At 42.2% G+C, this 119018-nt stretch overlaps 14 protein-coding genes, 1 non-coding gene and 1 pseudogene across 22 annotated transcripts; 8 read left to right on the top strand and 8 right to left on the bottom strand.

The window, feature by feature from the left end:
• Window positions 1–1491: 1491 nt before the first annotated feature.
• Window positions 1492–3732, bottom strand: LOC121054399. The gene is made up of 2 exons (XM_040523835.1): window positions 1859–3732; window positions 1492–1616 (listed from the first exon to the last, which is right to left on the bottom strand). Exons 1-2 carry the CDS (start codon window positions 3222–3224, stop codon window positions 1579–1581), a joined length of 1404 nt encoding a protein of 467 aa, XP_040379769.1. The 5' UTR covers window positions 3225–3732; the 3' UTR covers window positions 1492–1578.
• A 4578-nt stretch (window positions 3733–8310) lies between these two features.
• LOC102717713 (UTP--glucose-1-phosphate uridylyltransferase 3, chloroplastic) lies at window positions 8311–16501 on the bottom strand. 2 transcript variants are annotated; one of them, XM_040524446.1, is made up of 17 exons: window positions 15761–16501; window positions 15310–15463; window positions 15010–15159; window positions 14382–14543; window positions 14080–14252; window positions 13926–13992; window positions 13556–13722; window positions 12812–12970; window positions 11948–12039; window positions 11746–11840; window positions 10975–11052; window positions 10316–10411; window positions 9464–9538; window positions 9296–9387; window positions 9052–9214; window positions 8911–8971; window positions 8311–8689 (listed from the first exon to the last, which is right to left on the bottom strand). In XM_040524446.1, exons 1-17 carry the CDS (start codon window positions 16450–16452, stop codon window positions 8574–8576), a joined length of 2592 nt encoding a protein of 863 aa, XP_040380380.1. In that variant the 5' UTR covers window positions 16453–16501; the 3' UTR covers window positions 8311–8573. The 2 variants fall into 2 exon arrangements, with proteins under 2 accessions (XP_040380380.1, XP_040380381.1); XM_040524447.1 differs by having other exon boundaries at window positions 8311–8686; window positions 15761–16452.
• Window positions 16502–17738: 1237 nt separating this feature from the next.
• On the top strand, window positions 17739–19692 carry LOC102717436 (GDSL esterase/lipase At2g40250-like). Its single transcript, XM_006655333.3, has 3 exons — window positions 17739–18436; window positions 18547–18799; window positions 19183–19692. The coding sequence occupies exons 1-3, from the start codon at window positions 17762–17764 to the stop codon at window positions 19374–19376; spliced, it is 1122 nt and encodes a 373-aa protein (XP_006655396.3). The 5' UTR covers window positions 17739–17761; the 3' UTR covers window positions 19377–19692.
• Window positions 19693–22167: 2475 nt separating this feature from the next.
• LOC102717157 lies at window positions 22168–25591 on the bottom strand. 3 transcript variants are annotated; one of them, XR_005811901.1, is made up of 4 exons: window positions 24249–25591; window positions 23405–23515; window positions 23151–23210; window positions 22168–22631 (listed from the first exon to the last, which is right to left on the bottom strand). XR_005811901.1 is itself a non-coding variant. In XM_040524496.1 (3 exons), the coding sequence occupies exons 1-2, from the start codon at window positions 25444–25446 to the stop codon at window positions 23430–23432; spliced, it is 1284 nt and encodes a 427-aa protein (XP_040380430.1). In that variant the 5' UTR covers window positions 25447–25591; the 3' UTR covers window positions 22168–22631; window positions 23405–23429. The 3 variants fall into 3 exon arrangements, 2 of the variants coding, with proteins under 2 accessions (XP_040380430.1, XP_040380431.1); XM_040524496.1 differs by lacking the exon at window positions 23151–23210; XM_040524497.1 differs by lacking the exon at window positions 23151–23210 and having other exon boundaries at window positions 23429–23515.
• A 2736-nt stretch (window positions 25592–28327) lies between these two features.
• LOC102716874 lies at window positions 28328–32448 on the bottom strand (annotated as a pseudogene).
• A 2864-nt stretch (window positions 32449–35312) lies between these two features.
• On the bottom strand, window positions 35313–38871 carry LOC102718552 (selT-like protein). The gene is made up of 4 exons (XM_040524490.1): window positions 38537–38871; window positions 38374–38444; window positions 35970–36285; window positions 35313–35668 (listed from the first exon to the last, which is right to left on the bottom strand). Exons 1-4 carry the CDS (start codon window positions 38780–38782, stop codon window positions 35552–35554), a joined length of 750 nt encoding a protein of 249 aa, XP_040380424.1. The 5' UTR covers window positions 38783–38871; the 3' UTR covers window positions 35313–35551.
• Window positions 38872–42766: 3895 nt separating this feature from the next.
• On the top strand, window positions 42767–56192 carry LOC102718271. The gene is made up of 15 exons (XM_040524377.1): window positions 42767–43621; window positions 45243–45386; window positions 45461–45613; window positions 46368–46483; window positions 46559–46726; window positions 47175–47405; window positions 47490–47635; window positions 51483–51799; window positions 52045–52644; window positions 52840–53143; window positions 53224–53503; window positions 53615–53722; window positions 54036–54314; window positions 54778–54921; window positions 55759–56192. The coding sequence occupies exons 1-15, from the start codon at window positions 42937–42939 to the stop codon at window positions 55933–55935; spliced, it is 3852 nt and encodes a 1283-aa protein (XP_040380311.1). The 5' UTR covers window positions 42767–42936; the 3' UTR covers window positions 55936–56192.
• A 257-nt stretch (window positions 56193–56449) lies between these two features.
• On the bottom strand, window positions 56450–59208 carry LOC102716321 (CTD nuclear envelope phosphatase 1 homolog). Of its 2 annotated transcripts, XM_006655329.2 has the most exons (6): window positions 58706–59206; window positions 57858–57986; window positions 57659–57779; window positions 57493–57574; window positions 56945–57098; window positions 56450–56856 (listed from the first exon to the last, which is right to left on the bottom strand). In XM_006655329.2, the coding sequence occupies exons 1-6, from the start codon at window positions 59009–59011 to the stop codon at window positions 56722–56724; spliced, it is 927 nt and encodes a 308-aa protein (XP_006655392.2). In that variant the 5' UTR covers window positions 59012–59206; the 3' UTR covers window positions 56450–56721. The 2 variants fall into 2 exon arrangements, with proteins under 2 accessions (XP_006655392.2, XP_040380420.1); XM_040524486.1 differs by having other exon boundaries at window positions 57659–57986; window positions 58706–59208.
• A 4826-nt stretch (window positions 59209–64034) lies between these two features.
• LOC102717991 (uncharacterized protein At4g08330, chloroplastic-like) lies at window positions 64035–65839 on the top strand. Its single transcript, XM_006654462.3, has 2 exons — window positions 64035–64280; window positions 64993–65839. Exons 1-2 carry the CDS (start codon window positions 64231–64233, stop codon window positions 65393–65395), a joined length of 453 nt encoding a protein of 150 aa, XP_006654525.1. The 5' UTR covers window positions 64035–64230; the 3' UTR covers window positions 65396–65839.
• Window positions 65840–66191: 352 nt separating this feature from the next.
• LOC102716041 (histone H4) lies at window positions 66192–66812 on the bottom strand. The gene has a single exon (XM_015837140.2). The coding sequence runs from the start codon at window positions 66737–66739 to the stop codon at window positions 66428–66430; it is 312 nt and encodes a 103-aa protein (XP_015692626.2). The 5' UTR covers window positions 66740–66812; the 3' UTR covers window positions 66192–66427.
• A 4757-nt stretch (window positions 66813–71569) lies between these two features.
• Window positions 71570–74668, top strand: LOC102717711 (protein NETWORKED 2A-like). The gene is made up of 2 exons (XM_006654461.3): window positions 71570–71796; window positions 71918–74668. Exons 1-2 carry the CDS (start codon window positions 71703–71705, stop codon window positions 74431–74433), a joined length of 2610 nt encoding a protein of 869 aa, XP_006654524.1. The 5' UTR covers window positions 71570–71702; the 3' UTR covers window positions 74434–74668.
• Window positions 74669–77489: 2821 nt separating this feature from the next.
• Window positions 77490–79134, top strand: LOC102717433. Its single transcript, XM_015837403.2, has 3 exons — window positions 77490–77955; window positions 78051–78230; window positions 78342–79134. Exons 1-3 carry the CDS (start codon window positions 77530–77532, stop codon window positions 78678–78680), a joined length of 945 nt encoding a protein of 314 aa, XP_015692889.2. The 5' UTR covers window positions 77490–77529; the 3' UTR covers window positions 78681–79134.
• Window positions 79135–84133: 4999 nt separating this feature from the next.
• On the bottom strand, window positions 84134–88641 carry LOC102715762 (putative respiratory burst oxidase homolog protein H). Its single transcript, XM_040524524.1, has 15 exons — window positions 88219–88641; window positions 87302–87464; window positions 87177–87225; window positions 86971–87084; window positions 86469–86891; window positions 86013–86399; window positions 85833–85928; window positions 85605–85720; window positions 85426–85528; window positions 85237–85325; window positions 84986–85136; window positions 84756–84905; window positions 84539–84667; window positions 84370–84448; window positions 84134–84289 (listed from the first exon to the last, which is right to left on the bottom strand). The coding sequence occupies exons 1-15, from the start codon at window positions 88538–88540 to the stop codon at window positions 84180–84182; spliced, it is 2481 nt and encodes an 826-aa protein (XP_040380458.1). The 5' UTR covers window positions 88541–88641; the 3' UTR covers window positions 84134–84179.
• Window positions 88642–91517: 2876 nt separating this feature from the next.
• Window positions 91518–91590, top strand: TRNAE-CUC. The gene has a single exon. It is a non-coding gene; the product is annotated as a tRNA-Glu (tRNA).
• Window positions 91591–91968: 378 nt separating this feature from the next.
• On the top strand, window positions 91969–93721 carry LOC102715484. 4 transcript variants are annotated; one of them, XM_015837456.2, is made up of 4 exons: window positions 91969–92076; window positions 92410–92593; window positions 92679–92896; window positions 92990–93721. In XM_015837456.2, exons 2-4 carry the CDS (start codon window positions 92501–92503, stop codon window positions 93249–93251), a joined length of 573 nt encoding a protein of 190 aa, XP_015692942.2. In that variant the 5' UTR covers window positions 91969–92076; window positions 92410–92500; the 3' UTR covers window positions 93252–93721. The 4 variants fall into 4 exon arrangements, with proteins under 4 accessions (XP_015692942.2, XP_015692941.2, XP_006655390.2 ...); XM_015837455.2 differs by having other exon boundaries at window positions 91969–92085; XM_006655327.3 differs by having other exon boundaries at window positions 91969–92161.
• A 5591-nt stretch (window positions 93722–99312) lies between these two features.
• Window positions 99313–107877, top strand: LOC102715211. The gene is made up of 18 exons (XM_006655326.3): window positions 99313–99606; window positions 100185–100254; window positions 100345–100833; window positions 100919–101101; window positions 101240–101353; window positions 101526–101584; window positions 101689–101755; window positions 101870–101921; window positions 102028–102120; window positions 103275–103358; window positions 103480–103889; window positions 105088–105149; window positions 105345–105414; window positions 105743–105823; window positions 105903–106004; window positions 106391–106527; window positions 106821–106938; window positions 107151–107877. The coding sequence occupies exons 1-18, from the start codon at window positions 99563–99565 to the stop codon at window positions 107391–107393; spliced, it is 2478 nt and encodes an 825-aa protein (XP_006655389.1). The 5' UTR covers window positions 99313–99562; the 3' UTR covers window positions 107394–107877.
• Window positions 107878–119018: the final 11141 nt, after the last annotated feature.

Raw genomic sequence — 119018 nt, 5'->3', positions numbered from 1 at the left:
CCATCTGCATGCAATTTGTGTCGGAAAATCCACTTGCCAGTGACAAGATTGACGCCGGGAGGTCGTGGTACTAGACTCCAGGTGTCATTGGCAATCAGGGCATCATGCTCAGCTTGCATAGCGGAGCGCCAGTTCGGATCCGCCAAGGCATCTCGAACGGAGCGAGGCAACGGCGACATTGGGACAGCGTGGAGGTTGAGGCGATCCACAGGCTGTGCAATGCCGGCTTTGCCACGGGTACGCATGGAGTGCTCGTTGACGACAGGAGCGATGGAGACCGGCCTAGTGGAGACCGTGCGCCCGGTGGCCGCAGTGCTGCTGGCAGCAACCTGTGCAGGATGCACAGGGGCAGCAGCACCGGCCGGTGGCGCAGGGGCGTGGCTGGAAGCAGCGCCGGTGGATGGCCCGGCGGGGCTGGGCGCCTCGGGCCCAGCGCGCGGCTGTGGTGACCGCGGCACGGCGCTCGGTGGCGAGCGAGGGGGCGCGGGCATAGCACTCGACGAGTAGGGAGGCGCGGGAGCTCCAACAGCCCCATCAATAGTACCTGCACGGACAAACGGTGCTCCACGAACAGGAGCGGTGAGATCACTGTCATCTAGGAGGAAATCCAGAGCGGAGGATTCCATGGGTGAGGTGGACATGTCGGCGAAAGGAAAGAAGGATTCATCAAAAACGACATGTCTAGAGGTAAGAATGCGATTCGACTCTAGCTCGAGACAACGATAGCCTTTGTGTTCCGAGGAGTAGCCGAGAAAGACGCAGAGGGATGAACGAGGAGCAAGTTTATGGGCTGCTGTAGATGACATGTTGGGGTAACAAGCACAGCCGAAAACTTTAAGGTGTTCATAGGAGGGTGGAGTGGCATGGAGGTGGAAGAAAGGGGTGGAGGAGGCGAGTGTTTTGGTGGGCAGCCGGTTGACAAGGTAAGTGGCGGTGTGGAGTGCCTCAACCCAGTAGACCGGAGGAAGACTCGCCTGAAATAAGAGTGAGCGCAAGATATTATTAATGGTGCGAAGGGAACGCTCAGCCTTGCCATTTTGCTGGGATGTATAGGGACACGACATGCGAAGGGCAACACCGTGGGAGAGAAAGAACGTGCGGGCCGGGGAATTGTCAAATTCACGACCATTGTCGCACTGGACGCTCTTGATGGTGGTGCCGAACTGGGTGCGAACATAGGCAAAAAAGTTAGAAAGCGTGGCAAATGTGTCGGATTTGAGGCGAAGCGGAAAAGTCCAAATGTAGTGAGAGCAATCATCTAAAATGACAAGATAATATTTGTAGCCCGACACACTGACAATGGGAGATGTCCAAAGATCACAATGTATTAAATCGAAATTATTTGGAGCTCGGGAATTGGAAGAACCAAAAGGAAGTCTAGTGTGACGACCGAGCTGACAAGCATGACATAAATGATGACTATCATCTTTATTACAAGTGATAACTTTGGAACTAATGAGTTTGGACAAAGCTTCGTGCCCAAGATGCCCAAGACGACGGTGCCATAGCGAGGTGGGTGCAGCGAGGAGTGCGGAGGTGCTGGTAGCTGGTGGAAAAAATGGGTACAGGTCGCCAGAGCTATTGCACCTGGCGATCACGTTCCTGGTTTCCAAATCCTTCACAGAAAGACCAAACGGATCAAATTCAACGGAACAGTTATTGTCGGTGGTAAAACGACGAATGGAAATCAAGTTCTTAATGATGTGAGGTGAAACTAAGACATTGTTAAGAACTAGATTGCGATGTGGAAAAGAAAAAATATGAGATCCGACGGCAGTGACAGGAAGTAAAGCACCATTGCCCACAATGATAGATGAAGGTGTAGATGAAGTGGGCGAGGATAGGGTGGAAATTTTACCAGCATCCGCAGTCATATGCGAGCCTGCACCAGAGTCGGCGTACCATTCCGAAGGTGCCGGGGGGTGGAGCGTCATGGTGTTGAAATTCTGCACCAAGGAGTCCTGGTTCCATGCGCCTCCATGTGCCGGGTTCCAGGGGGCAGCCTGCAGCTGATATGGTGCCCCCTGAAATGTCGGTGTCGAGGGCGCTGATCCTCCCCCGTAGGTGAACGGGTAGCTGGAGCCGGGGCTGTAGAAACCGCCGCTGGACGCACCACCAAAAGGTGCGCCGTACTGCGGGACAGCAGCGAAGGCCGGTGGTGCTGGTGGTGGGCGGCCACCGTACGGCCACATCTGGAGCGTGCACACCGTGCAAGAGGGGTGCACACCGTGCACGCCACCCTGGCCAGCGGATGCGCCGTGGCCAGGGGCGCCGTAACCGCCTGTAGAGGAGCCTTGGCCACCCTGACCAGCACCGGGCTGGTGGCCCTGTCCGCGGCCACCCTTGCCACGCCGGCGGCCGTTGCGTTGGCCGCCTGGCTGGCCGCCAGCCTGGCTGTGCTGGCCGGTGCGCGGAGGACCAGTGGCCGGCGCCTGGCGGCCGGGGCCACCAGCCGGTGGCGTGGGCGACGAGGCGATGAGGGCCGCAGGTGGAGACGGTGGGCGAGCGTCGATGTCGATCTCCTCGAGGAGCAGGTGAGTCCGGGCCTCGGCGAACGACGGGAACGGACGCTGCAGCTTCAGTATAGACACCATGTGGCGGAACTTACCACTGAGGCCGCGAAGGAGAGTGAAGACCAGTTGGCGATCACCGATGGGATCACCGAATTCAGCAAGAGATGCAGCCATGGTCTCCAGCTTGCGGCAGTAATCAGTGATCGTCATGGAGTCTTGACGAAGGTTGCGGAATTGCGTCTCCAGGAGAATGGCACGAGACTCCTTCTGGCCGAGGAATTCGTCCTCGAGGTAGCACCATGCCTCGCGTGCACGGCGTTGGCGAAGCATGAGCGACTGCTGTAGGTCGCTGGAGACGGTGGCGAAAATCCATGACAGCACAACACAATCAGTCTGGACCCAAACCGGACGGTCGGGGTGCAGTTCGTCCTCGAGCACGTGCGGGGCGAGGGCATATTTGCCGAGCACGGTGAGGAACATGCCCCGCCATTTGGTGTAGCTGTTGGTCACTTTGTCGAGGATGATGGGGATCAGCGCCTTGACGTTGACGACGGCGGTGGCCTGCGCCCAGATGGTCTCATGGGCGGCCTCGAACTTGTCGAGGGCTGCAGCGCGGAGGCGCGCCGCTTCAGTGCGGCGCTCGGCCTCGGCGCGGACTTCGGCCTCCTGTGCCGCCGCTGCGGTGGCAGCCGCGTCGTCGTCGTCCGCCATGGGAGTGGTCGCGGGGCTGGTGCACACGCGCCCGCGCGCTCACGGCACGGGACGAGAAGAGATGCGCGATCGGCGGCAGCGGCTGCACCCGGCGATGTGTACAGCAGGCGATCGAACAGCACAGACGGCGGCCGGGAGTTGTACAGCCACGTACAGCACGTACAGCAGGAGATCAAGCGGAGGCAGGATCGATCGGATCGGCGGCCACACCCGGTGTCGAGGGCAGCTACGGGGTAGGCGATCGGATCGGCAGCGCTGGCGATGAGACCGGCGACACACCCGGCGACATGGAGTCAGCGACGGTGGTGGCGATCGGATCGGCGGCGGGCGCTGGTATGGGTTGCGGAAGAGTAGCGGATCGTAACCGCTCTGATACCATGAAAGTGTGTGAATGATTGATCGTATTCCAAGTGTGGGTACAGGAGTACATATATACGCGCATGGGTGGCATGCAAGCCTACCGCAAATAGCGCAATCACATCCACAGATCAAGGCCTAATTACATCATGCTAACATATTTCTGCAGATTATTTACTCCATGTTTCTAAAAATACATTTATTAGACCATTTGTTCTAAATTAGATGTTAAGTTTATTTCTTAAAATATAAGTTTATTCTTATAATCAAGTAGATAATAATCCATTGCAATAGTCTGATGAACAATCTATTTCAAACGCTACTGAGACCTTTTGAGACCTTTTGAGTTATGGTAGGTGGCTACCCATCACACTTATCATGGATTATTCCGAGCACTTACCGATAAGTTGGCTAATGAATTTTTACTTCATTTTTTTTCAAATACAAATTACATTTTCATAAAAACATTTATCATTTGCATTTTACAATTCATACTTTGCTAAGGAGTCCTGAGATCAAGGTAATCATGTTTTAAACAGTGGAACACAAATGTACCTAAAGAAGATTCTCAAGCACAGGTAAGCAAGGGCGTTCGGTTGTGTAACAAACTAATCAGAGATCAAATCCTAAATTTGGTAATGGTGTCAATTTTTAAATATAATAAGTAAGGTGTCTATGCTTTACAACGGGATATTGTATTATGTAGATTATTATCTGTTTTATGAGCTCATTGGGAATGTACCGCCATTGAGATCTCAAGTAAAAAGCATAATCATTTTTTCCTGAATTTGTTAAGTCATAATCAACAGTACACTCCGTCACTAAGGGTGTGTTTGGTTCGTGACTAGCTAGGATGTGTTAGTTCCATCCCTGGTTTTCAGGATGTGTTATTTCTATTTTTCTGTTTGGTTGGTAGGATAAGTTAGACCCTGTCTTTTGTTTGGTTGGAAAGATGAGATAGGATAAAATAAACATATCCCTTGTTTGGTTCAAGGGTTGGAGGTGAGATGACCAGATATAATTATCTTTCATAATAAGTTGGTGAAGTTATCTCTCATCTTTTAAATACAACATATTAGATAGTAAGATTATATTTGAATAACCTAACGCATTTTTGTGTTTGTTTATACAAGTTATATTAAAATCAATTTAATACATGAATATGAACATTTTACAATTAATAATATAATAGACTGGACATGTCATATTATCTATATCCACACCAAATAAATAGAATTTCATATGTCATTTCACACCTAATTAGAGGAAAAAGAAGCATATATGTTCATATGTACCGCTATAACAAGCATATATGCCACAGCCACAAGCATACAGAGGAAAAGAAAATCAGCCAAAAGCTTCAACCTTCGACGCACAAGCTGCAACACGGCGGCGCCATGCCCAGTGTGCGATGCCCTCACCCCCTCCCTCCGTGGGATGCGCCAGTGTGTTCGCCCCGTCCTACCTCATCCCACTAATTTGGTGAACCATCCCATAGCATATTGAGAGAATATTCTCTATTGGATCCAACCCACCCATCTAGTCTATAAACCAACCACTGGTCATCTCATCATTATAGCCAAACAAACCTAAGTTTGATAGGACATGGAGAATCCCACATATGCTCTCAAGATTTTGTGAGAAGTAGAGCAGTGAAAATGATGAATGTTAAACACTGAATGATGATAAGCAATTGCTGCTAACCAATTTAGGCCCCCATCTTTCGCTTATTCTTATGCTTATAACCTAAAATTTAAATTTTAAAACTTAAATTTGAAATTAACTTTTGGGTTTTTTATCGTAGCTTATTTTTAGTCTTTGCTTTTTAGATCGCTAAAAAGACGTATATACAATTTTATTCATAAATTATTTTTAATCATTAATAAACAGTTTGCTGATGTTTTTAAATAACTAAAACATTAAAAGATGAGACTGTATTGCCGATCGCTGTGCATTCTCTACTTAATGAAATTGCCGGTGGCCCTCTTTGCCAGCCCCGGCAAAAAAAAAAAAGAAGTATTGCCGATTGCGTTAGTGAAGGCTTAAAAGGGCTGAACCGTACCACTAAATTTGACCAGAAAATAAATTTTTTTCAGTCAACCCCCTCTCCCACAAATCAATAGCCCAAAATTGTACGTGGGCCTCTCCAGTACCCTCAGTCCCTCACCACCTACCTTTCAATTTCCCTCCGTTCTCTAAGGACCAAGGACCCTCTCAACTCTCAAAGTCTCTCCCACAGCCCTCTGGACTCCACCCAATCTTCTCCCCCCGTACCACCCCAATAGAGCATATCTCATCTTTTCAGAATATTCTCGCAAATATACAATGTATTTCTCAACGTGAAAATGATTTTTTTTTGTCTAGAGTAAGTTGCCAGTGCAAAATACAATACTGGACAAGATCACTAATACTCGGTCCAAATACAGATCCAAGAAAGTTTAGTGCGGAGCATTTTGTTGTATATAATTGCACATCGTGTAAGGGTGATTCTGATGGAACCAAAACCGGGGCCGTCAACTCGACATTAAGATCCCAACATCTATGGTTTGCTACTTCTTTGTTAGTCTACCACCCAATTTTAAACTACAGATGCTTGCTATAATTTGAAGCACATGAATACATGTTGTGGCAAAGACCATGGCAGCCAGTTTCTGGATAAAGATCATGGCACCCAATTTTGCTACTCAGTTATTTTGGTACTTTTTCACTAACTAGCGAAATGCCCCATGCTTTGCTATGGGTGAAATAAAATTGTTAGCATCACTTGTTTGCTTATTTAGAAAAATTGATATTCACTTGTTTAAACCAAATATTAGGATGTTTTATAATATCAGGATGTATCAGGGATCAATTTGCAAAATCTGTTGAATCTTTAGTGGTGTGACCGTGTGACAGATTCATAGTAAAAATTATTATTATTATTATTATTATTATTATTATTATTATTATTATTATTATTATTTTGTATCTTTAAAATACCAGCCATTCTACTATCTCTGTCCCACTGCCTTTAGCTTCTTAATTGGAAGTGCAAGATGGACCGTCTTCAAAATCACAACGTTAATTCAAAACTAAAATCTTCAGCTCCTCGTTTTTATTTAATTATGAAATTACTTATTTTGATGAAGATTTGTAGCATCGTGCAAGTAAATACAAATTGAAATCGTAGAAACAAGAGAGCCCCGACTGATGTACTCCTTCCTGAAAGAGCCTTTCGTTCGGGCCAGCCGGGGCCTGATCTATCCATTGAGGGCGTTCTTTAGGGTTCAAAAAGGAGATACAAAAATAGAATGAACCCTGATGTATAATTATAGAAAATGAACTAATAACCAACCTATTGCTTTGTTTTGTCTAGATCCTAACAAAGAAACAGTAACTATATGAATAAATGATTTACTGTACTAGCAGCATATAAAAACTGCACATCCCTAAGAGGGGCATAGGAGAGCGACCAGGTGCACCAGAACACTTACCGAGAGAGGGCTGAAGTGCTGGGAGACATGTCCACCATCCTGCAGCACCGCTGAATAATGAACGCACCAGCCACCAAGTTGAAATAAACTTCTGCTGATCCATAATGAAGGAATCAAATTAGGTCTGCCCTTAGTCATCTACAATTGAATGGAAGGAAATGCTCGACCGACAAGAAGCTAGCCTCTTGGATCTGGCAAAGTGAATCTAGCTGACCGCAGCAGTGATTTAGTACCTTTGTATCTGGACACAGGTGCTAGTTTAATATGATAGTATTGACTATGCCCCCCCCCCCCCCCCCCCCCCCCCTCCACGCTGTGCAGAAAACAACCGAAAAGCTAAATCTAAATTAGGAACTCGAGATTTTTCTAATGAAAAAGATATTTACTTAATTCCTAGGGTAGTAGAGAGCAAACACTTGTTCCAGCTTTGTTCAAACAGGGCCTGTGATGGTAGGTGAATAAAACCTCAGAAAGAACATGTTTAGACAATTATATATTTTTTGCTGGATATAGATAATAAATGCAAATGGATCTCCAGGGCTACTTCGTGGTAGAGAGCGAACTAATCGATCAAGTGGATACTTATTTTATTCTTTAGGTATTGCACATCATCCAACTAAACCCAATAAGGCCATAACAGTACTAAGGTTTAGTCATTCTATGTCGAATGTATACGTAAACTAAAATATATTAGCTAATAGGCGTTCCCAGAAGACAACTCCAGTTCATGCAACGCATACATGTTTGACACAGCATATCTTGTCGAATGTGCATCAGCATTATTCTTCAAAAGCATTCAAAAAGGTGTAATAGTTAAAATTTTGATTATTTGCAACTATTGTGCTATTCATAATTTCATATCCAGGTAAACTCAACACTAAGACACTGCAAACAAAGCGACTATCAATCTGAACTATGCAGGCAGTTTTGAATATACCAATTCTAAAAGGAATGCACAGTACCTCAAATTCCTCTATTTGCTTTCTCCTGGCTATTTCCATAACCTTTTCAGAAGTCAACTTGACTTTGATCCCAAATGCTCTGGATCATTGATATTCTGGTTTGAAAAAAAAACGAATTACTGTAATACCAAGGTACAATTTGTAACATAACATTTACAAAAGATGCTGTAGAGAGAGATGTTTTACTAAACAAGTAGATTCAGGCATACCTGAAAGGCTGAAAAATGGAAGTTTGTAACTTGACTGTCACTCATAAACGTGTAATAATGATAAAAGTAAAAAAGACAGTTTCCTTGGCAATTTTGGGAGAATGAGTACTCTCCTCAACATTGATAAAAATATGTCCATACATCACTTAAATGATTAAGAGTAGGCTGACAGCATAGCATGCCTTTATTCAAGTGCACTGTACAATGATCTATTTAGATTTATTACTTTTTACAACAAGAACTACAAGCTGGACTTTAGTCAACAAAATTCATCAGTCACGTGTGCCCTCGATAATAATTAAGCTAGCCGGAAATCAATTAATCAAGAATCTAGTGTTGGTAATGTCCTTATAGTTCTACCATTTCCAACTTCACATGAGCTCCATCTACTGCATACTTCCAGTACCAGGTTCCACTGTCCATCACTTCCTCGCTTATAGGATCTAACTTAACAACAAAACCTGCTGACAGAAATTCAGTCAGATACATCAGATGCAAAATAAAAGTTTTCCGCACAGCTAGTATATATAGAATGGTAAACTTCAAGGAGAAAAACAGATACATTATGCGCTTGACACTTTTCACATCACAAATAATCTGAATACAAAATTAGGTCAATGCGGAGACATTTCCACCCAATGGCATCACAGAAAAGAGGAAAATAGGACACATGGAATTAACAAACCTGCTGCTTCTTGAATGATGCGCATTCTATGACCACTGGGAACTTCAAATATATGGTTTCCCTGGTAGAACAAGGATATACAATAGTAAGCAAAATGAAAATATGGGGTCAATATTCTAAAGTTTTTATTAATAATTGCACCTGAAGGACAACATCTTTTGCCTCAAATTCAGCATTCCCATGAAGAATGATCTTCACAGATTCTGATCTCTCAACATCATGCTTCCAATAGACATTATTGGCAGAACTCCAGTTGATCCCTTCATTCACAATTTTAACACTTCGCAGTTTGCATCTCCCACACCTTTCAGCAGACATGGAGTTTTGAGTTTCATCTCTGTATAGGACAAGTGTTCCAGATAAGAGTGTAAGGAGAAGAGTTTACCTGGTACCATAGTGCATTATTTGTTCACCGGTATTATTCTTCTTGGTCAAACCCATAATATTATCAGCTAAAACAATTAGGCTTCCATCAAGCTAAAACGTAAGCAAATAGAGTTAGTTTGCCATATGACGCGAAATGTATAAGGAAATTATCTCCTCTTATGGTTACCTCAACATCTTTCCATAGAAATTCTGCCACCTCGATTTGCAATTCTGAACCTTGAGAGACTGAGCCACCTACAAACTGCATGAATGAAAACTTAGGCAACCAACTGTCCGTCAAAGATAACTAACTAAACTATAAACAGTTTCAGATTGTAATAAATAACTACTAAACATTAAGATTACATAAATGGACACTCCCTAAGGAATTAATGGCCTGAGTAGCCCATCCGATAGGAGTGACTCCGGTCCATTTCCTATTTCTTTTCTAGATTTCAGTATTTCACATACTACTCATCTTTCAACTTCTGGTTTCTGCAATTGACCCAACAATTTATTGAATTCATCTAACAAGCTCAAAGTATGTCTTATGCATGTTTGATGCAGAGGGTATATCACAGCACCAAATAGCACAATAGCATTTGTGACTCATGAGCACTGAATAATGCGCTTCGCTGCTTCTTGTCTTTGTTTTCAGGTCTAAATGTAGATAGAAGAAATTTCTTGTGAGTGTCAAGTGCCCTAAGTATTATCATGTGGTAGGAAACTGATCTGTTCAATATTCATGACATAATATGTAAGCATTTGCCTTGCCAATCTGTAACTGATCTGTTCAATATTCATGACATAATATGTAAGCATTTGCCTTGCCAATCTATCTGCACAAACAGGAATATATGGCATCAAGGAGACCAGGTACAAAGAACTCCGCTCAATTGTGTTTTGACAGTTGCAGCTTAGACACATTATGTAGACTTGTGGAGTAGGCAAGTAGATAATCTATTTGTTTAGAGAATAAAGCCATGGAGTCATGTTTTATCATTTGCCATTACACAGTTACAGTAACTCAATAACGTACCTTTTGCCTCATGATATCCCAAAATGGACCTAAAGCAGGATGAAGAAATATGAGAAAAGGTGGTCCAGAACACAAGTATTCACTATTGTCTTTGACCTGAAAATAAGAAAGGTCAAATAAGTAATGAGAAAAGCAGAAAAGCAGCCCACAGTCCCACACAATAAAAGTGGTCAGTGCTCAATAAGTTGCTTTTTGATCAGACAATTGAGTGTAAATAAATAAATGTTCCAGCAAAACACCTCGCCACGCACTCTCAAGATGAGTCAATGGTCCATGAAGACACTACATGGTATGTTTTCAATATCCTATCTAACAGCAGAGGTAAATCAGATAACCATAGCTATCACACAAATTTGAGTCTGTTCTCCATGTGAATGTAAATACTGTTTTAGTTGAATAAGATAAATACGACTAGAAACTTGATACTCCCAAATATAGTTCTTCATGTTACCTTACTGATGGTTTTTCTTAAAAAATAAATGCAATTATAAAGTTTCAAAATATATCAACTAAAACGCTACTGATAGGTAGGAGGACAAACAGCGTTAACCAACCATAACACCATAGGTTCTGTGCTGCTGAATTGCGTTAACACTACATGATGTTGATTCATGTTACATGTAAAAAATAAGATTAAAAAAAAACAGAAGTAAATTTACCTTGGGAACCTTTACATTGCAGCTAGAAAGGAGATCATAAGCATTACGCATAATGTCAAGGAGTGAACCCTCTGGAGTCTGTATAGCAAGGCAAAGTATATATTTGTTACATGCAAGTTATAAGATTTAAAAGAAGGGGTAAACTGCACAACCTAGAGCATGCCAGATACATCTAGCATCAATTTCATCATACTGCAAAACTTTTGAGTCCAAAAGAAAATTAATGAATCAGAAGTTTTATATTCTTGTAAATAGTAAAATGAGCCCAAGCTCAATTGTGGGGTAGAAAGGAAAAGAAATAATATTCCAATAAGAAAATAGGCATTCTATAAGAGCTGAAGACGGGAAAACATTCAGGCAAGCACTATCATATAACACAGCACGCCAGGCATTTTGGCGGTACATACTGCTAAGTGCTGATCCACCAAATAAAATTGTCAGTAATAACCACGACAATAGTCAAACTTTCACAATAAATATAAACAAGTAATTTTGTCTGATTCACTGGTTTGAATCTGCATTCTGTTCAAGAGTAGTCCCATATATCTGGCAAATTGTGAATATATACCAACTGGGGGATTGTAGAATTAAAACAAGGTTACATATCGACATATCATATGTTTGAGGTGCTCCTTTTCTCCTTCAAAAGACTTAAGTACACTAGCGGTCCTTAAACATGTCTTGTGATATCATCTAGTTCCCTAAGCTATTAGATTTTTGCATCATAGCATGGGAATACAATAATTGGATTGAGAAGCATGGTATACTAACCTGGTGCAATGACACATCTTCTGATTTCAGCTTCCTTTTAGCTGACGAAGTGACTTTTTTCCTTTCGTTGTACACAATGAACGTGTCAAGGTCACCTGTATGATACGAATTTGCTAAAACCCAAGTATCCAATACACAAAGGGGAAAAGGTAGTTTGATGGATACATGAATACATGGATCAAATATGGAAACAATGACATACTTTCTACTCCTTTACTGCACCTGTAGTTATAACTGTTCATAAAATTATCAGCTATGTTTTGCATTGTGCATTCCAGTCTGCCTCCAGCAGCACTGTAAGAGAAGAGAAGACAATTATTACAGAAGACAGAACATAGTGAATCACTTAAAAGTAAACAAGACTTTGTAATATCTGCTAGTGTGCCCCAATGCCCACCTTACACAAGAAATGGAGTACCCAATACTATGAGAAATGAGATAATATATTCTACATCATTGAACCCATATCGGAAGCATATCTACAGTGGGAATTAAAAGAACAGTAGATTCCTAAATATCTAGGGAAGTTGTGAAGAGAACTTGGACCTTTGGAAATTATGACTAGGAAAGCACATGGGCATTGTATCCCAAACAATGTCCATGTTTGGTGCAGATTAACCAATTAAAGCATTATAAAGGATACCGTTTTTAAGTGGTCAATCTGCATAAAACAACTGGGATACAATGGTGACTCGGTATTCATTTGATAGAACAGTGCAGTTTCTTCGGTCATATTCTTGCATATGTAGCAGTTTTATCTGAAAGTCATTAGATTATTTCAGGTTTTCATGCCCTTGCAACAAAAACCATCAAGTTATGATGCAATGGGAGTTTGTGCCAACATGAATAGAGTAAGACACAGGTTATAAACAACCATGGAATTTCTTTTTCTTGATGTCAATGGCACCGAAATTATCATGTGCTTGATATATGTCTGGAAAATAATTATACGTAAGATAGAATCATAAGCCTAATTGCACTTGTAAGAACCATGACTCTTAACTGTACAAGTACCAGCATGCTTAGATGGACCAGAAATTAAAGTCAATTACTGCAAAGCAAGTACCTACACTCAAAGCCCAGATGATCCAGGTATGACACAGCTTTCTTCAAATTTAATACCATTCCTGGTAAACAGCTAGCGTTTTTGCGCGAGCCAACTTCCTCTGCTGCTTGCAGATCAACATATAGAATATTTGTATTTGCTGGATAGCTAGCCTGAAAACTAAATTAAGAAAAGGGTAGATGATAAAATATCAAGACCTACAAAAGGAAAACAACCATAAATATATATATCAATCTATGCATCAAACAAAAAAGGTCCAGCAGATAAAGTATATGTTGTCATACCACATCAACGTTTGAATATTCAGGTAGCTTGCATTCACTCTTTCCAAAAGTCAAGGTAACACAAATTATTGCTATTTTGTATCACCTTGATGTAATTATCTAAGATCAATAAAAGCTTCATTTGTCTAAAAAAACAAATTATTGGTATTTTTCTAGAATTTTGATATATTTTATGATATGTTTACCAACACAAAATTTCACACTCAAGACTGCTTCATAAGCCTTTTCTGACGCAGACAAGCCTTTTGGTGCTAAGAAACTAAGTGTATAGCTTTGCATTTATAAAAATATTTCAATTTGCCATCAAGTTTCTTCCTAATCATATAAAATTATGAACATCCAAGCATGCCAGTATGATAAGCATCTTGATACATAAAAACAAGAGGAAAGTAGTAAGTATCAAGAGCGGAACAATACACACACAGTTGGATACAGTTGAAATAAATAGTCTGCAAATTACCTGCCATTTGTTACTGTGGGTTCTGGGATGCCATATTTTTCAAACTCAGTGTACTCAATGCAAGTAATACCATATGCCCATTGTCCATCCTGCCTTTCCTTTTCAATTAGTACATTTACACCTTCAGTAGCACCTGTTCTTCGCTCACAAGATGCAAAACCTAATTTCTGGAGTATGATATGTCAGTACGAAAATAGTCCACACCAGTTGAATTCAAAGAAGAAAAGTAGACATCACAACCATGATTTGCATCAGTAGTTAATATGGATGCCACTCAAGAGGTAAAACTGGGGCTCCAGTGTGCCCTCCGGGGATAGAACTCAATAATTAATAAAAAAGAGCTCAACACTGCTGCTGTGAAAATTTTTACCTTATCATGACGCAGTCCCATTCCCGCCAATGCCATTAGTGTTAAATCAGTTGCAGCAACAACATTGCTGAAAACCACAGAATGTGCACAGTTATTTCCCTTACAAATAATTTATTTTGACAATGATTAACAAATATTCGATTCTTAGGATAACCTGACTTGACGTACAGTTGCACCTTTTCTGCCATTTTGGTAAAGCCATTGGAATATACCTCTATCGCATGCAAGTTTCCAAATAGCACCATGACCACCAGGTTTACCAACAGGAAAAAGTGTTCCACTGGTTAACCATTTACCATCCTTAGCATTTACTACAGGTACCAAAGGCTATAAAAGTCATGATGAGATTTAGTTAGCACTGTAACAAATTTTTGACTGAGTGAATACCAATTTACAAACTAGAAAGGAACATGTCAATGGATAAATAAAAAACTACCAGAACTCTTGATTATATACCTGTTCAAATAAGCGGAAATTCTCACGACCTCTACCGAACCATTCAAGTCTTTCACAGATTGCAGTTATATGCTCATGGTTATCCTTTACAGAGCTTGTCATGATCGCGACAGGAGTTATACATTGTTTCCCAAATATCTTGAAATGCAAAAATTCCCTAGCCTGCCAAATATGGAGTGATTTAACGCAGTTATATTACTGGTCATAGACACTTCATACCTTTATAAATTTCTAATGACAGAGGGATACAAAAGATGAGATTGGCAAACAAGTATAGGAAAAATTATTCAAGTAATACATATGTGGCCATAGACACTTTACACCATTGTCAATCCTTGTGAACAGAACATTACGAAAATGAGGCTTACTACAGTATTCTGCATATAGAAGTTAGTCTCGCCCTTTTTAGGTAATGGAAATACTTTCAGATAAAGGAAGTTAGTGTCACTAATGAGTTATACTGTATAAATAGAACGTAAAAAGAGAAAACTAGGTGGTTTATAGTTCATCCCTTGAGCTAAGTCAATCCCCTATTGTTTTCAATTTTCAACTGGTCTTTTCAGACTTCAGTAAAAATATTACAAACACCAACAGAACAAAGAAAAGTTCATATACTTAGCAAAAGTACCTGCAGATCACGTATCAGGCCTTCTAATAGAGATCTCCCACAGTAAGGAAGCAATGCAGCAGGGAGGGATTCACCAGTATCCGAGTCCACTAAACCAAGACGATCACCAGCACCACCAATCGGATAAATTTCACCCAGTTCTGGCAAACCCTAGAAACGGTCAAAGTTCAGCTCATGTAAAGAGTAGATGTCTTTGACAAATAGAGCATAGTCCCACACTTAAAAATCACATCACAAATCTCACACACACGGGCGTTGATCTCTTTGATCAATTTAAGGCAATGTAGGCTAGGAAATTACCTCAATCCCCCACAGAGCAGCTTGAGACGCATATTCTGTATCCTCCAATAGATTAAGTCCACTGGGAACATGGAAGTCAATAAATTTGTCTTTGCTAGGCCGGTGCTTGCGGTCCTTCGAAGCTGAAAGCAGCTCCAATGCCATAATCTGATAGCTGGAACCATGAAAGGAATATTGATAGCGTTTCAGATGTCAGTGTGAAAACTAAACGAAATTATTTGTAATTTAAGAGACGTTTCAAATAGCACTGCACTACAGTACAAAAAAGTTATGGTAACGAGCTTACTCCTCGTTCATATGACAGTAATATAGATCTGATGTCATAAATGTTGGAAGTACTTGGCAGTTACCAACTCCCAGATTTCGGCAACGAGCCCAGGATGCTTGGCAACTTCCGCTACTCACTCGTCTACAACTAACTAAAGCAACGCACCAGCCAAACAATTCTCACCCGATGATGCCTCCAATGCAGTCGTAGAACTCGTCGATGTCGCCGAGAAATTTGAGCAGACGCCGGAGAAGCTCCATGTCTCCGCTCCCCGTCTCGCTCTCCACCACTCCCTCCGAGCTCCACTTGCCGACCAAACCGGCCAAGCTATACAGAGCCTGCCGTAGCGCGCTCCCATTGCTGCCGCCGTTATGGTGGTGGTGGTGCTCCTGGCTGCTACCGTCCCAGTCGAGCTCCGCGCCGAGCACATGTTCCTGGCCGGCCGCGACTAGGCATTTGAGCAGGAACACCTCCCGGGGCTCGAGCGCGCCCAGAACCCCACCGTTCGACCCCTCCCCGAAGAACTCGACCACCCGGGGCTCGGCGTCGAGCGCGCGGAGCTTGTCGCCGAGAGCAAGAGCCCCGCGGAGCCGCGCGCGTACGGCGGAGAGCCGCGCGACCTCCGCCGCGAGCGCCGGGTCGCTGCTGCGCGGCTGCTCGCGGGAGGTGGTCGGCCCAACCCCTCGCTCGACTGGCGCAGTGGAGACGCTCTGCGAGCGCGAGGCCGGGGACGGGGACGGGGACGGCGACGGCGACGGGAGCGCGGAGAGGAGGCGTCGGCGCCGGCGGCAGCCAGGGGAGCGGAGCGGCGGGAGGCGTGACGAGCAGAGGTCAAGGCGGAGGTGCGGAGGAGGCAGCGCGCGAGGAGAGGCCATGCGGAGGAGTGGACGAGTGGTGGTGGGGAGAGCGAGCGCCGAGCGGACGGGCGGGAGGGGGGCGAAGCGAGAGAGGGGATAAGTTAAGAGGAGGAGGGCCGCGAGAGCGAAAGCGAAGGGGGCATATGCTCTCGGGCGATTCTCCGGTACCCCTGCTTGGCTTGCGCGCGCCGAGGAGGCCGCGGGGGGTCGCGGTCGCGGTCCTCGCGGAGACGCGGACGAACGCCGGAGTATCACACGCTCGGCCTCGCCGCGCCGAGCCGAGCCGGCTGTCGTCAGGTGATCTTTGACTCCTTGTGCCGTTCCGGTGGAGGCCGTGGGCTGCCTCTCGAAGCTTCGTTGCTTGTAGCCCATTCAAGGCCTGTTTGGTAAGACCAAAATGTCGGCCCAATCGAGGGCTTAGACCTTCTGAATTTTGAGAGTTTCAGTTGGGCTAAGTTAAACAGGGCCATGGAGATTTGAATGTAGTCGTTACGGCCCAAGTAGTATTTGAAATCATTACGAGGAGTACGTAAATCATTGAAGATAAAGAAGGCTTATCGCAGTATGTACAAATTATCTGTTTTCTGTTTGTTTCATCGGGTAGGTTTAGTATCTGAAATATATTCTTCAAAGTTCGAAGTTGCTATAACTTGGGGGAGAGCCAAGAGCGTACGTAAACCCATTACCTATAGAAAAATGTTACGAAACAGTATATCGCACGAAAGGTATAGTCTAATACCTAGGCTGCTTTAGGCAGCTTGGTTATTAGGAGCGCGAAAAACACGATAATAGATTAATATATGATTAATTAATTATTAATTAAAAATAGATTAATCTAAATTTCTAAAAATAACTTTTTATATAGAATTTTCGTAAAAAAACATACCGTTTAGCAGTTTGGGACATATGTGCTTGAAAAACAAGAGAATCTGAGGTTAAGAAGAGGGGAACCAACGAGCCCTAGGGATATAGTTTGATACCTAGATAACAAACCTATACACGTGTGTTTCGTGCCTATACCGTTCCGTAAACCCCTCATCACCTTTTTCACTAGTCAACTCCACGATTCTAATCTGAATCGTAGCACAAAGCCACAAACGGGATACACGATTGAAACGAATAGTGCACGTGCGCGCGCCGGTCACGTTGGACCGAACTCAGCACGAGAGCTTCTGCATGCAGTTTGAGATAAAGGCGGGAACGAACAGCCCGATGTATCAACGAAACGATGACACCTTCGTTTCGATCAAACTCTTAATAAATATCCTGCACGCGTCAAATCTGTTGCCGCCCCCACGCTATATAAACGCGATCAGGTGCCCGATCCATGGAACACACAAAGCAGCCGCACCAAGATCGCTTCGCGCTCGTAGCAATGCCGCCGTCGCTAGCCGCCGTCGCGATCTTCCTCGCCGCCATCCTCCTCTCCTTCCCCCGCGCCACTGCCGCCCGGCCGGCACCGGCGCCGGCGCCGTCCGGGCACGACGTCCCGGCGGTGTTCGCGTTCGGCGACTCCACGCTGGACCCGGGCAACAACAACCGCCTCACCACGCTGGTGCGCGCCGACCACGCGCCCTACGGCCGCGACTTCCCCGGCGGCGAGGCCACGGGCCGGTTCACCGACGGCAAGCTCATCACCGACTACATCGTCTCGTCGCTCGGCATCAAGGACCTCCTCCCGGCGTACCACTCCGGCAACCTCACCGTCGCCGACGCCTCCACCGGCGCCAGCTTCGCGTCGGGCGGGTCGGGCCTCGACGACATGACCGCGCGCAACGCCCTGGTGTCCACCTTCGGCTCGCAGCTCGACGACTTCCGCGAGCTCCTCGGCAAGATCGGCGCGCCCAAGTCCGACGAGATCGCCAAGAAGTCCCTGTACGTGATCTCAGCCGGCACCAACGACGTCACCATGTACTACCTTCTGCCGTTGCGCTCCGCGGACTACCCCACCGTCGAGCAGTACGGCGACTACCTCATCGGCTTGCTCCAGTCCAACCTCAAGGTCATCAGATTAATCTATATAGATCACAACTCACTTCGATCTGATCTTCTTTTAATCTTATTTACACAATATACTCACAGTGACATTGTCTATTATTCTTAACCGTACAGAGCCTGTATCAAATGGGAGCCCGGAAGATGATGGTGGCCGGGTTGCCGCCGCTGGGTTGCCTCCCGGTGCAGAAGAGCCTCCGGGGAAGTTCCGATGGCTGCATCGCGGCGGAGAACGAGGCGGCGGAGCGGTACAACGCCGCGCTGCAGAAGGCACTGGCCAAGGTGGAGGCGGACTCGCCCGGCGCCAAGATCGCCTACGTCGACATCTACACCCCTCTCAAGGACATGGCCGAGAACCCCAAGAAATACGGTGAGCAACACAGCAAACCATGAAATTTTTTTATTTTTTAAACCTTTTTAAGAAATACATTTATTACTAAATCTCTGAAGAAAAATATTTAACCATGCCAGTGCTAGTGGCGTGGCAAGACGTCTATTCGAACATGACATGGCGTGACAGTCTTGTCACACCCGTCAATGGCAATCTAATCTTGTCACGCCATGACAATGGCATGGCAAGACAATATTGTCACGCCATGACGTGACAAACCACCGACAATGATGTGACAAGCCGTTTGGTCACGTCAATGTTGATGTCGTGATCAAAAGGTTCATGCGGTAGAAATATTGTCTCTCACGGTCACGATCCACTGAACTTTTCGGTTCGATCTTGTTGTGTATGCGTGGTTGCAGGTTTCACCCAGGCGAGCCTCGGGTGCTGCGGGACGGGGATGGTGGAGATGGGGGCGCTCTGCACCAGCGCGCTGCAGCAGTGCCAGTCGCCGTCGGAGTACGTGTTCTTCGACTCGGTTCACCCGACGCAGGCCACCTACAAGGCGCTCGCTGATGCGGTCGTCAAGTCGCATGTGCCGCAGCTCATGCGGTAATTAGATGGTCCGTAGCATAGTTAATTTATTGTGTTCAAATACTACATAACTACTAGGAATGTAGTTATGGTTTAGCTGCTAGAGTTTAGCTTATAGCTTAGGTTAGTTGGTCCATACTTGTAGGGTTATTTGAGTGGACGATATTCAGCTCAGGATGTGTGCATAGATTTATTTAATTCAGTTTTGCATGTTCAAATGAATAAGCCTCATAGTGGCAGACACAAATAGAAAGGGAGATAATGTATTCTATATTCGGCTGCTAATACTCTAATAGCAATAGATTGGAAATTACGCAAATAGATATTGTCTACCTGCGCGCTGATCTGTTGAAACAACGCGACCACAGTTCACGGCAATCTTACTGAAAAGGAAGAACAAGGAGGCCCTAATTAATAAACCCTAATTAGATCAGTTCACACGTACTCCGACGGCGACTGGCACTGCCTGCCATGGCGTCCCACCTCCCGGTTTCCGAGAGAAAACGACGGACGACGAAGTTTCCGCTGATCTCCGCGGTTGGTTTGGGTGAGGATGCCGGCCTTCCGCTGGAGCGTAGTCTTGCTTGAGCCGCCGATGTCCGGAAGGCGGAGCAGCTGGCCGCTGAGAGGGTTGCAAACGACGCGGGCGACGTCCTTCTCATAGATGGGGGAGCCGATGTTGGGGGAGGGCAGGGCAGCTGTGCTTGCAGAGCGACGTGGAGGAGATAGGCACGTCGATGCTGCGGCCGCGGCTAGCTCGGGGAAAGAGGGCATCGAAGGGGATGGAGAGTTCGGAGGCGCGCGGGGGCTCGAAGAGGACGAAGGTCGAGCCTAGCGGTAGCGCCGGAGGTCGCTTGGACTTGGAGACGACGATGTTCACGTCGCCCATCATGGCCCACGCAGGGTGCGGGGCGGACGTCGAGTGCGAGCGGCGGAGGCGGCCGGAGACCGTAGCAGAGAGACCAACGAGGCGCCGAAGATGCATCGTGTCATGGCGGCGCCGCCGCCCGCCGGCCGCCGCGGCGGGCTCGTCTTGTGGAAGGTGGGGGAGAGTACTAGGATGAGAAATCGAGGGGGCCTGTGCAATTTGTCACTCGTACCCCGGTGCATGTGGACTCGGTGCACACGCCGATCATCCGTTTGGTGCGTGGAGGGAGGCATTTTTGGCCGCAGCCGAATTCCAGGTGTTCTACTACCAAATATGGTGGGAAGGGCTCTCGCCGGGCCCACGTATCAGTGACAGTGGTCTAATGGGCTTAGTGCACGAGCGAAGTAGAACGGGAACGGAAGGACAAAGTTTTTCTTCCGTTTGCTGCGGAAAGGCGTTTGAAGATTTGAAACTTTGAATGCCCAGCCCTGTCGCGTTGCGGTGTTTGCTCAGAAGGTCTGACGTCACAAGTTTCCCGCCAAAAATGCCTCACCCTAGGTTGCTGTGCTTGGTTGGGCCAAGGAACCACAATTAACCATGGGCCGTCACCAACTTACTAGGCAGCCCAAATGTGAATAACTTTCCATATTTATAAAAGGTCATAAATTTATCAACAAAGTCCAACAAAAACAAATCATACTTAAAGTTACTTAAAATTTTGTCCAAATATACAAAATTATAAATCATAGTTAAAGTTACTTTATTAATAAATCAAATCACAATAAAATAGTCAATAATTATATAAATTTTTTAAATAAAATGACAGGTCAAACATATATAAAAAATCAATGGCGTAAAAGAAAATGGAAGGGAGTAAGTCGTAACTAAGCACCACATGCATGGTGTGATCTACAGAAATTTTACAAAAAAGAGAACCATAATGTGCTGCACGTAAACATTGCATATATTTCTGGACTCCCGTTCAAATGATCAATAGAAGTCATTTCACTGAATTAGGGTGTGTTTGTTTTGGGGATGAGTTAGAATGGGTTAGACCCATTCCTATTTTTTGGGTTAGAGCGGTTTCATTTTTCTGTTTGGATGAAGGGTTAGAGCGAGCATGTTTTCTGTTTGGTTAGAGAGATGAAAATGAATGGAATGAACCTATCCTGTGTTTGGATGGATGAATTTTGGTAGGACAAGTAGGTAGAGTAACCTCCTCATATGCAAAGGTGAGATTACCTCCTCACAATAAATATGTGAAGTTATCAACTGAGTTTACAAACTGAGAATAGTTATGTGCATGCATTAATATATCAATTCTTCACACATAAATAGTATTTTTAAAACATTGACAAACCAATTAATCCACATTCTAAGTAATATAAGGATAATAATCACAAATTATTTTTCTTTTGCCAATATGTCTTTTGGCTATCAACAAGCAACAAATGACACGGTTGAACAATCGATCAAACTTTGAAATGGATGAAATTCGCACGAAATGTTAACCGCTTGTTGTACGGTACTGCCGATTTGCAGATGTTGGAGTGATGAGAGGATGCATCATATTCATCTAGAAAGACCTGTACATCAATGAAGGGCAGCAAGAAGTGCTCGTCGGGTGCCTTAGCTTCATCTCCCTCCTCAGCAGCCTCGACACGTCATTGGCCGGAAATGGACCATCGGCCTCGCCGCCGCCGTCTTCCGATAGCGAGGACGAGGCGCAGGAGGTGAAGAGGAGAGGAGGGAGGGGAGCACCTGATGCCAGCGCCGATCTATTCCCTGTCGCCGCCGCAGCCTCCTCTCCTCCCCCTGTCGCTGTTGAGCCGCCTACGAGGAAGAAACGCCGAGGGGGAGAAAAATCGCGAGCGGAGGAGGGAGATGCGGTCTATGCACCGGTGATTTTTCCGGAGAGTTCACCCTTGCGTGGGCCCTTTTCACGCGCGCCCGCGCACGCTGCTGGGTCGGCTCGGTCCGGCAAATTTTGCCGGATCATCCCACCCCGAATCTGGCTAGAATATTCCCTCCTAGGTCCGACCCACTCCTTCCGACTCCCAAACCAAACAAGGGCAAAACCTGGTTGGCTCCATCCCAACCCATGAAATCTCCCCAACCAAACACATCCTTAATTAAACAGCGTTCACAGCATAGGCAGCAAAGACAAGTTGCAAAATGTTTGACATAATTCGTCAAAATGAGGGCCACAAAGTTCTTCAGTAAACCCCAACTCACTCATTTCTCAAAGCAGACACTCAAAATTCAACAGCTAGCACCAGCAAAGTCCAAATGCACGGCAAAACCCAAACTTCTCCTAGCATCCCCCAAAATGAGAGTTCAGGTACTTCAAGAAACTGCTACCATCAAAGACAATATCTGGAACATCTCTACCAGTAAATTTCAAGTAACCTGCAAGAAATGAGTAAACATCAGTCTCACTATGTCACAAGCAGAGAAGATAAGAGAGCGAGTGAAAAAATCATCAATTTTAGTGGATTCAGTATAAACCAAAAGTATACTGAAACCAGAGCATCCTTTTGGTTTTGTTCCTATGCCATCATTCAAGGGTGCGGCATTGCAGTTTTTCTAAAGAAAATGGATTAAGATCTGGCCTCTACATCCAAACTGGATGTATGCAGTTAAGGGTGTGAAATTTCATGACTACTGGAGCAAAATTACAAGCTGATTATATAGTGGTAACTAGTAAAGTAGCAAGCAACATACTTCAGTTTGCTCTTGATCGATTAATTATAGAATTTTCAGCATAGTGAAAGACAAATTCATCATGATAAAGATTGAGATAATTTTAAGTTTGAGATAGTTCATGTCTGCTGGTTCTGATAGGAATGATCCTGTTTTACCAAAGCAACAAAGCTCAGCACCACTAACATTTGGAAATAAAGATGTATGAGCAGAACAAGTACTCACCACAATATGAGTATAAGCTTTAGAGATGGTAACACCATCATAGGAGGCAGACAAATGTAACTAGTATCATTAATGAACACCAAAAAAATTCAGATAAATGGTACAATATTAGGAACATTGATATTATCTGGACTGAGACCGTAACCCACTGCACCGGTGCTATAGCTAAATGAGAACTCTGGAAGGTGCGATGAAATATGACTAATAATGGATAAAACAATGGTACACAAAATATGAGTTGGAAGAGAAAATACCAAATGATGAATTAGCCAGTGCACCTCATTTTAAACTGCATCTATCTACACGGACTAGCATGTCTTCCAAAGTCTTGCTTTCAACGTCGATCTTCTTGCTCAAAAGGGTTCCTGCAATCATGTATACAACAATTTAAACAATAGTAGTACAGCCATGATAGTGACAAGAACGATTGCAACCAATAATCGCAAAAGACATTGTCAACGCACGTTGCATGAAAACACCTCAGCATTAACTCTATGAACAAAATAAGTGGTACATAACCGACATTCCTCGCCGTGAACCCTTTTGTCCATGATCATTGGTGCTGATATTTGTCCATGATCATCACTGCTATAGTCAATTTACTGAAGTTTAAGTCCTGTCACGGAGGATTGACTCTGCTTAACCTAGAAGTGGTTAGACTAGTAGAGGGGAAAAAAGAAATTAAGGAAAACTAGATGCAAAATTTTGGAGCTCACAAAAATAATCTGAATAACTACATCAACCAATTTAGAAACCTGCAAAGCTATTCGTAAACATCAAATATCCCTTTTATTGTATTGTAAGTCCGAATTGCCTAAAATTGGAAATAATTGTAGAACAATGGAGATTTGATATTCACAAAGAACGACTCCAATAGGATTTAATCCAGGGACGAAAATGAGCTATGGTCTATAGCAAATTACAACAACGCCTGACAAAGCCCAAACGTGTTGCTCGAAAATGAAAAATCGTCATGATGTCCACTTTTAACAAAAAAATCAGGCAATGAAAAACGTGGATGCACTAAATCGAACATTTTAGAAATAATAATCATACAAAAAAAGGACACACAAGAAAGATAGATAGTTGATCAAGCACCTGTAGAAGGGATCCGGCTGGACCCAAGCCACGGCGGGAGCACGCAGGGTGTCAGCCAGCAGGGTTCATCCAGCACAGAACGCCCAATCGCCATCCCCTTCTCCATGTCTACGCCGAAAACGATTCTGCCGACCATGATGTACACGAGATGGGAGTTGAGCGGATTGATGCAACCAATGCCTGGCATCTGCGGGAAGGGCGCCCCTTCCGACAACAGCGCCGTACAGTGCTGCATCGTCCAGCAGCTGCCCTCTTCGTCGAGCACGAAGGAGCTGAGCACGAATGGATCCCCCTCGGAGACCTCAACATACCGCAGCCTCCCCTCGCTGACCCCGATGCGCCGGTGCCTGCTCAGAATCACCTTCCGTCGTCGCCTCTCGTTGCTCATCTTGTTGGATGCAGGCAGCACTCTGCCGCTCGGTAACTCGACGAAGCGGAAATCCGGTTCGTCGGCAAACGGGTCGACGGAGACGGCGCCCCAGGCCAGGTCGATCCACCACAACCGGCCGCCGAAAGCCACCACCGGCTGATCCACGACGATCGGGCGCGCAGCCGGCAGTGGGGACAAGAATCCCTGCATCGCGTCCCACCTCCCCGTTTCCGAGAGAAATCGATGCATGACGAAGTCGTCGCCGCTGACCTCGGCTACCACGTATCTGTCGGGCGGCCCGTCCCAGCGGTCAGCTGGAGTGAGCAAGCCGGCGTACCCCACCAGACCGGGCGAACCCTTGCGTGTGCCCTCGATGTCCGGGAGGAGGATCAGCTGGCCGCTGAGAGGGTTGCAGACGACGCGGGCGACGGTCTTCTCGTCCTCGTGGCCCAGAAGCCGAGACGAACCTGGGAAGTTGGGAGCCGTCGCTTGGGCGGAGGCAGGCAGTTGCGCTTGCACAACAATGGCGCGGAGGAGGATCAGGCCGTCGTCGCTGGTCGCCTCCTCGACGACGGCACAGATGGACTCTCCCTTGGCATGGATGCCGCGGTTCTGGCTATCGGGGGCGCTGATGGCGTCGACGGGGATCAGGAGTTGGGAGGCGCGCGGGGGCTCTGCGAGGCGGAAGGTCGCGCGTAGCTCCGCCGCCTCTTCTTGCGGCTCGCTGACCACCATGGCCCAGGCAGGGCGCGAGGCGAGCGTAGAGTGGGAGCAGCGGAGGTGGCGGGAGACCTCACCGGAGGGGCCAAGGAGGCGCCGGAGCAGCATCGTGGCACCGCGCGCGGCGTCTCTTCTCTCGTCTCGTCGTTTAGTGGTGGGGACGGGGGAGAGGAGAGGCGGAGGTCGGAGGATGAGAAGTTGAGAATGCTTTTGCAATTTGTCAGAGTAGCCGGTGCATATGGAATATGTTTGCCTGGAGCAATGACCGTGCGCTTGTTCTACAAGGAAACCTGAAACCTCGTAGGACCCAATTTATGAGTAACTTTACGCGCCATTCACAGTGCATGGATGCTCATCATGGAGCTTCAATGCTTCATCTTCCAACTAGGATGAGGCCATCCATCCAAAAAAAAAAGCCTCCTCCATAGGGCAAGTGGCTCTAACATTTTCAAGTCACTCCCTGAACTTTTCTATTTCAACCCTTACAATTTTTCTATTTATATAAAAGTCCAGATATTTACAATAAAACCCTAAAGATAAGAGAATCATAATAAAAATACCCTTCTCCATCCTCTCTGTCACTTTCGACTTTTTCCACTCCAACGACGCCTTTCACCGCTCTACTCTTCCTCCCCTTTCACGTCGGCGACGCTCTCTTCTTCCTCCCCTTTGCGCCAGCGGCGCTCTCTTCTTTGCTCTTCGGCATCTTCTCCCCTTCCTCCTTCGCGTCGGGCAGAGCTCGAGCGGCGCGGCGTGGCTCGAGGCGGCGGCAGCCAGCACTGTGGGCGGAGCTCAGGACGACGGCGGTCAACGGAGGTGGGCGCTGCTGGAGGCAGCGCTAGGGACGACAGCGGCTGACAGAGGTGTCCGCCTCTCCTTGGCAGCAACACAGATCTGAGGCACTCCGGCGACATAGATCTGGGCAACGGGGGTAGATCTGAGGGCGGACGACGGCGTGTGGAGCTCGGGCCAGCCGCCGGGGGACATCTACATGACGACCGCCACTTAGTGAGGTAAGGCAACCCCGTGCCCCCCGCGGCGGAGCTGGCGTGTGGGCAGGGGGTCTTCCGCCCCCCTACCGGCGCCGGAACTACGAAGACCCTCTAATACCCCTATAAATTTCTTCCAATTTCTTCCATGGATACGTTAATAAGTATATCTAGAAAAAATAAAATATATGAGACAATATGTTTCAATTTATGTTAAACTGCTTTGGTCATCCGGTCAAGACCTCCTATTTTTTGTTAGATTCGCCCCTACTTGCCCCTCACTCTAGTCGCCGCCCTTCTCACTCCATTCTCTTCGCATACATAGTGGGACCCACGTCAAGGCGAGCGAAGGCGAGGATGCGACCTTCACATCGCTGCTCCCCGCCATCCCCCTGGCTGCAATCATTCCCGAGGCACTTGCATCTTACAGAGGATGTGAGCACCCTGTTGAGGCTACGCTCTCCTCCCCTTCTCTCTGCCACGACGACCGGCGGCGGACATGGCATGGTGATACTACTTGCCACGACCGCCGCACTGTGAATAGCCTAAAGTTAGGGAATGCATATCCATGTTTCTGACGATACAACACTCAAGTTTATGTTTGAGTTTATGTGTTCTATTTTTTTTTAACTTACTCATTCTATCCAAAATATAATTATTTTTAGGATTTAAATTTTACTACAATATAAGTATTTATGCACTAATTCTATGATTTTACTCATTCTAATGGTTCTAAAGCTAATTCAAAATTTAAATAGTGTTTAGACATAAATTGTTTTGAATGTTTGAGCTAACCACTCCAATGCCTCTTTTACATATAAAGCCAATCCACGTGAATTCTAGGCATAGAGGGCTACAACCACATGTTGTCATGGATGACTAGGCAGTTTGGATGATGGTCCAGCTAAATAACACAAGTTATTAAGGAGCACCCACGTTGTTGTAGCACTCTCCTTAGTCTTACTCCTATTTCTTGTCGGGTCCCTACACGAAAAACCTGAAGAATTGCTCTCTCTCTCTCTCTCTACGTTTGCTCTCACGTCTCTCTGTCCTCTCGTTCTCTCGGCTGCCCCTCCTCACGCGTGTTCTTGTTCTGCTGGCTGGATAGAAAGGTGGCAACAAATGAAGAGGGGCAATTTCGTCCTAGAAAATCTGACAGGAACCAAAAAGAAGGAGCAAGATGCAACTTACTCCAAAATGGTATATTTGCGGCAGTGTACACATTAGTGGTGAATTTTACCGAAGCCCATGTTAGCAGTGGTATTCTAACGAAACCAGCAGATAAGAGTGATAGATATGTCATTTTCTCCTGAAAGAAGGTGATAGGGGGTATTGCTGTGGTTAGAGATGAGGATTAAGAGGTCGAGGAAGGGAGGAGGTGGAAAGAGAGTGGTTCTCCAACAATAGGATGGGGGCAACTAGAGCGAAGGGGTCGAGTGAGGGAACAAAAGGGCACAGTGAGGATCAAAGCTCAAAGTAGTGGTAGAGCCACCTCCCAGACAAGTTAGATGACCATTCGGGCTTCGTCATCAACATTTTCACTGTATTTACGTCACAACACATATAGAAAATTATGCATCACTAACAAACGTACTTAGTCGCCGAGTTACAAGATGTCGGTGGCTCCACCGTTGGCTCAAAGAGGAAGACGGAAACAATAAGGTAAAAAAGGGATCGAGCTGGATAACCATCCAGGATGTCCAGATAAGCTATTGAAAGGAATTTGCCCCATTTTGCTAATTCAAGTAAGATAATAGCATGTTTAAAAGGATATGTATTTCTTGAGCCTGATACAAATTCTATTGTTCACTCGTAGCAATTAGCAACTGGCCATATAATGTGGGGGTTCTATTTTTCGCTGTCAGCAAGCAATCATGCATTCACGCACCAATCAAACTTCAAATAGAAGAAAACGTTTCGTGGATAAGTCAGGTAGTATATATTTTGTTGACTGCCATTCAAACTTCAATTGTGAATGGAATCAAGTCATTTCAGTAAATTAAATAAACAGGATGAGCACACAAAACAAAGAGAAGTTGCACAACGTTTGTCATATTTTGTCAAAATGAGTACCACAAAGTTCCATGAGTAAAGCCCAACAAACGACCCTCAAAATCCAACAGGTAGCACCAGAAAAGTCCAAATGCACAGGAAAACCCAAACTTCTCCCAACATCCCAAAATGAGAGTTCAGGTACTTCAAGAAACTGCTACCATCAAAGGGAATCTCTGGAACATCTCTACCAGTCAATTTGAACGAGCCTGCATGCAATAAGTCGATGTCAGTCTCCCTATTTCACAAACAGAGAAGAGAACAGAACGGAGCGAGTAAAATGACCAATGATCGATTTTAGGCGATTGAGTATTGCACAAAGTATACTGAAACCAGGGCATCCTTTGATTTTGTTCTTATCCTATCAGTCAAGGGTGCGGCACTGCATTAGTCTTGACTACAGCAAAAATTACAACCTGATAATGTAGTAAGCTCTTTATTTTAATAAATGATATCATTAATATTTTATCACACGTTTATCCATTCGTCTAATTCAAAAAATTTGTGCAACTATGCGAACGTGTAGGTTAAAATTGAAATGCATTTAGCATCAAATCCAATCAAAATAAAATAAATAAATAAATGCGTAAGTTTAATAAGACAAATAATTGAACATGCGTAAAACAAATCAACCGTACCATCTATTAAAATACGGAATGAGTAGTAACCAGTAGTAAAGTAGCACGAAACATACTTCAGTTTTCTCTTGATCGACTAGTTATAGATTTTTTAGCATAGTGAGACAAAACCATCATGATGATGATTCTGGGAAAGTTTTAGGTTTGAGATGGTTCATGTATGCTAGTTCTGATAGGAGTGATCGTCCCTTACCAAAGCAGCAACTCTCAGCGGCACTAACATTTGACAATAAAGATGTATGAGCAGGACAAGTACTCCGCAACAATTTGAGTATAAGCTTTAGCAGTGGTAACAGCATCATAAAGAAGCAGACAAATCTAACTAGTATCATTCATGAACACCAAATAATTCAAACAAAAATTATAAATTAGGAACATCAATAGTATCGAAATATTAGTTAACCACGACAGACTCATCCTCACGGTAAAATTGGACTCAGGGTGTAATGACTAACAGACTATGAGCGAGTTTATTTCTTACTAGCAAAGTACCCATGCTTTGCAACGTGTCATAGGTAGGGGCCGAGGGATCGAGACCCATGGGCCCAACCCCCTGACGGGTGAACAGTACACGAGATACTGTAGCAACCGGTACTATAGCAGTGTGGATAGGATATGATTAAGAGATAAAGTTAGATTAGATCAAGTTAGTTACCTAGGGATTAAGTCTCACCATCTATATAAGGATGAGATTGTATTATCATTCTAATCAAGCAATGAATCAGAGTTAGTCTTCCTCAATCTAAGTCCCTCTCTCATCCCTAGCAGCCGTCGCCGCCCGGCTATCCTCCTGGCGGTGTTTACTTCCTATGAACCCTAGCTCATAACAAACGCTACATCAAATGTTTCATAGATTCTTTGAGTGTGGTAAACTTGTATTCTATAGATGAAATGCGATATTAATAACATGTATAAAGACTATTTTTAACGCTAAATGATATAGAGTAGTTGGTAAAGGAAACAAGATAGGTGGTGGGTTGTATAGAAAAGTAACCCATTTGCATCGGCTGCAGCTAATATACGAGAGACCCAGAAGGGGCGATGAAATATGACTTTAGGTTGTGTTCTTTCTTAATGAAATATTTTCTATTTTTTGTGATAGCTATTTTAATGATATAAACAATGAAATTAACTATTACCAAATTAAATTTACTTTAGACGTGAGATAATGGACTTCTATATATAAACATTTTAAAAAACACACACCATTTAATTATTGTTTGATAAACATGCATGCAAAAAAAAGAAAAAACTAATAATAAGCTGGGTTAAAGAACGCATCCTAAAACTAATAACGGATAAAACAAGGTACACGAACACATGAGTTAGAAGAGAAAATACCAAAAGATGAATTAGCCAGTGTGCGTCATTTTTAACAGCCTCTATCTACACGAACCAGCATGTCTGCCAAAGTCTTCCTTTCAACATTGGTCTGCTTGCTTGAAAGGGTTCCTGCAATCATGTATAGAACAAGAATTTAAACCACGATAGCACAGCCATGATAGTGACAAGAACGTTGCATGTATCCAATAATCTCAAAGGATATGGCAACGATCATTGCATCAAAAACACCTGGGGATTAACTACATGGCCAAAATAACAAGAATCCTCTGCAATGACAAGAAGATGCGAGATTTTTCTGGGAATACCAAGTTCTGATGCTAATATTTGTTCATGATTATCACTGCGGTAGTCAATTTAAAGTGCAAGTCTTATCAGGGACTCTACTTAACATAGCAGTGGCACCACTTTGAGGGCAGCTACGTGACACCACTTCAAAAGAGAAAGATAGTCCGAATTAATTTAGAAATTAAGGAGAACTTGATGGAAAATTTGGAGTTGACAAACATAATCCGAATTAATTTAGAAACCTGCAAAGCAAATAATAAACACCAAACATCTTTTTATTCCATTGCAAGTCCGAATTACATAAAGATGGAAGCAAATCTGCAAATGTAGAACGTTGTATATTTGAATTCACATAGTATTACTATAATGAATTCACATAGTATATCTAGCGTGCCAAGGCCCAAATGCGTCGAAAATTCACACGCGTTAGACGAACAGTAGGATTCGTTATGACTTCCATTTTTAACAAACTCAGGCAGTAAGAACTGTGAATGCAGTAACATTGCATAAACAAGAGCATTCGAGAAAAATGGAGAGAAACCCCAGCCAAAAAGAAAAATAGAGAGAAAAGGTAAAAAATGTTTGTTGATCGAACACCTGCAGAAGGGATCTGGCTTGATTCAAGCCACGGCGGGAGCATGCAGGGAGTCAGCATGGTGGGTTCTGCTAGCAGAGAGCTCCCAATCATCACCCCCTTCTCCATATCCACGCCGACGATGTGCTTGCCGACGTCGCCGACCATGAGATACATCACATTAGCGTCAAGCGGATCCATAGCACCGATCCGCGGTCTCTCCTGCAAGGGCTCTGCCCAGAGCCGGCTGAGCGCCACCCTGTGCTCCAATGACCAGCGGCTGCCCTCGTCGTCGAGAGCGAAGCAGCTGAGCACGAACGGCTCGGCCCCGGACACCTCGACGTAGCGCAGCCTCCCCTCGCTGACCCCGATGCGCCGGTACCAGCCCAGCTCCTTCTCCCACCGCCGCCTCTCGACGCTAATCGCGTCGGCGGGCAGCACGCTGCCGCTCGGCAGCTCGACGAAGCGGAAGTCCGGCTCGTCGGCGAACGGGTCGACGGAGACGGCGCCCCAGGCCAGGTCGACCCACCACATCCGGCCGCCGAAGGACACCACCGAGTGGTCCGTGATGATTGGGAGGCGCGCCACGGGGACTGCGGACGAGAAGCCCGGCATCGCGTCCCACCTCCCCGTTGTCGAGAGAAAGCGGTGCATGATGAAATCCTTGCCTCTGACCTCCGCCACAGCGCATCTCTCAGGAGGCCCGTGCCCGAGGTCGGCTCGGGTGAGGAAGCCGGGCTTGACATGGCGCCAAGTGTTGCCTGTGTCGCTGGTGTCCGGATCCTCCGGGAGGGGGAGAAGCTGGCAGCTGAGGGGATTGCAGACAAGGCGGACGACCTTCGTGTGGGACTTGAGGTCGGGAAGCGGCGGCCAGGTGTCGTCCTTGGGCTTGGGGGTGAAGATGGGGCTTTCCACGGCGGCGGGAACTTGGGCTAGTTCAAGCACGTTGCGGACGCGGAAGAGGCCGCTGCTGTTCGCGGCGCAGATGGTGCCGCGGGAGACGAAATTCCCCTCGCTGTCGGTGCTGGGGACGGCGAGGGGCACGATGGAGCGGATGGGGACGGAGAGCTGGCAGACGCGCGGGGGCGAGGCGAGGCGGAAGATCGTGCGTGGCTCCGCCGGTTCTTGCTTCGTGAGGACGAACCCCGTTTCGGCCACCAGGGCCCACGCGGGGTGCGAGGCGGCCGACGACCTCACCGGAGAAACCAAGGAGGCGCCGGAGCTGCATCGTGGCGGCGCGGCGTCTGTCGTCTTGTGGCCGTGGTATTCGAGAGAAGAAAATGGAGAGACGGCGGAGGATGTGAGATTGTCAGAGCCGGTGCATATGGACTCGGTGCACGCGACTATGGTCCGTTGGCTGCGCGACCGTGGGTTTGTTGGCTCAGCGAGAAGTGAGAACTACTTTCATGGGTCCGATTTGTCAGTCATAGTAGTCTACGGGTGTTGGCTCACGGAGACCGGCTTTCGCAGTTCCTACGACTACAGCAGAATGGGGAGGGGAGATTTTCAGCTCCGAATTTGCGCTTGTCCCGAAATTTAAATTTTAACCAAACATTTAGGGTTATTTATCGCAGTTTATTTTTAATTAAATTTTTGGTCATTAAAACACATACATAGATATTTATTTACTAATTATTTTTTATTTATAATGATATTGTTAGGCTTATTGTTCTGATAAACTAAGAGATGTGCACATACGTCTTAATAATGATACGTAAGAGCAAACTCAGCAACTTCCATATTGAAAATATATGATATGAATGGAAAAACAGACTTCGACAGATTATGCATCCCAAACCAACAGTGATTCATACAAGTTAAATCTTCTAATCAATGGTGGGCCAATAATGAATTTTTTTGCATATGTATTAAGACGTTTGGCCTGATTTCGAAATTGTCCAAAGTTTTTATGTAGTTTTCATTGCAAAATGATGGATCTCCTTTCGTAACTTTCCAATTACGAGTACGAGAATTGAAAGACATGAAAATTCTCAATATCATGCAAAAATATATGATCATCCAAATTGGAGGGATGTCATCCAAATTTAGATGTTCTTTACTCTATTCATATTTCAACATCTAATTATAAAATGAGATAGCAATATCAATATGAGAGTATGTGGTTATAAAATATTAATAAAATATATATGGATGATGCAAAATGAATGTTCTATTGGAGTTATGCATGATATGAATAGAAAATATATTTTAGATGATCATTTAAATAGTAATATGGATGATGAAATTTAGATAAACTGTTGGATTTGCTCTAACGTCATACATTCTATTTATTGTCCTGATATAACAAAATAAAAAGAGATATTAAAAAAAGCGGTTTTCTATCCACAAGATTTTGGATGAGTGGCCTGTGCATACATCCAAGAGACTAAAATGAATCGTGAATGCACTCAAATGAAGCTCCATGCACCGTGAATGCACTGAGAATCTGGCGCGTCATGAGAGCGAGGACAAGCTCACCATCGTGTCCCACCTCCCCGATTCCGGGAAACCGGTGCATGATGCAATCCGGGCCTCTGACCCCGCCTATCGCGTATCTACATGTCGACTCAGTTCACGCTACTACGATCTTCGGAATTTTTTTCAGAAATAATATTATTTTAATGAAAAATCATAAGATTAGAGACCATGCATGAAAAATCGTAATTTTAGGGGTCTATCGAACTGCTATAGTTTGATAGGCCCTATCGAATAGGGGCAGATCGACAGGCCCTCTACATGTGCTCGTCGAACACCACATCGTTCAACTGAGACGGTAGGGACCTGTCAACCTTTGTCAGTTCGACAGGGGGTCTGTCAACCTTTGGCAGTTCAACAGACCCCCTCAACGCCATGTGGTGGGCCCTGTCGAACGTTGGGTGTTCGATAGTGTCCCCTCTCGAACAACAGCAGTTTGGCAGGGTCCAAATCGAATATCCACTGTTCGACAGTGTGTTAAAATTACGATTTTTCATAGATAGCCTCTAATCTTGCGATTTTTCTTTAAATAATATTATTTCTCAAAAAATTCACGATCTTCGCGTGGTCAAAAGAATATTTAGCGAACGGTCGATTAACAGTATAGTATTTAAAAAACTAATAACCGGTCTAAAGTATTTTTTAATTAATTTTTAAAAGTTGATAATGGTTCTATTTTATAGTATAAGTCGTATTGGGTTTGTCCTAACCGGACAAACTCCCACCTATTCAAATTTGATCAAATATATATATAAAAAACACCCCGTTGTGTTTATAAGCCAAAATTTAAATTTTCAACATTAAATTCGGATTTTTTTATATAGTCTCAAATAATTGTGAGTTGTGCTTTGGATTCAACGAATCTGATTTTATTATTCTACACTGTTATTATATGGAATAGAAATCCTATAAGAATAAAATTAAAACTAAAATGTGTAACTCTGTGATAAAATTGTATAACATATATCATTTTAAAATAGATAAATTGATAAATATATCTTATTCAAAGTATGAAATAAAATATTTAATATACTTATAAAAATATATAGTTAGATATAAATTTTACTACGCTGCTAAAAGGTACCATAACATTGCTCTTAAAATTTAGAGTTGATTTTATGGTTTTTTCACCGAAATTTATTTTCTATCATTAGTTTTTCGATTGCTAAGAATACGTATATAAAATTTTTATTCACATATTATTTGTCATTTGCAAATATGTTATACAATCACCCCAAAATATACTACATTTCACATCACCGAATTAATTTAATGATATATAATCTTATAGTATATTTATTTTGTGTTAAAAATATTGATATATTTTTCTATAAATTTGGTTAAACTTAAACATTTTTTACTTGTAACAAACCTACCGGGAATCCCCCTAATACGTGCTAATAACCTAGTTTGGCCGATCAGCAGACGGTTGATCATGATCAGCCCAAACCTCACTTAAGAAGCAGGCTAGCAAGGAATTTTGCACTGTCCTGCATTTTGGTTTCCAAAATCAGGGCTGTCTCATGCCAATCAGCTTGGACATGCATAGACTTGTCCAGAAATACACAATGCATGCGTAACAGGTATGAATTGCACCAGATGACGAGTAGTTCAAACTTTTTTCAATCTCCCAGAAAATAAACAGGAAATGACGAATTTATAGTGCCACAAGGTCATATATTGGAGTCACTATATCACGCTAGGTTATCCCTTTACAATTTACAAGCCATATAATCGGATAGTACTGTTTACAGACAAGCTGCAAAGCTTCCAAACGGCTCAACGTCAAACAGCTAACAATATAGTAGCTTGATAACAAGACGTCGGCTTGGCGTGTGATATTCTGACGCCATCGTCTAAGTCAAGGCTTTTCCCACATTTTTCCCAAACGGAGAATCTGGTAATCTGCTGCTGATGAGATCCCGCAGTTCAAACTCACTAGGAAACCTCTGCTCAGCCAATTTCGAGAAAACCTGAAAAGTGGAAGAAATTTTTGGTAAGGAAGAAATAAGGAGGTTTACTGCTTAAGTTATGACGGCGGATCAAAGCCTCTTTCCGTGTAGAGTTTTTTTGTAAGAAGTACAGGGAAAACCACGAAGAAAAAGGGACACGCTGGAACAACTGAACAAGGTATTTACACAACGATGCACTTGCTAAACAAGGTAAAAAAACGATGTTTAATCAAACTAATCCTAGAAATTTAATTAGTTCATAATGCAAAATAGGAGGGCAAAAGGAAAAACATAATGTGTATCTGAAGAATAGAATGCATACCAGATCTCCATTGCAATAGACTTCAAAGGCACCAGAACTTTGTAGAAAAGACTGTGCAAAATTGCCAAATAGCCAGATTGTTGCCATGGTTCCAAATCTATTGGCACGCAGTGAGTAGAACCATGGAGGTGGAACCATTCCAAGTCTGGGGAAAATCTGGTCACCAGCCATTATTGTTGCAGTGGCTCCAACTTGAAGAATCGGCACAACCTTGCCAAGCACACGTTTAGGGAAGGGTGGAGGGTAATTGTGCAAGACAACATGGATGCCTGGAAATGATGTTTCCAACATGCGTTTCATAGTCATAGCAGTTCCCCTACAAAATGGAACTTAAATTGTGAGTTTAACCTGCAGATGCAAAGCATAGAATTTATTGAATTGTCCTTTTGGATGGACATCATTATGACACTAGAAATAGGAATGGCCTTTAGCCACTCTTTCAACTAAGATAGGTTGGTGCTCAAGTTAAGACAAGCACCAAAGTCCATCGATTGACAAATACATATAACATGTTTTAGCTGTAATGATTACTTATGTTCCACGCTGTAATTATACTAAATAGATTGAAGGCTTGTTCTTTCAGTTTGGGAGTTCTAGATCCATGTCACATTTTATTACGCTGTGATATTTAATTGTAACCTGCCACATAATGACATACGTGTAAAATTTCAATTGTCTGGTTAACAAGAATACAAAAGGTTACAAGTTCTTTTACTGCCTATTGAACCTTTTATAGAATGCATTTTGTCTGACAATCACACTTTCCAAAGCATGGGCTAGACATTTATGAGAGAAAATAAATATGATCAGTAATGGGTTTAACATTTATAAGCATCCTCATACCTCAGGTGCATAATCCATGATACCATGGGAGTGTTGAAGGTGTATAATTTAGTTACATGAAATGTGTTTTAGATGAAACAAAAGATATAGGAACAGTACAGGAAGTCAAACATAAAAAATTGACACTAACAAACAATCAGGTGCATAGAATGTGTTGTACAAAAAGGACAATTGTAGGAACAGTGCAGTAAGTAAACATAAACGTGGCATTCACAAACACTTTTCACTCCAGAGTGAATACCAAGATAAAAAACCAGCTGACCTCAAAGCCAGATGTTGGGATTTGGGAAGGTGTGACATTTGCTGAATGCACAGATACTGCAGGGTCGCATCTAAGAATTTGGGGCCCAGTGCTAAACATAAAAATGGAGCCTAGCATAGATAATACCAATAAATAGAAGTTTTTTTTCTTTGGACAATAATGATCACACCCTGCCTAGAAACAAGAATGGTGTCCTGATGGAGTAATCCAGTTTCCTATAATAAGTGAAAAAATAAAATGTTTAGTCCCTAGAACACATGTTCACATCATTATTGTAAGCTATTATTCTTTGAGGTCACTATGATTATCATCGAACACCTGCCCAATCTAATAAATCACGTCCGTTCCAAATCAATAGAGCAAAAAGAGAAAAACTTTCAAAATTGGAATGAAGGGGGTCCTGAAACATGTTGGAACACATTGCCTTCAATTAAAACATGGAAATTTTGGGGGCCCAAATTTTTAGGGGCCTGTGTGGGCACCGACTTTGTGTGTGCCTGTCAACAGCCCTGAAATACTGACATCTCATACTAAATGAATCAGACATAATCAGCATTGGCATCTTATATGTGCAAAGCAGCTGAAAGGCGAAAGCAAGGATCAGTACATATGTGTGATGTATCACACTAATTATCTCAACTCCAATAGAAGAGCCAAATGATAAACCCACAAAATATATATGTATAGTTTGAATTATTTCTAAGATGTTCAACAGACCTTTCGCACTGTATAATGAATAATAACAGCATAGCCCCTATCCCTTAAATTTCCTCATTAACTAGTACTACATCCGTTTCAGAGTATAGTACTTTCTAGCAATGACTAGATTCATATGTATACTAATGAATTTAGATATATAAACAAACAATACGCATTGATCAATAGATGAATGTAGGCATAGCCAAAAAGTCTCACAATATGAAATATGAAACAGAGGAAGTAACTACTATAAGAGAATCACAAGTTTAACAATTGAACTGCAATGCGGTCAATACCTATTGAGCATTCAGAGTTATGACTTATGAGTACACACATGAACACATAACAATATGATAGTATCATGCCATATGAGGCATTGGTGGGGTAAATTTACCAAGCAACCGACCTTGCAAATCATTGTGCGGAGTAAATTGAATTGGACTGAATATTGTCAGCTGTGGCGAGCACACAGCTAAGCCTTTTGGTGCTCGATACAATAATAGTAATAGGGAAATCCCTCCCCCACACAAATAATCCAACCAACTAACTGCCACAACTAATGCCGCAGGAAAACAAACCATACTGGGATGGCGAACTCACTTGTACGAGCAGGAGGCACAGAATTGCAGCTCGACGGTGGTGCCGTATCCAGCTCCATCCGCATGCGGCCGCTACAATCCCATCAGAAAGAGTGAAAGACAGCAGATCAGCTCTACATTTACATGTAGCCAACAAAAAATCGAGCTAGGGTTCACGACCCCACCTGTATGGCCTCCGCGGCGGGATCGGGGTGGGGGTGGGGGTGGTGATGCGGAGGGTGAGGGTGGTGGTGGGGCGGGTGCGGGTGATGTGGCGGATGCGGGTGGTGGTGGTGGGGTGGATGATGGTGCGGCGGGTGGTGGTGGTGAGGGTGCCGGAGATGCGGCGGCGGCGGCGCGAAGATGTGGGAGAGGTCGGAGAGGAAGAGGAGGGCGGGGAGGCCGACGAGGAGGAGCTGCACGCGGTCCATGGCTACTGCTGCACTCCGCGTCGTCGCCTCCTCGGCTCCCTTTTCGAGAGGACGCGGAATGGAAGGAGGGCGACCCGCGGCCGGCGACGCGACGGGCAGATGCTGCGGGAAGAGGCGAGGAAGCTTCGCTTGTGGCACTGACAGGTGGGGTACGGACGTGCCGGACCGGGTTGTCAGTGGGGGTTGGGGTTGTAGGAAACGCGCGTACAAGGTGGGTGGGTGGGGGCGTGGGCGTCGTCCGGTCGGGCTCTCCGATGGTGAAGGTGAAGGCCACCTCGATCTTTTTGGATTGCGCCGTGTTCTGCAAGAGTGAGTGGTTGGGCTATTGGCCTCCTGGGCTGCTGGAACCTGTAGATTCAATTCGGGCGTTTGTAGCCCATTTTGTCGAGATCAGCAACGAGTTTTGTACTACTTCCATCGTGCTTGAAAGAAACAAGGATGGGAAGTGTATGGATCAATCTGATTTTTTGAGTTCATAAATCTATGGTTTAACAAGATCAGTCTTTGTCGAGCTCTTTATGTAGATAGATTATATATGGACAACTAAATGGATTAACCGATTAGCAACTGAAGAGTTATCTGGATCTTATATATAGAAATGGATCAAAATTTATATAAAGTCGCTCTTCTACATCGTTGATCCCCATACCAAATTTCAATCAAATTTTATAATTTTGTCTAGTGTGAACGTAAGTTTAAAAATTTTAGATTCGAACTTATACATATTAAATGTGTATGAACAAAGTAGGTACAATGTGTATGCCAGTTAGAAGGGTTGACTCATGAATCATATGAATCCTAGGTTCTTAAGGATAGAACATTGAACCATTAAAATTATAAGGACACTATTTCAAATCTATAGAGGTCCAAAAAGACCTATCACTTTCTCATTTAAAGTTTACTTTTAAAAAAAGTTGTCACTCCAAATTGATATTAATCGTATAAATCCCCTTCTATTCATTTTTTCAACCATATCCCTAACTACTTTCTCACTACCAAATATACAACATTTAATAAATGACACTATAGTCTTTTTTTCTCGAACCTATTTTATTGCTATACAAACTAGACTGACAAGTATTTTGGCATAAGGATAATATTAAGTACACTCTTACTCCTAGAAAGGACCAACTTCTAATAACAAGAAAATAGTTTTTTTTTGACTGAGGGAGAGTAGCTCCATGTCTATGTCCTTTATACAAGTGAAGATGGAGATGAAGATGAAAGATTTTTAATTTTCGTGATACCTTTTAATATTATAAATGATAGAATTAACTGGTATAAAGTTAAAAATTTGTTTTAGAATTATAAAAAAGATGAACTTTCGCATAAAACTTTTGCAAATAAAATTTTTTGATTTAATCGTTCAAAAAGCGCACTGCACAAAAGTATAAGAAAAATCCGTGTAAAAGAACCCGGCCTACCGGCCAGCATAAAATCCTCTACCCCAAAGTCTCTAGGCCCTCTGCAATTTCCTCTGCTTACGCCTTTTGAGAGCAACTTCTATCCACTGCTACTGCACGATGCTACGAGTGTCACGCACGAACGGCCTCTTTTCATCCCTTCTTCGAGCGACCCACCATGAGTACGTTCACCTCTTCTTCCGCGCGGGGGTGAACTGGGGGTGGTGTCCGGTAAAAGTGAGACGTGCAATCATTAAACCAGTCCGCGCCGCACTGTGCGCTCCACCTCCACTCGAATTCGTCTCAGCTTATAAATGGCCCGACAGGGCGACAAGCTAGTTGGCAGTTTGGCGCCATGTTCAGTTCAGCAACAACGGTCAAGGCGACTCGATCAGCGATCGGTTTTAGCCTAAATTAGCCGTAATCTGGACAAGTTTCCCTACGAGTTAAAGCCGCATGGCCGACGAACCGGAACCCGGGCATATGTGCGCTCCGTTTTCACGAGCACGACACGCGCCAGGAAGCTGGCGAGGCAGGCTGCGTGTGACTGCGTCGTTAAGCAATCTGTTGTCCGGTTGTTGGATGGGGCGGCTATCATTATAATAGCTGCTACGAGATTTGATATTAAGCTTAAGGCAGGCACCGATGATTAGGAGGGGGCGCCCCCCTCCTTTTTGGCGGGAGTGGGGCACAAGGGAAGGGAGACACCGTGCACGGGCCGGCGGAATGATGGCGCCCGGCGTGAAAAAGGGAGGTGTAAAGCTGGGGCTTGAGCAAATGAGCAGGCAGGCCCGTTTCTCTTCTTCTATAATGCTCTGTCCATGGTCTTCTACCAACCCATAGCAATATAACATGGCCATGCAAGGGTAAACACAACAAGACAAAGCAAATAAGGGGATAGTACATAATACCTAGCTGTAACAAGAAATTCTTTTTCTTAACCATCTAATAAAAATAATTGTCTCTTGATTATCGCAGTAAGCACCAAAATCTAAATTGAACACCTACTTTTCTACTCGTAAGAATATTTTTCGTGACTATTCTCACCATAATGTTTCATATAAGACCTCCGCATACATAACAATCAATCATTTATTGCTTATGACTAGCATGGCTGCAAAATAAATAAAATGGGAGGGAGTATTTAGGGGTGGTTGTCAAACGATATAGTTGTAAATAAAAAATAATTTATGAATATAATTTTTATATACATATTCTTAGTAATTAAAAATAATGCTAAAAAATAAACTTTGGTGAAAAAGTCACAAAATCAACTCAAAATTTAAAGTTAAAATTTAAATTTTGTCTTCTAAAAATATAAGCAGAAGCGACGCTAATTTTTCATGTTGTATGGAACATCCTGTTTAGGCATGTTAATGTATATTTTCTATAACATCTTGCTTAAGCATGTTAAATCTATGAAAACTTGCTGTATCAAAACTTTAAATCCAAAATTTTGAATTCAACAGCCTTTTACGTGTCGATAATCAAATTTTGAATTCAAGCTGGGTAACGATTGCTAGCAGGTCAATTAATGATACACCAGAAATACCGATAAAAGGCTACGCATATGATTGTTTTTTCTAATCCTGGTACGATCAAACGTAAGCATGTGGAGGACATGGGAGAAATGTAAGACGCTTAGGAACCCTAAAGCCTAATTAGAATAGAAATATTTCATCCTACCAACATTGTATAAAAATAGTCGTAAGTATAACCGCGCTAGAAAGACCGGTATGGTTTTTGTTTTTCTCCAAAGCGGACACCAGAAGCTTGAATATACGACGACCCGGAATTACAAACATACTGTATTGCACTACCGAAGGAATATCTAACAATTTCTGCAAGAATCTCGTGACTAAAATAAAATAAGGTGGTATTTGGATCCAGTGATTTTTCATAGTCCCTTATTATATCGGACATTTGGATGTTAATTAGAAGTATTAATATAAACCGATAACAAAACTAATTGTATAAATAAATATTATTTCATTAGACAAATTTTTAAGGCTAATTAATCCACGATTAGTAAATATTTATTGTAGCATTACATTCACTCATCATGGATTAATTAGGCTCATTAGATTCGTTTCGCGAAATAATCAGGGTACGAGGTGGTTTTTATTAATAATCTATATTTAATACTTCTAATTAATGTTCAAACATGTACGGAGTAAAAAAAGTTGCGTGGATACGAACAGGTCTAAACCTTAAACAACCGTGGCTAAATGCGCTTTGTTCCTTTAATCTTTTCCCCACTCATCAGATTATCCGATTCCTCTGTCACCTCGCCTCAACTTCACGGCCGTCGTCTCCGGAGCCAGTCAAACTCGCCGACGACCGTGGGTCCCACCACCCGCGAACTCCCCGCAGGCCGCGGCAAAAACCCAAGCCCCACGATCCGGGCCCACAAGCCAGCGACCCATCGGGCGCCAGGGCAACGCCACGTGGGAATGTTCCCCTGCCCCTCGCCCCTCGCCGCCGCTACGCGTCCCCGGCGACCCGTCCCCCGGACCTCCTCCATACCGTTATACCCGACACAGGTCTCGCTGGTGGAGTAGCCTCTGCCTCTCTGCTCAACTCCTCTCTCTCTCTCTCTCTCTCTCTCTCTCTCTCTCTCTCTCTCTAGATTCTCTCTCTAGGCCACCTTCTCCTCGACTCCTTCCGCCGTCCCCCACTAGCACAGAGCCCAATGCGGAGCAAACCCTAGTGTGCCCCCACCACCGCGGCACCGCCTGATCTCGCGCGGCCATGGGGAACTGCTGCCGGTCGCCGGCGGCCGCGGCGAGGGAGGACGTGAAGACGTCGCACTTCCCGGCCTCTGCAGGCGGCGGCGGCGGGAAGAAGAAGCCTCACCAGGCGCGGAACGGGGGAGGAGGGGCGGGAGGGGGAGGGGGAGGCGGGGAGAAGAAGCGGCTGTCGGTGCTCGGGGAGGAGGGGTGCGAGGTGAGCGGCGGGATCGAGGAGAAGTACGCGCTGGACAGGGAGCTGGGGCGGGGGGAGTTCGGGGTGACGTACCTGTGCATGGATCGGGGCACGCGGGAGCTGCTCGCGTGCAAGTCGATCTCGAAGCGGAAGCTGCGGACGCCGGTGGACGTGGAGGACGTGCGGCGGGAGGTGGCCATCATGCGGCACCTGCCCAAGAGCGCCAGCATCGTGTCGCTGCGGGAGGCGTGCGAGGACGACGGCGCCGTGCACCTAGTCATGGAGCTGTGCGAGGGAGGGGAGCTGTTCGACCGCATCGTCGCGAGGGGCCACTACACGGAGCGCGCGGCGGCCGCGGTCACGCGCACCATCGTCGAGGTCGTGCAGCTCTGCCACCGCCACGGTGTGATCCACCGGGACCTCAAGCCCGAGAACTTCCTCTTCGCCAACAAGAAAGAGAATTCCCCACTCAAGGCCATCGACTTCGGCCTCTCCATCTTCTTCAAGCCTGGTAAGCTCCCCCAACTGAGATCCGTCCATGGTTTGGACGAATTGATTTTTGCGCTTTTGGATTTTTTTTGGTAGTTCTCGCAGGATTGGTGGGTTTGGTACTTGGTAACCGGTTGGGTGGAATTAACTGTACCTTTGTAGTGGCAGTTGCTGTAGCTGAGTGTTATATGTTCTTGCTTGCGTAATCTGATGAGAACTTGTTCTCTTTTGGTAGGGCTCTTTAGATGTAACTTTTGGAACAAACTAGACGCACTGCAGTGTGCTCTGAGTTCAGATATTGGAATCTTAGCTCCTAGGAACTGGGTGAGTGGTTGAATGGTTGCTGTTTTTGGAATTTGGGGAAATACCAGCGGAAGCAGATGTGACATAGCTCTTTCCCAATATAGTGTCCTGGTTTGCCGTTACCAAGACTTGCGTGTTGATTCTTTATTCCACTTCAGCTTAGTTGTTTTGGGTAGTAAGATTCAGGCATTCAGCACAACAATTGAAGCAACTCTTATTGCAGTTATATTTTAATTAACTAATTAATTTGGCAACAGTGGTATTGGTTGTTTATTACATAGCCAAGCTTTATAACCTGGAGATGCCACTTTAAAGAGGATTTTTCGCTACATGTTTTTAGAGCTTGAAAAAGGTTAAAGGACATCATGGCTTGAAGAACTAGCTTAACTTGATGTGTATATTCTCTTTCTTGTACATTTTCTCCCCTTTTTTTTTGTACATAAACTCTCTTATAATGAGAAAAATTACAGGGGCCTCTTCTGCTGTTTCGGGGCAAAAAAAACTTGTCTCACGAAAACACTAAAAATGTGCCATAGGAGACTTGAAGCAATGCATTACAATTCTTTTTTGTTTACACTTTTGCCTGTTTATGGTTCAGATTTTTCAATAGGCATTATTCCTCCATTCTAGTGGCTCTACATTCGCTTCTATGCAATCTCAGATTGTTGCAGTATGTTTCACATTGTAACAATCTAAATATTATTAGAGTTATGTTATGACAATCATCCTCACTCGTATATCATGTGCCATTCATTCAATTAGTTTGTTCACCCTATATTCCATACTGGTGTTACTTATTGTTAGTAGTTTTCCTTTTGCCCAGGTGATAAGTCCCTCTAAAAGAAGTGGCGGCTAGAGTATTAGATTAACATGCGGAGCAACTGATCAATTGTAAATTCTGTAGCTACAAAACTTGCCATAGCTAAACCTTGATGCATTTAACTGGTTTTGTCAAAAAAAATACTCTTTAAATTTGTGTTGATTCGCTTGCTGTTGATTATTGGAGTCATCAAAACCGAGACTAGTTGTGGCACACAACAACATAGTAGTAGGTAGAACCGTAGAAGTAAGCAGCTGTCAATCCTTTTTCAGAAGCACTCTCCTTTCCTTTTCATAAGATTCTGTTGGGTTAGTAATGCATCTATATGATAGCATTGCCTATAGATGTGAAATTGTTCTCATTTCGATACCTATTATACAATGAATTATTGAATCATTTGGAATTATTTACGACCAATTGCTTTTGTAAGATGCCTTTAACCTTTTCCATTGAAGTGTCTATATGTTATATATTTTAATGTATAACATGTTTAATCTGATCTACCATCTTGATTGTTCAGGTGAAAAATTTTCTGAAATTGTGGGGAGTCCATATTACATGGCTCCTGAAGTGCTGAAGAGAAATTATGGGCCTGAAATAGACATATGGAGTGCTGGTGTCATCTTGTATATTTTGTTATGCGGAGTTCCCCCATTTTGGGCTGGTACTTTGTCTTTGTGAAAACCTTAAATTATTTAGCTTTGCTCTTCTGTAAATTCTTACCAAGCAAAATTACAGAGACTGAACAAGGAGTGGCACAAGCTATACTTCGTGGAAATATAGATTTTAAGCGAGAACCATGGCCCAATGTGTCTGATAATGCTAAAGATCTAGTTCGGCAGATGCTTCAGCCTGACCCAAAACTCCGGCTAACAGCAAAGCAAGTTCTTGGTAAGTGTCACTTAGTGCTTTCAAAACCAGCAGAGTGTTAACTAAGCATGACATGTACTTCCTTTAAGCTGTGGTGCATTGATTGCAGTAGTTCAAAGCTGGCCCATCAGTCTTAGTAAAAATTCTATAGGATCAACTAGTTGATGATCTAGATAGACTTCTTGTATTTTCCTATGTGCCAGTGTTTAATATGCAGCCTGCTGGAATCTGGTAAAGTATCGTTATGCAACACCATGATTTGGAAATCAATAGTAATAAACTGGTTGTGATGTTGAGAGTAGAACGAGATGTTTAAGTGTTGCTATAATTCCAAGGTAAATCTGTAGTCTGGATGAACCATAGTTCATACTGGCAAGTGACAGATTGAAACACCTTGGAATATGTGTAAAATTGAGCAAAAGAGGTAAAAAGAAGCATATTTATTATCAATTCCATGGACAGCAACTAATGCATTTTGAAATTATATCTCATATTGCCTTCTAACTTTATTGAGTTGAAGTGTACCAAATATTTTAGTGAATCTGACAGGTTTGTTTTATTTTGCTCCTTAGTGGTTATGCATCATTTTGTACAACCTTGGGCTGCCTATCAAACTGTGAATCATCTAAGAAGTTTGTCACACTGTCCACTTGCTAAATAATTCAGACAATTAAGCAATCATGTTTACCACACATTTCCTTTTTCTTTGATCAGACTCGGACAGTGATGGACAGGCTTGGTACTCAAGATAACTGTTTTACTTCTGTTGTCGCAGAGCATACCTGGCTTCAAAATGCTAAGAAGGCTCCTAATGTTCCACTTGGAGATATTGTAAAGTCAAGGCTGAAACAGTTTTCAAGGATGAACAGATTCAAAAGAAGAGCTCTAAGGGTTTGAGTCCTCTAATTGATAATTCTAAGTCTAGGAAAGAGATATATTTACTTAACAGAATTGATTCTTGACCAGGTTATTGCTGATCACTTATCAGCTGAAGAGGTTGAGGACATAAAGGACATGTTCAAGGTGATGGATACCGATAATGATGGTATAGTCTCTTATGAAGAGTTAAAGAGTGGAATCGCAAAATTTGGTTCCCATCTTGCAGAATCTGAAGTGCAAATGCTTATTGAAGCTGTAAGTAACCTCGAAACATTTCACTTGTTTGCTACAATGTTAGTTCAATAAAATTGAGTGAGATGTCATTGCAATAAGATTAAACTATCACCATCTTTGGTGATAGCTGATACTGAATGACATTGTTTCTTCTAATTCTGATGTCTGGTGCAATGTAAAAGTGCTCCTTTTACACCAGAAGGTGGAAATCACTAGCAAATTTCCCCTTTATTTTCCTTTTTCTATTTTTTTTGCAACAGTGGATCAAAGTCATAATCAAACTGTTACTTCCATTTGTACAATGGACCTGCCTATTCTCCTCATGATTCAATATTCTCTTAGAGCAAACATTTCATTGAATTTAACTTATTTGACAAGTTTATATATAACACTGATTGAGTCCTTGAGTATTAATAAACAAAAAAAAGTTGGTGATTTGCATATCTGATATTTTGAGGTTGGAAAATAGGTGGACACAAATGGTAGGGGAGCACTAGATTATGGTGAATTTTTGGCCGTTTCACTACATTTACAAAGGATGGCAAACGATGAGCACCTCCGGCGAGCCTTCCTATTTTTCGACAAGGATGGCAATGGCTATATTGAGCCCGAGGAGCTTCAGGAGGCTCTGGTGGAGGATGGGGCAGCTGATATAATGGAAGTGGTGAAGGACATACTGCAAGAGGTTGACACTGACAAGGTGATGATTTTCTGATGCTGTAGCAATGATACAGCCTCCAGATCTTATGACTTTACTTAATATGCGGTTTGATTGTTTATGCAGGATGGCAAAATTAGCTACGAAGAATTTGTAGCAATGATGAAGACCGGAACAGATTGGAGAAAGGCATCACGGCATTATTCAAGAGGCCGTTTCAACAGCCTTAGCATAAGGCTTATAAAGGATGGATCTGTAAAATTGGGTAATGAGTGAAGTTGCAGATTTGCAGCTGGTGCTGCCCTTCGCATGTAAGTCTGGCCCTTGGGCCCACTAAGCATAGACCCTCTCCTTTTCTAATGATTATTTTGGAGGTAATTTAGATAGGCAGAGCCCCCCTGATTGGCTTACTCATGTAAGTAGCTTTCCCAGTGTCGCTGACGAGGAGCAAGCATTGCATGCTGCACCAATTGCTGTGCACAGTGCACTCGGTTGCTTGTTCCCTGCTTGATATCGTCTTGGCTGTACCCCATGCTAAGTGTTGTACCATATTTTGTTGTTTCCCTCAAATGAACTTTGTTGATCTGATGATGCATCTGCATTGGTAAAGAGCTAGAAATTCCTAGTTATTGTAATATGTTGAGACTGGTAGTGCAGGCTACTTTCAAGCCTTCAACTACACCGATGCAGCACACTATCAGAATTCAGAAGAAAAGAACAAAAGGCCGCTGTAGCTACGTGACCCCAGCATGTGTACATTGTTTATAGTACTAGTATTGATACCATTCTGTTTGCAGTTCTGCCGCCCTAGATTATCTGACGGGGAGCTTTTGTACTCGAGTGGTTTGATGCTGATGCTGCCAATATTCAAACCACAGGCCAAACTGACATAGGATTCAGGATTCCCTGCAGTTTGTTACAGTGGAATCCAGACTTTGTTTTTTTAGGGGTGTTTAGTTGGGAAATGAAAATTTTTAGTGTCACATTAAACGTTTGATCGGATATTTTGGTCGAATGTCGGAAGAGATTGTTGACAAGAATTGAATTTTACGGCTCGCCTAGAAACCGCGAGACAATCTTTTGAGCATAATTAATCCGTTACTAGCGCATATAGGTTACTGTAGCATTTATGGCTAATCATGGACTAATTATGTTTAAAAATTCGTCTCGTGATTTTTCACGTAATATGTAATTAGTTTTTCGTTTCATTCATGTTTAATGCTCTATCTAGATTTTTAAAGATTCGATGTGATGTTTTTGGGAGAAAATTTTTGACAACTAAAGAGGACCTTAGTCTCGTTTGTGGTTGATTGCAATGCAGTGTGGGTTTAGACTTTCGAGTACTGTTTTCAGGCAGGCATTCAAAAACCGTGGAAAATGATGTGCGGTAGTACTTATTTTGATTTTTCTTTGTGTGACTAATCGTGTCGTACTTGACAGTTAACTTTCATCTACCGCTGTTCTCAAATGGAAAAAGCAAAAAACTCGAGAAGAAAGTGACTTCCCTACCTTTTTTTTTCCTTTTCTCTTTGTGGCTTTATGCGCAATTATAAATATGAAAGAGAAGATTAAGAACTGGCAAGAATTGTGCTGTGTCTTCTTTTACTGACTTTCAGAAATTAGCATGTGGATGACACCTAAAAACACTGCCGTGGAGTCTGGGCTGAGCGTAGTTATGGCCTCCAGACTTGACTTGTCTGCTAGTAAATCTGTACGTTTGTCTTTTATATTATCACTTCAGTTAAAAGTGAAGTTTGGTTGGTCAAAGAGTTCATTTCTTTGATTGTTTGGTTTTTTTATTAAAAAAAGTAAACGGTATATTTGCAAATGAAAAGTAATTTGTAAATAAAAATTTTATATATGTATTTTTAGCGATATAAAAGCCAAGTATAAAAAATAAACTTCAGTAAAAAGACCCTAAATCAATTCTTAAGGTAAAAAAGTTAAATTTTGGCTTATAAGCATAAGTAGAAATAAAAGATGTGATGCTATGACTTTAAAAATGATCAGATCAGCCACAAGAGCAGATCACCCAAACATATCAGTAGAACTTTAGAAGCCAGTGAGGCACACATGTTACACATCTATATTCTCTCCCTTTTTGAAGTTTCATATTTTTCGTCAGTAATAATTCGAAGCAGTAACCTGGCGAAAGCAGTGTTCAAGTGCAGATCACATTAAAAGAGAGCATAGGCTAAAAATAAACTATAATAAAAATTTTAAAAAAATAATTTTAAATTTAAAGTTAAAAATTCAAATTTTGGTTTATAAGCCAGTGAAACAACGAGAATCGTAGTACCTAGCTTCCTACCAGTCTTTTAAAGGGGAGCTGATAGCATCGCTAATCACCAAACTCGGGACCGGAATGAGCTGTTAAAGAAACACTTTACCGAAATGAACTGTTTGCCGGTAAGATATCTTTTTCCATTGCCGCTTTTGCCTGTACGATTACCTTTGAAGCTTTAACCCTGAATTCCGCCGTCAGTTTATGATCCATCCGCCTGCAGTAAATGTTACTCCTACTACTAAACACAATTATTACAGTAAAACAAGCTTCTGGTCATCAACTCCTCCCCAACTACCATGACAGCAAAATCTCACAGTAAATGACGTCTCTTTTTCGCCTTTCGGGTAGTACGTCTAACCTGAGTGAGACAACAAACAGCAAGGCAAATCGACTGTAAATCGGCAGCTTATAACACATAAATTTCCTCAAACTAGTAAGATGACTAGAAAAGTTAAACGACATTACCATCCCAACATCGAAATCGATCCATTTGGAGAGGTGTGTTTCGGTGGGGGTGGGTGTTGATCCGATTGGTTTTTTCGATAAAAAACCAAACATATATTTATAAATTAAAAAATTATACACGTATTATAAGTATTAAAAAATAAACTACGAATAACAAATCTCCAAAATTAACTATGGATCTAAAGTTAAAAATTTTAAATTTTACCACATCTGTTTCGTAATGTGAGATGTTTGACTATTTTATTGTAACTTTTGAACATTCGTCTTATTTAAGAATTTATTACAAATATAAAAAATGATAAGTCGTGCTTAAAGTTCTTTTGATAATAAAGTAAGTCACAAGCAAAATAAATGATATTTCCATAATTTTTAAATAAAACAAATGATCAAACATTACATGTAAAAAATCAAACATCTTATGTTATGAAACGGAGGGAGTAGCTTATACCTGAAAATAAAAAAAAAACGTGGTCGCTAATTTCGAAGCATTTACTATGCATATTTCATTTAGGCCTTGTTTAGGTCCTAATTTTTTTTTCCAAAAACATCAAATCGAATTTTTGGACACCTAAATAAAGCATTAAATATAGATGAACCAAAAAACTAATTGCACAATTATGTAAGAAATCTTGAGACGGATTTTTTAAGCCTAATTAGTCCATAACTATAAGTGCTACAGTAACCAATATGTGCTAATGACGGATTAATTAGATTCAAAAGATTTGTCTCGTAGTTTCTAGGCTAGCGTGAAATTCGTTTTATCATTCGTGTCCGAAAACCTCTTCCAATATTCGATCAAACATTTGACGTAAATTTTCTCACTCTTTAGGGGAAGCGGTTGTGGTTGGAAATGGTGGTGTGGTGCGAGAGGGTGCGGAGGCAGCAGATCTGGGCGGGTCGCGGTTGGGATCGGACGCCGAGGGCGGGCGGCCTGGCGGCCGGACGGACGGGGGCGTCACGAGCGCAGAGAATCCCCCAGCGAAGCAGCGCGAGAAGGACAACGCCCCACCTGCCAGGTGGGGAGCGGGACAGCGCAACAGCGACTGACAATAATGGCGGCCCGGCGGTGTCCACGTCGGATCGCCCCCCGACCCCGACCAACCACCGCGACCTCCCCTCCCGGCCGACGCCGACGCTGCCTCGTGGGGCCGCCGGACCCCGCCCGCCAGTGAAACCCCGTGCGGCGGGCACGTGTCCGCCGTTGGATCCCGTGCGGTGCGACCGCTTCTTCTTCTTCGCTTCTAGTGGTAGTACTAGACTACTAGTAAGCTCTGCTCGTTGCCGCCCGCCTCGGCCGCGTCGTTGGTGTTTGGCGTTGCGCGTTCTCGGCTGCGGATGGCGGCGGAGGGGCCCGCGGCGTGAGTGAGGCTTGCGTTTTGGGCGAGATCGCCGGGCATGTCGGCGCTGGGCGCGGAGGGGGCGGCGATGGGCTTCCTCCCGCCCACCGAGCACGGCTTCGCGCGTTCGCCGCCCGCGCTTCGGGAGGAGGAGGATGAGGAGGTCCTCGCGGCGCGTTCGTCCGCCGATCGGGGCGGTCGTGACGGCGCGGGCTCCGGCGACCCGGAGCTGCCGCCATTGCGGATGCCCACCTCCTACGCGGCGCTCGGTGGCGCGCTCGACGCCAGCCCTGCTGGCTCCAGCTCCTCCTCCGACTCCTTCGTCAGCATGAGCTCCACGCTCTCAGGTACTTGCTGCTCTCGGGAGGTAAACAAATTCGCTTCATCAATGCGCGCATCGCCAGAAATCTCCTCGGCTCGGGCTCGGCTCCCCAGAGCGGGAGCGTGTGGCTGACAGTATGATCTCGATCTCAGCGCGTGATTGGGAGATGCGCACTTCAAATTTTCTGGGTACTAGTATTTTTTTTCTTGATTTCTGGTCCAAAAGTTGTCAATCTGTTTGGTGGTTGGTGCTGTTCTGCGTTAATGTCAGGGCTGCTGAATCCGTACGGTGTGTGGTCGCCGCGCGCGCCGTCGGAGGCGTCGTCCTCGGAGATGGAGTTCGGCACCGCGCGCGAGTACGACACCACCGACCTCTTCTTCGGCGAGAATTGGCTCTACGACGACCACCTTTTCCACGGCAAATCGGGCGACGACAAGAGCGACGATGGCGACGGGGAGGACAAGTTCATCGTTGGCGCTGACTCTCGTGCCCAGTGGAGCGAAGCACGTGAGCTCGCAGATGGCGGTGGCCGACACCAAGTGCACAGGAAAGCCAATGCTGATGCCGCAGTGTATACCTGCTCCTCAGCGCCCTGCAGTTGCTGCTACGGAGTGGGGAAGAGTGATGAATTGTTGAAGGATTCTTGCTCCGCTGTGTATGGGAGGTACCTGATCATGGATGACCAGACAGAGTTGCTGGATGAGTGTAATGCAGATGCATTCCTGTTCAGACGGGATGGAGATGCCATGCTGAGAAGTGAACAAGCAATGGATTTGAAAGGTGAAGATATCGAGTTGCTGGATATGAGTACGGTGGAGAAGGAGCTTCAGATGCTCAGTCCGTATTTGGCTATGGCAGATGCTCTTCAGAGTGAGTACTTCTGACTTCTGAACTCTTAATTTGGTTCACTCTTGCAGTTTACGAAATCCTTGAACAAGTTCAAATGGAATTTAGTTTGTTGTTACTGAATTCAGGATGGTAGAATTTATTTCACTTACCTGTTGCAAAATCTATTTTTGCTTATGGCCTAGTTGGTTTCATTCTAATTGTGACTCTCTCTCGCAGAGCCTGAGCTTGAACATGATTCCAGTGGCAACGGTGAATTAGATATTAACATTGTTAAGAACGAGAAAACTGTCGATGACAAAGAGCTTCTAAAAAATAGTTACAGCATACATTCTTTTCCTGAGATAGGTGACCCTCTAGATGTTTATGAGACAGAGGACTTTGGACGAACAGATACAGGCGCTCAAAATTCTACAACCACTAAAATAGAGGAAGATGCGAGAACAGATATTGATCTTGCACTTTCTAAATTTCATGAAGAATATGAGGTATTTGAGCTGAGAATTTTTCATCGGAAGAACAGGTTCACCATTAGATACTTCTCTTTTCATTTATTCTTTTGCCATCTTGTAAATAAACTAATGTCATAGGTGTCCTCTGTAGGACTGGTTTTGAGGAAAACAAAGAGTTCCCTATTGTCATGAACTCAGTTGTAGGCGGAAGATATCGCATCACTGAGTATCTCGGCTCAGCTGCTTTTAGCAAGGTTGTACGGGCACATGATCTTTGGACAGGAATGGATGTCTGCCTGAAAATAATAAAAAACGACAAGGATTTCTTTGACCAGAGCTTGGACGAGATAAAACTCCTTAAATTTGTAAACAAATACGATCCTGATGATGAACATCATATATTGCGTCTCTACGATTTTTTCTACTATCAGGTATGTGATAGACAATGAACTCAATCTTTTGGTTTACTATTACAACATACCAAATTCATTTGAATTCTCATTTTGTACTTTGTGTAATGCTGTCGCCCAAAAAATTGCCAGGAACATCTTTTCATTGTCACTGAATTGCTACGGGCGAATCTGTATGAATTTCAAAAATATAACCAAGAGTCTGGTGATGAAGTGTACTTTTCATTGCACAGAATACAGGTATGTCTGACTGTTATTCTCTTTTTCCTGAGAGTATCGCTTGTTGTTTTGTCATGAAAGCACTGTTTGCGACTGTCATTTTTATCTTTGATTTTATGAATCCTGGCAAAAAAAATTTATGCCTGAAGTTGTAATACAATCAGTTGTGAAGAAAGATCTCTTTATTCATTGATCATCTTTGAACCTTGGTTATATTCTTCTGTGACAATGTTTCTGTAGGAGGCTAAAATAATTTTTTTAGCATGATTAAGTTATGCTATATGAAAACATACAAAGTCCTGCTGAAATACCATACATTTTCTGTTGTTTTCAGGCTATAGCCCGACAATGCTTGGAAGCTTTGGTGTATTTGCATCATTTAAATATCGTTCACTGCGACCTTAAACCAGAGAATATCCTCATGAAGAGTTACAGTAGATGTGAAATTAAGGTTATTGATCTTGGAAGCAGTTGCTTCTTGACAGACAATTTAAGCTTATATGTCCAGTCACGTTCTTACAGAGCCCCCGAGGTCATTCTAGGTCTTCCATACGATCAGAAGATTGACATTTGGTCTCTCGGCTGCATCTTGGCTGAGCTGTACACCGGTGAAGTAAGTTTTCAACTTTTCATCTTAACTTAATAATGCCCATTCTGTTCGGTACTGGAGTATATGACATTGTCACGACTTGCTTAAATTTTACCTAGGAAATTGACGTGTTTGCCTGGCCGAAGGGAAAAACATACTAACCAGGATCTGTCCATTTCAAAATGAATTATTGTGCCCTTTAACTCATCCTGCAATTGCTGGCAGTCAAGGTTTATTTTGTGGTTAATGTTCTTTCTTGTACAACTATTAGGTTCATCCCTAGAAATGACATTCTAGTAACAGTATATATACCAGGGAATCACCATCATATTTCTGTTCATATAGTCCCAATGGAAGAAATCGTTATTACCACCTTTGTTAAAAATCTGAAATATAAATGTATTTTGTAGCTGTAAGCCAATTAACCAATGCTCCCTTGTTCCTCGCAGAGATAATGTGATTGAGATTTTTCTTATTCATATCACAGGTGCTCTTTCCTAATGAATCAGTACAAATAATTCTTGCTCGGATGATGGGGACAATTGGTCCGATTGACACGGAAATGCTTGCACTGGGACAAGACACTCAGAAGTACTTTACAGAAGACCATGACCTGTTCCACAGGAATGAGGTACATGCTATTTTTGTGTACTTCCTTCGATTTGTTCTTGACGTATTGTCAAAACTCAAAATTAAGAAACTGATTTGTGCTGGACGTATTGTTAAGACTCAAAATTAAGAAACCAATTTAATTTAAGAAACCAACATTGTCTATTCCTTTTTCATGCAACTCTTATTTGAACCAACGACCAGTGGATGATTTGCAAGACTTTTTCTCTTTTTGCATCCTCTTTGTGCTACATGCTTTGAAAGTTTAATGCCACTGACAGTACTACTGGTAATTAAAATATTTTAATGGACTGTGCTCAGATCAGTTGGGTGTCTTCTTTTATTAACTTGGTGTGATATTGTGAAGTCTTATTCTAAATCTTGTTACGGAAAACTTAAATTGTGAAGAAATGATATCTGATAACTAAAGTCTAAAACACTTTATCTAATTAGTTGTGTTATATTGGTGGGTAGAAGAAATGATAATAGGCTCAGAGCCTTGTTCCTGTCATGTTAATGTCTGTTTGGTAACTGTTCAAGGTCTTCGTTAGGAATCTGGTTTGCAGGTCTTCATCAATTCTGTGATTGGGCACCCAAGTTATGTACTTTCGCGTGGATCTCGATCCAAGCTCAGGCTTTTTGGCTATATTAGTTACTTGAACACACCCGCACATAAGATTTCAAGTTTCAACTCCAGACTTCTGGCTGACACTCCATTAGTTATTTGTTATCAACTTAATTATGATTATAAAGCATGATCTTTAGTACAAGAATCTCAGTTGTTCGCCGTCACTACCAGTTTGATATAAACGCAAGGCCATGTCATTAATTTTTTTACCAAATATCTTCCCTGTTTTAGGAGACGGATCAGTTGGAATACTTGATCCCAGAGAAGACCTCCTTGAGGCGTCGCTTGCAATGCCCGGACACAAAATTTGTTAAATTTCTCTCTTACCTGTTACAAATCAACCCCAGAAAGAGACCAACAGCCAGTGAGGCATTGCAGCATCCATGGCTTTCATACGTGTATCGTTGAGATGTCAACCCGATATCTGTACACAGGAGGGATCGCTTTTTGTAAGTTCCATTTGCACCAGGATTTGGCTTTTCGTTTTTTTCAGGGCAATCCTTGGCATCGAGACCCTGTTTTGCGAGGTGAACGCAAACTTGTTCGTGCATGTAAATATGAGAAGGGAAAAAAAATCCCTGTTGCATCTGTACAGTTGCCATTTTCTCTGATGTACTTCACCCAACTCATCAATAGAAAGCAAACGGTGTTTCAAGTTTTTAACAGATCTGATGCTCTTAATTAATGTAGTTGAAGACACTGCCCTACGTTCTTGCGGTGTCGATGGATATTTGTTTGTTATGTTGCTACTAAATTGTTAAGATTAGCACAAACTCACCGATCGATCAAAGATTCAATGTGAAATCAAACAAACGGTGTACATACATGAGGACTGACAATAAGATTTACTCCAGGCAAGAGAACCATGTCCAAACCAGGAACAAGTGCAAGTCGCAGCATGGATTCAGAAGGGGGTCACAGATGCTACTAAACAATTGCTGTAGAACCTTGATCAAAATTTACAGGACTTCAGGAACTCAAAGATCCTTATAATTCTCAGTTAGATTATCTGAACTGTCAGCGATAAATGGTTGCTATACAACGATATATTAAGATTTACGATACAAGCACTGATCTGCATTCTTCGTGTTGAACGATGGGTTCATCATATGGAGGGGCCCGGATGAATAAATTATGTACAGGTGTAGGCAGCTTTTGAGCCTTCGCCTAATAATCCTGCCCTGCTGACCAAACTTATGCTGCCTGATCAATTTGTGGGATCCCATGTCTTTGGAACCACTCTGGCATATGAAATGTTTCATACAATGCCGGTCTAACATCATTTTGGAGAGAAAGGTGCTTGAGGAGTGGAAATATAACTCCCATAAGCTAAAATGTTTGAGAATGCCAGTGGATTAGTACACCAGAAATTGTAAGTTCAGAACAAAAAGGAGAGTTATCTAAATTGTAACTTTACCTGATCATCAACAGGTTGTCCAGCTGAGAATGTAAGGCAAGGTATTCCATTTAAGGGTTGCAGCAAGAAACTATATGGATTGTTATCAACAATGACAATTCTGCGGAAATCTTTGGACAAACAAGAAAGATCTTTTACATGCTCTCTGTATTCCCTGGAATTCAGAATATAACAGTGTCAAAAAACTGAACAGCTCAGCTAATGCAGCAGCTAATGAATAGGTAATATGTATCTATCTGAAATCAAGCTAGTACAAAAACCAGGAACACATGAACACATTGTGATCAACACCATATGAGTTACCAAAAACATCAACACAAGAACCAGCTTCACAAAAATAGGTATAGGCATGAATAAATGCTACCAACAGGTGAGAAGCACTTGCAATATTCAAGCTTGTGCTTGTAAAAATCATCCCACTAAAATTAGTCGAAATCACATTTGAATATTTCAGTGAGCAAGACAATAATTCATTAAGATACTAATTGATGTCAAGCAAAAAAAAGGTCCATCATTGACAATCCACATAAGTGATAACAATAACTTACGTGGTAACAGTTGATGGCCTATAGAGTCGGTTCCTCAATCGGTTGTGAGCATCTATCCTGTCAACTAATGGTTTTGCATACCCTGGGGGAAGCACAGGTCATTAAATGGAGGTGAATTCAACTGGGTTCTAGTTGGAAAGCAGTATGAACTATTCAGGTGACAAACCTTCCAAACCAGCAGTGAAGAGAATAAGATCAGCAAATTCGCTAGTTCTCTGCAAAAATTCATGCAAACCAGGACGCTCAAAGACAGTGACATGGTTCACCCTCTGTCTTCCCTCAGCGTCCTTTATAACAATATATCTCATAAGCAACTTCCTGGATTTTAACGGATTATAAAAATAAAAGGATGGCAGCTTACTTGCCTTTTCAGCGGATATGCACTCCATGTCAAAGCAATGCAATCCTGCTTCAATAGCCTCGGCACGCAATGCAGCAGGAAGGCTTGATGACTCATATGCACAAACTAGAGTCTCATCCAAATCAAGCACTACCTGGAGTCGAGCAATCCCAATAATGTGATTTTACATTACACAGGTAAAAGAACATAAGTTCATGAAAGGGGAATGAGTAAATTTCATAGGACCACATGTATTATAGTCTAAGTTACATAAAATCAAGAGTTTCACAAAACCACACTATTAACGAATTTAACTTAGTACTATAGCAAAATAAACTGATTAATGTTAGGTGGCTGCAACTTATATGTTAAAAGAACTTACAAATCTGATATAATTTTCCCTGTAATTTTATAACTCATATTTGGTCAAAAGTGCGGTTTTATGAAACTATATGACCATAATACTTGTGGTTATTTGCCACATACCAAAAACCCTGTGGTTTTCTGAAACTTGGTACATAATACATGTGGTTTTGTGAAATTTACTCAGGGGGAATTGATATGAAAAACTACAAATAAAGATAGAAACTAAGTCTACTATGATGTCAATGACAGTTCAATATTAGTATCAATTTGTAGTTCATGTGCAAGTGGGTAACAAATCATATTACTCAGGCACTCACTCCACCTCAAAACAAGCCTACTACACATGTGAAATGAGTACAAAGTTTCTATGTTAGTAACAGTAGCTTTTTTTCCTATCACTCAACAGACAACAGAAGAAGCTGTCATGGTTTCCTGAACAGTGAATAGACTAAACACAATACACAGCTCAATCCAAAGATGCACAAATGAACTTATTTTTGTCCGTACCGTGAGCCGCTTGAGCGGCGGAGGCGGCGGGGCCGACGCGTCGGCGGGGGCCTCGGAGGGGAGCTGCACGAAGGCGACCGACGGCGACGGCTGGGCCTGGGAGGTGGAGAGGAGAGGGTGCCGAATTCCTAAAAAGGAGAGGAGCTGCGCCCAGGAGGAGGGCGTGCCCCGGACGATCTGGAGCAGGATCTGGAGGAGGAACGCGAGCCACCCCACCACCGCCCGCAAAGCCGCCTGCCCCGGATGCTGCTGCCGCACCGGCCCCACCTCCGCCTCCTCCGGCGAGAAGAACTCGGCCGCCGCCATCTTCCTCCCCCGGCGCCGGCGCCGGCGCCGCCGCCGCGCCGGACACGGGCTGGCTCCGGGACAGCCTACGAGCCGGGAGGAGGGGCGGGAGCGGGGGGGAGGGGACGGCGACTAGGGGACGGACTGGCTGTCGGTCTTCTTCCCCCGCGGCGTCGTCGTCGAGGAGAGGAGGGGAAGGCGAGCTTCGGCTTCCCCCGGATAAACGGTGGAATTCGTTGACAGGCTGACATGACAGCCCATCCGAGATTAACAAATCAGCGGTTAGTCTCAGCTTAAATCTGTGTTATATTTTAAATTTTAGATTTAGATTAAATTTTATAGTTTCTATTATAATTTATTTGTCAACCCTGTCTTGTATATAAGTTTTATTTATAAACTAGCAAAATGCACGTGTGTCGGACTAAGTTAATTTTAATTGTACAAATTAAAATAAATTTTAAAAAAGTTTTAAAAATAAATTATGTGTTGAGTCAGGAATAGTAAAGTTTGCAATCACAGCTGATTTGGAAAACATATGTTGCATCGTGAACATTATAATTAAGAATAGTTAATTATGCTCAATATCACAAATAAATTAAATAAGATGGGTGGTCTTTCCAGCGGCTAGTGTGGGAAAACAGATGGAACATAGCACCTCTCGCTCCATCGGCAGTGGCGCACCGGTTCCATCGCAGTCCTTGCGGGTCTGCTTCCGTGACCACGATGACTACATGGATTACAATGAGATGAGATTGGAGAGAGAAAAGAGAGGGAGCGAGGGTGTGAAACCAACAATTGTTTTGATTTATTTTGTGATGGAAAAATGGTGAAAGTGTTTTTTTTAATTCTGACGCTCTATTTTATAAAGGGATTAAAGGTCAGTCAAGGTCAACGGTAGAATAGGACTAAACTCGGAAGAAGTTGAGATTCGTGACCGGGTGACAAGTTTATGGACGGACAGCATTCGAAGAAATAATTCACGAAGAAGAGGAGGAGGAGCACATGTACATTGCCATACGATACGTTCAGTGTGTCAATTGTCACATGCATGGACAAGCCAGGTGGCTGGTTTGGCTACTGATCGCATGCACGCCAAAGGCTCGGCCTCGGCTCAGTGGCAAGCTGGCTGGAGCCAGCCCAGGCGACGAGCGAAGATGGCTGACGGTCCAAGTTAGCCCAGCGAATGCATGCAGCATTGCAGCCCGGTCACCAGTGGAGGCACGCGCGCAACTCCGCGTCGCTGGCAAGTGGGGTCTACAGTAGGGAGTACAGTACGCCACAGCGGGAGGAGCACTCGTGAAAGCAGTTCGGTCACTGACGGGTGGACCTGGTTGGAACCAGAGGAATGTGCGCGCATGCAGTTTTTGGCATCGCGCGGAGAGTGCGCTCGTACGGGAGGCGTGGAGGAAAGGGATTCGGCGGGAACGCTGCTGCTGCTGACGTCATCATGACGTATGACGTATAGGTGACGTCAACGACGGACGAAAAAAAAGACCGACAGAATCGTTATCGTTTTTTATAATAGTATAGATTAGTTTTTTATTTACAAAATACATCGTTTGTCTTATTTTTTTCTAAATAAGACAAACAATCAGCCTAAAAAACACTCTCGTTCTTTAAAAATCAACTTATACATGTTAATTTGGACAGATGCTATATCTAAATTCATCTTGAAGATTTTAATTTTTCTCGATAGAGGGAGCATAGGACATGACATATTTTAACTATTACAAACAAGATTTAGTCGTGAGTTTCTATTATACTAGTATTTGCTTACGGTTACAAAAATCTGAAAGCACTTTCGAACGTCAATCCAACGGTATCGATTTTGTTAGGAAATCCTAAATGTTATTAAGTTAATAATTGATCAAAGTTCAAAATTGAAAACACACCGTGTTACGGATGGAGTAATAACGGTGGCATATTTTCAAAATTTTCGTGGGGTCATTTTCAACAAAAAGAAATATTGCACTTAGCATAGGAGATTCTTCTTTATGATATACTAATAGAGTTTCAACTCAATGAAAGCTACTTATCAGTTATTTTCTGATTGAACAGGACAGCTTAGTTGAAAATTAGCTTTATTATTTGTACAGATATTATTGGAGCTCTTTCAGATATTTCTTGATATCAAAGCCCACATGAATCTTTCGTATCAATGCTTGCTTGATACTTCGTCTATACTAAAATAAGAGCATTTTTATCCATAATCGCTTGTCTTAAATTAAATTTATTTCCATAATTGAACTATTAGAGTTTGTGAAAAAAATAAATGTATTATGACCGGATAAAGTAAGAGATAATTATATTGAGATTTGATTAAATGGAAGATGCTATAATCCTTTTGCTTTTACATTGCTACACGTGAGATAAATAAAAAGTAAAATTATTTTAGGATGGAGCGTAATCAATCGTTCATTGTACAGTACTCACAAGAAAAGGAGCGATCACATCGAGTGCCCCGTTAATAGTTTTCTCCTTGATCTGCATCAAGTGGCCAATTGCTCCTTAAAATATTATTGCACAGAGAAAGACAGCCTCCTTAATACTTTTATCTAGCGGTCCACCGGATCTTTTAGCTTCTGTTGATGGTTGTATGTCAGAATTTATTTTTTAATTTTAAATTTGGAGTAAATTTAGAGTTTTTTATTATGGTTTATTTTTTAGCCTTGAATTTGAACATATATAAAATTTATTTATAAATTATTTTTTATCTACAAATACGTTGTTTCCTTCCCCCCTCTCCTCCTCTTTGCCACTACAAATGGAATCACAAGTGTTCATAGCATCAAGCAAAACAAGTATCTAAATTATACACAGAACTCTTTTCAAATATAAATATTGAGGAATACTTTGAAACATAATGTTTTTAAATACAAGATGATAAAAACATATGATTTAGATTTGTTGGTAGTTGGTACCTTAGATCCTCTTAATGAAAAAACATAAAAAAAACTACCGGGATAACCATTGGGGTGAAGTTTAGGTAAAAGACAAGCAGTGATAGACACAAATAAAGTTTTTCAAAAGGTTGTACCTCATATTAAAAATCCTTCAAAAAATCTCGATGATTTGAGAAATCTTCAGGACTCAGAGGATTTTTGACTTGATCATGTAGGAAAACTTCCGTATATGTTGAACCCTATAAAATCCATTACAAGAAACAAGTTGATTTGTTTCTAGTATGGAAAATTATAAGTTGATCCCTATAAAAAAACTTGTAAGTTGATATAAGTGGAAATTTTCATAGAGTTTTTCTTTGTTTGTTTCTTGTGGTGCTAACAAAGGGACCGACTCTTTTATGTGTTTTCGTTTCCTCTAAAATTAAAAAAAAAGTCACTTTGGTTCCTACATTTTATTATTTTTATGTGTTTCCTATCATGCTTAGTTAAAAAAATTGCTATGCTTAGATTTGCTTGGCAAAGTACGAAAATGGTAGAATAAATTTATTTTGAAATAAAATTGGTACTGAAAATTTTAGAAATTTAATCAAAGTTGTCCGAAATGTTATGCATTTATAAGTCCAGGATGTAAATATTAGCAAAATATCCTTGGCACCTCATCGAAGTCTTTGTGTGGAATGGTTTGTAGACTTCGAGTGACCTCTCTCGCTCTTACGAAGTCCTCCTGTCCTATTATTTGCTTTTCAACTTTAAAAGGTGTTGCTAAAATTTAAACTTTAGGTTTTATCTGAGAGTTGATTTAAAAGTTTTTTGTTTCAAAATTAACTTTTAAATTATTGAGAGTGTATATACAAAAGTGTTAGCCATAAAATATTTTATGATGTGGGTTTAGAGCACGTTCAAATGTAAAATCTAGGATTGATTATTATCTTTCAGATCAGTAACAAAGAACTCATATTTTTTTAGGAGAAGAACTATCAGGCATTGCCCTGCAGTGTAATTTATATATAAAAAAGGAAAAGTTATTACAAACAAGCATTACAAGAGGTATACACCATTACACCTCCACACCAAACCTCATAAACTTTGTAACCAAACAGAAACTAATGACAATAAGAGTATCATTCCTTCTACACGTATGTAAAAAAAGAATATTCTTTCTGAAGGCATTGAACCAGGATTGTTTTATTATCTCATAAGGGCATGCACAAAGGTGGAGTAATATGATTTTTATCAATGCAACAAAATGATTTTTATTACTCTCCTTTCCTTTTTTATCAACCCAATGTAATAATATTTTTTTAATAAATATTACTCCCTCCGTCCCAAAATAAACCAACTTTTCACTTTTTACCTACAATTTTTGACTCTTCGTCTTATTTAAATTTTTTTTGCGATTGATATTTTTGTTTTTATTAGATGATAAATCATGAATAGTACTTTACGTGTGACTAATTTTTTTCTAATTTCCTAAAAATTTTTAAATAAGACGGATGGTCAAACGTTGAACACGGAAACCGGAGAATTGGTTTTTTTGGCAGATGGAGTAAGAGTCAACTCTGAAATTCCCTTTCTACCATTGTATTTATTTACGTGATAACTTACATAGTCAACAGGTAAACACGCTTATATGTGCCCTTAAAACATGACTGCTAGCTCATTCGTCTCATATTTCATCAACAAAATAGAGGACACATAATAAATAAACATTTAGCATGTCCTCCAACTCATCCTCTATTTTAGCCATCTTCTATTTAGAGAGAAGTTGATACGAAACTATCTCTTGAATAGTATATGTTGCAAGAAAATTGTTTAGTTAACCTATCTTGATAAAATATAGTTGGATTTAATATAAATGATCAGCTGAAATACAAACGGTAAATTCTTTAGATAATTATTTAAATAAATATATGAATGCGACTTTAGGCATGCTCTCCTATTGGCTTAAATCAGCGGGAGAAAACGCTGAAGTGCAGCCAACCAACCCCAAGCAGAACACGTGGTGCGGATCGCGACCGAGGCTCAAAAAAACGCGGTCATCCATGCCACCGCTGCCGACCGCACCGACCCGAACCCGTCTCCGTCTCGGCGTCTCGCTCGTCAGGCAGCTTCAGCTCCATCTCATCCCCCGGAGAAAATTGCTAGCTTCGCCTTTCACTTTCCCTTTCCCTCTCCCTCTCCCCCTCCCCTGCGACCAAGGGAAAAGAGAGAAACCGAGCCAGCGCAGCGCGGCGCGGTCGCCCACCCTTGGCCGCTGGGCTCTCGTCCTCCTCTACTCCTACTTCTTCCACCCCCTCTTCTCGCCCAAATCGATCCAGATCCGATGCCTACGGAAGCATGGTGAGGACGCTCGAGAGCAGCTACTCCGCCAAAGACGTCGCCTACAGGTTCGCGCTTCCCGTCGCTCCCTCTCCCTCTCCTTCGCCTACTTGGATCAAATCAAGAATCAACCCCCCTAGTCTCCTAGAGCTTGGATCTTTCGTCTTGATTAGTATACTTAGAAGAGTGTTTCTTGGGTGCTAGAGCCCTGTTACAAATTCGATTTGTATGAGGTTTTGTTTAGGGATTTTTGGTACGAGGATTCGGTTGCTGCGTGTAGATGGTAACCGGTGGATCTTGAGATTTCTTTATTGCTTTTCAGTACGCTTTGACCGTTAGTTATTGGTGTCGTTGCTAATGGCTCAAGGCTCAAACTAGACTGATCAGAAAGCACACCAACTTCGATCAGCTCGATTGAATTGAATTGTCGTTACCAACAGACCATTTTTTTCAGAGAAGGGTATTTTTACTCGGTCTATATATCCACCCGTATATATGCAGCCATGTCATCATATGAATTGAATGTGACACTATATTTGGAGTGTCATTTATGCAATTTTTTCCTATATTATTTGGAAGTTAAATTGGGTTGCCGATAGTTACATCCTCATACCTGAATCGACGGTTTGACACTAACAACTCTACTATAAAACATAATCGTTGGGATTACGATTTACGAAGGCGTGTTGAACACCGGTAGCATGGTACAACGTAGCATCGCTTGTGAGAGGGTTTAGAGTCAATTTCTGATGGTGTGTGTTATTTGCTTCTTTTTAACAGCTGTGGGTACTGTGGCTACGCATTAAACCTGAGCTCCTCGACGCGCAACACCGCAAACATTGGGTCCAAGTATGGCAAGCAGATCAGGAAAGGTGTGATCTCGTTCTTTTCCGTCGACGAGAGCCGGTTCACGCAAACCGATGAGGTGAGCTGCACGCCGTACTTCCACTCAAGGCGATCCTGGGGTTTCTTCAGAAAGAGGACGAGGTTGTTCTGCCGCAAATGCGGTGGTCGTATCGGCAGCGCTTATGAGGACGAGGGTTCTTCTACCTTGTATGGTGGCTCAGATGACTTGCATATGGCTTCCGAGGGCAGCAGCATCTCAATTGGAAAGAAATATGTTATCAGGATCAATGCGCTGCGGCCTTCGACGGATGACACCGGTGTTCCCTTCACCTCGTGATGGCGGTTTAACCCGCCGCGCTAGCGTGCACTTTTCAGTTCTTGGTTTACATATACTGGACTGTGAATCAATTACAGAACCAAGAGACTTGATTTCTCAGAGGGTTTAGCACTTTCTCGTTTCCTTTCTGCAGCGGTGTGTGTAAGCGTATATTTGATAGGAATGTGCGGAATTTTGCATGTCTACATATTGTAAAATGGAAGAGTTTGTTGTGTACATACATATACGTTCATGGTTCAGAGGGTGTGCATCATGGCCCTAAATTTGGTTGTTCCTCTTTTTTGGGGGGTATTAGCCTGATAGTTTATGATGTGCAGTGGTGTGTTCACCGTGCTTGTGTCTTGTAGGTTTCAAAGAAAGATTGTACTGAAGCATTGTAGTGTACTATGTTAATTTTTTTGTACATCTAAAGAATGTATACTAGACGGTTGTTATTTGTGTCTACTGTTCAAAGCTACGACATTAATTCTGCGACTAATGTTGCTAGCATTTGAAGTGAATGCCCCACTGAACTTGCTAGCACTCTTATTTTTACTTATAAGATGAAACTGAAAGATCAACGTGATGCATAATCAAGTTCAGTGGGAGTGTGGGACTGAATCAAATTGGAGTATGATTCAACCATCGCCTGAACTGAGAACTTGCATTGCCATCGTTATTCCTGCTCAGCTATGATAAAAATCAATTGCACTACATGTAACCCGTTTCAGCCAATATGCAACATTGCAACGACGTTCAGACTCAGCCTCTAGCTATCAAATCACTCAAGATGCGGCAGAACGGCGAACACAAACCATTGGTCAATATCAGAATAGGTTCATATAATAGGACAGAAAATGAGTCAATTGAAACCACAGATGCAAACATCATTTGCTTCACAGTTTGATAACCAGATGGCGAGCTAAACAAGTTGGATTTCACGAGTTTTTCATCCTAATTTCTTCTTGACCGCAAGACTTGTGAACACGGCCAGACAACAAGGGAGAGATGGGAGGGGGCACCACGGGGTGAAGGGGAACCAGATTGACCCAATCAGCCGCCGAATCCGTAGAGGGTGCGGCCCTGGCGCTTGAGCGCGTAGACGACGTCCATGGCGGTGACGGTCTTGCGGCGGGCGTGCTCCGTGTAGGTGACGGCGTCGCGGATGACGTTCTCGAGGAAGATCTTGAGCACACCGCGGGTCTCCTCGTAGATCAGCCCGGAGATGCGCTTCACGCCGCCCCTCCTCGCCAGGCGCCGGATCGCCGGCTTGGTGATCCCCTGGATGTTGTCGCGGAGGACCTTCCGGTGCCGCTTGGCGCCGCCCTTGCCGAGCCCCTTGCCTCCCTTGCCGCGTCCGGACATGGCCGCCGACGATGCGGTGGAACGCGATGGGATTTGGAGGCGGCGGCGGCGGCGGCGGCGGTGCTTGGGGTGGGATTTGGGGTAAGATGGGGAGGGGTTTAAAAGGGGACGGGAGGAGGGAGCGGGGAGGTGGCTGCCGTTGGATGGGGAGGAAATGGACGGTTGTGATGGGGATCTTGAGATGATACGCGGATCGGTGACGTGGCGTGTGGCGCGGATCGGTGAATTGGCGGGATGGTCTGAAATTTCGTCGACGGCGAGGCGCGTGGAAATTTTGCCGGAATTTTGGCATGTGGGGTGCGCGGGCTGGGCGTTTGTCTCGAGAGATTTTGCATATGTTCATTTAGGTCCAAAAATTTTCATGTTCACTCGTTAAATATAGTTAAAAAATAATTAATTGCACAGTTTAAAAGGTATTTGTGAGATGAATATTTTTAACCTAATTAGTTCATGATTAGTTATAAGAGCAACTATAATAACAGGTTGTAAGTTGGCTAAATGTTTATATGTAGGAGAGAGGAAAAGTGAGTTGTAACGTTATAGTTAGCTTTGACACAACAAACAAGAAACTCGGTAAGAGACATGTGGGTCCTACATTACTGATAAAGAGCTAACTACTATATGGGTAGGCGAACAGAAGACTAAAAAAGTCTCGTAGCCAACTTGTTGGTTATATTATTACCACCCTTGTAGCTAACTTGTTGACTATATTATTAGCTTTGCTTTATCTGCTACCGTAACTCACATGTGCTAATGTCAAATTAATTAGGCTTAAAAAATTGTCTCGTGATTTCCTGACACCCAATGTAATTCGTTTTTATAATTAGCCATTGAAATAGTCTTTCGACATCCGATCAAATATCCGATATGACACCCAACCCAAACTTTTTGTGAACTAAACAAACCCTCAGTTTATTGCCAAAACAAATATTTCTATTTGTTGGCAAAATAATTTTTTAAGGCCCCATTTGTTTTAGCTTAAGATTATTATAATCTAGATTATATAAATAATATGAAACAAACAATTAAATTATTGTGTTAACTTATTATAATATAGAGACTATATTACTGTAATCTGGTAAGTTTATCCAATGATATTTTTCTTAGATTATTGAGTAACTAAATACCTACTACCCTTATATATTTTAAATTAATTACTCATCTGGTTATGCATTATATATTTTGGCTTATAGTAATCTATCTTATATCTTATAGTAATTGACTCAACAATTTGAATTATAATAATCTTAAGTGTAAACCATCATGGCCTTAATAATTTGGCAACACTAAATTTTGGTATTGCTAAACTTTTGTCAGGTAAAGATGTAGAGATGATGTTTGGTTTTACACCTGACCAGTAAAATGTTTAAAGTTTTGTTCAGTTTGTTGCCTACCAAAATTTACGATGCCAAATTTTGGTACGGTTGATACTGGCAACGCATTGAAAATACCCTTTCACTGTCAACAAATTAGGCTCCTCAAGTTTGATTCTAAAAAAATCACGTGGAGTTTGTTTTAATGGCAATTTTTTTTTAAGTATAAACTCAAGCAAAAGCCTTGCAAGTTGAGTATGCAAAAAAACCCCTTGCATACAGTCAAATTACAATGATCACTTGAAAAGAAGTAAGAGACAATGGCTCTATTGCCCCTATTTTAAAGCCTGACTAACAAAATGACCCTACTTTTTTTACTTTACTCATTTGATCCTTGTATTAAAAAATGAACAAGCAAACATATTAGGGCCAGCAAGTTAGATATCTAACTCCTCTCTTTTTTCATGTACACGCTTTCTAAACTGCTAACCGGTGTATTTTTTGTAAAATTTTCTATAGGAAAGTTGTTTTAAAAAAATCATATTGATCTCTTTTATATTTTTTTAATAATTAATAATTAATTAGTCATGTACTAATCTATTACTGTGTTTTGCACGTCGGATAACTAACTCAACTTCCCCTCCAAACGAAAGCAGCCTAGGTTTTATAAATTAATTTTAACACATAATTATTTGTTGGAATTTTAGAAGTTTGACCAGATCTTCTTCTAAACAATAAATATTTTTGAGTAGAGAGTATTATATATACTAGCACAATGCCACGAGATAAAAATAATCATATAATATAAAATTTCATTAAAATATATGCCATATATATGTGTTTCATGTGTATAATTATTATACTAGCACAATGGTATGAGATAAAAGCAATTGTTTAATACAAAATTTCATTAAAATATATGGCATATATATTTGTTCATGTGTATAATTATGACAAGCATAACATGTAGGAAGAACCCGTTTTTGATTTGATTGAAAATATAAAACAAATATGCTTAGATTTTTTATTTGGAATATCGATAGTCTGATTATCAATGGTGGAAAAAAATGACGAAATCAGACGCCCATAATCCATCTCAAAGATAGACAAATCTTTAGTTCATGGCTTCGTGCCAGCACACACCCGATTGTTTCGTGTTCAATTGGTGTCGTTCATGCTGGAGCTGTTGTTGTCTGTTGGTTTATCAGAAGCAAGCGCTGTGGCTTGTTCGGCTCACCAGGCCCTGGTATGCGAGGCCGAATAGGCCCATCTAGGCACGCCCCACGGCATGGCAGGCGAGCTAGCGGACGGGCGACCACAACCGCGAAAATAGTAAAAAGTCCACCTTAGGTTACTCGACTTAAGCGCAAGATTGTTTTTCATTCTTTCACCTGAATACCAGAAATATATATTCCTAAACTCATATAATTGTTTAAAAATGGTCCCTCGACAATATTGACTTATTTTTTGACTAGTTTTACTGATGTGACATCCGATAAATCTCACATGTCAGGTTATTTTATTTTTATCTCAACTCTTTTTATTTTCCATTCCCACCTGTCACTCCGTGCTTCTCTCGCTCTTCTCTTCTCTCTCGGCGCACACGGCCACAGGCTAGACCGGCGGTCTTACGGTTGAGCCGGACGGGGGCGACGACGGAGCTGGGCAAAGTCAGCGGCCGCTTGCAGCGGAGCGGGGGGGGGGGATGGCGAGTGGGCGGCGGCCCGCACAAGTGGCTCGTGGCGGTGTGGGACGACGATGGCCGAGGCAGCAGTCCACGTAGGCGGCATGCAACGGATCTCGCAGGGACAACGACGGCTAATGCAGCGGCCGGGTGGGTGGTGCCGTACGGTCCACGCAAGCGGTGTGCGACAGAGCCTAGCAGGGACGGCAAGAAGTCGGCTCTCGGCGCCGTCCTCGACGTCACTGCCGATGCCACCGCCTGCGCCCAACCTGTCAGGCACCATTGACGGCGACGTGCATAGCCAGGAGCTAGCGGGCGGAGCACCTGCTGCGTCCCGACGATGTTCAGCTAGGAGCTGGTCTTCTTCACGGGCATATACGGATATACCTCTGTGCCGTCAGGATCGGCTGCACGAAGGTCGTGCTAATAATATGGACATGTTGAGCTTGCAGGGTGGAGCACCTTTTGCGTCCCGACTTCACGACGGCGGCCTTGAACTTGCACTTGCTATATTTTCATCAAGAATTGTTAATATGGACATGCTGAGCTCATTCCGTTCAACCATTTCAAGAAGCTGGGTAACATGAAAGTATGAAATCACAAATACAAATTTACATTTTGCTATGACGAAGAGCTACATAACAAAAGAGAAATTTCACCCATGTAATTAGGGTGACGTGGCCCAACAGCGACGGATGTAGCCCTAGCGGTGTGGCCAACACATGTGACCAAGGCCCAATCGGGGGCAGCCCGAGAGGTCGCATGGTGTGTGGAGACTCACGAACGTCCGAATCTTTTAATTATGAAACAGTAAAGATAGAGATACGTATGATTCATTGATATCCATATCAATCTAAAGATGGAGATAGAGATAAGTCTATCGTCTAAACCAAAGTAGTACTGAACCGGTCGGTAGCCCACGACTATGGAACTAGAAGTGGCCCAGCCTAGCAGGAAAACCAGGGCTTCAATCGTCTTGCAGTTACAACTGCTTACAAGTTAAAATTTAAATTTTAGAACTTAACTTTAAGGTTGGTTTTATTTTTTTTATAAAAGGCTATGTAAGCCCTGCATCTATCAAGCTGGGTTTGATTTTGTGTTTTTTTTCAGTTTTTATAACTTTACTTTTAAGTTGATTTAAACACGTATATAAAAGTTTATCTGTAAATTATTTTTCGTTCGTAAAAATACGTAAAAAACGAAACATGGGAGTCAGGAGGCTAAGAGTCCATAAACGCGCCCAAAACGGCTCGAGGCGGAACCGAAGGCGACCGACCGCATCCTAAGCCGCGCGGGTAGCAGTGGAGGGGGAAATCCACCGTGCCGATGTGCCGCCCGCCTCCCTTGCACGGGGCATTTAACTTTTTACTACTCTTATAAATAACATTTAATATATTTGCCACCCGCTATGCATATGAATTTTTATATGTGCATGACACGTGGGTCCGATGGTAAATATGTTACCATCATTTCTCGTAGCGGCAAAAAGTTAATTATTCCCCCCTCGCGCTGGCCTTCTTCGTCTACGGCTACGGCCACGGTAGCCGGACGGCCGCGCGTAACGCGGGGAGAGAGAGAGAGAGCCTCCCTACACTCACCTCCCGCCTCTCGCGCGCGTCCATCCTCCCCGGCCACCGGCCCGCGCGCGTCGCGCCCAGCCGCCCGCCGGCAACCACGCGAGAACCACCCCCGCCCACACCTCCTATTTCGCGATGCCGCCACCACCACCACCACCAATCCCGTCACCGGTACCCCCCCCCCCCACTTGTCTCCCTCCCTCCGGGCACCCCGCCGGCTCTCGCCCCCCCACGCTCCCGCCGCCAGCGCAAACCCCCACCGCGAACGGGCGCAACGCACCCGCGCCCGCCGTCCGTTGCGGCGCGGACCACCGCACCGGGAGCGCGGAGTTACGTAGTTGCAGGAGGGCGGTCGGGCGGTCGCGCGCCGGGCGTGACTCCGGCCGGCTATGCTTCAGCGCGCGGCGAGCAACGCCTACTCCTGGTGGTGGGCGTCGCACATCCGCACCACCCAGTCCAAGTGGCTCGACACCACCATCCACGGTACGTGCGCCGCCGCCGCGTGCTCGCTCGCCCCCCCTCTGCGTGTTCGGCAAAATGCGCATTGCGAATTGTTTTCAGTTATGTCGTGACGGTGATGTATCTTGGGTCTCTGTGTGTGCAGAGATGGAGGACAGGGTGACGGCCATGCTCAAGCTCATCGGAGCGGACGGTGACTCGTTCGGCAAGAAGGCGGAGCTCTACTTCAAGAGCCGGCCCGAGCTCATCAACCACGTCGAGGAGATGTTCAGGTCCTACCAGGCGCTGGCCGACAGGTATGACCGGATATCCAGCGAGCTGCATAAGGCCAACCACACCATTGCCACAGCATTCCCGGACCAGATCCAGTTCTCCATGCAAGATGGTGACGGGGAGGGGTTCCAGAAGGCGATATCCGGAATTGATCTCAGCAACTTCAAATTTCCAGCGCTGGAAGGCTTGCCAATGGGATCACGTGGCGCTAGCCGGGGAACCAGCCCGGTCCCAAAGAGGACCCAGATGCACCGGAGGATCACCTCCCACATGAACAAGGAAAATGCGCAGGAGGAGATTGACAAGCTGCAAAAGCAAATCCTGGTGCTGCAGACTGAGAAGGAGTTCTTGAAGACCTCTTATGACAGCGCGCTAGGTAGGTATCTGGACATTGACAGGCAGGTGGTGGAGCTACAGGATGAAGTTTGCAGTTTGCAAGATGCTTTTAGCACCGGCACGGCCATTGAAGACAATGAAGCCCGGGCATTGATGGCTGCACGAGCCATTATGTCTTGTGAGGATACGTTGGTTAATTTGCAGGACCAGCAAAATAGATCGTCTGAAGAGGCAAAAACGGAGTTCAAACGATTCGTTGAAGCAAAGAAGAAGCTTGATACATTCAAAGCTGAGTGCGGGCAGCCTCATACGCAAATTGATGAACCTTATAACAGTGGCACAGAACTCATCCATGCAATTCCAACTGGGGATGGTGATGACTCTATTCAGAATGAGATTAGGTTTGACCTGCAAGAAGTGTGCCAAAAGGTCAAAGAACTAATTGAACTGCACCCGGAGGTATCGGTGGCTGATTTAGCAGATAAGGTTGACCGACTTGTGGAGAAGGTGATTGATCTGGAGCTTGCTACCACGTCACAGAATGCTCAGATCAACAGAATGAGGACTGAGATAGATGACCTTCACAAGCGCCTGCAAGCCTTGGAGGAAGACAAGTCGGCTTTAGTTGCTGATTCCAGTAAGCTGGTCGACAGATTGAAGCAAATTGAAGTGGTTTTGCAAGCAGTTCAACAAATTGGAAAGTCCATAACAAATGGGACAGAGAATATTCATAAAGAAATGAATGAGGCCTGCAGTGAACTTGCTGAATTTGTAGAAAAACTGCATGAATCTGAGCCCCAGAACAGTGATTTCATGAATCCATTCCTAGAGTCAAAATGTCAAGAAGAAGATTCAAAAGTAACAAGTCAATATGCAAAGAAACAAACATCCGATTCATTAGATGGTTCAAAGAATGAAGTCGAGAAACATGATAAAGGCTCCAAGGGTCCTTTGGTGCAGGAACATCCTGACACAAATGGATCTGATGGTGAGGAGAAGATTTTATTTGAAGAGTATGTATCTGTCCTTCAGACCTACAAGGGTACAGATCAAAAGCTTTCAGAAATTGAGAAGAAAAATCAAGAGTATCATACAAAGTCAATGTCAGAGCTGAAGGATCTGAAGAGTGCCAATGCAATGAAAGACGAGGAGATTCACTCTCTTCGGCGCATGCTAAGTTCTTTGCAGAGAAAGATGAATGCCTCTGTTCCTGAGAATGTGGAGAAGTCTGAAGAAACCTCGAAAATAAGCACCACTCCTACCACTGAAGACAAAGAGATTTCTGACATAGAGGAGTATATTAAGCAATGCCAAGTTGAAGAGCATCTTGCTTCGTCAATTGGCGAGGAAAAATTTAGAGCAGAAATTGACAGGGTGTTGGAGGATAACTTGGACTTTTGGTTGAGGTTTAGCACATCATATCATCAAATACGAAATTTCCAAACATCATTTGACAAGCTAAAAAATGATATGGATAAATTGATTGAAGCACAGGCACAGAGTGGTGCAGACGGAGTTCCTATCAGTTATCAGGTAGCAAAGCTGGAGTCAGCTGTTCTAGAAAAGAAATTTCGGGATTTGAACACAGATCTTCAAGTCTGGATGGAAAAGAATGTGCTATTAAAAGGAGAACTAGAGAACAGGTTTTCATCACTCTGCAGCATACAAGAGGAGATATCAAAGATCACAATTCTGGATAAAGGCGATGAAGTTCACTTCACCCCTTTCCAAGCTGCAAAGTTCCAAGGAGAGGTGCTTAATATGAAACAAGAGAATAACAAAGTTGCTAAAGAGCTAGAGGCTGGTCTGGACCACGTAAGAAGCCTCCAAGTGGAGGTCGGCAGGGTGCTCTTGAAGCTCCGAGAAAATCTTGAGTTATCTATAGCAAGAAGCAACCGAGCTCAACAGAACTTCCGTAAGTTGTCAACAAAAGCTGGAGTTCCTCTTAGGACTTTCCTGTTCGGCACGAAGCCAAAGAAACCATCACTGTTTTCATGCATGGGTCCTGGGGTGCATAAGCATCATGGTGGCTCAAGAGCTGGTCGTAGATGAGAATGGTTGGATCATCAACTATCTATCTTTTGACATTAATACAGAAGAGAGCTCAGTTGTACCTGTCAATTGATATGTTGTATATGTTGTTTTTCATAGGCCTTAAATGTAAAGAACCCTGCATATCTTAATCCAAATTTGGTTCGTCTTGTCCAGTCATTTCTGCATTGTTAGCTTGCCTATGTGACCTTACTGTCAGAACTAAACTTGATGGAAATGTATTATGTTAAATTCATTTATAGTTCTCCTGTTATTGTGAGAACCTGTACTTATTCTTCTGTACATTGAGTGCCTTCAATTGCCAAATTGTGGTCAAGTTGATAGTGCATATAGTTCACCTACATGGAAGGTCATATTAAATTCTGAAGCATATTATATCATGACATTGTTATTCTTTCAGGCATGTTTAGGAACCTATGAAATTAGTTTGTGTGTCGTGGGCATGTGGCAGCTAATGAACGAATATTCAAACTGAATGGAATTTCATACTGTGCACAAAACTGTAGAACTAAGAGTTACTGATATGCGCAGTATCCTTCTAATTTAAGAAAACTAGGTATGCACAATCGCAAATATGTATGAGTTGGAAAATGCTATTGCATGTAAGAATGGCATGAGGGCTTGCATGTGCAAATGACGTTTGAGCCCAGGCCCACATGCCATTCTCACATGTTCTGGTATTTTCGAACTTTATGATTTTTGCATGGTACCAAGCAAAATGCGTTTTCCTCAGGTGGCAATTTGTTTTTTTTCCCTGTCTTTTCTTGCCTGCATGGTTTAACTAGCGTCAGGTTGCCTGAGAATAGTGTGCATTGACTTCATTGTGTTTGAAGGTATGGTTCATGTCCTGATTCAACATAAATTTGGACACTGACATGTTAACTCATAAAAAAGGAAACTGTAAGTTTCTTTTGCTACTGAAAAAAATTCTATTTGCTTTCTTCAGTAGCTCCTTTTCATGGCATAGTGATGGTGCTGTTTATTATAGCTGTTTGTTTTATCAGATGCTTTTGTCTCTTAATAATTTTACTATAAGTCTTAGGTCTGCTATTTCCTCAAGGAAAGCAAGGAAGATAACAAGGCTGTTGGCGAATTCATGTCAGGAAGCTGTGAAGATCATGCCTTGGATGGATTTGATCAGGTATGTCTGATTTTAATAATACAAAATGCACTGCACGCAGTTAATACTTCTACCTGGCGTCCACTTCTCTATGAACAATAAGATTTTCTAGGAGAAGACAAATAGGCTGTCAATTATCAGATGTGATCAGTCCTTTTCTATCCAAATACGCTCACTGTTTTTAGTTCCATGCATAGTATGCTACTTTGTGTTATGGGTGAACTGTTTAGTTTTCCAGTCTACTCACCAGCTTTCTCAAAGCTCTTCTGATCCTTGGAGTGGTAAGTTACTGTTTCCTACTTTCTTATAGTCAAATATCAAATTATGGATAGTTCTATAGATATTTGAAATTGGTACCAACCTTAGATGGAACACTAGCGAATTGTTGTTTTATGTTGGCTACAGAACCAGAATCTCATTGTACAGAATCAAAGACAGGACTGCTGGGCAACCTGTAAACGCTGTTTAAGGACTAGCGAACGGGTCTGTAGCCTAGTGGTCTAGTGGTTGAAGCGCTGTAGTAGCAGCTACCAGTCCATGGTTCAACTGCTCTTGGGAGTGAATTTTTAGAGTTGTTTTGAAAAAAGTCACTCGCTAGCGGCAAGCCCCTTGCTTAAAAACATGGGGAGGGCCTCCCTCGTGTATGGGACAGGGGTCTCAAAAGAACGGGTTAAGGTCCAAACCATGGGGGGTGGATCCACGTGCCAATTGGCTAGGGTTCGTGGCCTTTCTCTGTTAGGCTTTGGCTGAGGTTTCTTCTTAGCTTGAAGAGGTGTGGAGGTGGTCTTTCCCCTACTGGTCGAGTTTTTGTTTTCTGTTTAAGGATTAAGATTGACTGCTTTGGAAGTTGAGAAAGGTGGGCTTGAGTTTCCTTGTAGCAAGCAGTATACAGATATCCAACTACAGCATGTCTTCTACACCTTTCTATCCCTTCTCCACATGTTAGTTGCTAGTACTGTTGCCTTTGTGATTCTCTTGGACAAAAGTATATCTCAACTATACATTTATATTTCTACCCCATTGCTTGTTGATGTCCCAAATTCTGTGATGACTGGCTTATTGAACTTTTTTAGTTTTATGTGCAGTACAAAAATGCAGTTACAGAAATAAAATAACTGATGACTCACTCTTTCCTAGTTCTTGAAAATGTGCTATGGAATTCTTGAAGTAAAATTCTTAGAAAAAGTTAGGAGCTTCTTATTTCTCATCTGTATCAGGGAAGAACAGGTTCAGGCTTAGCTTTGAACTTAGAAAAAGATTCTTAAAAAATTCCTGGTAAAATTCTTAGAAAAAGATTGAAGAGTTTTTTTTTCAAAAAATTCCTGGTAAGATCGCCTGTATATACACATGCTCGCAGGGTCGCAGTAGGTCCACGTACAAAAATAGCAGCAGCTGATAGCTGGCATCTTCTGCTATTTTTTAATACATTTATGGTTGGACCTTATTCCTTAGCTATGAGTCTGACACCTGGCCATTCTTCTCAACTCTTAAATTCAGCATGCTTTTTAGTCTTTTATCAAAGCAGATATATTTTGAACGTCTTTTGCTTTGTTGGAAAATATTCTCATTTCCAATGTCTTTTTTGAAACAACATTTCCAGTGTCTTAGTTATATAGAAAGGGAGACAACTTTGCCTTGCCATACAGCTCAACAGTAGACGAGCAAGCATGATGGTGGTTCTTCTTACAGCAAATTTGATCATCAAATAGCCCTGATAGTGTTTGCTTGGAGTACACAGTAACAGATACATCTGAGTGGTTTGTTATGCATCTGATAATCCTTTAGACATGTTGATTGTTGGCTGTAATTAGCTTAGAGGTTCTATGCTAGGAATTTTATACCTAGTTAAAATGAGTGGCCCTACTGCCTTTGGTGCATAGCCCTACTGCACACACTTAACTCTGTCTTTTTATACCAAACCCCTTCACTTGCACTTAGCCCCCCAACACATCAAGGGGATCCACAATTCAAAAGCCATGTTCCATCCTTCTTCCTCCTCGACTCCAACCTACAGTGACCTCCCCATGCACCATACACTTAGCTTCTCTTCTGCTCTGCCCACCGCTCCAACTGAAATTCCTGGCAGTGGCGGCGGTTTCATCAACGACAAAGGCGGCATGTTCTCTCTCCCCAATGTCGCCGGCTCCGCTCCATCGCCCTACTACTCTTCCCTCCCTTCCTTCTACATCCACAAGAGCACCAGCTCACACTCCCTCCTCCTCCCTCTTCACCACCAATTGACTGACCTCTTCAACAGCAATGCCGCATTCTCTTGCTCGTCTGCTCCGGCGAGCCAATTGCATGGCCCCCCTGTGTCTTCCTCCACTTCATCATCCTCCGGCGACCTCTTGGAGTTCAGCTCCAGGAACCTGCGCCGTGTCTTCAGCACCGGTGACCTGCAGGTAATGTAACCCCAAGTCTCAAGCTGGAATTGTATGTAGCCATGAACAAACAATTTTGGGTAAGTCGCTTTCTTGTCTATGCTAACGCAAAACAGGTGATGAATTTACCGCCGTCGCCACCGCCACCGCCACCGTTTTCAGGTGACATCTGCAGCCAGGAAGTAGGCGGCCTGTTTTCGCAGAAGGTGGGTCGTTACAGTGCTGAAGAGAGGAAGGAGAGGATCGAGAGGTACCGCGTCAAGCGCCATCAGAGGAACTTCCACAAGAAGATCACTGTATTGACTGACCCTCTCCCCTCTCACACAACCTACAAAATGCATTTTGGTTTCCCTTGACAATTTGACCATGGCGGCTACTGTTGCTCATCATCTTTGTCGTGTTTTCAGTATGCCTGCAGGAAGACGCTGGCAGATAGCAGGCCAAGGGTGCAGGGGCGCTTCGCGAGGAACGCCGACACGGAGGCCGAGGCCGAGGTGGCGGCAGGCTTGGAGACGGAGGTGTACGGCAACGGCTATGAGTACTGTGCCTACAACGGCGTCACCAACAGCAGTAGCAGCAGTTGCTACGACAGCCAATCCCAGTGGTGGGGGGCGCCGGCGGCAGCCGGCGCAGCCAACTGGCAGCACCACCAGCAGCAGAAGCAGCAGCTTGGCTTCGACGGCGACGATGACGAAGACGACGACGAGCTGTGGGCCAGCATCGCTGACATGTGCTCAGGGACCTGAGCTGATCTGACCTGTCCACACACGCAGGGAGCATCCGATTGGTGCTGCCAGGTGCAAGGAAGGCGGGGATGCACCGAGCGCCGGCGGCGGCTGCCGTGGGTAGTGCGGTGGTCGGAGTGGCGTCGCTAACCTTCTCTTGTCGCCGTACCGTAACTTCGCCTCAAATTAAATTAGTAGAAGCTAAGAAAAGAGAAGGGAAAGAAAAAAAAAGAATAGATCAACCGTCTCGTGCAAGAACAGCTTGTTTTGTGTGGTCGGAATTAGCAATTTAGTAGTACTTTGATATCTTTCTGCGATAGAAGTTTGGCGCTGGTTTTGCTTTATGTCACACCTGAAATATGAAGAAAATCCGAGTGCTGCAAACTTTTTGTCTTGCTCCCAATTTGCTCAGTTAGTGGCGGCTCATGTGGCCGCCCCTGTGGTTAGTGCATGGCATGCTTGCTGAAGCAATTTTTCTTTCCCCGTCACTGGTAAAGTGGCAATGGCAAGTAGCTGACCCCAGGAGCCCACTGAGCCAATCAGCCAAGGCGTCTGACTGCCGGAAATTTCCTGTCTTTGCTGCTGCAGATAGCAAATTGTTCGTCTGATCTTTTGGCTTATTTTAAGCATAAGTGAAACAATTAAAAATAATTTATAACAAAAGGAATTTATATATGTGTTCTTAGTGATTTAAAAGCAAAGACTTGAAAATAAAGCATGATAAAAAAACCTAAAAACAATTATAAATTTAAGCTTTAAAATTCAATCTAAGCTAATAAGCATGATGCAACAGATGTTGCCGGTCACTGTCTGACTGTCTCTGATAGCAGTAACACATGCAGGGCAGGAAGACATCTTTCTTCCTGCAAGTGCGAGATGTCCCTTATTCGGAATTTGCAGATATTCTCATCGCCAATAGGAGTGCTTTGTCATGCCAGTCGTGGCTCAATCAGCGTGACACCTCGTTTTTATGCAGATTTTCCACTATAGTAATTTTCGAGGGCTTGATCTTGTCGATTGTCCATCATGGAGATGGGAGATGCATCTGGCCATCTTCCATCTAGAGAATGCTATATATAGAGATAGAGGTTTAGGTAATCCTTAAGGACCTTAAAATTATTTCTTAAAAAAGACAAAAGCTGAAGATCTACCTCATTTCGTTCACAAAAATACCTATAGATACTAAAATTTTGATAGTTCCAAATACAATGAACATTTTTCACTGTACTAAAATATTTTATAATAGGAAATATGATATCTCCCGATACATTTCTCAATGAATATAAACACCAAACATAGATAAAAAGGGAACACCAAAATGAAACCTTACAAGGTAGATGCTGAAATTGTATATTCATCAGTACTATCTAAATCTACCAATACGAATTCTTGGAGGAAAAGCCGATTCTGTTTTTATTTGGTAGAGAAATACAGTTATACGCGGTTTGGGCATCGGAGATCTTGGTGCTCACGCTGTCTGAACAAACATGGTTTAGGTCATGTAGATGCTGCTTAGACAGGGAAGAGAAGATATATATAACTCTTTCAACTGTCACAGAATCAAGATAGTGGAATAGCTTTGCTGCCTTGATGATGCGACTGGCAAAAGTAGCGACTATATACTAACCATGTCTTGCAAACTATTTCAGTCATGGAATCAACAGGCTGATTTCTTGAACGCGGGCACTACGGAAGCCTGACGCTGGCAGCTCTAAACATCCTACTGCTACCAAGCAGAATTTAACCAAATGAACACAGCATTAACTGTGACGAATAATCTTGACCGATCTTTCTGCAAGCACATATCGATTCCTAAGAACCCAAATGCAGCCAATATTCATCAGCCTACCATTTTGACCATCTGAAACCGTTCAAATGCAGCAAATGAGTATCAACAAGAATAAAGCAGCAGTTGGCCTAGATATGTAGCTCTACAAAGAAATTTAAAAGATGGCATGAAGAACACCCAATGAAGCAGAGTTCAGCTCTGCAGTGATCGCTTCTTTCTGAAGAACGGCCTAAATTTTGATTGATTTCGGAATCTTCAGTGAAGTAATGGACGACCAAGAACTACCCTCCAAACTGTTTGCAACTGGCAAAAGTGCAAAGCACCAGAGCCTGCTATGATATCAGAAGATCGGTCAAAGGGGAATCTAAGCATTGTGACTTAATGATGAGAAGAGCAATGAGTAAGCCTTTTACAGTCGGCCCAATGTTGCAATGAAACCGATGCCTCTTGCAACTAGCAGACGGCTATCTCGTCTCCCTACAGTCCTAGGATATTTCTTATTGTCACTAGTCATGCGATTCCATGAAAACTTGCAATGCTTCTTTTGTTATATTGGCAACTTAAACTCATCACGGAATGCACCATACGCTAATTTAGAGAAAATTTTCACCGTATGATGCAATAAAACTCATAAAGCTCAGATGTATGTTTATTAATGGGTAAAAGAAAATCAGAGTGCCTGAAGAGAACTGGCGATAAATCTGTCAACACTTTCCCCTTGGGGTATACAAAGGCAAGTAAATCCAAAGAAAATACAAGATTCCAATCAATATAGTAGGAATTAGCTGAATAGATTAGCAGCAAAACTACAAAAGTGTACTACACTACCTCTTATTTTAGGGCAACCAGGAGAGTCAGTGGTGAGCTAATCAAAATGGTATGCATCTTGCTGCCACTCTGGAATTTCTGCTTTACCATCTAAAAGGCTATGTGTGCGCTGCGTTGTAGATGGAGAATGAAGGGACACTTGACTGTCACTCCCCTCCCCTAGAGGTGCGGAGTGTGGCTGCCGGATTTTCTGTCGGCCGCTAGTGCCAAGTACGATGCACTGATAAGTGATAACTTTGTTAACTTAACTATGATGACAAGTCTAACTAGTAATACTGTTTAGTACAAGCTTTTGTGTAGCCTAAGCTTGCATATATATAGTTCTGATGAATGTTTCTGGTACAAGATTAGTTGGGTCCTGTGCTAATTAATTTAGATCCCAACACTGTTTCATTTATCTGAAGTGGAAAAAAGGAAAAGGAGACAATTACAAACATGTTGCAGTAATTACCGGCACAGCCTGCAACTCAACAAGTCGTTCAATTTCAAATCAGAAGAACATTTTGCTTTCTCAAGTGGAGGGAGAAGAAAGGAATCATGTGAGGTGTTTCGCTCACACCATGCCCCATCACCTAGAGAAGAAATGAAGAAAGAACCGAAATGATGGCAATTCCCTTGTGGACAAATCAATCATAAGGAGATTGTGAGAGAAGAACACATGGCATGAACAAAAGTGCCCGTGGATGCTAATGTTGACTCTGATAAGAAAATTAGGAGTTGTCCATTAACCCTTCACCAATTACAATTATTAGTTATTGATTGTGGACATGATAAGGATACACAATCTTTGTGCACTCGACAGATCTCTGTCGGACATTGGAAATTCATCATTTCAATTGGTCCAGTTAAAGCTTAAACAGGGTTTAATGAAGTTTTATTTGAGAATAAGGTCAGAAAGTGTTACAGAATTCAGTGGAAAGTGGAGAGACCATATGTAAAAGATGCATGGAATATTCACCAAACATGCAAATTTAATAATGCGCATGATTAAAACTTAAAAAGGGTTCTTGTGACCAAATGGTAAATCGTACCAGCTTGTTCATGACACCCTATCCAGGATCCCCCACTGCCAAGTGCCTAGCCCCAGTTATTTTTATTCTAGGAGGAATGTTTTGCAGCACAAAAAATTATATATGTAAGAATGGATGTCTTTCCAATATTTGTTGGGACGGTCAAACCACCTTCACAGAATCACAGTATGAGTATACTAGGATTAGTGACTTTAGTGTGCTGTAAGTGAAGTATAACTACTATGCAACTTTTGCGGATGTCGTCGTCATCATATGACAGCCAACGCGCAATTCAAAAATCAAAAAGTGCTAGTAGATTGTAATGTCAAAATTGGTGCTGATACAAGCTGGTGTGATGATGTTGCCAGTTCATTCATGTCATTACTGTACGAATGCAACTGCAGAGATTTGTAGTGTAATTTAGAGTGAATTTGGGGCTTTTGGTGCAAGCAAATTTCATTAGGTATACCTTTTCCTCACCAACCCTGGTTGCCTGCGACAGCAGCCGGAGGCCAGGATGCCACGGCGAGGGTTGCGTCAGAGAGCATCCCGGCGCAGCGCTGATCGACGCGCGGCCGCCATGGTCGGCCTGCCAGTGCCGAGGAACGTACATGGCTTACGGCGTGGCAGCGCGCTGCTGGCCCGGCGTTTCGCCGTCGCTCCAGGCGCCGAGGGTTGTGGTCAACACCACGGCGCCGCCGCCACCGCGCCGGGCCATCGCCTTCAGCTCCGGCGAGGTGCAAAAGCATCCGCCGCTACTGCTCGCACCGCCTCGATCTGGGCCGCCGGCCGAATCATGATCGGGTGGCCGCGGCATTGTTTAGGGCTGGGCCACGTTCTTTGGGCCGTAACGGGATTTGGATTACGTGAGGCCCAATAAAGGTCTTGGAAACTTTACGTGGGCCGGTGTTTCGGACTTCCGTGTAGCCCATTTATGTTTATGGGCTTTCTCTTAACCGGGCCCAACCTAATCAAGACGGAAACCCGAATTTGGCCTTAGACTTGGGGAGTGTAGAGAGGAGGCTGATGCCGCCCGGCTCCGCCGTCTCACACACTCACCTTCCTTCCCGCCGGCGTTCACGTCAGTGGGCGACCGGGCGGCCGCTTCCCTCCACCGGAGCGGCGGCCGTCTGCCGTCCCACCTTCCTTCCCGGCGTTCACGTTGGTGGCCGGCCGGGTGGCCGCTTGCCTCTACCGGTGCAGCGGCGGTAGGCAGCGAAGGTAAAACACCGAACCCCCCCCCCCCCCCCCCCCCCCCCCACCTCTTTCCTCTCTTCCCGCGCTCATCAATCACCACCCCGCTTCTGACCCTCTGCCGCCGACGCATGGCATGCTGCCATCTGCTCGGCGAAACGCCGCACAAGCCTAGCGCCTCTCTCGGGGCTGAAAAAAAAACGAGGAAACTCTTATTATCTTAGAGAATTTATCTGTTGCTCCTACATGCAAGGAAAATGTAAGAGATGACTGATGAGTAGCCTTGGGAATGCTGGGAAAAATTTTCATTTTTTTTGGTGGAAATCGAACATTCGAACGGGTTGATGGAAATTGGTTGAGAGTTTTTATATAGCCTAAGCATTTCAATTACGAATGATACAGCCACTGCCCTTCTTGGAGACACAGAGGGAAGCCTGTCCAAGGTCTCAATTCTCAAACTCTTATGTTTCATTTGTTCTAAGAAGCTTTCTTTTAAGAAAAGTTCTAAGAAATCTCATTGCTCAGAAATACATGCCTTTCTTTCCTCCATCTATGAACGGCACCAACTAACGCCCATTAATACACCAAATGCCCCAATCTTGATGAAACTTTACACAACTAGAGTTGCTACCCAATGCTAGTGTTTCTTGTTCTATAAATGCGTGCCTGCGATTATTTTGGTGTTTCCCTGGTCTGGTCTTAGAAGTTCTCCTTGTGGAAATGGAACCGAGTCGTCGTCGTCTGGCTGAATTCTATTGAAAGATCCTTCAGCATTTTTGTAAGTGTTGGAGACCCGCAGTAGAAAACGCCTGCAGATTTGTGAAACATATCAGAATTGCTATCCTGTAAACTAGCAGCCATCACTTGAGATTTACCACATAGGACTGACCTATACGAGAGTTCTTGTGGGTGTTGGCCAGATCCGAAAATACCTTTCTCCAGTTCGGCCTTGCAAAATGTGTCCGGATCTGTAAAATATGAATCAAAGATGGAATCAAATGTTGTGTATGTGGTTTTTTTTTTTTTTGCAGATTTAAAGGTATAGAAGAGGGGAAAACCTTGCTGCCAGAGACGATATCCACACCATTTTTGGCATGCTGAAGTGATTGGACCATGGCAATCAGAGCTGATCTTGCATCGCCTTCTTCATACACGCTTGTCAGATAATTGTGCATCTCTATTACATTCTGTATAGTGAGTGATTAGGTTAGTATCTATTCATTAATCTGAAGGAGAGAACGTGGAAGTTGTACTGTGGCAGTTAGTGAATAGTACATCACGATCGCTTTCAGCGACATCATTCATGACGCCTTTAAACCATTCAAAGGAACCTTGCTCTCTTGTAACCCAGTAGAAATAAGCTCTTCCTGGTCCATTGCCCTTAAAGGTGCAGCCTAACTCGGTGTCATGCATGCTTTGTACCACCTGTTGAATCCAATTCACTTTAGATGTTGCACATTTGTTTTCCTATACAAGAAAGAATTTGCTGTAGTTAAGCAGTTTACTCCATTGGTCTTTATGTTGTTCAGAAGATCCTTCAGTATGCTGATGAAAGGTGTTGCTCCAATTCCAAGCCCGATAAGCAAAAGAATGTCATATTTCTTATAATTTTGAGCCGGTGCACCAAAAGGGCCATCAATAAAGACTTTGGGAAACCTAAATGAAGAGAGCGAGGTCAGCAAGGTTAAATAAGTGTATAGAAATTTCTTCCAAAAGTAAATGAAAGTAGGATATGAAATTGATGGGACATAACTACCTAGTGTCTTCCGTCAGACCATCTGCTACGATGGTGGTATCAAGTCTTGCGAGTGTAGCCTTCTTGTTAGTAACTTGTGCCTCACAAGCCTGCATGAATTAGAACCCGTTAGCATATATACACTGCATAAGCTCCCATTATGCTTCAGTTTTTCTAACTTTTTCTTATGTTTCTATTCACTCAACTGACCTTCCCAAATAGGTTCCTGAGTTCTGTTGTCCAGTCACCTAATGTTCGGATATGAACACTCAAATATTCATCTCCGGGCGCAGAAGTTATGGAGAAGGGATGCCTGGAAGCATTGAAGAACCTATTAAGCCACTGCCTGGACAAACTTTGACAGTTGGACAAGGATGATGAGACGGTACCATTCAAAAGGAGAAACATCTGGGCATTTTACAAACATGTACATCCCACTTTTGTACTTGAAACTTGGTGGTTTATTCATGTGAATAGAGAGCACGTTTCCTGGGTAAATTGCTGCCTGCATAGCACATTTGATAATCAGTCGGTGGTTTTCTTATATTACTAACATACAGGAGTAAGTATAAGCTGAAAACGCTCATCTTTGTATTATTGTGAAATATGTCGCTTACCTTGATGACGCTCACACGATAACTGGTCTCACGAAGTTTTCTGAGAGTTCTCTCGCAGGTGTAAAAGAGGACTGGAACTGCCAAGAACATCCATGTCTGGAAACACAAGTGTCAATTTTGTGCACAAACCACTGGATTCATAGAAGAAATATTTGTGCCAAACAGATGCCAGAGCAATACCGTTCGCTTGTACCACTCCTTGGTAAGAAATATGAAGTAGGAGTGCAGCACCAAGAGGATATATGCAATCGCCAGCAGGTGATGGGCATACCAAAATGCATTGAAACCAGCAAGATGGTGCAGTGGTGATGGAAGCTTCACGACGCTCCTCCTGAATGAATGTGTCGCAAGTGTGAACGAGAATGACATTATGAGGATCATGAGGATGCCAGTCCACCCTGGAGTGCTTGCAACCAGCGATGAGTATGTTGGTTGAACAAAGTTGAAGTACGGCCCCAGTGTGGCCTCGAACTTGTCTCTTGGACATGATATCAACCTTGGGAAGTCGCAGGTTACATGAGCAAGCGTATGAGTAGCCGCACCAATTGCAATCGTCAGTGCGATAACCTGACATGGCGATCAGAACAAAAAGGTCAGGCTGTGCAGTCCTGAAAATGGTGAGAGTTCCATATGTACCTTGTGGAAATTTATGTTATCATCAAATGGTATGAGTTTGCTGAGTGCTGTTGATCTGAGCCTTGTTAATGTGTTCCGGCACACTGGGACGAGTATAAGGGCCATGTTCAGCTTGAGTGTCTCAGCAGCACCCTTTGCTATGCAGACACAGTAGCCCATCACCTCAAATGCATCCCGCCTCCTGTACTGCACAAACTTGTATGTGAACAATCCAATATTGAGGATCCCCCACAAGGAGAGCACCCATATCCTCTTCCAGTTCTCATGGATGAAGTCAGCAGTCTTGGTGAGACGCCTCCTCATTGGACTCCGGTAACTTGAAGGGACCATTGTCCTTGCAAGGCTTGCTGAGGCCAGCTTCACCTTCTCTGGAGGCCCTTGGGCTGTCACCATACCTCGGAGTAGCGTCTCTAGCTGCCAAATCTGCATTGAGACAAGAATATCTATATGCTGCTGTTTTGTCAAAAAGAGAAAAAAAAGAGAAGATTTCATGTCTTGGTACCTCAATGTAACCGCGATGATCAGGATCCAGCTCTTCCATGATCAGTGAGGCGTAGGTTGCAGCATGGTTTTTCAACTTGGCAAGCTTGTTTGCTGAGGCACTCAACACAATAACCTGCATATAGATGGAGAAAGGTAAAATTTATTGATATCATTTCGACAAGCTTTGTGGAAAAAGTGGGAAGTCAGGGATGATTGTGAACTGACCTCTTTGACCTCGTCCTCTGTAAGCTGCCCATCACCATTCTTGTCACACCTGATTGCAAAGCAATCTCATCAAGGGGCAATTCATAAGTTTTTTTCCATTGAAGACAAGGAATGTAGTCCTTTACATGTCAAAGAATATCCGTAGGCGTGCATCAAAGTTCTGATCAGTCATCTCCTCCCAAAATTCTTTCAGCTGTTCTTTTGTTACCCCATCATCTGGATTGATGCTCCTTCTTCTCGCCAATGCCACAAACACCTCGCTTGCAAACTCCTTGGAATCCGCCATACCTTCAAGTCGCAGAGTCATTCTAGGCTTAGAGCTCCAGTTGATATTTAGAGGATGGATGTATTGCTATTTTGATATCATTGCTTTCCTAACTACAGGCGTTAACTTAAAGAAAATGTCATAAGCATTAATATATCCTGTTCTTGCTGCATGAGTATTGTCTCAGAGTTATATTTAGGGGCTCAAAGTCAACTTTGTTCAAACCGTGATTGATTGATCAATATCCTCTTAGGGCCAATTCGCTTTGGTGTAATTGAATGTTTCATGTGAGAATCCTGTAAATTCATGCATTCCGAATGAGCCCAGGCCTCTATGGTTTGGATGATATTCAAAGGAAAATTGGAGAAATTGAACTATTCCATGTGAAAATTCTGCGCCCCAAAGACTCCCTAAATATTTGAATTTTGTTTCCTCCTATTTTTTTTTGAATAAATGTGAATAGGAATGAATCAAGGTGTATGATTGTATCAAAGAAGTGCTGAAAGCGTATATGCATGGAACGACGATGCTGGTTGTACGTCAATATATTAGAAGAAAAGGAGATGCTGTCTGCTTAAACATTTGAAACGGTTTAAATTTTGAACAAACGCCATCTAGATTCGATCTAGCTTGTCAAAAATTTTGATATTTAATTGTCGCTAACAATGCAATGCCATTGGAGTGCTGCATGCAGGAGATGGCTGTGTTCTTGCGGGTGAAATCGAATCATAAATATTGCAAAGGCAGGCACAAGCTACAGGAAGCGGGGACACTCACCGATGCACTTGGCGAAGCTCTCCCGGGGCAGGCGGCCGCCGGCGCTCATCTCGTCGAAGCGCTTCTCGACGCTCTTCCAGCCGTCCTTGCCGCCCGACGTCTTGTCGAGGAAGCGCAGCCCACGCAGCGCCGGCTGCGCGCTGGAGTGCGTCCGCTTCAGCCGCATCGTCTCGGGCACCCTGGACGCCAGCCGCCGCAGCCCCGACGCGATCCGCGACGGCTGCTTCTTGATCGGCGCCGCCGGCGGGAGCGGGCCCTGCCGCTGCTGCTCCCCGCCATCGTCGGCGCCGCCCAGCGGCACGTCCACGTACCCGGACGCCATACCGGCCCGACCCAAAACCAACAACCGGCAAACGCGGGCGGGCTTGCCGCTGGTGGGTGCTCACCGCGGGAGCGTCGCCATGTCGTCGTCGTCGTCGTCCAGGCCAATGCGGAAGCAGCAGCGCGGGTGTAAAATTGGGGGGTGGGTGGCTAGGGAGGAAGAGGAAGGGAGGACGAGGAGCGGACGGACACGCCGCATGCGGGGGAGGGGGGAGACGCGCCATTTTTAGCCAGCCCGCTGCTCGCCGCGAGCGGCGCGCGGCCTCTGCCGTCTGGCCTGCCTCGGCTGGGATTAGACTAGTGGTGTTTAGATTGAGAAAATTTTTGAAAAAAAAGTGTCACGTCAAATGTTTGATTGGATATCGGAAGGGTTTTTAGACACGAATGAAAAAACGAATTTCACGGTTAGCCTAGAAACCGTGAGACGAATCTTTTGAGCCTAATTAATCCGTCATTAGCACAGGTTAGTTACTGTAGTACTTATGGCTAATCATGGGCTAATTAGGCTCAAAAGATTCGTCTCAAGATTTTTCCATAACTGTGCAATTAGTTTTTTGGTTTATCTATGTTTAATGATTTATTTAGGTGTTCAAAAATTTGATGTGATGTTTTTGGAAAAAAAATTTGAGAACTAAGGCATGTTTAGTTTTTAATTTTTTTAAAAAAACATCACATCAAATTTTAGACATCTAAATAAAGCATTAAACATAGATGAACCAAAAAAACTAATTGCACAGTTATGGAAAAAATCTTAAGACAAATCTTTTGAGCCTAATTAGCCCATGATTAGCCATAAGTGCTACAGTAACCAACATGTGCTAATGACAGATTAATTAGGCTCAAAAAATTCGTCTCGCGGTTTATAGGCTAGCTGTGAAATTCGTTTTTTCATTCGTGTCAAAAACCCCTTTTAATATCCGATCAAACATTTAACGTGACATTTTTTCTAAATATTTTCTCAATCTAAACACCACTTAAACAAGGCCTTAGCACAAGGTCATGGGGCGGGCAGGTCACAGGTGGTGCGACGTGGAGGGAGACGGCCAGACCGGAGAGATTTCTCGGGCGGCGAGCTAACCTCTCTCTATCTTCCTCTGTTTGGGACAGGGTGCCCGTGTCCGTGTCCGCGTGAGAGCAAGTTCAACAGTATATAGTCAACTTTTAGCTCCAATTTATCTATAATTAATCTAATAACCAATTTATACAATATATACCTACAAAACATCAATACATGTTCCACATGCTATATCCACATTTTGTTTTAGAGCCCGTATACAGCTGACTACAAATTAATAACTCACATCTCTTCTCTCTCCTCTTATCTCTTTAAAATATGCTTATAGTTAGATTATAACCTGCTATTGTACCTGCTCTAAGCAAAGTTTAATAGTATAACCAACTATTAGCTCTAATTTATTAATAGTCAATCTAATAGCCAATTCATACCATAATTACCTACAAAACATTAATATATGATCCCACATATCTTAGACACATTTTGTCTTAGAGCCCGTGTGCGGCTATAAATTAGTAACTCACATCTATTCTCTCTCCTATTTTATCTCTTTAAAATATACTTATATGTAGCATCCTGCTATTATACGAGCTCCGAGCCCGCGGGACTGAGGGGTCGGTAACAAGATCTTTCTCTCAACGAATGAGATAACCTATACTAATAGCATAAAATATTAATAGTATTTTTCTCTTATCTGTATTAATATCATTTGTTTAAATGCTCTATAATATCAGGAAATATCATAGGTTATTTTATAAAAGTACTGTAAAAATAAATGAGGTGTCAGATTTACTGTCACCACCACCGTAGATATTTAAAGTAGTATAGAAAATATTATCTATATGTACAAAATATTATATATATATACACATACGTGCACCTTATACATTAAATATTATAAATTTTATATATAAAAAGTTGTACGATACATATTATAGGTATAGATTTTGTAAATAAATTGTTATAATATAAACTTCATACTAAAAAATATACATATAATTTTATAAATATAAACTTTATACACTAAAACATTCAATAAACAAATATATCATATATATAATTTTCCTCAATAAATGCTGTACATATAATAAAAAAACTTCATACTCCGTATATGTTAGACCCAAGCAGCAAATAAAAAATATTAAAAAAAGAGGCTTACGTGTGAGAAAAAAAAATGCTCACGTATATCCTCTTATTCGCGCGGATACAGAACGCGCGAGCGTTCATGCCGTAGCCTTGTCGGTGATGTGGCTGTTTGGGCCTGAATTTCCCGCGCTCCAAATGACAGGAAGCGGGACACAAATTGGTTGCCACGATTCTCGTTGCATATGCCTTTTCACTTCTCTCCGCTGGCTGAGACACTACCGTAGGAGGCTCATAGCTAGGACTGACTGTTAGAGGGCACCTCAAATACAGGGTGTTTAATGAGATGCTTAACAACATGTTATTTATAATCTAAAAGTAACTGATATAAAATAAACTACAATAAAAAATACACAAAAGAACTCTAAATTTAAGTTTTAAAATTAAAGTTGGCTTATAAAAAAAGCATAATTGAAAAGATAGTTGACAGCCAAAGCCTTGCTCGAAGCAGAATTTTCATTTTTATTTCACCGAAATATAAGAGGTTCAAATTCATTGGTAAAAGAAATTTATGAGTTTGGAATGAGTCATATATATGCTAAACCACAGTTGGAGAGTAAAGGTTAGGGTGAGAAAGTACCTTTGTTTTCTATAAGCACATTTTCTGAATGGCTAGTATGTTCTTTGCAGAAGAATTCAATTAAAGTTATTTCGGAAATCATATTAATCTATTTTTAAGTTTGAAATTATTATTAATCAGAGTCTAAATGCCTCACGTGTTTTTATTTCCTCTTCCTCTTCTTTCATTCTATCTCAAACTCAGCTTAACCGAATACATAGTCTATAATTTATCGGATCTTAGTATTCTCCGACTCAATCATCCGTTGTAGTCTAGCTGGTTAGGATACTCGGCTCTCACCCGAGAGACCCGGGTTCGAGTCCCGGCAACGGAATTCTTTTTTTTTCTTGCATTTCGCTGAAGTGCAAGATGTGGTTGTTACAATCCTCCAGTTCCCTGAAAGGTCACTCGAATTGGCTTCTTTCGAATTTTGGAACTGATCAAATTAGAGGCTAGCCAAATTCATATTAGCACCAGCAAAGGAAGTGACCAAATTAGAGGCTGCCAATCTGCCATTGCTGGCATGCAAATATGCATTTGGCAGTACTGTATATGAACTTTCCCCTAACACTGGTCAGGTTCATAACATGTGCACATCCAACTAAATAATCAAGATTGCAAAAATTATCGTGGATTTCTCCAACCTGTACAGTAGAGCACAACATATGGCAATTGGCAAAGAGCACAGATGCAGTATTGCAGAGGAGAACGGCATGCACTGAGGCCTCTATTTATTTGGCTCTCCTCCGTGCTCTCCAATCTACCCCCGCTCAGTTGGAGGCTCTCCCCTCCTCCCCACACTGCAAGCGATCTCAATGTGGTAAAACAGGTGGCGAAAAATAATAATAGTAATCGAGTTCATCATTTTCTTGGCCCGTTTCTTCCTCGCCCGATCTTTTTTTCTGGTGCGAGTTTGCCTTTCTGTTTCTCTCAAAACGTCCATTTGATTCGAAACGATTTCTGGCAACCGTTTGCGGGTTGCTTTAATCCAAATGGCATCCCGGACACCGACGCTCCGTTTGGAATGCGGGAATTTGCGCAGATTGCTGCGAAAATTTGCGTTATTTGGTGTAAAATTCTGCCATGTTTTTTGTTTTTGTGTGTGTTCTGAATGAATTGAACGCGGCCTGAAACCTGGTCTGGTTAATCCCAGGGGCTCCAATTGAGGCGAGGGGTGGCGGCAGGTCAAGGCAGAGATCGACAAGGCAGGAGGGGATCCACCGGTCGGCCGGCCGGTCGATGCCATGGCGCTGAGCCAGAGCACGCGGTTCGGCATGGCCACCGCGTTCCTCGGCGTGCTGTCCTTCCTCCTCGGCGTCGTCGGCGAGCTCAAGAAGGTGACGGCGGTGTCGCCGGCCGAGCGGCGAAACGGGAAGCTCTCGGCTCTCCTCCTCTCTGACGTGTTTCCCTCTGTGCGCGCAGCCGCCGCGGGGGACGCCGGTCAGGGGCGGCAGGGGCGTGGTCGTCTGCGAGTTCCCGCCGGACCCGACGGTGGCGCTGGGCGCGCTCTCAGCGGTGTCCGCCGCGTGCTGCGCCGGCGTCGGCGCCGTCGCCGTGTTCTTCCCCTACAATGGCAGGCCCGTCCCGAGGAAGGCCCTCTTCGACTACACCCTCCTCTACGTCTTCTTCCACCTCGCCATGTAAGAGAGAACGAAAGAAATGATCAAGATCTCCATGATCATGCGGTGGCGTGGCGTGTTCTGAGCTATCCTCTTCTTGGCCCGCCTGCGCAGAGGCATCACGGTGGCCGGGATAGCCACGACGGCGTGGGTGACGGCGAGCGAGGCCATGCACCACGTCCGGAACGTCCACGGCGACCCAGGGTACGCCTGCCCGACGGCCAAGACGGGGTTGCTCGGCGGCGCGGCGTTCCTCAACCTCGACGCGTCGCTCTTCTGGCTCCTCTGCCTCATGCTCGCCGGCAACGTCAGGGAGGAGTACTTCGACGATGGAGGCGGCGGCCGCGCGGTCGCCGACGAGGCCCCGACTTGTTAATTACTCGCAGCATATGCAAATGTGCGTGGCAAACGTGACGTGTGTGTGTACATATGTTATGCCTGGTTGTTCTGCCGAGACTCTCCTTCGTCTGTACATAAAGTTGTCTGATCCTTATTAGCTGCCGCAAGCGCACACGCTGGTCATCTCATAAAATCCAAAATGGGAATGCCCCTCGAAAGGGGCGTCGCCGAATCTAACTTCCTTGTTTAGATAGTGTATGAATAGGCCTGACTAAATCCTTAAGGGGCCTTTGAATAGGATAGCATGATGACTTCTTGCCAAAATACAAAAACGAATTTATGTCATAGGTGACGGCGAGGTATAAGGATGAATGCGGTGCAGTTAGAGGTGGCTAGTGATTCTTAGCGTTGCTACGTTGGTGTGTCGAAGACTGCAGGGATATACGGGGAAGGAGAAGAGTTGCAAGAAGCATTATGTTGGAATTGATAAATGGGCTAAGGCCCATATAAAGACTAATTCATAGTAAAATCACAAAAGCCTATCTCATGAGAAACACATATGTGAATCTTTAGTAATTCAATGAGAAACACATATGTGAATCTTTAGTAATTCAATGAGGGTGATACCTTCTTAAATATGAGAGTGCTCTCTAGACACTTAAATAAGAAAGAAGTAGAGAAACACGCACTCGCTTGGCTGGCTCGGGCATGGGCTGGACCGGGTGGCGCGTGCACACGATATACGCGTGAATAGACCGTCAAAATTGGCTCCTTGCGCAGATGCCAACTTCATTTTGCAATTTTGTTTTGCTGCACTAAATGGAAATTTTGGTGTTAGTTTTGGAATCTTGTCGGATCTTTCCATACGTCACACACCCTATATATACCGTACTGCTATCTCTTCGCAAAACGTGTGAAAACAATTTAGAGTTTGTCTTTTACTCTATACTTCGCCGTCACTGTAGTCTACTTCATCCCCTCCACAACGTGTATCGGCAATCAGATGAGCAGGTCTGAGGCAAGATATCATTGCTCCATGCTTATACATTTGTCCTTCTAGACCTTAGCATGAATCTCGATACAAATCCTACGGTTGAACCTTTGATCAATTTTTTTTCCAAAAAGAAATCACGTGCTTGCATTTCTTTTCCTGCTAGATCCCAGCATGAATCTCGACACAATTCTATGGTGGAAATTAAATTTTTTTTACCATGTATATAGAGTGATTCCGTATGTATTACAGTAGAAACAAAAGCATTCAACAAAAATGAAACTAGATAGCAAACTCTATTGCACAACAAATTGTTAAATACTTAAATTTTGTTAGATAAACATCGTCACATGGAGTACCTTACAGAAAGCCCCCTACTTCTTTTAGGACGGGGACAGTTCAAGATGGGGAAGATCTCGATCGAAGTTAGGGGACAGAACCCGGTCCTACCGTGTACTGACTTCACGAGGTTACCTTGAAATTATAGGTCATATATAAGGTGAGCCAAGACCACACTCAGTGGCTAATTACTCGAGCTGTACTAATGCTAACATCATGTGTCCTATTGTACCATATCCCAAGATCATGAAGAGCATCCGACAAGTAACGTGGATGCTAAGTGGAGAGAAGCAGATGCACTGTTCAGATATGAAAATTGGGTGCATCATGTGCCATTTGTGTTATGTAAGTATTCCCTCCGGTTTTTCGCCGTTGAGTTTTTATTTATGTTTGACTCTCTATCTTATTTAAAAATTTTATCCAAATATATAAAATTATAAATTATACTTAAAGTTACTTTAGTAATAAATCAAATCATAACAAAATAAGTCAATAATTATATATTTTTTAAAATAAGGCTAATAGTCAAACAAGTCAATGACGTCAAAAAAAAAATCGAAGGGAGTATTCTCAAAAACGACTATAGCATATACGGTTACAGCTCGCTAGAGTTGAGGCCAACTCGACTCGGTAAATTTGGTGACATCTCACCCATCCTTTTGTTTCCTACTGCTGAGATTAACCTCTCCTTAATAATTCCGTTAACCACTGTTGATTTTCCTTTTCACCATTGAAATAAGAGCAATATTACATTCTTGATAAGAGAAGGTACCTAAATTTCGTATCTCTTGGTATCTTCGATATTAGATACTAGAAGATACTAAATTTTACCTAGAAAACAGTGTTACCTCATGATATTTCTTAAGGATGGGAAAAATGCTCTTGAAATAAAGCAACACAAATTTGTGTGTATCCTCTTCCAGATCTGTGTGGTTTATCTTGATCTACATTTTTTGAAAGCAATTTATCTTGAGCGTTTCTTCTTGAAAATTATGTAATAACAAGATATATGTTTTATAAGAAGAAAATGGATATGGTTTCTTGATCATGCAGGGCTAAAGCTGTGCATTTTTTCTTTTACGTATAATAGTCTAGACAACTATTCTCTATTGAGATAAATAGACAACTAAACAAACAAACAAGATGTACGATGTATTATTTATTTGGTTGTCTGTATTATATTTAATATATCATCTTTATGTTTTATATTTATCGCATATAACTAATGCATCAAGCTTTTCTGTAAAACATGTTGCATGTAGTATGGGAGTACTTGCCCGAACAGTAGGCGAACAAAGAGTCATCGATCAGTTTTTGTTGAGTTAATTATGTCACGTAAAATGATTAATCTGATATGGATGCATACAGACAACTGTTGTACATGTCCTTAAGAAGATAACTAGATGTACCATAGTTTCTAATGTAAAAACTTAGTAACTCAAGATATTAAGTATATAGAGGTACCATATTTTTTATATTTTTATATGTACTTTCTTAAGCATTATTAATTTTATTGTTAAAAAACAACGTCATTTCCTTTTAATTCTCCATTAATCAGGGGAGTAATTTCAGGAATAAGTGAGATGTCATGATCTTAGCCGTAGACTATGATTACCAAAATCACCTGGTGGAATTGGGCTCAACTCTAGGGATCTCCACCCAACATACATAATGTAAATTTCAGGAATAAGTTGTTAGATGACAGTTTGCTTAAAGTAATGTAAATTTAAACTTAAACCCAGACGACACTCTTCAAGGAAGTAATATTACTTTCTCATTATCACTCATAATCTGCAATTGTAATATAATATTCCCTCAATCAAACAATATCGTTTGGAGTTTTTTTTTCCGAAAAACAAATATTGAGAGGATAGAGGTCTTTGATCGGTGGAGATGAAGAAGTGAGAAAACTAAATTATGAATGGTCACGATTAGTTAGGACGAGCAGGTAGACAGAGATGTCATTGTATTTCCTGACAAATTCTAAACTATAGATATTTTTATATTGGATTTTTTAAGGTACACCAAGTTTATTTTTCGTACCAATGATCATGTGTATATAGTCTTCATTAAATTCTCTAATCATAGCACGTACATAAAATTTCCAGTGTTTTCCATTATATTTTAAATTTTAAAGTTAATTGCTAAACTCACTTGGCCGTCCTATCTGTTTATCTTCCTACATGGCCAACTAACATATTATTAGGAACCAATTTTGAAACAACTGATGGAGTTGGAACATATTTTTCGGACCAAATTGTTTTAGGACAACCCTAAGCTAAAATTATTGGGGCCTAATTTTTAGGTATACGTTAGAGATGCTCTAACAACAACTTGGTAATGTTAGATTCATCCCAACACATCCCTAAAATGCTGGGACAGAGGGTACCAAACTACTAGGTACGCTTGATTTATTATCCCAACATGGCCCTAAAATGTTGAGACGGAGGGTGAAGTAAGTATTTTTGATCGCCAAATTAAGAAATGGCGTGACATCAGTCTAAATTTAGTAAATTTATAAGTATTTAACCCACCCCTATAAATATAAAATGCCGAACATGTGACGACCTTGCTCCACTGCTTCCATCAGCATGATGCATGCACCCTGGTTAGCTCAAATATAAATGAATATCGTTGGCTCGGTCGGTGGACTAACAGTACTTAGACAACAAACCTTCTTTTCTTTTAAAATCAAAGCACACGCACCAAACTCCCCACCGTCAACCTCCACAAAAGAAACTAACCAGTCTAAACAAAGACTAGGCACCAACGCACCAACCCCATATTTACTCATCAGTTGACCCCTGTCAATTCAGTGATCAGTGGCACTTTGAGCGCCGGTTTCCTTTAGAAGAAAACTTCAAAACGACATATTTACAAAAATTTATAAATAAACTTATATATATATATTCTTAAATAATATAAAAGCAAATTCTAAAAATAAAATACGATGAGAAAACCTCAAATTAACTCTAAACTTTGGATTATACTCCCTCTGTCCCAAAACAAACTAATTTTTTAGCTTCTAGATACAATGTTTTACTTTTCTTATTTAATTAAATTTTTTAGGATTAATATTTTCATTCGTACTATATGATAAAAAAATAAGTAGCACTTTGTGTGACTAATTTTTTAAACTTATTAAAAAAATTTCAAATAAGACGGATGTTCAAACATTAGGCACGAAAACCAAAATATTGTCTTTTCTGGGACTAAGGGAGTAAGCATAAGCAATTTCGAAAATATACGGTGGAAGAGCATGTTTTATAGAATGGGTAGTAGTCACTTTTAGTTTTGCCCATATCATCTGCTCCATCCGTTTCAATTACAAGTCATTTCAAACTATTTCAGCTTTGACCAAATTTATAGTCAAACATGGTAATATATATAACACCAAATTAGTTTCGATAAATCTATAATTGAATATATTGTTATAATATTTATGTCTTGGGTTATAAATGTTACTCACTTTGTTTGGAACAAATATAAGACGCAACCACTTTACTCATATGTTTTAAAATATAAGACATGTATTAATTACATTGCTACATGCATTAGTAAAACAATAAACTAAAGAAAAAATAGATAGCATGCATTAGCTGGTTTGTACTAAGTAAATGTTTAATTAAATATTTTTTGGTCTCTGTATACGATGTGGTTGTGCCTTGTTTTTTGAAACAGAGGGATTACTTTTTTTTAAAAAAAATAAACCTAGTCAAACCTAAAATAATTTGATTTTGACCAGAATCAAAACGACTTATATAGCCTGAAACAAAGAGAGGAGTAAATATATTAGTATATTAGAAAGTAACGTATACCAACACATTAACTCTAGCATACATTCCCAAATACACCATAATAATGTTACTTTTAAATGTTCACTATTAATCTATTGTTATATTTCTTTCATCACTTTGAATTTGTGTAGACATTATCCTTGCACGAGAAATGATTCATCTTCTTTTCTTTCCTCTATCAGTTCTATTGTTATATTTCTTTCATCACTTTGAATTTGTGTAGACATTATCCTTGCACGAGAAATGATTCATCTTCTTTTCTTTCCTCTATCAGGGGACGAGACAGACATAGCCCAACCGTAACGTAGAGAATACGAATTGGGCACACCGCTCTACCACTCTACCAGTTTCATGTGACTTTTTATTATTCAAACACCTTTTATTTTAAAATTAAACAATGCTAAAACTTATTTTCTATATAAATCTTTTGATCAACTGACGCACAGTATACCATCACACCATCACGTAGGTGTATCAGTATTCTTGTGCCATGTTTTTAAAAATAGAAACTAAAATAATGAAAAGCTTGAGTGATACTTCCTATGTGTTCAATAGAACGATGTTGTTGATTTTTCATCACACGTTTGAATATTTATTTTATTAAAAAATATGTAAATATATAAAATAAAGTTATAATTAAAATATATTAGTAATAAATCTAATCACAATAAAATAAATAATAATTATATATATATTTAAATAAGATGACCATCAATGGTATGTTAAAACAAATTAAACGAAGTTATCGGTTAAAATACGGAAGGAGTAAAAAAATTGCTCCCGTGCACGGACGATCGGGATCTCGGTCTCGGCGCGTCGGTCGCGGTCTCGCGGAGGGCACACAGGCACAGGTCCACGGAGTCCTCCCCCTCCGTTCCGTACCGCACAACGCACTGGCCGTGACCCTCACCCAACCCATCCCCTCCTCCTCCTCCCTCCTCCTCCTCGTGCGTGTGTCAGGCCAGCAACGCAGAGAGCCCGAGGCGGAACGCGCGGCGCCACCCACGAGACGTGTTCGTCCGTGTTCGGCCTGCCTTCGGTTGCAGTTTTTTTGGTGTGGTCTCCCTGCTCTCCTCGAGTCCCCCACATTTCCAGATTTCCTCCTCCCTCCTCCAGTCCTCCTCCGTACGGACACTCCCGGTGGACTGACTGACTGACTGACCCATCCCACGCCGCCATCTGCCGCCGCCGCTGCTGCTGCAGCCTGCGGGGAGCGAGGTGATGAAGCCGAAGAGCCTCCCGTTCATCGCCTTCGAGCACAAGCGGTGCGTGCGTGCGTTCTGTTTCCTCCGCTCCACCGCCGCGGCGTGTTCGGCGGGGGCCGTTTGCTGGAGAGAGTTGGAGTTCTCCGCTCTGTTTTCTTCGTCAGGAGCTTTTGGTCTCTCCCAGCCGCCGCGTGGGGCTTTTCCTGCTCTACGTCGCGTCGGTTTGCCCGCGGCGGGGCGGCGACGCGGGGATCTCTCTCTCTCTCTCTCTCTCTCTCTGCTTGGGGTTTTCGGGTAATGCGGCGAAAGGTTGGCTGAGCGGAGGCTGGATCTCCTCCGCGTGTCGGTGGGTAGGATTGAAGCATAGGATGACGAATTTGCTGGGGGAATCGGCCGAGTTGGGAGCCCCGTGATGCTTGCCTTTTTTTGAGGAGATCTGGGTTTCTGCGTCCGCATCCTGCTGTACGGCAGTAGGAGCAAACGGTTTTAGCTTTCGATTCCGGCATTGAGTTGCAAAATCACCAAACGTTTGGTAAATACCTGCTTTGAATCTAGGAGAGGAGAAGTCTAGATCATTGAAGTTTTATGCATTACTTAGTTGCCGTCTTCCATTTCTGATGTTTTTGTGATTGAAGCAGGGATGCCTATGGCTTCGCTGTGCGGCCCCAACACCTGCAGCGTTACAAGGAGTATGCAAGCATCTACAAGGTAGTAGAAGACTCAAGCCTCTGAGTTTTTTTGTTAATCTGCATTATCTGGTATTGACAAACTGCATGCCTTCTGGTGCCGCGTTTGCAGGAAGAGGAAGAGGAGAGATCCGATAGATGGAAGAGTTTTCTGGAGAGGCAAGCGGAATCATCCAGACAGGAAGAGGAAGGTGAAGCTGCCAGGCATGCTGTGGAGAACAGTGGAACTGGCAGTTCTCCTTTGTCGCGTGAGAAGATTGTGCAAGGGCCACACAAGATCGAGATATGGAAGCCAATTAGACCATCCCTGGGCAACATAGAGCAGATGATGAGTATACGTGTCGAGAAGAAGCAATCATCTGCTGGCAATCAGGGCACAGAGGATGTCGCTCATCCGGTGAAGGTTCAAGAGGGCAAGTTGTCCGAGGATTCAGATGACGAGTTCTATGATGTAGACAAGGCCGAGCCTAGTCAAGAAGTGCATTCAGGTGATAGTGCGAATACTGACATTGATGACAGGGGTAAAGAGGAAAGTATTCCTTCGATGGAAGAGTTGGAGTGTCTAGTCCACGGTGGACTGCCGATGGCTTTGAGGGGAGAGGTGTGGTTTCATGAAACCTTTTGCTTTGTTTTGTAACTTTAGAACTTTTCAGTTCATTCAGCAGCCCTTGCTTTTGTGGTGACAGCTATGGCAAGCTTTTGTTGGTATTGGAGCCCGTAGGGTAAATGGGTACTATGATAGTCTGCTTGCGGCAGAAGGTGAACTAGAAGATAGCAGGGGTTTGCGTTCTCCAACCTTGGATGTTGCCGGGGAAAATACTGAATTACCCACATTTTCTTCCGAAAAGTGGAAAGGGCAAATAGAGAAGGTAGGTCACTGAGTTCAATTTTCCTTTTCTTATATAAAAGGTAGTTGCCCATTTTTATCAGAGGCTAAGACTGTTTTAGTGTTTTTAATTGGAAAGTCTGACAAGAAGTCACATCTACCATATCTGGGCTCCTTATAGGATTTGCCTAGAACTTTTCCAGGTCATCCTGCTCTAGACGAGGATGGAAGAAATGCTTTGAGACGTTTGCTTCTAGCTTATGCTAGACACAACCCAACAGTTGGTTATTGCCAGGTAATGTGTCATTAATGGTGATCCACATTGTGTTCTTTATCTTGATGGAAGCCAGCTTCTGTGAACTCTGTAGCAACAATTGATTCCGAGTGTTACAACAATATAGTTGAGGAACAACTGTACTTGGAGATATGTGAACTATTTCTTAGCAAAGATCTTTTGAATACTGTAGGCAATGAACTTCTTTGCTGGTCTCTTACTTCTATTGATGCCAGAGGAGAATGCATTTTGGTAAACCATCATGCCAGTTGTACTATTTTTGTGTGTTTTCACTGATGTAAAATATTGTGATAGTTGAATTAAACAATATGTTAAAGCCTTTGATTATATAACAGGACATTGGTAGGAATTATTGATGACTATTTTGATGAATACTTTTCTGAAGAAATGATTGAATCGCAGGTATTGTGATGTTTTCACTTCCAGATTTCTGTTATTTGCATGTTTGAGTTCATGTAAGATGGAACTGCAGATTTGCTTCAATCTTATGCAAACTGAACTTTGGGTTGTCTCCAGGTGGATCAGCTTGTTCTAGAGGAGTTGGTCCGAGAAAAATTCCCAAAACTAGGTTTGTAACTTATTGCAGATATGATACAATATTGGCATGGCATGTCTCATTTAGCTATTAACTGCAAAAAGTATAAGAATTAAAAGCTGATATCCTTTTTGTGCAGCAAATCACCTGGATTACCTTGGTCTTCAAGTTGCATGGGTTACCGGACCATGGTTCCTGTCCATTTTCACCAATGTGCTTCCCTGGGAGAGTGGTTAGTTTTTTTTTACCTTTTATGTTGTTTTTTCATGTTTATTTCTTGGAGGGAAACATGTTTTAATTATACCTTATCTAAGCCATGGGGGGAGATATAGCAGCATGATATGCGCAAGTTGAAGTTTTGTGTTTCTCTAAATACTTAACGAACTTGTTGCGTATTTCTCCTTCCAAAATGGTGTGGGTCTATTGTGATGATTGATTGTGGCTTTTTGCATCTCAGATGTAGCGGCTGATTTATCCATTATCTAAGAAAAATCTGCAGAGTTACCTACATAAAGCACACTGATGCTAATTTTCTTATTTATTATTTCCATTTGACATGATTGGATATGTGAGCAACTCTCTAATATCATATATTCATATAATCAATATATCAATTATAACCCTTCTAAGGGCACCTCCAATGCAGTGCTAAAAAGATGTGCTTGTGTAAAATAATCGGTATAGTGCTTAGCAAAATCGGTACAGTGCTTAGCTTAATTATGTTGTTAAGCACCTCACTAAGCACTGTGCATTGGAGGCGCCCTAAGAGTATCCCCAACAGCTCATCTAAATTTAGTTATCCATATCTCCATTTGGATGATCATCTAAAACAGTTTCATTCTTTATATCTATTTGTACTCCACTAGATCATCTATATATGACATCCTCTATATCTCTTTGGAGGATGAAGATAGATCATCCAAATATGAAGGTTCTCTCTCCTAATATGGATGACATCGAAAAATAGATGATAGGATGACCGTTCTGTTAGAGCTCAATTTATAGTCTCCATCCTCTATTTTCAGGATAGAGGATGGGATAGATGAGCTGTTGGGGATGCTCTAAGGGACCAAAAGTAGATGATGCAGAGCCAAGTGGTCTTTATATGTGGGGAGATGTTGTGAGTTGAGCCCTTGGTCCTCATGAAAAAGTTTAAAAGTATTACCATGTTTTTCTTATGCCTGAGATGATGGCTGTGGCATCGCTAGGAACCCATGAAAAATATTCTACACTATAATTAGTTATATTTAGGGCCTATATTTATTATTTGCTATTTCTGCATCTATGTAAGTCTAATCCTTGTTTGGTTTAGCAGTCTTATACATATTCTTTTTGGAAGAAAAATGATGCCATGTTTATTTCTGTATGCTGTTTGAACATTTTCAGTTCTCCGTGTCTGGGATGTGCTTCTGTTTGATGGGAATCGTGTGATGCTATTCCGGACAGCTCTTGCACTACTGGAGTTTTACGGTAGGGGACATGCTTCTGATTCTCACAGTTTCCTAAAATAAGATGATAATGAGCTTAATCTGCTCACAGCATAAGTCCATCTCATGGAGTGGCTAGGTACTTATGTTTGTGTTAATTGCAGGTCCTGCACTTGTGACCACAAAAGATGCCGGTGATGCAGTTACGCTTTTGCAATCTTTGGCTGGCTCCACTTTTGACAGCAGCCAGCTTGTCTTGACAGCTCGCATGGGATATCAGTCTGTAGAGGAAACAGAATTGCAAGAGTTAAGGAATAAACATCGGCCATCTGTTCTATCTTCAATGGAAGAAAGGGCAAAAGGTCTAGGTGCCTTGGACACCAACGGTCTTGCATCAAAACTGTATAATTTCAAGCATGATCCTGAACCACTTGTGTCAATAAGTGATGCACACGATCAGATTAGTGATATGGGGGACGGGGATGCCAACCAAAGTGATTCTGGAAATATGGATATGTATGGCGGTCTGACAGTCAGTTCTGAGATTGAGGCTTTACCGGACCCAAAAGACCAGGTAGCCATCTCACTCATAGTATAAGATTTAGTATCATCCTCTATACCTGAAGTGTCTGCTGACTGCTGTAGATACCTTGTTTGACTCGCTGCAGATTTTGTGATCTGAATTAATTTTACCACTGCATTCTCTTTTATCTGACATTTTAGGCAAAATGGTTCTATAGCACCAAAAATTGGTTCTATAGCACCGAAAGTTACTGGTTCACTTTTCCTTTTATTCCTGTTTTTAGCACTCCCATCACTTTCCGGTTGCTTGCCATCCACTTTGACCAACATTGACTTGACAACGCATATGAAATTCCTTCCCTACCCTCCCTTCAACTGAAAACAATCGATCCCATATGTCCCTCTCAGATTGTGCTGCAGCCGATTGCTCTCTCTCTCTCGCTGCTGGTGGCCACTTCAGCTGTGTGACCATGAGAATGCATGACCTCCAAATGAAACAGAAGTGCGCGCTTTCCTTCTGCCTGGCCTGCAAACCTCAGCATATGCATGCATGCAAATCAATCGTGTTTTTTTAATTTTCTGATCAGCTAGCAGCTGGAAGGCACAGGGATTCAGTTCAGTGACCATCATTAAATTCTTTCAGTCTTAGTTTTTAGTTCTGTCATGACATTTGGTCGTACAAGGTCCTTCTCCTTTAGTACTTCAATTAATTAACCTGCTTAGTTTTCTGAATAACAAAGCAGTAACCATCACAATAAGGGCGAAAACACATGTTCAGTGCACAAATGTGCACGGATGAAGGCAGTAACGCATAACCAGATTCACCCCAGGCACCACCACATCAACTGATTTTTATCTGCTGTTATCGGCCAGCAGCAAGGATGATTTGGGCTGAGGATGCCACTTGCGGCAGCAGAAAGAGAGCGCTTAACTGCAGCTCAATCTGAGAGACAGAGTTGATCAATTGTTTTAGGTTGAAGGTAGGAAAGGAATTTTGCGTGCTGTGGCTGAGTCAATCTCAGTCAAAGTAGATAGCAAATGATTGAAAAGTGATGGGGTGCTAAACAAGGAAATGGTGGGAACTTTGGGTGCTATTAAGGTGTACCGGTAAATTTTGGTTCTATAGAACAAAAAAAGTGAACTTCTGATGCTCTAATAAATTTTGCCTTAATTATATAATTGCATATCGTCTATAGGAATCAGTTTTACTACAGCAGATATTCTTGTCTGATTTACTCCTATTATATTAGATCTCTTGGCTGAAATTTGAACTATGCCGGTTGCTAGAGGAGAGAAGATCAGCTGTTCTCAGGTATGTAAACATTTTCATGATTTGAGATTACCATAGTTATCTGGAAAGTCTGTTTTTGATAATTTCAAAATGAGAAGTATGCATGCTTATATTTTGACGTAGGTTGCTGGAACCATCTTATGCGAGTTGCACTTTTAAATAGAAATATACAAGTCTTGAACTGTTAATTCTAATTTTCTTCTTCTTGATATCCAGAGCTGATGAACTAGAGACGGCACTGATGGAAATGGTCAAGCAAGATAATAGGCGGCAATTAAGTGCAAAGGTATAGCCAGATAACTACACTTTTGTATAAGGAGAAAAATATTCCTTTCTGCCAATAGTCAAATTGCAATCTCATTGGATGTTTACAATGCAAATATGCCTCAGAAATAACTTGCATCATGCCTTAGAAATCATGCTCTATATGTATATATAATTTTATAATAAGCATTCTACCAAATTATAGTTGTGTAAGATTTATGTAGCAGGGGCATGCTACTTTATAGTACCCATTTAACAAATCATAACCAACGCCAACATATCATGATTTATCCTATGAGCTAAAAATAGTTTTCTAACATAAATGTGTGAGTATTCCTCTTCTCTTTTAGGTTGAGCAGTCGGAACAGGAATTGTCTGAACTAAGACAGACCCTGTTGGACAAGCAGGAACAAGAGGAAGCAATGTGTCAGGTAGAATTGGCACTTGTTTATTTTTCTAGATGTATCTTTCTACCATGGCATGTTTCATTTACCAGGAATTATATTGAAGGTACTATTGCGTGTGGAACAAGAACTGAAAATTGCAGAGGAAGCACGCATTTCTGCTGAGCAGGATGCTGCGGCTCAGAGATATGCTGTTAATGTGTTGCAGGTTAGTCAACAAGCTTGATCTGTCCTTCTCAGATCACATTTTCTCTCTTAAAATATTTCACTCCCTCTGGTCATAAATATCTGACACTTTCGAAATTCCGAAAATCAATGTTATATTTTTTAGATAAAGTAATCAATGTTATATAGAAAAAAAATAAAATTCAGTATGTTTGTGAATTATGATAGTACACTTGAAGCAAATATATGTGTATCATGTTTTTTTTTTGGGAACAAATCCTATCCTAAGAATCAAATATTTATGATCGGACAGTGTTTTTATCTGAACTAACCAAAATCATTGTCATGTACATTTCCATGCACGCAAGAAAATACTGCAAGATATCTATATGCTATGCACTTAAGACATATGTATGTGAACACATGCAGGAAAAGTACGAGGAAGCTATGGCTTCACTCGCCAAGATGGAAAACAGAGCTGTAATGGCAGAGACAATGTTGGAGGCCACATTGCAGTATCAAACTAGCCAGCAGAAAGCACTTCTTTCCCCCTTGCCTTCTCCAAGGTATCCCAGTTTTGCATCCTGGAATGTTAATAGTACCAATTGTGAAGTGTGAACTGTAGGCTGCTCAACTGCTTGAGCTAATTTACTTGTGAATTTCTGTACTGTTTGAATTTTGAAATATGAGTTTCTGATGTGCAGCTGTCAGCTTGGATCACTTAATTATTCATGAAGATTTAACAGAGCATGCTATCATGACAATGCATTCATATTAAATTAATTTCAAGTTATTCCATGTTATTTAGTGTTCCAGACTTCCAGCATTGGCATTTGCTTGACTCTGTTTAACTGTCCAGGACATCCGTGCTAGATGGATCCCCTGGTCGAGCGGACCATGATTCATCACAGGAGTTTCAGCCCAGAAAAATAAACTTGCTCTCGCCATTTTCTCTGAGCTGGCGTGATAAGAACAAGGTAATTCTTTGGACCAATAGATACAATACTGACACATGAGGCATCCTCTATGTGCTGGACCAGCCTTGGCTTAATTAAATGGGCTTTCAATCCGGTGGATGATGTTCAGTCTGTTACTCGCTATCTTTGAGTTATTACGATGTCTTATTATATCTACTGTTTAGTCTCTTGTAAAGCATACATACTGACTTGTCAGTGTGAGTTTTTCACAGGGAAAACAGAACAATGTTGATGACAGTGCCAAGCTTACTGATGCACATGCCCAAAAAGAAGAGATAACCAAAAATGACGAGAAGCAGATAGAAGCACCTACACTGGATGTGGAAGAGGCTGTTGGTTCACCCAAAGAAGATGACAAATTGAGAGTAGAGACGCCAAAGGAAGACAGTGATCTGGCATCCACGAATGATATGAATGGACAGCATGAACAGTTGCAAGAAATACAACTGGATTGATAACTAGAAACCGACCCTTTGCATATATCTTCACCACCACGGACCACGGTATTCTTTTATCTGATCTTCAGTGGTTATTGAGAGAGTGAAACGTGGATGCCTTCAAGGTTCGAACGCAATGCTGTACCTATTTTTTGCTCTGCCTCCCCCCGTTTTAATGATTCTTCATTCTCAGTGCCACTCTTTTAGGTCTATAGGCTCTTCTCTTCATTATTACTCGAGAAGAGAAAAGGGCAAGTTATATGGTTATCCATTAGTTACCTTTCGATGTAAATGCATCAGGGGAATACCAAACGTAGAAACATACTGTGCAATTATGGCATGCTTGTTTGTGAATTATCAATGCCGCTAGTGAGGACTTGCGTATGTGTTGTCGAATACAGGGATCTGCCTCACTTTTGGAGTTCATTTCAAAATTTTAAAGTTCTGAACGGCAAAAGCTCATCTTGACGAGGAAAAGAGCGTGTTTCCACTTTTATGGATCCTCCTACGTCAACTATTCATTTTGTTCTATTTACTATTTCCTCTCTGGTATTATCACATAATCAACATCGTTAACAGACCTGACCAGTATTATGGTTGTGGTCTTCGCAGTAGCTAAAATTGTTTGGGTTGGACTCTGATTTGGTCATAGTCATCTCCCTACGGTGGTGCCTGTGAAGACAAGAATCCCTCGTCCTTATTCTCCTAAAAGATTATTGTAAAGACTATGCCTTTTTGACTGGAGCATTAAGCTGTGATTGCTGAAGTTAGCTGGATATGCTGGACCCATTTTATTCCATTGGGGTAAAAGCAATCACCCGTATTTATTTACCAAAATAATCTTTGATGTTGGAATTTTTAGCCTTGGTCTCCTGAACTGCTGAACGACTGGTCGGTTAATTCTGAATTTGAAATCCAAACCTCGTGGCATTACCTAACTAATCTAATGTTTTCAGATGTTGCTTTCTCAACTCCTGGACCTGGCTGGTTCAGTCAAAAGAATCCATCTCAGATTCATAGACACCCCAATTCCAACCTTGTCTATGGGCCTGTTTGGAGGCTTCTCTCGGCTACTGCTTTTCCTATAAGCTGCTTCTGCCAGAAGCTGTCCCAAATGGTTCATAGCTTCTGAGAATCTATAGTTACAGATTCTGAAAAATAATTTAAGAATCCAGAAGCTGGCTACCAAGCAGCTGTTTCTCAAAATATAAAGCTTCCCCAGACAAGTCCTATATGCTCATGGGAGCAGAATGAGCTGCCGATGAATCAGTCTGCTCAATGAACAGGCCAGCACCATGCCAACCAAGAGAATGTTCATGGACCAGATCCTGTTTCCTGTCTCTCTGATGTGACCTTAAACCCGACAATCCTAGCATTAGGAGATAATAGATGGCACTACACCGAGTAAGTTTGAACAAAAAGCATGAAGACTTGCTGATGGATGGTCTTGCATATCCCAGTATTCGTACTTCTATCCCTTATATCTTTTCGCTTATGCTTATATGCCAAAATTTAAATTCTTAACTTTAAATTTAGAATTTATTTTAAGATTTTTCACTGAAATTTATTTTTCAGCCTTGGCTTTTAGATAACTAAGAATACGTATATAAAAATTTTATTCATATTTTTTCGTTTGTAAATATGTAATGAAAAAGTCAAACAATCGTTGCATAATTGAGTCACATTCATCTTCTGTGAATGACCGTATAACCTTTGCATCATCTTCAGTTAAACACATTCTATTTGTTCCTCAGTCTAGTTACATGCACCAACAACTTTTATTTGCTAGAGACAGGCAGCTCACAGCCAAGACAAGTGACGTTACAGCAGGTCACTAACCAGCCAGTGTATATATACACACTTAAACGTGCAGACCGGAGGAGGAGACTCTGGAGTGCAACTTCTCCAGTACTACCTCTCATCTCTGAGACAATTGATTCCATAGGTTATCAGTTATCACATTCTTCTCTGAGGTGATCAAGAGCCTCTTGTCACAGTTCATGGGGTAACTCTGCAATGTGTTTACCTGAGGCCAACCATTTGGTTTTCTTGTGCAGGTTTCATCAATGGCAGATGAAGGGAAGGCGAATTCGGTGAAGGGAGCCGGGAGAAAGCTACCGAAGAGAGGGCAGATAAAAGGTCGGATCTTTAGGTCGATTTTCGCGTCCCTTGCAGATCTAGTTCCCAAGATCAAACATACGAAGAAATCCTAGGAAATGTACATTTGGATATGTAGTGATCTTCACCTTGATGTATTCACCTGCATCCAGCAATCATCTAGTAGTATTTACAGTACCAGTACCTGATGAAAGAAATAAAAACTTAATGCAGTTGGAGATTCATCATCTACAATAAAATATGTTAGTGTAGTTCAGATTGGCATCTTTCTCATTTTCTAACCTAGTACTCCCTCTGGTCGTGATATCGTATCGTTTTGGATGTCGATACGGTTTTCGTGACACAAATTTGACCACTAATATCTGTCATAAAACATTTCAAAACACTAAAAAAGATTGTTATATTATGAAATCTAAGTATTGAAAAAAGATAATAGTGTTCAAGATTATTAAAATTTTACTTGAAACATATCGAATACAACATGTTCTTTTTACCGGAAGGAGCACAAAGATTACTAAACCTAGAAACTTCAGCAAGTTATCCTTGTCGTCCACATCAAATCAAGAAAGCATCAATGCAAACGTTGACTGGTCTCCCAGTAAATTGCAGGACAATGATATAAGCAAAGATAGAACTGGTACAAAACCAAAAGTAGATAACAACATCCAGAAGAGTCCATTTAGTTTGGCGAGATGGCAGTGACTTAAACATGTATCTCGTGTACATGAATGTCAGATGATAAGTGAAAAAGAAGAGGCAGTGAAATCAAAGGCTTTCTTTGAGAAGGCATGCGAAAAGCTACTCGATGAAAGAAGCCAAAATAACAAGAGCAATTTTATTATTTTTGAGAAGGTGTCAGGAAGTATCATTGTTTTCTATGTAAAATTTGGTATCTCTTGGTACCTTAGATATTAAAAAATATCAAATTTTACATAGAAATCAGTGATACCTTATAATATCTTCTCAATGATGAGAAAAATGATCAAATAACAAACCACACAAACCAAATAGACTTGGGACTTGACTTGAGCAGTTATTATCATCATCAGCATAAAGCAGACAAACCTGAAATAATCTGCAGTGGGTTTGTAGTGGAGGGGGGCCACATGCCAGGCCATAGGCCGGCAGGATGTTAGACGAGATGATGCAAGGACAGAGACACGTCGGGGGCATGCTAAGTTCAGACTCGACCAGGAGAGGACGGAAGGCACAAAGATGTGGAGTTGTGTTTGCCTTTGAATTGTGTGATGCAGAGGTTTTTGTTCTGAAATAATAGTAGCTGTATATAACTCTTGTTTGGTTAACACATGATTATACATGAAGGGATCTGTTTAGGCAACTGAAAACAAGAAAAGTTCTAGCCAAATTTGGACGGTCAGGACGTCTTTGATGCAATCCATCACACTGGCTAGCCCTTGCCTCATTGGTCCTTCATGTCTCCCTCTCCCTCGATCGGCTAGAGGTCGAAGACAACTCCTTGGCTGTTGAGAGCAGGTGACTGAGATTTGGGGAAATTTCAGTCACCTAAAATCTAGCATTTCCCACTGTAAAATTCATAGCCACATCATCCATAAGTGTAGGCAGTAAGTTTTCTTTTTCTTTTACTATGAACTAGCAGATTTTTCCTATGCAATTTTGGATGAAATAGATTTTAAAGTGTACCAAACTAGATTTGATACGCAAAAGTTTTAAACTTTTAATAAATAAAATTGTATTTGCATGTTTGTCCTTTAGTGTTTCCCTCAAGGCTAATGTCTTCTTTCTTCTTCTTGAACTAAATAGCACAATCCCTTTCCCTTAATTTCATAGAAAAAAAAATCAACCAAACATGCTTTTGCGTCTCATATCATGTCCCTATACAAATATAAATTGGGGTAGGTCATGAAAGGTCTGTTGTTATGTAATCCACTGACGTTTTGTTGGACCGTGATGTTATCCATGTCTCTGGAATTCAGCACACATGGGGCCATCATGTAATGCAATCGGCAAAGCCACATGTGAAGCTTACGCGTCATTTAGCCAGATCCAATAAAAGTGGGGGTCAAAAGAAGACAGTTCCAAGCAACGCAACGCGTGCATGGATGAGATATCTACGCAGACATTTCTTGGTTCGTCAAGTCTTTGAAACCTTTCGATGCCAACGTGACATAGCAGAGGCTATCAGTTATTTGGAGATATTTAAGTACTTTTTTTCGCTTTTAGATATAGCATTTAATCGTTATATCTTTAACACGTGGGTTTAAGATTCACAGGTCGTAGACAAATGGGATTGTAAATCTGTAAACATGGATGTTACGGGGATAAAAAAATTGAATGCCCTATTATTAGGGTTACTCTCCCGCCAAATTTATTTGTCATTAGTTCTCCTGACATCATTTTTCTAATAAAAACGTACATAATTGCATTTCCAATATTTATTATTTTTTTGAAAAGATAATGTATAGATAGCCCGCTCGATCAAACATGCACAACACCCTTCCTTTTACGTTCATGACAACCTTTACAATTCTCTTTTTAAAACAAAGCATTATAAACTTCATATTTTAAATTTTAACCCAAGAACAAGAGCTGCATCGGCCGCCTTCATTTGGTGGTTAGTTATTCGGCGTGAAAAACATAGTAATAAACTAGTACATGATTAATTAATTATTAGTTATAAAAATTTAAAAAATAGATTAATATGAATTTAAAACACTTTTTCTATATAAAATTTTCAAAAAGAACACTCCGTTAAGTAGTTCGGGAAGCGTGCACATGAAAAATGAGGGAACGTGGGTTAGCCAGAGAAGAAGAAAGGCCATCGTCGGACAGTCCCGGTACAAGACACTATCAATAATGTCTATGGCCTCCACATCATATAGATGACACATTATATTTAAAGCTATGAACAATATCCTAGTTGGATTTGTGTCTTTCCTTACGAGTTACAACCAGCTAAATTCATGGCAAACAAACATTAATTTGAAGAAGAATTGAAATCGTGGGTTCAAATCAGTATGCCTTTTCTTCTGGTTATGGGTACATTACTATTCCTTTAAGTTAAAGTCTTTTTGTTACTCAAGTGAATCTTTCCTTATTATTTTTGCATGTTTACAAAAAGTCATTACAATTTTAGAACATTTTTGTAATATTGATCAATCTGTGATATTTTCTACAAGTATGCAATCTTAAGTTTTGCCTATACAAGTTGGAAAAACAAATATCATATTTGTTATTTTTGTCTGAAGAGATACAGATCAAATTTAAATATACATGTTTGGAGCAATATATCACATATTAGTTTATCTTGCCAATTGTTTTAAAAAAATACATAACCATTTAGGTGTCATGTAAAAACGAGTGGACCTCCCTGGAGAAACATATCAACTCCCTTCCTTTGAGGCATGTTACTTACTGGTTCGAACATAAGCATACAGATCCATTCAAGTTCTTAGAGTTTATGAAATCACAGTCTAGAAAAGTATACCATGGATGAATGATACTTTTGGGTTCAGTTAGTGGGCACCCATTCACGCACGTATTCGATGGCCTGGAAATGTGATGCATCTTATGTGTGTACATATTAGGGAATAGGTTCACTACTTTAGGTCACTCATGTCGACGCTGAGTTTTAAAATTGTTCCTAACCGCAATAGTATAAATCTTAAACTTGTGAATCCTATTTACCAGACCTCATGAAATATAAGGGGGTGGTTTCGCTAACATGACGTCCTAGTCAGCAAAAGAAAACTTAAAGAATTTATCGAGCCTACTTGTTGGTCAAATATGAAACTCCTATATTAGAGTGGTCCCGGGATGAGGTTGGACCGAACCAGTAGGGAATGCCGGAATGGTGCTCATGCTGGCATTGTTCATTGTCTTCCTCTGTCACGGTCCTCACGGAACATACAGGAGAGAGAGAGAGAGGGGGTTGGGCATCGGTGTTCAGGTGATGCTAGTATTACATAGGTAAATGTAAATTCAAGGAGCCTCCCAGAAGCCAAGAACAGATCTACTGGTGAAGCATGATATTGTCAAACTAGTCTTTCATCCAAAGAAAATGGATTGCGATCGCCCTCCTGCAGATAGCAGTAATTAATCAATTGTCATTTCTGTCGTTTTCAGGGCATAGATTCCCCGATTAGTGCCTTGATCACATCAGAAACCTCCCGGCCCAGAAGTGGCCAAGTTGTTCCTGCAAAGAACGGTAAAAAAACACACACACCGGCTGATGCAAAGTTACAACAGATCAATTAACATGTGCGGCAACAAAATAACGCATCAAATCGCCATCATCATAGTTCAGAGGACTTCGCCTATAAATACCTCCCGCCTTCTTGAATTCTCTTCAGAAGTTAACTTTGGCATCACCCAAACACACAAACAATAACACCCATTTTGCTGCTACAATCCTGCAAGAGAAGGCAAGAAAGAGAGCAAGAAGAACTGAAGAAGAGAGGGAGCTAGCCATGGAGCAGCAGGCCGGCTGCTACTACCACCACCACCACCACCAGTGCAGGAGCAGCGGCAGCTTCAGTGCGAAGGAGAAGAGGCCGCCACTGAAGAGAGGGCAGCTGAAGCTGCAGATAGCGAGGACGCTCAGCAACCTTGTCGCGCCGAGGAGCGACGCCGCAGCTGCAGACGCGACGAAGAAGAAGAAGAACGCAGCAGCAGCAGCAGATCGCAGCAGCTTCAGGAGAGAAGCGAGCTACTACAACTGAAACCTCGCTGTCCGGACAGCTGCATCAACAGATATACTCCATAAATTTGCTTGTGCATACTGTGTGGTATATACTAGTGTTCCGTACGTACATGTACTGATTGATGCAAGTTGACATGGAGGCAGGACAAGTTGCTGGCTTGCTGCTGCTAGCTAGAAAGATGCCTTCTGTTCTTTGTTCACTTAAGATCGAGCGACAGATCGATTAATCTACAGAGTAATTAAGTGGATTAACACTGCTGAGCGGTAGCAGCTAGCTTCAAGGTTCAGAGTACATGGACACTGTTGACCAGATGGAGCCCTGACGGTCGATGAGCTTGAGGTGTCAGTGTGACTGCATCTCCTGCAGCATGCAAACCTCCTGAACGATGGACACCTTGAGCGATTCGGCGGCCGAAATGGCCTGGCTTGCTTTGACCTTATCGCGTACTCGTCTGATGAGCTTGTATCATCATCCATGAGATCCATGCATGCATGCTGATCATTATCAGGACAAAAAAATGTGTGATGCATGCTGATTGTCTTTGGCATACAAGTTCTATCTCCTTTTTATTTTTTTAATAAAAAGAACTAGTTGCTGTATATATATATATATATAGTATATATGAATATCAAGATGAATAAAGGAGGATTCAGGAATAGCCTGTTTGATATGATGTCGATGACACACTCAAACTCTGTATACATCTTGCAGACGTCACTGTGACGGATGCCATAGATGCTTCTGGTGATCCATCTATCGTTCAACAAAGGTTGGGTAATGGTTACCTCTATCTTTTTTAAATTATACTTATAAGCTAAAATTTAAATAAACTAAAATTTAAATTTTTAACTAAAATTTAGAGTTGATTTCGGATATTTTTAGCGTAGATTATTTTCCAGACTTGACTTTTATATTGCTAGGAATACGTATATAAAAGTTTTATTTATAAATTATTTTTATTTATAAATATGTTATTTGTTTTTTTAATGAAAAAGCCAAACAATCACCTCCATAATCTCCTCTCACGTTCTATAATGCAAGAGATTCACTGATAAATCTAAGAGATTTACTCCAGTCCAACAAAAAGTACCTCAAAGTATCGGTACCTCGATGTACCAAATCATTTCTCACCATTGGTACACTGTTAGATCCAACGATTAAAAACAATTTGGTATCATGAGGTACCGATATCTTGAGATATTTTGTTACTTTTTGTTGTACTGAAACAAATATCTAAATCTAAACAAGCACTTGTTCAAATTTATCTCTAGAATCTTTTGTATTTATAAGTATGGAGGTGGGGCTTAGCTTATTAATTAATTACCTATAGCTTATTATGTTATACTTTGGCAAAGATAAGCATTTAGTTAGTTGAAAAGACATTCTTACTGCTAACAAAAAGGAAGCACAAGCACACTGCAATGCTATCATTTGCACTTATGCTTTTGCTAGGTGATTGGCCCATGAATGCTTCCAAGATACACTCCCTGATCCACGCCCAACTTGCATCTAGCTAATGATGCCCGTATTAGTTACTGTACCAAAACCCATTGCAGCCGTGTGTTTTATGGGCATAAAATTCCCCGGTTTCAGACCATAAATATCATGTGGCCCGGTCTTAATTCTCAGAGCAGTCAAGTTATTCCTGCAAAGGAAAAAAAAAAGCAAGAATGAAAACACCAACTAATTAATAATGCAGAAATGCATCCCTCGATCAAACCTGCAGCCTTCACCTATAAAAAAAAATGAAAATTTTGTGCGAAGTAGGTTCTCACTGGGGTGAGGGGTGGGATTGGAGTGGTGTCTGAAATTTCAAGCCCTACGAAGTGGCATGTCTTTATTATGGTACGTCATCTAAATAGTTATGAAATAAATTTAAATTTTTTTTATTGAAGACAACGTACAAACAGGACGAGGCCGCTTCTCTAGACATTCATAAAACACATTATTATGTTTTTTAAATTTTTCATGACAACCTTTGTTATTTTGTTTTGAAATAAAGCCTTTATGAGTTTCATGTTTCAAATTTAAATAAATTTCACAAAACCACGTGCATTATGGTCTAAGCTGCATAAAACCACAGGGATTTTAGCTCTTGACGCACAACCCCGAGTATTATGGTACAAGAGTTTTACAAAACCACACTATTAACCAATTTAATTTGGTACTACAGCAAAATAAAATGATTAATATATCCGATATAATTGTACATGCAATTTTATAACTCATATTTAATCAAAAGTGTTTTTTCATGAAATGATATGACCATAATACTTGTGATTATTTGCCATGTATCCTAAAACCCTATAGTTTTCCGAAAATTGTCCATAATACATATGGTTTTGTAAAATTTACTCTATAAACTTTAACCCAAAGATTGAAGCTATATCCTCAGGCAATCCCAGTAGAAGACACTACCTATACTCTCTCCATTTCTTAATAATTGATACCATACACTGTTCACTTCCAAACTTAGACAACCTGGAACATTTACAAACAATAGACGTGATGCCAAGTCATTAAGGTATAGCCCAAATATAAGCATCAAGCTTTTGTTCACTTTGATATAACAATTTAAGAGTAATTAATGATAAAGTTGAGAAAGTCAATTGTTAGTTATTATGAAATGGAGGAAGTCAATTGTTAGTTAATTATTATGAAATGGAGGAAGTATGGTTTATACGTCATCTAGAAACCCAACTCTTATAATTCATACACCAATAATTCAATATGCTAAGTTGATATCATGTATCTGATGGTGTCTATGATATTGTGTAGAAATTAGGAGGTTTCATGCAAGACTTGGTTTTATCTTTTTCCTGATTTAACATGGTGTCATATTATCTATTATCCTATATGTTAAACTATTTAATGAAGATATAGACACCATCCTAGTTGGATTGCATGTACTTCCCTTACAAACAGCTAAATTCATGGGAAACAAGGATTGATCGGAGAAAGAAATGAATTGATGGATTCGTCCCTTCGTGGGAAAGTCTTCTTGGTACTCAAGAGGACCTTCAGTTGTCTCATTTAAAAATTATGTGTAAATATAAAAAAAACATGTATGGTTAAATTACTTTTAAAGATAATCATGCCCTACCAAAATAAATTATACTCACATAGGCACTATACTTCTTTGGTTTGCTTCATCTGTTCATTGGATGTAGAGCTGGTCTCTTTGGTAATTTCCATGTAAATATCTGTCGAGAGAAAATATCTATCTACTATACCTGGCTTAGATACGTGGTTATAGCATCATGCTGTGCTGTACTGGAGATTGGAATTCCATCATTTTTTTTCAAGAAAAAGGACATATACTTTTTTTTTCTTTTGTGCTGAATAGAATGGAATGCTGAACATCCGACTCTTTTTCTATTCATGGGAAACGAACACACATCCCAATCCCACTGCCAATGTGTACTAACTGATATTTATAAGATTTGCTTCAGTCCAATAAAAAATATCTTGAGATACTGATACCTTGTTTCATCATTGAATCTAGCTGGATAGAATGTGCACCGTTAGATCTAATGATCAGAAACTATTTGGTACCGTGAGGTACGGGTACACTGAAACAAACCTCGATATTTATATACCTTTCACATGAGTCAGAAAATGTGAAAAAAGTGCAGGTATATATCTAACTCTTTTTTGCCACTTTGGCATCGCATCCTGATCCATTTGGATAACGCAATATTCGGCTGATGTGCACACAGTGTACAGCTTGAATGGTAATGCTTCTTTTTGCCTCTGAATCTGTAAAGTGTAAAGAAAAAACCATGGAGTTGTGTATAAAGTTGTGATAGGAGTGCAAAGGTAGCTAGTGTTCTTTATCTCTGAGGTCGAGAATGCAAAAGCCACGAAATGCTCTTGTAGTTATCTACAGCCGTGGCTGAGCTTGTGCATGCACACATTCATCTGACAGTTTAGTGAGAAAGCGAGGGTTTTTTTTAATTCATCTGACGGGAAATCTGCTTAAGTTGATAGTCACCGCAGGGGATCTCTGACCTTAAGCTGGGTAATATACAAGGTTATCGGTATCTCATTTTGCATCGTGGTATCTTGCTTTATTAAATCAAAATAATATCGACTCGTAATTTTTATAACGTTCTGATCTTACGATTTCCTTATGATTCTAATGGGTTTTTACGTAGGATCATGATCCGTATAATTATATTTAAAAGTACAAGTTTTCTAAAGTTTTAAAAAACAATTAATTAAATTTATCAATAATTACTCCATATGTTTCACAATGTAAGACTTTGTAGCCTTGTTTAGATTTATATACATGCTAACGAATCTAGATATATATAAAAATTATATATATTCATTAATTGATGAATTTAGACAAGACTAGAAAGTCTTACAATCTGAAACGAAGGTAGTACATTATATAATTTATTTTATACAACATATTATAAATATTATATAAAAACATGTGCTTTTTAAATTAAAGATAGGATCGTAACCCTATCATCAAAATGATCCTAGCTAGTATCATAACAGTGACTGCCTGCAGGAAACCATGAAAGGTACATGATACCATTAATCAAAATGAAAATGACAAAAGCAACAAGGCAAAATTTAGGCAGTGTTTTGAAATTGCACTCTCATTTTTTTACTTCTGCTTATGCTTATAAAACCAAAATTTAATTTTTTAACCTTAAATTTATAGTTGATTTTTAAGGGTTTTTCACCAAAGTTTATTTTCCAGCACTGACTTTTAGATTGCTAATAATACGTATATAAAAGTTTTATTCATAAATCATTTTTTGTTTGCAAATATGCTATTTGATTTTTTCCAAAACAAAGTCAAACAATCACCCCTACATGTTTACCG

This window comes from Oryza brachyantha, chromosome 5 (assembly GCF_000231095.2).
Source record: "Oryza brachyantha chromosome 5, ObraRS2, whole genome shotgun sequence".
Lineage (NCBI taxonomy): Eukaryota > Viridiplantae > Streptophyta > Magnoliopsida > Poales > Poaceae > Oryza > Oryza brachyantha.
Note: the sequence above shows the minus strand (reverse complement) of the source record. Positions and strands in the feature narration are given on the sequence as shown.

Bases quoted from the DNA above. Each gene is read 5' to 3' on its own strand.
- LOC102717436 (XM_006655333.3), top strand. From the start codon at position 17,762: ATGGAACACACAAAGCAGCCGCACCAAGATCGCTTCGCGCTCGTAGCA. The intron at 18,437-18,546 runs GTCATCAGATTA...TTAACCGTACAG, and splicing joins TGCTCCAGTCCAACCTCAAG to AGCCTGTATCAAATGGGAGC. The intron at 18,800-19,182 runs GTGAGCAACACA...GCGTGGTTGCAG, and splicing joins CGAGAACCCCAAGAAATACG to GTTTCACCCAGGCGAGCCTC.
- LOC102716041 (XM_015837140.2), bottom strand. From the start codon at position 66,739: ATGTCCGGACGCGGCAAGGGAGGCAAGGGGCTCGGCAAGGGCGGCGCC.
- LOC121054399 (XM_040523835.1), bottom strand. From the start codon at position 3,224: ATGGCGGACGACGACGACGCGGCTGCCACCGCAGCGGCGGCACAGGAG. The intron at 1,617-1,858 runs GTAAAATTTCCA...CTTTCTGTGAAG, and splicing joins GCATATGACTGCGGATGCTG to GATTTGGAAACCAGGAACGT.
- LOC102715211 (XM_006655326.3), top strand. From the start codon at position 99,563: ATGAAGCCGAAGAGCCTCCCGTTCATCGCCTTCGAGCACAAGCG. The intron at 105,415-105,742 runs GTATAGCCAGAT...CTTCTCTTTTAG, and splicing joins GGCGGCAATTAAGTGCAAAG to GTTGAGCAGTCGGAACAGGA. The intron at 105,824-105,902 runs GTAGAATTGGCA...ATTATATTGAAG, and splicing joins AAGAGGAAGCAATGTGTCAG to GTACTATTGCGTGTGGAACA.
- LOC102717713 (XM_040524446.1), bottom strand. From the start codon at position 16,452: ATGGCCTCTCCTCGCGCGCTGCCTCCTCCGCACCTCCGCCTTGACCTC. The intron at 13,993-14,079 runs GTTATCCTAAGA...TGTGGTTTTCAG, and splicing joins GCAACTGTACGTCAAGTCAG to CAATGTTGTTGCTGCAACTG. The intron at 8,690-8,910 runs GTTTGTTAATTC...AATTTCTGTCAG, and splicing joins CATCATTCAAGAAGCAGCAG to CAGGTTTTGTTGTTAAGTTA.
- LOC102715484 (XM_015837456.2), top strand. From the start codon at position 92,501: ATGGCGCTGAGCCAGAGCACGCGGTTCGGCATGGCCACCGCGTTCCTC. The intron at 92,594-92,678 runs GTGACGGCGGTG...CTGTGCGCGCAG, and splicing joins TCGTCGGCGAGCTCAAGAAG to CCGCCGCGGGGGACGCCGGT. The intron at 92,897-92,989 runs GTAAGAGAGAAC...CCGCCTGCGCAG, and splicing joins GTCTTCTTCCACCTCGCCAT to AGGCATCACGGTGGCCGGGA.
- LOC102718271 (XM_040524377.1), top strand. From the start codon at position 42,937: ATGGGGAACTGCTGCCGGTCGCCGGCGGCCGCGGCGAGGGAGGACGTG. The intron at 53,144-53,223 runs GTTCACCATTAG...TGTCCTCTGTAG, and splicing joins ATTTTTCATCGGAAGAACAG to GACTGGTTTTGAGGAAAACA. The intron at 53,723-54,035 runs GTATGTCTGACT...TGTTGTTTTCAG, and splicing joins TTTCATTGCACAGAATACAG to GCTATAGCCCGACAATGCTT.
- LOC102717711 (XM_006654461.3), top strand. From the start codon at position 71,703: ATGCTTCAGCGCGCGGCGAGCAACGCCTACTCCTGGTGGTGGGCGTCG. The intron at 71,797-71,917 runs GTACGTGCGCCG...CTGTGTGTGCAG, and splicing joins GCTCGACACCACCATCCACG to AGATGGAGGACAGGGTGACG.
- LOC102717157 (XM_040524496.1), bottom strand. From the start codon at position 25,446: ATGCTGCTCCGGCGCCTCCTTGGCCCCTCCGGTGAGGTCTCCCGCCAC. The intron at 23,516-24,248 runs GTGCTTGATCAA...ACATGATTGCAG, and splicing joins CAGCCGGATCCCTTCTACAG to GAACCCTTTTGAGCAAGAAG.
- LOC102715762 (XM_040524524.1), bottom strand. From the start codon at position 88,540: ATGGCGTCCGGGTACGTGGACGTGCCGCTGGGCGGCGCCGACGATGGC. The intron at 87,226-87,301 runs GTAAAGGACTAC...CTTTGCAATCAG, and splicing joins CTACGGATATTCTTTGACAT to GTGTGACAAGAATGGTGATG. The intron at 84,906-84,985 runs GTAAACTGCTTA...TGGATTCAACAG, and splicing joins ACAACATAAAGACCAATGGA to GTGGTACAAAGCATGCATGA.
- LOC102716321 (XM_040524486.1), bottom strand. From the start codon at position 59,011: ATGGCGGCGGCCGAGTTCTTCTCGCCGGAGGAGGCGGAGGTGGGGCCG. The intron at 57,987-58,705 runs GTACGGACAAAA...GCTCGACTCCAG, and splicing joins CGCCGCTCAAGCGGCTCACG to GTAGTGCTTGATTTGGATGA. The intron at 57,099-57,492 runs GTAAGTTATTGT...TCTGAATTCCAG, and splicing joins AGGCCATCAACTGTTACCAC to GGAATACAGAGAGCATGTAA.
- LOC102717433 (XM_015837403.2), top strand. From the start codon at position 77,530: ATGTTCCATCCTTCTTCCTCCTCGACTCCAACCTACAGTGACCTCCCC. The intron at 77,956-78,050 runs GTAATGTAACCC...AACGCAAAACAG, and splicing joins TCAGCACCGGTGACCTGCAG to GTGATGAATTTACCGCCGTC. The intron at 78,231-78,341 runs GTATTGACTGAC...TCGTGTTTTCAG, and splicing joins ACTTCCACAAGAAGATCACT to TATGCCTGCAGGAAGACGCT.
- LOC102718552 (XM_040524490.1), bottom strand. From the start codon at position 38,782: ATGGACCGCGTGCAGCTCCTCCTCGTCGGCCTCCCCGCCCTCCTCTTC. The intron at 36,286-38,373 runs GTGAGTTCGCCA...TCCATTTTGTAG, and splicing joins TGTGCCTCCTGCTCGTACAA to GGGAACTGCTATGACTATGA. The intron at 35,669-35,969 runs GTATGCATTCTA...TCCACTTTTCAG, and splicing joins TCTATTGCAATGGAGATCTG to GTTTTCTCGAAATTGGCTGA.
- LOC102717991 (XM_006654462.3), top strand. From the start codon at position 64,231: ATGGTGAGGACGCTCGAGAGCAGCTACTCCGCCAAAGACGTCGCCTAC. The intron at 64,281-64,992 runs GTTCGCGCTTCC...TCTTTTTAACAG, and splicing joins GCCAAAGACGTCGCCTACAG to CTGTGGGTACTGTGGCTACG.